This window comes from Lycorma delicatula, chromosome 2 (assembly GCF_047948215.1).
Source record: "Lycorma delicatula isolate Av1 chromosome 2, ASM4794821v1, whole genome shotgun sequence".
Lineage (NCBI taxonomy): Eukaryota > Metazoa > Arthropoda > Insecta > Hemiptera > Fulgoridae > Lycorma > Lycorma delicatula.
The window spans coordinates 108,487,667-108,616,257 of record NC_134456.1 but is presented as its reverse complement, the minus strand read 5'-3'; the positions used below and the strand labels follow the sequence as shown (position 1 = coordinate 108,616,257).

General features: G+C 30.7%; 1 protein-coding gene across 4 annotated transcripts; it reads right to left on the bottom strand.

Moving 5' to 3' along the window:
• Positions 1 to 11,027: 11,027 nt before the first annotated feature.
• LOC142319088 (TATA box-binding protein-like 1) lies at positions 11,028 to 126,623 on the bottom strand. 4 transcript variants are annotated; one of them, XM_075355978.1, is made up of 6 exons: positions 126,371 to 126,623; positions 112,722 to 113,046; positions 91,991 to 92,402; positions 27,546 to 27,796; positions 17,093 to 17,187; positions 11,028 to 14,617 (listed from the first exon to the last, which is right to left on the bottom strand). In XM_075355978.1, the coding sequence occupies exons 3-6, from the start codon at positions 92,381 to 92,383 to the stop codon at positions 14,370 to 14,372; spliced, it is 987 nt and encodes a 328-aa protein (XP_075212093.1). In that variant the 5' UTR covers positions 92,384 to 92,402; positions 112,722 to 113,046; positions 126,371 to 126,623; the 3' UTR covers positions 11,028 to 14,369. The 4 variants fall into 4 exon arrangements, with proteins under 4 accessions (XP_075212093.1, XP_075212090.1, XP_075212094.1 ...); XM_075355975.1 differs by lacking the exon at positions 112,722 to 113,046; XM_075355979.1 differs by lacking the exons at positions 112,722 to 113,046; positions 126,371 to 126,623 and adding an exon at positions 126,021 to 126,081.
• Positions 126,624 to 128,591: the final 1,968 nt, after the last annotated feature.

Here is a 128,591-nt window from a genome sequence, read left to right as displayed (position 1 = left end):
AATAAGGAATACAGATTTATAATTTTTTTAACATTACATGCGAATATAAAACTACTAAAATATTAATTTATTACTTACACAGAGCCATTTAATATACTGCTTAGTATTTTCAATTTTTAGCCATCACCTTTAAAAAAGGTGTTTGAAGTATTCATAAAAAAATTAACAATACAAAATAATAGATTAAAAATTTTGTACATATATTTAAGATAAAAATGTATTAAACTATCCTTAAAAGTCATAAATTATATTTTATTAATTTTTTAAAATTAAATAATGATACATTAACTTTTTAAATGTAGATTTTTCTATACTTCAACAATTTATGAATTATTTAATGTAATAGCTCGCTATCAAAAGTAATTGAATATACTATTTGAACCAGAATAAATAATAAATTACCTTAATATTTTAAGAATTAATAAAAAAAAATAAAAGAAGTATTTTTATGCAATTTAAAGAAAACTTTTCAGATTATGGTAATTTCTCCAAATTTTTATTTTTTTAATTCATTATTTATTTCCATAACTATCAATTATTAAATGAAAAATTGAAATTTAAACGAGTCATACTCTATTATAGATCGAATATGCATATAACTTATATTTCATGGGTTATTAGATTTTCATCACACATATGGGACATACGAATTCTACAGAAATAAATTTAAAAAATTCAAAAATTTTATCAATAAAATTATGATGGATAACCACACTAAGTTATTTATAAAACTAATAATAATAATTTCTAATAAACTAACCTTAAATCCAAACACAATAAACCAGAGTTTTTAAATTAATTGAAAAAAGAAACAATAGAGTCTCTCATATTCATAAAGTTCAGGGACGTAGGAGTGTGAAATGGAGTAAAATGATAAATTACAGAATTTATGAACTGAATTTTTAATTACTTAATTGAAGCTTGTGGGAAGTCAGTTCAGCTCAGCTCATCTGGTTGCACCACATCTTAATCAAAAGGTTACACAGCTAGTATATAGAACATCAAATAGTCATGTTGCTTCAAAATTAATTATAATGTGAATGAGTTAGATTAAATTTGTTTCATGGTTAAATTAACATACAAAGTCTGCAGATATCAGTGTAACTTTCTTCGATTCAGGGCCTGTAGACATTTGCATTCTTTGTTCATAGGGGTATAAAAATCCACAGATCACAAAGCCATTCCCCTAACTTTATTGATAATTAGAACCACCAACAGAGTAGTAGTTGAGATAGTACCAACAGGCAATTAGCCTTATTAAAGTATAACTAGTTCAGAGACAAGCCTAGAACTATTACCTCCTGTAAGTGAAGGCTAACACTAACCAACCTTGCATGCCTTTCCAATAAACATTTTAAAGAAAGAAAAAGACTGGTTTAGTAATTCTGAAAAAAAAAACCCAGTAAATAAAACTAATTTTTTTACGTACATGTACTCTGTTCAATTCAATGAAAGTAAGTGATAAGTATACTCAGTTAAATTACATTGTAAAAAAATGATAGCGGCATAGCCTAATTATAATTCTACAGAATAATATTACTATTTTTATACTAATACAGAAGGAAATCAATAATGTAATTTTTTTTTCAACTGGACCCACAGTATGGACCCATATGTAGCAAATAACAGTAAAAAAATTATTCATGGATTATACGCTCATTAAAAATATGTCTATTTTGAACATAAAAGTAAATCTGTTTTCATTTTCGATGTCAAATTGACATGTACTTTGTGTAATTTGCGTAACCAACTTTTACTCGATTTAATATTTTCATCAACTTTAATTCTAAATGTGAAAGAGCTTTTTGAATCTGTGCAATGAAAAACCTAACTTCATTTTTATGAAAACCAGATGAAAAATCCCTCCTATATTAAGTTCAATGTGAATGGTTATTGATATTTCTTTTTTTGCCACTGATAACACCAACTGACTCTTAATATTATTTGCTGATTGCAAGTCATAAGAAATTACAAAAGTGAAGATCAAATGAAATAAAACTATATTTTCTTTTCATTTTTATGTAAGAATATGTTTAAAAATATATACTAAATAAATGAGTAAGTAAATTATTGAATAAGATATAAATGAGTACGTGATTAATTAATGAGGTGTTTTACTGTAATACAAACACACAGATGTCGGCAAAAAATATGCTTCTTTTTTTTTAAAGATACCATACTAGTTTATTCAATACAGAATGGGGAAAACATAAAAAGATATATATAATTTACAGGTATACATTTTATAAGATAAAACCATAACGTACTTACAAACTGAGGGTAGTACCATTGTATTGAGCTATTTGTATGTTCATTTATACATATAAAAGTTTTTAATCAGTTGTTGAAAAAGTTTATCAGATGTTTAAAAATTGTGGACCCAATGAACTCAAAATTATATATTGCACTTCAGTACATAATATTTACTGGTTTAGAAAAATTTATAAAATTCTAATAGTAATAATAATATTAATATTGCTGTATTTAAATCGACTAATAAAGATAATGGAACAATATAAATACATATTTCCACAGCCTGCATAATTTTTTTAATACTTCACAACAATTATGATTGTTATTCATTTATTAATACATTTTTAATTAATACGCTACTTTTATATTAACAGTGGTTTTTTTTTAATTATTAGATTATTTTGTTCAGAAAAAAATTATTTTTAAATACATACCATACATTTCATTAATAACATAAAGTATATAAAATGTTGTAGCAATATAATAAAAAAAAGATTTTATAAACTATGTCAGTCAGATAATTAAAATTATATATTTATACACAGAATGAACGGTAATAAAAAAGTTGTAACAGTAAACCTAACTACTAAATATATTCGGTGAGACAGTTAGATGGATGACTAAAACTAATCTAAATTAAAAGTATTAAATATTATTTTTACATAAATGCCATTTAAACATAGATAAATCTGAAGCTCTACCAACATATATAATTAGTTATAATAGAAGCAACATATATAATAGAAATGTTATATTTATAATAATTATATTTACCAAATAAATAATGTACTTGTAGATATTTATTTTATTTCTTTATTGAAAAATAAAAATACACATTTACATATAATAAATGTATAAAGTATAGGGGGTTTCCTATTTTGAAAACAATTTACTTGCAGTGGTATATCTAACATTGTTTTTATAGTCAAAAGAAACTCTGAATAGATAAAATACTACAATTTGAAAGCAACGATAATAAATTATGAATTAAAAAAAGTTTTTTTTTTGAACAGGCTTCAAAAAATTCTCCATTTAATATGCATGTAAATTTGTGTATGAATTATAAAAAGAAAATGGTGGCCAACCGAGACAGATATTATAACGAGAATGTTTTTCCACAAACAATTAATTCACCTACAACTTTTCAATACATTGAATTGCAATCTTTATTATCACAATGCCATCCAACCTGTTTAATTAATAAAATAAATTAATAAATCCAGTTAATTATGTTTACATGAATGGATTAATAATGTTCATATGTTCATAATTAATTATGTTTATGTGTTCATAATTATGTTTATGTGATACTAATTTCGTTTTTACTTAAAAATATGTAAAAAAAAGTCACCACCTTTATAATTTTTTTTTTTTACAGTGGTGGAATAATAAGTTTGAAATACATTGTCAATAATAGGTTAGACAGAAAAAGTTTAGAACAGATACATTCTGATATCATACATACCATTATTATTATTTATTAATATTACTAAAACGATTGAAATAATATGATTACAGGTAAATGGATGTAATTAACTTTTGCAATATTACATCTGCATTAATTAACATACCTGTTACTTTTAATGTAATTACATTATGAGAAGATATTTTCATAAATTAGACTTTCAACACTTAGAAAATGGAATGACTTTAAAAAAAGTACAAATCATCTATTTGTTGCAAGTGCCTGGGAATAATGATGCTATTGATTCTTTAATTTCTGATGAAACTATACAGATGGTATTATAAAGTTGATGTCGGCTACATCATAAATTTATCAAAAAAAAAAAAAAAGTAGTAAGTTCATATTAAATAAAAAATTGATTAAAGAAGAAAATAAATTATATGATTAATAATTGCATAACTTTTGGGACAGTAATTGAATAGTTTTAGTAAATTTTAGAAAAATTGAAATTTAACATGACTATTTATTTTATAAATAAGATGCAAAATGATCCAATTATGTATGAATACAAGTATTTAAGATTGATAAGTGACGGTGATAACCAAAGAGTAATAAGGAAAAGGATTGGACAAGGAAGAAAGATTATTTAGATGTTATATTCAGTTTTGTTTTCTAGAGATTCAGACTAAAAGAAGAACTGGAAATTCCATCCAAAAGAGCGAGCTGACATATTGATGCTGGGATAGAAGTAAAACTATCTATCCAGATTGTTGTGTTTCAAGATTAGAATTAGAGCAAGTAAGGAACAAAGAGATTATGAAAAGGAAGAGTGAAAAAGGGAAGATAATGGATGATATTGAAGAAAGAAGGTAAAATGTTATGGTTATTTGTGAACGACTGAAGTAGATATTCCAATAAAGTAATCAATTGGGTTCCACTGGTAGAAAAAGTCAAAGAAGAAGACCTGTTAAGTAGTAGATGGATGATGTGAAGGTAATGGGAAAAAGAGGTTTAGAAGAAAGTTAAAGGGAGATAAACAAAAGTGCTTGAGATGGGAGAAGCAGCACAAATTAAGTTTAAACAGTTTATAAAAAGATATATATATTTTGTAACAGTAAAAATATATCCTGTTTAAATATTTTATTAAAATTATAATTCCATGATACTCTATATATTTATTTTTATCATAATTACTGTTAACAAATAAAGGAATGCTAAAATAATGTATTTGACTACTGAAAAGAAAAGTTAAGCTGTGTGATTACTAAAGTTGAATAAGAAGGAGTTCATATAGCCTGATGGTTTTAAACTGCAATGGTAATCAAATAGAATTCTGGGGATTGAACATTCATTGAAAAATTTTTTAACTGCATAACAAAAATAAAAGCTTTCTTTATTTTCTAAATTTATCCAATCCTTTATCAACTTTTTCATGATGATAAACCTTTATCATTCAATTCATCAACTCTTTTTTATTGCATAACAACAAATTATGCCCAACATTAATCATCAGGGGTTAAAGTTATTTACATTACACATGTTGAGTTTATCATATGTTATAAAGAATCCATTAAAATAAATAAGTATCTAAACTGATATTGCATACATATATCTCGCAATATGCATGCGATATCAGTGTAGTACTATTTATTTTAATGGAATTTTTAATTTCTAACAAATTCATTAAGAATGACTAATTTAAACCTGATGATTATATTATACCCTTGAAATGTGGAGTTATATAATAAAAGTTGTTAACTAATATACAAAAATATGGTTAATTCTACTATTTATTATAGAAATGGTAGCAGCACCTTGGCTGGTTTTCATCAGAGAGTTCCAGTTCAAATTTTATTCATGATAAGCATTTTTCATATACTACATAATTTCCATATTATATTTTCAAGCTTTAAGCTTGTATGGTGAATTAGTGATCACAATGTATGTAGAATCCAAATATAAATCAGGAATTGGTAGGTTTAAAGTCAGGTTAATAAGGAATTATACATATATTTAAGCATATAGCAAAAACCAATCCCTATAAAAATCATCATTAATATGTACATCTATTTTTGTTTCTTAAATGTAAGAACAGGTTTACTGAGTAAAAGATAAAACCTATAAAAAAATGGATACAAGCATAGAAATTCTGTTTTTATTTTGTTGGACATCAGAAAACTCAATAACCACCATTAAGTTTTTGTTAATATGCATACACATTTGAAAGGAAAAATATCATTCAAATCCTTTTTTTAAAAACTGTTTATCATCCATAAACACTGCAAATTACATTTAATCTACAAGAACAGGCAACATTTTCAAATTTATTATTTTCAAGAGTCAAAATAAATTTAACTTGCACTGTATCTAACATAAATTACAATGTGATGATAACCTTTAGTAATTTTAATCGAATGTGCACCTAAATTAACAAATGACAATTATCACATGAATTTATTTATTTTTGCACTTTTTCAGATTATACTACTTTCTGTGATTACTACAGTATGTCTTTACAGACATAAAGTTACTTTAATATTAAAAAACAAAAACTGGCTGATGAATTGCATAACCTACTATGTGCAATATCCAACATTAAAAGAAGTTGAATTGTTATATTTACCAGTGGTTATTAGCATTGTTGATGTCAATATTTTGATAAGCTGAATACATTTCCTACACAATGTCAATCAAAAAAAAAAAATAAATAAAATAACTGTTTTAAATAATCATTAATTAAAAAAAATACACTATTATGATCGCGACAACGTTTTGAAATCTAAAAACAGCAGTAAAATCATGAAAACTGAAATATATAAAACTGTGATGAGATCCATAGTCATACATTGATCAGAAACAAATACAGTTACAGCGACTGATAGCATTACTAGAAAGAGGTGAGAGATTAAACTTTTAATGAAAATATATGACCTACTAAAAAAGAGTATTGAATGGAGGTTTAGAACTAATGTGGAGTTGGAGCAGAGCTGTTTTGAAAACCTGACAATACTAATCGGGTGAGAGAGAATAAGATGGGTTGGACATGTTCTGGCAAAAAATGCCAGAAGCAGTTAGAAAAGTATTTGCTGGAAACAGATGGCGGAAGGAGAAAAAGACAGAGAAAGGGATGCTTGGATGATTTGATAAGGATAGGAGTGAAGAGGTGTAGGTGTTGCTGAAAATCAGGATATTGTACGAGAAGTCCAGGCCTCCATGGACTATAGGGATATTTTTATGTAAAAATTTCTTGTTTATTTTCACTAAAATGCAAGAATAGTAACAGCTTATGATTTAGTAAGAAATAAATGTGGAATATGTATAAACACACACATTATTCTTTTATAAATATATGAAAAAAATCTTATATAAAGGCTTAATATTGTCCTTGAGAAGGTAGATAGGTCCAAATGTGAAATACAAGCCTTACTGTTTGATGTAAACAGAGGTCTGCTTACAAAGGTTTATTTGAACAGGTAGTTTTTCCTACAAGCGGTATTAACACATGTTTATAGTCTGCCTCAAAAAGTACCATGATCACGAACACGATGCATGTTCCACATTCAACAAGTTAATAAAAGGGTCTATCTTTTAACTTCAAGATACTTTACCTTGACCTGGATCATTATACTGTTATAAAACACTTTCTCATAGCGGCACTGTTATTTTTCAATAAATAACAGGTTACTTCATGAAAAGTTAAATTTAATTTTAGCTATTTGCAAGTTTTCACAGTAAATCAATCTTCTAGCTTTGTTAGTTAAAAATCAAATATTATGTTCTTTAGTCAGCAGCAAAATGAGCTCAGCTACCAAGGAGGTTATCATGACATATTGTTAGACAGTAAGTTGCTAATATTTGTGTCATCCCTAAGATTCTTCCTTGGCTTCGAAGTTTTACTGTAAGTAGTAATTTATCATTAAAAAATCTTATTGTTACTATGTTAATAGCATCTTGTTCAGAATAATTAAGCATATTCACAGCATATAATTATTTCATAGCAATGTTACTCTGTGAATATGCATGTAAAACAAACTGAATAAAATATCAACTGAATATCGGTCCATTTATTCAAGCATGCCAGGTTAATATTCATATTTTTAAAATCAGTATTTTTAAAATAGTTAAGATATGTTAAAAGACATTCGAAATAACTTAACCCTTTAATATGGTTTGATGTACACAGTACATAATGGCAGTGACTGTATGTATTATGTTCTTTGTCATCTGTTGAAAGACTTATTCTCTCTGTTTCGAACTGAATAAGAAGTTCTTTGTATATAGCTGATAGAAAATTCTTTAGTTTATCAGAATATTTTAATTCTGATATAAAAATTTAAACATGAGATTGCTATTTACTTTTCAAACTTTATTGTACCTATTTTTTTATTTAGCATTCACTCTGATTGGTTTTTAAGTAATTTAACCATTAGAATTGAGCTTTAGATATTTAACCTCATGAACGTGATGTATATGTTGCATGTACATGCACATGTTATAAAGCACTAGTGTAAGTTTATATTATCTGAGAAGAAAAAATATTCAATTTTTTACATTTAATTTTTTATTTCAAAATTTTTTCCTTGATGAAGAATTTTTACAAAGGGAATGCTGATAAAAACTATATTGACACAACAAAAATAACAGTTAGAGAACAAGTATAGACCTTTAGTTTAATAATGCTGTTTACAAAAAAAAATGATGAATGATGAACAGGTGCAAACAGCTGGAACAAGTAATTTAAATTTAACACACCATGTTAATATTTTTATAACTATACTAGAAAATCACGATAGAAAAGGAATCAAACATTTATTTTCCTTATTAGAAAGTGACTTTTTACATTCATACATCCCAATTATTGATTTTCTGATAGTTCTATTCAGGAAACTTTTTTCTTTTGATGCAATTTTTATTAAAAGTAAATTGTAGGCTAATACTCTAGCTAGCTTATTTTTTTATTCTTGACTTTCTTTCATGTGATATTATAGAGCAGATATAAAAATTATTGTACTTCACAATAATCTATTTTACAATAGATTAAAAAAAGAAAATTAAGGAATTTTCAAAATAATCTGAATATTTTAGATATACTTATTTAAATAAATAAGTAAAGAACAATTTTTACCAAAATATTCTTCAGAGAAGAATAATATTTAGATATACCACTAATAATAATTCTTTCTTGCCCACAAATTATCATACATACATAAATAATACTTAAAATTAATTTTTAAGTTGTTAGAAATTGACACTATAAGTTTAATTACATAAAATAAAACAAATTAAGTAAATAAATTGTAAGAATAATAAAACTCTGTGACCTAATTCAATTAATTACTTTTAAACATTGAAAAATCGATTTTATGAAAAAAAAATTGCTTGTTCAGAAAGCATTAAAAGTAAGATGATTATTTTATCTATGTTTTATGTACAGTATAGATGCAAGAGAGAATCAATCAAAAGAGTTTTCAAATACTATATAGATTTAATAAAATTATTATCTTTGAATGAATACATTCTAAATTAGAGAGAACTTGTCAAAGTTCTCTAGCATGCATTTAAACTTCATTAATGACTTAACATGTTACTAATGTAATGTAGTATAGTATTCCAGTTCTTGAGATATGATTCAAAACATTAGATATGAAAAGATTCCATGTTTTATATGTTGGGGATTCACCATGCATAGTATATACAACAAGTGAAAGTTGAGAGATGTAAGATCTGGAAATTGTGGTATTCTCTGCTTTAAGAAACTTCTTCCGATTCACATTTGTGAAAATTTTTAATTGAAGGAAACAATCAACAATATTTTGTTAAAAAGGTAACATTTTTTCAATTAGTTTGGTACGCTATAACCAGTTCCATTAAGCAAGGAGTAAATAAGATTTCACAAACACTAAAACACAGATTTATCTTAACCATCACTTTAGATCTTCTAGGTCACTTTTGACAAGTTCTGAAAATATTATATCAACAACTAATTGGTGTCCTTCAAGAAATCATTGAACATAATAATGAACTTCTTAAATTCACTAGAAAAAGATTTTTAGATTAACTCTTAAATCTGAGTGAATATGTCATGCTTCACTAAACTTTCATAGGGTTAATGAGGTCAGTTGAAAAATGTACCTTGTCTCTATGAACTTAGTAAACCCACAAAAAAATTATTACAATAAAATACTTAATTCAATCTACCCATTTTTAAGTATTTTCAAAATTTCACACACTAAAGATAATTCAAATGAAAAAAAAAAATAAAATCTTTCCTCCAAAACAAAACTGATGTTCTATTATACCCAGAACATCTCAGGGAGTAGCATCCTGGAAATTGAAGGGTACTAAGTAAGGTAAGTCTCAAGAGCCCAATGTTTTGTTGTAGTACTTTGATTTCCATAGATCATCATATTTAAATAAGATTTATTAATACATTTATTAATTACCACAGTTTATGTATTTTGCTTGCTAGAAGTATTGGTATGCTAGGGAAAAAAGGGAAAACAAAAATGGAATACCAACCTAACAACACATAAGACACACTAATCACACATAAAGCATAAACTGCACATCAGAAATGAGACTGATGGCTTTAATATGAAATAGGAAAATCTAATGCAATGTTAATTTAATATAAGAAAAGGTCCCAAAAAATTTAATCTCAAAATAATAAACTGATACAAATATCAAAAGTAAAATAGTTAGCTTCTGCTGATGATGCTACTGTAACAAATAAATAAACAAAATACTATATAAGATTCTAGGCTTAGCAAAGGAGAATGACGCAACAATAACAATAGAAAACAGAATTTAGTAAACAAGTCATGTACTAGGAAGAGATAATGGGAATGATACAGAAGGTTTATGATGGGAAACTTGCAATGAGTCAAGACGTGAAGACCTCATCCCAACCCCATAGGGGAAGATACCCACCTTGTGATGCTTCTGGTCGCCACGCCACTCCCCCGTTCCAGCTTAAATAGGAATGATTACTGTTCCTGGGTGGAGACGAAGTAATGAGAGATGGCAGAAATGGTGTGAGGCTAGAGAGGCAGTAAGCCAATTAACATTCAACTGACCAGCAAAGTAAATATGTAGTCATAACAGAAATTAGGAAGTAGAAGCTGTAATAATGGATATTAGACACGATACCTTTTTCTAGTATCTATAAATTATCTCCATTACAAGCAAAATACTTTTAACTATAGAAGAGCTTTTAAACTATAAAAGAAAAAGAGCTATTAAAAAAAATTATATATATACATCATTGTAGCTGATAATTAGGCATTAAGATACCTGTATAAAACATAACTTTCAGAATAATTAATAAAACTGAAATAAACATTAAGTAATTACACACCACCACTTAATAATAAATAAATTATATTTATTCAATTAGAGATTTGATACATAAGTTTCTTTCATGTAAGAAAAAAATCACAAATTGAAATTTAACTATAGCATTAAATATTGTTTATCAATACATAAAAAAATACAACAGAGAATTAAATATAATATAAATAACATGACTGTAATCAAAGTATAAATTAACTTACAATTTTAATTATATATAGTATGAATAAAATTTTAATAAAAAATATATGTATTTATAGAAAAAAAAAAAACACAACAATTGGTCAAACACAAATACAATTGAATTAAATCAAATGTTTAAAAAAATATCAAAATTAAAAAAAAAATTTATCATAATAAAATGAAAGTAAAGGAACAAAACTGAAATATACATTTTTATCACAGGAATATAGCTATATCATTCAAGTAGGCCAAGAATATAAATAAAGTAACAAAATAATAAGAAAGAAATATTAATAAAATCTAATTTTAATTACATTTAAACAAATGGTACTCATTTAGAAGACAGTTTTTTCTAATATATTTTAGTGTGAAATATTTATAAATAATTTTTTTTAACTGTATTGTAATACAAAATTATTAATTTTACAAATGACATGTTTTATCCAATATCATTCTACAACATCTAGTGACAGAAAAATTAAACTTCTTCACCATGTAAAACTTATTTCCAGATTAACTATTATACTTTTTGTTTATACGTCTAGTAATTAATGTGAATTTGTTTGTGACTTAATTTAAATTTATTGAAGCAAATTTTTGTAATTTATCAATAACCGTAAGAGAATAGAATTTTATACCAACAAAAGTAAAATAACTACACAAGTAATGAAAAATGAGCAAGACACACTGAATTTTGTAAGTAACTCAATTGGTTATATTAGTGAACTGGTGTATAAAAAGCATTCAAGGCAGTTGATACTTTGCAATTGTTAATACCTTAAATCATAAAATAATTTTATGTAATAATTATAAAAAAAACTCAAATCTAGGTAACTTGATCTAGGTATAAGAGCAATTTTAAGTGAAATTGTTATTAAAAATAAGTTACAAAAAAAAATATCCAGAATAAATAACCATATTAATCTTAAGCCATTATTCTATTACAGTGAAACCCCTCCCTCCCATAAGATTGCCCCTCTTGTTGGCCATTACTATTCAAAATATTATTTAACCAATTTTGCAATAAAAAACAAAATTATGAAAAGTAACATATACATTTACCGAACAGAAAATAATGCTTTTATACTTTCATTGTAAACGAAACGGTCAGGTGTTTTATTCACAATTATTAATTTATTAAAGCCAACAGAATAAATCTTGTTTCTTTAGTTCCCAATCTACTTTTAAAATATATAAAATTTTTTTATTCTTCAACACAGTTCAAAATATTCAAATGGCTCTGAAGACGCAAAAGTATCATCATGTCTAACTGTTGTCTAGCTTTGCAAAATTAATTAAAGCTGATTATATTAAATAAATTTCTTAGACAACTTAAATGAGTAGAGCAATAAAAAATATTTTACATTAGATTTAATTCAAATATACTGGTTACAATAAATACATAATGTAATAAACATTAATAACATATTACATGGTTATATACTAGATAACATGTTATTAAGAGCATGTAATAGTTGCTTCAAAAACCCTATAAATTCAAATTAACCTATTCAGAACAAAACTGGATGATAAAAAAAAGAAATTATAACTAGGGGTAACCATCTGTGTCAAAATTCAAATAATGTTTAAATTTTCTCTGCAAGAGTCTATTCAATTCTTTGATGACATGAAGCGACTACACTTGCATTATAAGATGAAAAAAATTTGTGCATTAACTTTAACACAGAGTATGAATTCTAATGGTAATAGCATGAATACTAAATGTACTTGTTTACAAATTTCATTTTCATTTTATTTTCAATTTTTATCACAAGACCTTAATACAAAATGATCATAAATATAAATTTAGATGTTTAAAATTTATTCTTGTTTTCAAAGACAAATGTTTGAGAGAGATTTTACTATGTTGAATTTTTTCATGAAAAAATTCAAATAATCTCAGGTATTCAATAATTTTTTTTATGAGTAAATTAACAAAAAAATCAACTGATATAATAATAAGCATATAAATAAATAAATATAGTCTTAATAACAGTGGGCTAGAAAGAGTTACAATGGAAACCCTGGCTATAATAATGATTTCCTATTTAAAGAGTAAAAAAAGATACAAAAAAATACACTTAATAAAATAATAAGAATAATTATTATTAGTAATAATACCACACTAAAACAGACAAATTACTGGGTAAAATTACACTATTGCTTATTGTACAGCGTAATAACAGTAATAGTCATAATAATAGTAACATAAATTTCACCACTTAGTCATTTAAAAATAAATAGCACATCACACAGAAATCTGTCATCATCCATAGAAAATAAAAATTATATGTATAAATATATGATACAAAATTTGGGAAGTGGGAGTCATAAAGTTAAGAAATAACTTCCATCAAGAAAAAAATCCAGTCTTTCTTACATCGCAATGTTATTGCTAAATTTTACATATAAAATAAAACGAGTTAATCTAGAACATAATTTTATAAACCATGATGAACATTTCTATATAACATCATTTGTAATCGATATAAAAACTTTAACATAAAAAAAGACAACAGAATCCAAACGTAAAGTATATATAGTACAAAAAAATACTAGAGAAATGCAACATTTTACATAAATTAGTAAAAATCTGAATTGATTATTTAGCTAATTTTTTAATGTATTTCAACTAATCTTATAATAATAGGCTTAGTTATTTTAATTAATTAAATTTTTAATCTTCAGTAATAGAAGTTATTTAATTTGAATTTGTAAGAAGTACAATAATTATAATAATAATAGCAATAATAATAATAATAATTATAATTATCAGAGTCACAAAACTTTGAAACAATCTTTGGTATAGTCAACATTTTCAACTACATTCACCAGTTATAGAAGCAGTGCTGCCACACATGTAATTAAAAATAAATTATTACTCATCCACTTAAAATATTTATTTTATTTTGATAACTATATACAAAAACAATGGACTCAAATAAATAAATAAAAAACAAACAATATTATTACACACTGACTTCTTGTAAAGAATTTGTATTTGATGAAAAATAAAACAAATTTAAAGAATTTATGTTAAATGCATACAAAAGAACAACTTTTTCTACATATATAAAAGAAAAAAAAAAATCAAGTAAAAAATGGTAATAAAGTGGATGAGAAATAATGAGCAAGTAACTCTAATTTTAATAAAAAAAAAAAATACAAAAAATTCTATTTAGACCCAGTCTTCTTCATTAGACTCCTCTCCCTCATCCTCCTCCGGTTCTTCTTCCTCTTCCTCCTCTTCTTCTGTTTCTGTTTCATGCCCATACTGAACAAAAGTGTCAGAATATTTGCGCTTACGACCTTGTGCACGTCGTTTTTCTAAAGTTAATTCATCTTCTTTTGATCGTTCTTTACGGAATTCCAAGACTAGTGGATAGATCTGTTCAATTGCTTGTTGAACATCGGCAACACTAGGTGCTGCAAAAAAGAAAATCAGTTCAGAAATCTTCAGAATAAATTACAATGTTACACAATGAAACCTTTTTATATTTTTAAACAGATCTCAATACTAGAGCCCACCAGGCTGGTCTACTGGTTAACTCATCGCAAATCAACTGATTTCGAGGAGTTCTAAGGTACTTTTATACAGATTGGAATACCAGATCACAGATACTGGTGTTCTTTTGTGGTTAGGTTTCAATTAACCAAACAACTCAGGAATGGTTGACCTGAGACTCTACAATACTACACTTCATTTACATTTCATACATATCATTCTCTGAAGTAATACCTTGTGGTGGTTCTAGAGGTTAAACAGTAAAAGAGAGAGACATCAATATTACATCTATTAAAGCATTTGCCCTTTTTCGTCTTTTGAAGCAGCTGGTATTAAGAGATGTAGTATAGCACAAATCTTTGGTTACATTTGCCATACTTGTGTGATTTTTTTTCTAGTCTTATCACTAAAGTCAGTCACTGCTCAACAGTCTGACATCATTTTCATGATAGGTGACGGAACATGATACTCCCATTGGAGTTTGTGACAACCAAAATGATATTTCAGTTTCAACAAGCATTTGACAGAAATGTTTGGAGTTAATAAAATAAAAGAGTAGTATAAAAATTGACCATTTAAAAAATGGTCGATCTTACTATTTAGTAGTATAAATATTCAGAGTGATCAATCTTGATGTAAAAATTAACAGGCTGAAATGCACTGATATATACATGGAAAATTGATATGACTGACAAAGATCATAGAAAAAAAAAATTATCTACAATACAAATTCTTCTTATAAAATCCTTCTCAGGACAACAGCTCATAACTACGACATTTATAATATCTCATGTTCAACACTGTGATTTTTTCCCAACAGAAATATCTTTCTAGATATAAATGCAATTTGAAAAAAATGATTTAGGCAGTGTAGATGCAAGTTTGTACACAAGCTACTCTCAAATGAACAATTAAGTTTCACATTAACATAACAAGACATGCTGAATTGTGCCAAAGAACATAACAGTAGGGGATGAAAGTTAGGTAAAATGAGTAAGATGGATAAAGTATGTATGGTGGATATGTATGTATGGCTGGTAGTATGATGGATAAAGTTAGGTAAATGATGGATCCAGGCATATCAATGTCTTTTATTTCAATGGTAGAGTTTCAACTCTCTTAGAATGAGAGTTCAACCAATGTGATGCCTATCTTTGACTAATCTGGAGATGTATCAGGATGATTACGTTAATGAAGGTAGAAAAGATAGTAAATATCTCTATAAAGAAGTTATCTGTCATCTTTGAGATGCTGTCTCAAAAAAACAAGTGGGAGAGAAAAACTATTATGATAATGCATGATTTCATTTATTCCTTGCGTAAGGATATGTTCTCTCCAGAATATGTTTATTAAAGCACATTCTATCGAGGATATGTTTTGAACAATAGGAATAGTGCTAGGTTTAACCACAAGATAGTACTTTGTAGGAAGTATGAGCTAGAAGTGATGAATATATGAAATATTTTTAATTTGCTACTGTCAAGACACTTTTTGAATAACCTCATAACAATTAACTTGAAAAACCTTTTAAATCATTAAATTAAAAATGTATGGGCTTATCAATATTAAAAAAAATAATCTGTAATTTTCTTGTTTATTTTGTTATCATTCCTTGTAACATAAATCCAATCTCAATCAATTTTTCTGTCACTTTTTTGCTCTAACTTGGAATAAAAAGGGGCATAACTAATTTTAATTAAAAACTTATAGGATGATTTTATCTCAGATGAGATCAACTAATAATAGGGGGCTATTGTTAAAAGTTATATTATGGTTATTGTAATATAACATTTAACAATAACCCTTTTCTTATGGATATGTGTTTACTTCATGATAATAATTGGTGTCTTAATGATAAATGTTCTAATTTTCTTCAGTAAATATTTAACATTCTCAAGACAAAACTGATAACCGTAACATTTAATGTTATGTCTGTAACTCTATTTTTTTCTAATTCTCTACAAAAACAACTTCCTAGAATAAATTTTTTTAAATGTTTTTTTCTTAGAAAGTTTACATATCTTGATAAGTATTTAAGTTTAACAATTTCCATTAAAAAAAAAAAATCAATTTAAAAAAATTCAGAAATAATGATAGGGACAAATAAAAAAGTGCAACACACTTATCAAATTACATCAATTTCTGATATCATAACACAAATTATTTTATTGCTTGACACTACCCAATAAGAATGGAAAGCAGTAGTACTGCTTTCTATGAATATATAAAAATAATATAATTCAAAGAATAATCAGGTACGTACTATACTATATCATGAAGTGCCGATCTGAAAGAAATAAAATAAAAAAATATTTTATTTTTGATGAACTTCATAATATATGCATGTAAAACTATTGTACTTATATTTAACATTATTTTTATGTAACTATATTTACCTGTAACAGTAATACTTCCAGTAGAAAAGATTTTGAGCGTTGCTTTGGGCTTTTTCAATTTGTAAGTTACACCAGGATGTAATTCTGGTTCATATCTGTAAAAAAAAAAATTATGTGACAGATTGTAGTTTATCCGAATAAAGCTTGCTTCTGTCATTCTGTTTAGAGAATGCTAGAGAGAAATAATGTTATTAAAACACTAACACATTTACTTCATGTATTCGATTTGATTTTGATTTAATGTGATTATACATTGCATGCTACCACAGAAAGTGTAATAAATAAACAATACCATTATTTGTCATAAAAATTTAATAATATTATGCTTCACAATATGAAGCATATTACCAGTATAACTGGTAATTAACTAACATTACTATTTCATAAATGACATGACTTGATTCCTGATATATAATACAACAATTTAAAAATAATATTGTAATGGGTAGAGAAGCTTCCAGAAAGAAGAATCTAGAAGTAATGACACAGGGATTCTTCCTAGAAAAGCACAGAAGGTGCAGATAATGGAAATGTTAAATGTTTAGTCACAGATAGATGACTAGTGTAATGTTTAGTCACAGATAGATGACTAGTGTACCGTTCATGGATCCCTTGCAGTCATGACAGCTATACAGCGTGGGGAAACCTACCGATATCTTGGCTTGGGTATTAGCCACAGCCACACAAAGGAGGCCCTTACATCTGGTCTCAAGGTTCATGTGAGTGCAATCATGAAGTCATAGTTAAGTGGGGGGGCAATAAAGTGAAGGGCATCAACAACTACGCTGTGCTGCTGGTTGCCTACAGTTTCTGTGTTCTAAGATGGACAAGGATGGAGCTTGAGGGGCTTAACCGAATTCTTATGAGTGAATTCACCAGGTACCAAGCACATCACCCACACAGTTCTACAATTTGCTTCCATCTGTCTCGAGGCAAGGAACAGATGGAAATAGGAAGGGATAGTGTATCAGAGGTGTCACGTTTTTCCTTTAGGTTTCTCGACCTCAGGATCTACTTTCAAGAGCTAGGTGAATCCAGCAAGCTTTGTCAAGAGGTGAGGCGATATGTAGGTCTAACCCCACTCCTCCGCCTTAGCAACACTGATTATGCCCCATTGAACAAGGTTTCCAGTGAAAGACAGAAGATGGATGCATGGCGGGCAAGTGAGCTTATAGAGAGGTTTGCCGCCTCCGTACTGGACGATGGGATTGACTACGCTGTCTCCTTTTTGTGGCTGAAGGACGCCAAATTGTTTGCTGAGACTGAGGGATTTGCGTTCAAATTCAGGATTTGGTTATCAGCACACTCAATTACCAAAAGCACATAATCAAGGACCCTACTATGCTCGTGGACAACTGCCAATTGTGTGGAAGTATGAGTGAGTTCAAGGAACATGTAATTAGCAGCTGCCAGATCCTAGATCCTAGCCCCAAAGGGAAATACATCCTGCCACAATAATGTGACTCGCATCCTCCACCAAAGTCTGGCCCTGGACCTGGGACTCAAAAAACAGAAACAAATCACCTGAATCATTGACATGATGATACTACTGGCATCTAATACCCAGCAGAAGCATGCAAAGAAACTTTCAAAGTACAGGGATTCGGCGGGTCAGGTCACAGGATCAAGTTATAATAGTACCCATCGTCATCAGCACCCTGGGAGAGATTCCCCACTTGCTTCACAGGTCGCTCAGGACAATTGACGTTCAACCTTGCCTCTTCCTGCAAAGACAAAAAACTGTGATTTTAGACAATTGCACATTGATGAGGACGTATATAACCTCTGAACTTGATAGATAATGGCCTTGGGGCTCTGATGCGTGTCATGATGCAGTCACATACGTCTTGGAATTATGAACATGGTTATGTAAATTTTCTCACCTACGCAATAGTTTCAACCCGAGTTTGCCTCTTTGAGGCTGGCTGTGAATAAGGGTTTACTACCAGGTATAATAAAGACTGTGATTTAACAGTAATGCCCTGGACAAAATCGAACCCCACATCCGTGCAATAACATCTATGCACATCAACATGGTACTTTGGTACCTTCACTATGTCAGAAAACAATGGTCTTACTCAGGAGTTCCTCCTGGATTATAGAACTGGCAGTTCCCGAGCATGATCTGGTATTGCTGACGCTCATCCCTCTTCCCGTTTGTAAAGCCTTGATTAGGGTGGGCTACTACGAGCAGGAACTGTCACATGGGTAAGGGAATTGAAGCCCTTACTGCTATGTGTGAGCCCTAGGATGTCGGTATCATGGGTCAGGCAGTACCTGACTCCCCCCTGGCTCGGTTAAATCTGTGGGAGGCAGCTTGACTGGGGGAATCCAGGGAGGATCTGGGGCATGCCCAACAGTCTCTCAGCTCGCACCTTGCGACATATTGACTGGCGAAACAATTGTTATGGATACTTCAACTTCCACGGCAGAGGGTCCACGTAAAAACCCTTGTCTTGAAGAGCCTTTGTCTTACAGATAAAAAAGAGTGTGGAGTCCAGGAAAAGAAGGATCAAACTAATTTTCAGCCAAAGAGTATCGAATCGATTTCAAAATATTTAGTCAAGAGGAAGGAAGGTGATTTTGCAAAGATTAGTTTTTTCGTGATCACTCAAGGCATCATGGAAGTTGTAGGAGGATCTGTAAAGGAGACCAGAGAAACAAGCACTGGATTGTTTATAGAAATGGTTAACGACTGACAATCACTATGGCTACAACCTTGGCTCTTCCTAAGCCAGAACGCCAAAGAACATGGGAACTTGGACATTGAGGTTTTGATGCATTGAACACTATACACCTCAAAAGGAGTAGTAATTTGCAGAGACTTACTGAACTGAAGAGAGGAGGAAATCATCTACGAACTGCATAATCAAGGAGTTGTAGCGTGTCGGCGACTGAACACTCAATGCAATGGAGAAGTTATACCTTCAGTGTCATGTATTAACTTTTGACAAACCAAAATATCCAGAGAAAATAAAGGCTGAATTCCATAGAGTAGACATTCATCCATTTATTCCAACTCCACTGCAGTGCTTTGGATGTCAGAGAATCGAACACACTGCAGCACGATGTTCGAAGAAACAGATATGTGTGTGGGGGGAGAACCGTTACACCCCAATGACCTGTGCAGGGATTCACATGTTGTGTTAACCGTCATGAGAATAATTCAACAAGATCTCGTAATTGCCTCTTCTATAAACAAGAAGTAGCTGTTCCAGAGGTTAAAACAATGCAAAAATTCAGCTATTATGAAGCGAGAAAAGTTGTGCTGCTGCATTGGACACAATCGTGTCCAATGCAGCAGCACAACTATATTATTAACTGTATTATTAACTGTATTATTAACTATATATTAACTGTATTATTGGACACGATTGTGTCCAATGCATACATGGAGCTTCTGCAGCTCCATGTAAACTAGAAGATGTTTCTAAACTCAGCTTTGGTTAGTATGGTCAACCATATAATTAACGAAAAATTGAAGAATTGTTTATCACAAGAAAGTAGTCCACAACCACCAAAAAAGAAACCAGATGTTTCTAAATCAAAGATCATTAAAGAACTCAGAAAAGAACTTTCAACCACTCAAAGGGTGAAAGAATGTGAAACCAAACTGCAGAAGAAATCTGAACAGGATATACAGATAGTGAAAGTTGAGATACAGATCCTACTCTCAGGGAACTGTAGAGACGCAAGAGGAAATGGATTTTGAAAGAACAATGAGGCGGAGGCCTTTAAATGAGCAGGCGAGCACTTCAGCTACCCCCTCACACATTAGCAGGGAATGCAACAAGTCTTGACTCAGATGCACTGTTGTCCACACCATCTGAGCCAGTATCAGATACCAGCAACAAGACATCCACTATAGTTTACTGCGAAGGATCAGAAAGTTCCATCTTGGAGGCATCAGATACCTTTAAATTCAACATCAAGGCCTTCAGGAAGAAGGAAAAAGAAGAAAGAAAGGATGACCTAAGGGCAAACCTAGGCGATAAGAAATAAGAATGTTAAGAATTTTACACAATGACAAATTTAATGAAAGGATGAATTTTTAATAGTTATATAACTGTAGTAGTTTTGATAGACTTGACGTTTCAATAGAAATGTTTTATATTTTTAAGTGGCAAGGGACTTTTTCACCCTTGTCATGGGGTTTTTAATAACCTTTTGACAAGTATTAGATGATCTGTTTTTGACAAAACTAGTCTACTGACTATCTTGCTAGCAGTATATCAGGAAAGGGAAAGAAATATTTTCTTTTTTTTACGTGAAAAGGGGTTAATGACCAAAAGAGTATCCCTGAAACCTCAAAAAAAAAAACAAAAAAAGAAACAGAAATTATATAACAATAATGAAAACATTAAACACAAAACATTTTCTAATTGTCTATTTATTATTTTTTTATGACAAGATATAGTACTACATTGTGTATTAGGAATATCACAATTAAACAGCACAGAATTAGTGAAGATAAATCATTTAGTCTTGCATCAATTAACTGATGCTGAGACATCTAAGTACTAACGCCAGAATTAAATTTTGGATTTTTTTTACTACAGATCAGACTGCATTTGAAAGCGTTTCACTGCTGCAAATGAAAAGAAAGCGTGATTGTACTGACACATTGCTGCATAGTGACTCCTATTAGTATCATTAGATTCATACAAACTAATTTAGTTTATCAAACTGTCACTGCTTTTAAAATTTTTAGATTATGTTTGTGGCATACATTATTTTTCTTTTATTTACCCAGATGTCTGAAAAGAGGTACAGGATATAACACAGATATAAACATAACTAATTAATTACACATGTTGAACTTAAGATGATCTTAATTTAATTTTATCTGTACTTGAGATAAATACTTAATTTAATTTGATTTTACATAAAAATCCATTGATATAAATACATAAACAATTAAATTTATAATTTCACAATATGATATAAGGAACATAACAACTTATGTTCTTTACTGAGAATATGTAATAACTCATAGTAATTTGCTTTTATTTCACCGTAGTACTTACAGTTAAGCAAGTGCCGATAAAACAGAACAGTGCTCTGTGCTGATAAAACAGAAGAATCTAATTATGGTGGTGTGGCTGTAGCTCCATCCTGAGAGCTATGCAGCTTAATGAATGATAGGGCCTCCCAAGACAGAAAAGTCAAAGGTTAGGATCCTAACAGAGGTACTTCACAGAAGCATCTGTTTCTCATTTAGGGGAGCTTCAAAGCACAGTCTATTCTCTATGTTAAAAGCGATGGAAAATATTGTCTGTTTTCCATGTTTTAGAAGCAGCCAGTATGTAAGTGGAAAGAACAGTTCTCCAAGTTTTAGAATAGTGATACAATTGTTTTCTTAAATGGCCTTAATCTAAAATCTCCTCATGTTTGGATCTTTGGAGGAAGATAAGATACATGAGAGGTTTTGGCAATCAACTTCTAGAAAGCAGTATACAAGAGATGGAAAGACAACATAAGTGAACATATTGAAATGTAAATAAAAAATAAACAATATTGATAAAAATAAACAAAATGGATGTAATAGGTGTAGGTGAAACAAGATGGGACAGAAAAGGTGAAGTTAACAGGAATATTTTTCAATGTACTATTTAAGAAAAAAAAAGAAGAGATTTGGGTAAAGAATTATTTAAAAATTGCAATATGTACACAAAGTATAATTTTTTCTGCCGATAAGATAGTAAATGACAGGATAGGAATGGATGAAAAGACTTAACTTTTAATACATACAAACTGATCGATATGAAGATGATGCAACTGAAAAAATATATAAATGGGTAGAGAAGTTTATGAAATAAAAATTTAAAGGAAGTAGGATAATAATGGTGAGTTTAAGAGCTGTGTTAGGGGAAGGGCAGGAAAACCAAGTACTGAAAATGTATGAACTAGACAAATGGAGTGAAACGGGAGAAACACTTGTTAAGTTTTTTAAGGAAAATAAAGTATTCATAAAAAATAAGTAGTTTAAAAACAAATGAAGAAGCCTGTAAACATAGAAATCACAATGAGAAAAAATATACATAAGAGTGTTAAAAATTTGTAATGATCATGTAATACTTCTGATAGCAAATAAATATAGTATGGAAGAGTTAAAAGAGTAGAGGAATTAAATAAATGGAATATAGAAAAAATAAAAATTGGCTAAAGAAGTAAGGAAGTAGTTAGTTACTGAAGATAAGAATAGAGAAGGCAACATTGCAAATGAATTGTGGTTAAATATGAAAAATTACATACAACAGTACACACATTTCTTTAGTAGGAGAAGAAGATTAAAGATACATAGGTTTCTAGACAGATTCTAAGATTCTTCTGTGAATTCTGAGCAGGCTGAATAAAAAATTGGAGCAAGTGATCACAGAAGAACAATATTGATTCAGGAAGGGCTAATACGAACTAATGGAAACAGGAGTTAGTTTACTGGATCAATATGAAAAATCACTCAAATATATCAAATGGAATTAACCAATGTAAACATTAAAAAACACAAAGTTATAGATTGGAAAGACAGAAATTTAATTAAGAACTGTAATAGATTAGAAAATTTCTATGAAAGTAAAGGATGTACTGAGGAGTTTGCTGGAAGAAGTAGAATAAGGCCAGGAGTCTTTATTAATATGTTGAAAACAAAAAAAATGTACAGAAAAGAACAAGGGATCAGCAAACATAAACGTAAGGAAAATAATTTATACAAGGTTCACAAAAGACATGGGGTTTTTATGAGATGAAACACAGGCAATTTTGAAATTTGGATACTATGACATGTTATGACCATAAAAATATATCTTATGAAGCAAAAGTAATGAGGACAGGAAACAATAAGACAATGAATATCAACAGAAATGAAAGACAAAGAATAGAAGAAGTAAAACAATGTAGGGTACTTAAACATCATGATACTGGAAGATTGAAATTGTGAAAACAAAATAAAAACATTAGTAATTAATAAGGAAGCATTTAACAGAAAGAGTATTATGAAGAAAAAATATTACAGAAAGATTATTATTTATTATGAAGTATGATGGGAGTTAGATTAAAGGAACTTATGAAGTGTTATGTTCGATGTGAATTTTCTGTTGATGTGAAACGTGGGCATAAAAAAAGGGGGAAGGAAAAACAGCTGAAGGCATATGAAAGTTAAGCATAAGGAAAATTAAAATGGGCAGACTGAAAAGTAATAAGTGTGAACAAGAAAAGAAGCTTTATCAGAAAAACTAAGCTACTAATTCAGTCATTAGAAGGTGCAAAAAACAGGCCAGTAAAGAATAAAAATGTTAAGTAACTTAAAATGAAATAGTGGCTATTAGGTACTAAAATATTTAGATGGAAAATGTGGAGAATAAAGATAGAAATAATTATAAGGTGCAAGGGTGCACCTTATAACATTTAACTATGTGATGAACTATGTGTTGTCCATCATAAATTAAATTATGCCCTAATTTGGGACTGCAAACCCAGTGCTGTATTTTAAAACTAGTTGTTTCTGGTTGCACATCATATTCATCCATATACAGTAATGGCTGTTCAATAACTAAAGCTTATACAATAATTGGACAAAAAAAATTAATTAGTCAAAAAATATTTCTTATAATTGTCTGATGTTAATGACAAATTGTAGGAGTGTCAGTGTGGCTACGAAGGGTAGATTTCTACTTCGCCTGAAGTTGTTTCAGGAAGTGTTCTCTGCACTTGCAGAAGGATTTGAGAACCTTGCTTCCAAGCCCAGAGAGATCACAGTGATCCAAACGTTTTCTGCGACCTCAGTACAACGATATGCTGGAGTAGTTAGGAGGATTATGAAGCCAGTCAAGTTTCTAAAAAGCCTGAGGGTATTTTTGTTAATAAGGCGGAGGGCTCGACTGTACCCAGTAATCAATTGAAAAAGGACCTTCAAGTTACCCATCACGATAGTTGAAAGGGGCTTAAAATTAGAAACATTAGAGAGACCAGCAAACGAGTAGTTATAGTTGCAGACGATAAGTAAACAGTCCGGGTGATCATGGAGTCTTTGGCCATTAAGCAATTGACTGTAAAAGTTGACCCTAAAAAGATGTGTAGATCCCATATATCATCGTTTATGATATTGACCACAGTCTTTCTGATGGGGATGTTCTGTCCTTAATATGGCAACAGAACACAGATTTGGACGGAGCCGCTTTTAGGCAGGAATGTAGTTGTCTTTATAACTGGTAGGCATGATGCCCAAAGATATCTTGGGAGTTTTTGAGGTAAGTGCTGGTCTTTTTCAGAGATTTACATCTGGGGGTAGATTATTTGTTGGCTTTGGATCCTGTCAGGTCAAAGAATACCTTGATATTCAAAAGTGTTTTTAAGTGTTGTAGGTATGGCCACAAACGCAATGATTGTCCACTGAAGTCAGAGGCTCCAACCTGCGTTGATTGCAAAAGGTTGTGCAAGAATCATAAGCATTCAGTTGCTAGTAGAGAATGTGGTTGTTACTTGCGTGCATTTGAGCTATATTTTAAATCTCTTGATCATTAAGTTTGGTCAACTGAATGTCCAGGGTGATTTGAAGTTCATGTTGATTTAAGTGAAATTGTTGAGCAATGAAGCATCGATGTTAATCTCCTGCAGTACCATATGTGATTAAGGGTGATCTGCCAGGTTTTTATGGCTGGAAAAAGTTTTATATAGGACATAATAGCATGTCTGCTATCCTGTGTAGGAGGTTGCTTGATAGTGTCTTTGTGCGACAGGCTTCTGACACACATCATGTAGTGGTCAGGACTTGATTAAGCTGTTGTCAGCTTATACTTTCAGTATAGGGATCCCACTGAGGAACACCTGGCAAGATGGGATAGGATCCTTAGATTTATAGGCAATTGTCCAATCCTTATAGCCGTTAATGTTAATTCCAAGTTGCTTTTTTGACAGAGTGAGATCACTGATTTTAGTGGTGAATTGGTTGAAGGTTTCATCCTGCAGCATTATTTTGAGGTCTTTGAGGTCAACTGGTCTCAACAGACCAGTTGGCCACCTACGTCTGCACGGTTGATAGACAGAGGGCCTTTTGTGGCATTAATATTGATATTACCACTGGTACGAATATCCCTGGTAGGAAGTTCTTTTATCAGCCTTTTCGACTCAGGATGGTGTTGTGATGAACAAAGATTGTGTCACATTTTCACATTTTGTTAAATGATGCATCCTGAGACTTTGTATCACTATCGTGTCCAGCGAGAAATCACATAGTTCCATACTGAGGCACAGTCTCTTGAGATTACAGAGGCAGAGGTTCATCAAGTGGTCTGTAGTACAGCACAACATAAAGCCCCTGGATATGATTGTATTATGATGGAATTCCTTGTTCGCTTGCTGTCTGTGATTCTCGGTCCCCTGACTAGGGTTTTTAATTGGATGCTTTCTGCTAGATATTTCCCAGCATGTTGGAAGTATGAAGAGTTGATATTCCTTTCTAAAGATGGCAACAAGGACTCTAATGTTAGTTCTTCTTATTGGCCTTTGACACTCTTGCCTGTAATTGGAAAGGTTTTTGATAAAGTTTTGTATCTCCGTATAATAATACGGAGATACAAAACTCCGTACAAGTAGTAGTACAACTCTGTATAAGTGCTCAGTAGTTAACTTGCTAATAAGCAAGTTAACTACTGAGCACTTATTGATGAATAGCCAATATGGCTTCCGGCCTGGCAAGAGCATGGAGGACGCCATATTGAAGGTAATGAATATTGCTTCCTCCAGTGTATGTAGGTATGTGTTAGTTGTTTTTCTGGATATATTCGGGGCTTTCAATAACTTATGGTGGCCCTCTGCCTTGTTTCAAATGCAGAAACGTGGTTGTACGTGGAATGAAATAAAGATTCTCTTAAGTTATTTCAGCCGTCGAACCGTCGTCCTGAGGCAGCTTGGAAGTAGGGAAGACCCTATCCAAAGAGTGCCTGCAGGGCAGTGTACTGAGTCCCCTTCTTTGGATAATCGAGTTCGATTCTATGTTAAAGCTGAGGTTCCCTAGTGGTTGCCACATTATTGCTTATGCAGACAATGGGTTATTGCTGGTTGAGGGTGACTTGCGGAATGCGACAGAACTCTGAGCTGCCCGTGCATGTGAGATTCTCAGGTTGTGGAATCTCCAGCATAAGATGATCTTTAGTCAAGAAAATTTAAAAAAACTGGTGGCTGATAAATCAAAAAGGAAACTTCAAATTAATTCATAAATGCTGCCTTATTTTGAGTTGTAAATAATTCAAATTTCAGCTGTATGTAATTACATATTTAAAATTTATTAAAATTGAAGAACCAAAGCAAACCACAAAATTGTGAAAAATGAAAGGGACATGCAAAAATAAAACATTTCTTTTAAATTCACTTTTTAATATATCACTTAAATTATCAAATAATCAATATATATCAAATAAATTAACTGACCCCAATAATAATAAATTAAAATACTTACTCGGCAAATTCTTTATATTTTTCAGAAAATGCAGTTATTCTAATAGCAAAAGGCATTGAACACGTTCCGAGTACGTTAACAACACGGTAATTTGTAAAGCGAGCTTTAAATCCTAATTTTTGAAGACATCTTGCAAAACGACGAGCAGCAACATGTGACTGTTCTTCACTGGTAGCTCCTGTACATGTAATCTTCCCTGATGACCAGATAGATGCGGTGGTATAAGGCTTACGTAGTTTCATTGTTACCATCTAAAAAGAAATAATTACTTAATTTTAATTTCTAGAATCATCAAAAAAATTTCTAAAAAAATTATACAAATCATTCAGAATACAACTTAAATTAAAAAAAAGTAAAAAAAGGTGTTTGAAGTTCTATTAATAAAATATTCAAATGGTGACAATGGTGTGATTATAATTTACCCCTACCAGAGATGGATAGTGATAATTGAAACTTCTCAATCGATCAGTTGAACCATGGCCTTTGTATAATTATTCAAATCTAGTTTTAATGATGATATGACACACTTACTCACACTTACATTATTATTTAGTTGAAATTCTACACCTAAAATAAGTAATTAATGATATTTTGTATGATAATGTTATTTACTGGCACCATTGAACAAATTCATAACCTTTTCTTGTTTAACCAAATCTTATCTGTTTAATTTTTCAGTTCGTTGACAACCAGCATTCTGTTAATTTTATAAAAATAGCTGAATTATTGTCTACAAACAGTAATTTGAACAGTGAACTTTCAGTTACAAGATTTTTGTGTTTAGAATTAATTAAATTAAATGACATTTGTTCAGGTAGTATAGCAACTTCTGCCAAGTTAAAAATAAATTTCAAACTAAACTGTTCAATTATTAAGAGCCATATTTATAGTGTACATTTTTATGTCTTTAAAAAACTGTAAATCAATCTTCTAAAAAGATAAATTCTGAACAAATTAAAAAAAAAAACTTTATACAAAGACAAACCCTTTTTAAACATTTCTTACATTTAACTATAGAGACCTTGATATAGTAACTAACACACACACACACACACACACACACACACACACACACACACACACACATACACACACACACATCTACTAGCCTCAGAGTTTATGTATCTTTTAATTCTAAATTTTAAATTTAGAGTTTACTCATTGTAAATTTTTGTCCTCAACTCACTGGTGATTTTCTTATGAACAGCAATATCAGCTGATGTCATAAAGTATCTATAAAACAGCAGCACCTGCCACCACAAATGGTGGCTGAATAAACAACTTAAATTATCATGATATGAATTTTTAAAACATTATATTAAATAAATATAGTTACATCTGTCATTAAAAAATTAAAAGTTATATATAATTTTCCATAAAAGTATCCAAATACATTCAATATTAATATCACACAATTTTTTTTCTAATATTTATCAACACTATGCTTTATTATAATCCATGATTACATATTGAAATTTTGTTTGTTAAGGTGATTCTATTGTAGTCAGTAATTTTCTAATCAAATAAATCAGGTATTTTCTAAATTTATATCTTTAGAAACATACTGATGAAGTAAGAACACCATTGCTTCTTGCTAATTTCTCAGAAGCTCTTTTTTCTTATTAAACTAGTAATACTATTGAAAAATTTCTGCAATTATTTATCAGGTTTTAAAATTTAACTGATAAGCATATTTTATACACAAAGTACAATTTTTCAGTTTCATTACAACTGTCAGTACTATTCTAATTTTAATAATACTTTATTTGTTTTACTTAGATGTATAAAGAGTAAATTACTAAGTGAAACTTTTACTGATATGTTAATACAATAATAGGCAATTAGTATTTTATGAAATAAATAAAAAATGTCATGTTTAAGAAAAATATATAAAGCAAAAACTTAAAAAATGGACTATTTTTAAACAGAAATCAAATTAAGAGAATATTAAATACAAAAACTTAAATTGATTTATCAACAAGAAATGTTAACAGTGTAAGTAATTAGAATAATTTAAAATTATCATTAAATCAGTCAAAAAGTTCATAAAACCAGTTTAATAATTAAATAAGTGTTCCAATTACTTTCTATTATTATATTACTAAACGAACTGATTCACAGAGTTACTTAGCTTCCTCACCAGTAAACATATTTGAATGATTTTATCACACAAAATTTTAGGCCTATTAAATTTCAATATTACACAAATAAAGAATATCATTGTATTTTAGCTGATACATGAATACACACCATTCACACACAAGATTAAACAAATATACTTTCACTTTTTGCACACCAATAACTGTTAAAATTTCACTTATAATTCTTAAAAATAAAATTAGTTAATTTTGCTAAGATCGGAGGCGCTTTCCTCAACTGACAAAAATATGCATTATTACAGATTAAAAAATATCATAAATCTGGTTTTTTAACATTCTTTTATTGGCTTATTTTATATCTGAATTTATCTTCCCCTTTTAAATTAGTCAACACACTTAAACAGATGCACAATTCAATTATAAAGAGGAAGAAGGTTTTTTTTTTTTGTTCGGGATAAACAAAAAAAACTACTTTATCTTAAATTACAACCAACTTTTAGCCCATGTTTCTTGGTATAACTGAGAAGGTTTTTAGATATATTTCATCTTGAAAAATCTTGAAAAAAAAAATATATGTAGTAGTGGAGATTTGGCGGTTGAAGCACACAAAGTTTAATCAACTGAATTAATGAAAAGTGAACTGTGAGTTTCTATCACTGTTTGAGCTGGGCTTGAACTGAAAGATTGGAATCAATTGAATGAATAATATTATAAACATAATATAATTAAATGTACCTTAAATAAAATAATATTAAATAAATTAAAAAATTTCTGTTTAACAGTTATAGGCTTCCTGTGGGGATTGCCCATTATTGGTGGGAGTAGTGAAATATGTGAGAACCTTGTTAGAGACTAGACCAATCATCACTATCAAATGGTAATAAACGGGGTGCCCCTGGGGCAATGTTTTGGGAGGTGCAATGGGATGCTCTTATAATATTTCTGCAAACAATCATCCAATTTTCAAAACTCAAATGGGGTATTTGTTAGTAGGTTGAAGGTTAACTTTTGCATGCATCAGGTACACTCCTAATATACAAAAATTTATCAGTTTGTTTGCTGTTGCATCACGCAAGAACCAACCAACAGATTACTTTTAAACTTGCAGGATACATTCGTGTTATCCCAGGGAAGGGTTTAAGCCATCAACTGAGGCCCTAGCTCCCTTGAAGGTTAAGATATTAAAAACATTCATTATTTCTTCTCCCCCCCCCCACAAGGAGGTTGAAGTTGTGAATTAAAGATATTCATTGAGGCCCTAGCTCCCTTGAAGGTTAAGATATTAAAAATATTCATTATTTCTTCTCCCCCCAGGAGGTTGAAGTTGTGAATTAAAGATATTCATTAAGGAAAAAATAAATTAATCAATCCTTTTACTTCATTATTTTATTTCTACCACCATGTCAAAGAAATTCTTCAGTTACCATAGTTACTCTTTCATAGTTACTCATAGTTATTCTTTCTTTTGTAATTTAGTTTCCTTTGCAAGATTTTATAAAACTTGAATACTACATTATTTATCAGTAGTACCTATTCTCACAAACATGAAGATAATGTACAGTGCAGTGCAGCCCTCTGGGTAGATGGGATTGGCATGCCAGCCCCCCTGGCTAATTGGCAATGGCAAGCAAAGCGAGCTCTGTGGCCATTGGGTAGGTCCCCTGGCCACGAGGAGCCCCCGAGTTGGCTCAGGGATTAGCTTGGGCTGACCTGAGCCCCGAGGGTCCAGATTCTGGCTAGACACGTCAGCTGGTATATACATATATATATTTTTTTTTAAACTTGGGGTGCGGAACAGTTTTCAATGAAGAGAATATGAGATGGAAGAAATTATATGTGAAAAATTCCAGAATTGAATCCAAGACTGGCTTATCTAAATGCTAGTAATAAACTAGTCAACCAATGACTGAATTTTAGTAATTTTTTTCTAATAATGTGTACAGATCAACAGATCAATGATCATTTTTATTGATTCTCCAGAGAGAGATCATTATATATAAAATGTTCAAAGGAAAATGAAGTATTATAATTCAGTAATCATGCAAATTTACTATACTTTTCCATACTACTATACTTGTTTTCTAAGCACTTATCATATTATGGAGCACTTTTTTATACTTTATCTACCAATAGAAAAAGAAAAAAATCAGAAAAACAGCTGCCTGTATTTCAGTCAATTCAGTTAAGTACTCAATCTCCTTGACAATTTATGGATAAAGTCACTTTTTGTAATGAAATAAGACATCACAGTCAATAGGTGCCAGGTCTGGGCTTTAGAACAATCAAGAAATCCCATCAGAGCTACTGAATGATGCAGACAATAGTGTGTAGGATAATATTGTGAATGATAAAAGTCTAATATTATTTTTTTGATTCTGAATGATTACTTTTGAGTTATTAGAACAAACAGTACATTACTGCTGTGATATAGCTTTTCTTCTTAGTTTTTTTTCTGGAGCCACTAAATCTAATGCGCACTTTTGGTCCCAAAAAATATTACTCAAGGTTGATGTGTTCATAGTTGTCTAGATTTTCTTGAATTATATTGCCTTCAAGAAATTTGAATGATGCCACTGCATGGATTGTTGTTCAGGTATAGTATCACCATCACCCGCCATGATATAGAAAATAAGATTTGTTTCCCCTCCCTACATTCACTCATAGTTGGTCTAAAACAGAACTTACAGATGTTAACATTTGATTTTGCGTTTTTATGATTCATATAAACAGTTTACACAAGCCTATTTTTCAATAAAATTTTTTATCTCTGTACCAGATAAATTATAACTTCACAGCAAGATAATTTTAATAAAAACAAAGTTTTCTTGAATTTCTATATTCACTTGTTCGACGTCATCTGTCTGAATGTTCTTTCATCATGATAAATATTTATATAGCCCTTGTTAAAAAATGATGTTGAAGACTTTCATTTATTTACTATAGCTTTATAAATTTTACGCCATTCACTAAGCATTCACACAGAATAAAAAGCACTTTGTAATGAGGTATCAAATTGCAGACCACAATTTACAGTTGGTAGGTTTGTTTATTACAGCCATTACTACTAACTGTGATGGGAAAATAAGCAATAACAGACTGCTTATGTAATGTCCGATACCAATCTAATGAACACTACTTTACTTACATGATCTGATTCATTGTTGTCTATCACTTTTTATTTGCAACGATTCTTAAAGAAAGACTACGGCTTTATTCTGTTATTGTTAGTAAATAGTACAAATATTTGTAAAGCCATCATGCATATAAAAAATTAATGATACAGACTTCTCCTTAAGATCCTGGTCAAACGTTTTTATTAAGATTTTTAATACCAAAGGGGTCTGAGAGATTTATTAGTGGCTGAAGTTTTTTTGATATCTCTTTGGATCAGAATAACACAGTTTTTAAGTTACAAGTGGGTTTACAGATATAAAAAATTCATAAGCATTATGAAGCAGAAATCTTTAAGTGATTTTACTACAAATGCGTTCAGCATACAAAGCAGTATGCATAATTATTAAAACATTTTATACAGAAAATGCTTTGATGACACTGAACAAGATGGGAAGGAGAAGGTAAAAAGTGAATGATCAAAAGCTATTACCTACTTCAAACATAAAGCAACAACATCTAATAAAATCAACACATAAGCTTCCACAATGATACCAAATTGTTAATTTTAAGTGTACACAAAGTAATTTTGTCAAATGAGTGATTGCAAGAATCTGCTATGCTTCATAGTAATGTAGTTTACACATTTTTCAAGAAGTTCTATAAAATGAGTAGTATTGCTAACATTGGATGATGTATAAAACACTGTAAACTGAAATAAAAAGTTATTTTAATATTGCCGCTGTTATATAACAAAGTCCATAAGAATCAATATACCGCAGCATGTTTCTATAAGATTAAATTTAATTGTCTGGATAATTAATCCCCAAAATACAAAGCTGTTGACATCTCAGAATCCATATGGTTTTTATGAAATATTGTTTACAGAATTAAAAAAGTAAAATACAAATTGAACTTAAATCATTTAAAAACAAATCATTTAAAACCTTATATTCTTTTAAACAACATATAGTAGTGATTTTTACTGTTCTGAAATTATAAACTTCATCAGACAATTCAGACAATGATCACAATGTTTGATTGTCCAATGTACTCGGTTCCAACAAGAAGGAAATATATCCACATAGGTTACTTTAGCTCAATGACACTTTCTATGATGATTGAAGAAAAATAATCTTAAAATACATGTGACCTCTGCAATTACCAGATCTGAATCCGTTGGATTACTTTTTATTAGAAACAACAAAGTAAACTTTATATTACAATGAAACATTACAGTTGAGCATTGAAAACCGAGATATGAGCATAGATATGGGAAATTTCAAAAGGTAACCTTTTAAAATTTTTCAAAATACACAAATAATCATTCACAGCTACTTTTCAATACGTTTTAGCTGATTTATTTTAAAAAAGTACCAAGACTTTCATAATGCAAACTAAAAACATTGTTATAGTGTTTATACTACAAAACTAGAATTACAAATTTTATTAACAGATTTAAACAGTTAAAATTAAGTATAAAATGTAATACCATTAGAACAAATTACTAATAAAAAGTTGTGAATATCTTATTAATTAACTTGCTTGAAAAAGCTCTGCAATTCCCAACAGTTTTATATCTACACAAAACAATAATTTTATGAGTTTATTAGATGAATGAGAAAAAATTATTTCTCAAAGTATGAGAGAATGATAACACAGGAAAAAGTGGATGATACAAATAATAGTAAGTGTATTCACCAGCTACAGTACAGCTAATGCAACATTAAATTTGATTAGTTCAGCAATTGAATTTCTCCTCTAAATCATCAGACCTACAGACAGATAGTGAATAATTAAATTCAATTTCAATACTGAGAACTAAATTTAATACAGATTCCTTCCTATGTAATTCAGCTACAGAGATATTCTGTACAAAATGTCGACCGTTTTTTTAAAACTCTCATTAACATTTCAGAAATATTTTTCTAACAGAATCTCAAAGATTGATCTTTGGATATTCCGAAGAAGAACATGAATAGAATAAAATGATTTTCAAGTTTTTTCACACCAAAATTTGTCAGTGAAACCTTAAAACAGAATATATTGCCATTAAAGCATATCTCACAATTCACAACTGACTGGCTAACAAATGCAAAACCAATTATCATGTTGAATAGTAAACTAATTAAAAATATTCTTTTTAAATATAATAATGCAAGAGATTTCCAGTTTTCTGAAAAAATGGGGGCAGACTGATTTCAGGTAAATGATATTTTGCATAACACAGTATTACTACATTATAGGTGATGATAGAGAAAATAGGTTGTTAATTCATTAAGAAACAAAATTTTTAGTCCAGGAAACAGTTTATTAAACATAAATTTAAAGAGACAACAGTAATCTCTGGTATAAGAATAACCGACACAACCGGTGTCGGTTATGCCTTAGGCGTTTATATTGTACATACCATAATTATTGCTATTTTTTATGCTCAGATATATTTGGTAAATATCACATTTGTTATAATTTCCATCCTCTTTGTTGAATAACATAATTGAAAATAATTTTTTTCAGTGTTAAAATTTTTTTTAAATATTTGTTTGATTGTTTCACATAACCCTGGTTTCAGTTAAGGTTGGTTTGGATAACCAAGAAATTTATTAAGTTCAAAAAAAAAAAAATGAATATGAATTATAAACAAGTACAATAAATTACATGAATAATACAAAGCAACTAATTTAATGGTGTTATAAAAATACTGTACATTAAAAATTGGATTAAGAAAAAACTGTTAAATTAATAAATAAATATGAACAAGCAAGTGAGAATAAACAATATTATTAACGTATAAAATTTATCAGTACACAAACAATTTACAAGGTAATAAGTTTCAGACACTGTAGAATGTAAGAACAGGTAGTTTAAAAATGAAGGTTAGACAGTAGCACTTATAACAGTACCGAACAGTTTTGGCTTTACCCCTTCACTTCATCAATCACCATTTATAATATACTAGACACACGGAATTGTACTATTTAATATGGAAAAGAATTAGATCAAGCAGTTCCATTAAAATGATTAATTTATAATACCAAGCTAATAATACTGATTAATGAGTCAAATATACTGAAAACTGAGGTTGATGACATCACATTATTTGTTGTTTTTTTTTTTGCTTGATGATATTGCCACATAAGCGTGAAGCTTGTGCATGGGATATGGAAATGTAGCATATGAAAAATGCCGGCCTGACTGAGATTCGAACCCAGGACCTCTTGATGAAAGGCTGTGATGCGACTTTGTATTATTATTATTGATATTATAAATAGACCTCTTCCAAAAAATAACATAATGAACATCCAAAAAAATTTTAAATTTATATATACACTTATACAAAATTGTGATTCAAAATTGCATGCTAATACTTAAGGAGCTAATTCAGGACATTTAGCTAAGAAAAAAATTCCCATTAATCATATACACACAAAAGATTTGATTTTAGTCAATTTTTCCAGTCAAAAAACCGTAAAATTTTCCCCTAATTTGGTCACAAAAACTTTAACATGCTTCATTTTACCCTTGAGCAGAAATAAGGCCAATATATTTCGCTAACAATAGTTAAAAAACTTACGCTTTCCTGGACATATATTATTTAAAGGACCAATCTGCTTACATTAACTCCCCAAACCAGTATCTGAAATATTTTTTGTAATTTTGAATCATTCTTATATATAGAATACATGAGTACCTAAATGGCTCCATTGTGTTTACTACAAGACTTTTATTCGGACAATCTTTTAATCAATAAAAATATCTTTTATATTGTTGAATTTTTTTTTTTTTAAACTAATATAATACCACCTATCTTTCAGGTATATGATTCAATCACATCAAATTATTGGGTTATGCTTAAGGGAAAAAGTACAATAAATATTTGAATACCTGGAATCAGAATAATCCACAAACTGATGTATGACAGACAAATTGTTAAAAACAAGAGTACCTATTTAAAAATAAATTGTCAACACAAGCTTTTACAGTGTTTTACTATTTTTAAAACAATGATTGAAGCTTTCAGCAGGCATTAATAAATGCATAAAACTATGTATGTATAATACATTACTGCAAACTGAAAATTTTTCAAAACTGTTCAATAATCTTTTGTTTCAAGGATTATTCAAGGAAAAAATAAGAAATAAAAGAACAGAATAAAAATCATTCATACAATATTGCAGAAGCATTATAAGTGAAAAATGGAAATAATTAAAAAAATAAAATAAAAATTAAATTCTACATCTTGAAAAGTGAGAAAAGTTATGTACAAGAGTATCCAAATATGACCAAATAAGATAAAAACTTCAACTTTAAGTCACTATATATAAACACAAAAAAAATCATGGATTAAGAAAGAACCAGCTAACAGAATTACAAGTATAAGAGATGAACTTCAATTAGATTACAACTATGGACTTCGGTCTGGTCAGACCGCCGACTCCCAATCAGCTTCATCGCAGAGTCCCGCATGACATTTACTTCATCATCCCCTAAAACAACCATCATCGAGATGTTGCTACACCCCACAGCTACATGGATATCCATGCAGTCACCATCCCGCCAACAGTTATATTGTTACTCATTTATTAACTGCTCTCGTCAAGATGGCGCTACACCTCACAGCTGTATGGCTAACCATGCCCTCGGCAGTGCAGTCGCCATCCCGCCTGTGTTGCTCGGCATTCTATCTCATTCCTCGAGTTTCCTTCGACCAACAGCAACCGATCATAGGCATAAGTGATAATGCGGCAGCCACTGGGCAATCTCAAGTGCATCAGAGAGCCGAATTCGGCAATCCAGACAAAGGGACCTAAAACACTTCCCTGTGGACATCCTTTTCACAGGGTCTTTCCTACTTCCGAATCACCATCGCAAAGAATGAGGCTTCGATTGCTGAAATAGCTCAACAGAGTTTCTATCTCATTTTTCATGCAACCACGCTTCTGTAACTGAAACAACACAGAGGGCCACCACAGATTATTGAAGGCGCCAGATATATCCAAGAAGACACCAATAACATATGTGCAAACACTAGACAATGCTATGTCTAATACCTTGAGAATTGTGTCCTCTGTGTCCTTGCCTGGGTGAAAACTGTACTGGTCGTCCATTAACAAATGATCGGAAGTTAACCTACTATTTATTTGGAGGTACAAGACCTTCTCGTAGACCTTACCTATTACAGGCAAGAGTGTCCGAGGCCAGTAAGTTGAGCTTACAGTGGGATCCTTGTCGCCACCTTTGAAAAATAACTTCAATACACCATGTTTCCAACAAACTGGAAAATATCCAGCTAAGAGCATTCTATTGAAAACCCTAGTAAGGGGACCAATTATTATGAGCAATGTGCGAACAAGGAGCTCCACCGTGATACAATCATATCCGAGCTTTATTCCTAGATAGACTGCAGATTACCAGATGGACCTCAGCCTCGGTGATACATGGTTTCACCAACGATGATACATGGTTTACAATGATACATGGTTTCACCAACCTCATTATCATCTGGAAGTAGATCGTTCATCAGAAGACCGAGAACACGATCCTTATCCATTACAACGCCGTCCTGCGTCGATAGAATAGTCTTTTTTCTTCTTATGCCCGAGAACTGCATAAAATACATCCCATGGGTCCTTATTTCCCTGCTCTTTCACAAAAGAGCGTCAGGATTCTCGCTTAGAAGATCTAATCTTATGAAAGTACTCGGTCCTTGTTCGGCGATAGTCAGCAAGCAGAGCTGCACGCCGTTCAGGATCGCTCTCACGTTGTGCGGCTCTCCTGAGCCGGCCCACAGTCTGCTTCATCGCAGGCAAGTCCCGAGTCTACCACCCAAGTACTATCTCTCTCTTAACCTGTACTTCCGGAAATAGATTGATCAGCGGCTTCAATAACTGCCGAAGAAAGACCCTTTTCCAGGTCCTCTAACGGTAGGTCGTCCAAGCTCCGAGCAAACATCTGAAGCTTGATCGCAAAAAGATAGAACATTTAGACCAGTCCGCTTTTCTGTTGAACAGGAAAGTTCTCCTTTTAGACACCACGCAGCCCTCTCAGTAAGTCAAAAACTATTAGCCGATGATCGCTCGCGCAATCATCAAGTGCAGACCAGTTCTGAATACTACCACAAATATCCTTGCCAATGGTAACATCAATGTATGTACCATGGAAGGCCCTCCGTCCCCATTAACCGTGCCGGCGTAAGTAGCCAACTCGCCCGCTATACTGAAAACTTCTAAATTGTGTTGCGCGATTAAATCTTCGACCAATTCACCGCCTTCATCCGTGATCCCACTGTGCCAAAGAGGCGATTTGGCATTCGCGTCAACACCTATTAGAATTGGACAACCTCGTACCAACCTAAGCATTCTATCCCATTTTTCCAAATCCTGTTCAGTGGGATCCCTGTACTGGAAGTACGAACTACTAGGTCCAAACCATTCACTGCAAGTTTGACAACGACATGATGCGTGTCAGAGGCCTGCCGTACGAAAACACTATCTGAAGACTTTCTGCACAGAATTGCGGCTTTACTGTCTTGTCCAACGAAAAACTTTTTCCATCTTTGGAAACCTGGCAGATAACCCTTGACCATGTGTGGGTGCTGTAGAAGTACGATATCGACTCCGCTGTTCGACAACCTCACCTAACTCTACTTGGACAACATAGGCACCCTGGGAGTTTAATTGACCGAATCTAACCATCCACAGAGTTGAAATACATCTCAATTGCTCTTAGATAGCAACCACACAACCTACTATTGACGTAGTGCCTATGATTCTTGCGCAACCTTTTACAGTTGACACAAGACGGGGTCTCTTTCTTCTGCGAACAGTCTTCACACTTGTGGCTTTCCTCACCGCAATGCGTGCATACCAACGCATATTTACAGAATTTGGCCCTATGACCGAACCTGCAGCACTTAATTCACGTCAAGGTATTCCTTGACGCACCAAGATGTGAAATCGACATAAATCCTTCCCTCAGCCAAGAATTTCTGGAAGAGACCATCCCAACCACCGTAGGGGAAGACACCCAATCTTGTGACGATTCCGGTTGTCACTCCCCCCCCCCCCGTTACTAGCCCTGATGGGCTTTAACGGGAGTCGTCTTCAGACCCTCTAACTGATTACACCTCATAGTAATAAGCCAGGCTTCGGTTGGTCAGGAAGAGACCACAGCACCTACTTCAAAAACTCCATGATACCGCTGGGCATCACGTATACCGCTCTTGAAGACCAACCTACATTTCCTTCTCAAAAGCAGCCTTGTTCGGTTGGAGGTTTTATATATTTAAGCTTTTGATCTTTTTTTTTTATTACAAATTAACAATTTGAAGTTAGGGGTTCTGCTCTCGTATGACAGTCAGCACCTTCTCATTGTACAAACTGTGGTCAATGCGGACAATGACCCGGGGCCTACGTTTCCGTTTGGGATCAAGTTTAGCCTCAAGTTTCTTGATGGCCGGAGAGTCCGTGATGACTCACACTGTCTCCTTATTGTCTCCAACTACAACCAGTCCTTTGCTGGTCTCTTTAATGTCTCGAATCTTCAGGCCCTTTCGGCTGTTGCGAAGGGCAGCCTGAAAGTCCTTTTTTAGGTCTTTTCTGGACCCCTCCGCTTTGTTCATGAAAAGTACCTCCGGCTTTTTTGCAGTCTGATTGGCTTCCCGCTTGTTTATGACAACATCAGCAAAGTGCCTAGTCTGTGCTGGGGCCGGGGCCGGTTTTTGAATAACTTTAACCTCCTTGGGCTAGGAGGCCAATTTTTCATAATCTTCCACCAATGCGGACAGAACGTCTTTGAAACGCCGGAACTGCGGAATCAATTTTGCTAGCACCTTTGAGCTGACGCTGCGAGGGATTTCTGCGGAAACCAGAAGATTATCTAGCTTCTCCTGCATTGCCATAACCATTGACAGAACTGCCTGGTCTGCCCTTCTCGCTCTGAAACTTTTCCACTAGTGGATTCGCCTTAACTGCCAGGGTGGACTCTTCTGTGTCCATCGCGGACCCTTCATCTTCCGACGTCAAGAAGGTTGAAGAAAACGGCTCCGGCCTTCTCTTCCGCCTGGACTTTTTCACTTCCAGAAAATCTGCCATGACCGGAGATTCCCTAAAGCTATTCACTAACAATGATCAACTGACACTCGTTGTCTTCCTCCTCCAACTCTGTTGGGGAAGCCCCCAAATACTACTACTTCTAGGTTGGTACCGTAGAATATACTACGAAATTTACCAGACTAATACTAATACTCAACTTCTTTGCTGAGAAGCATCCCGAGAGAAGATTGGCGCACAGCGGAACCTAACCTAAATTGCCGAGCACGTGGCAATTTTTAGCCACATGTTTTTAACGAATCTTATTAGATTCTAACTAAAATATTACTTAATCTATCTGCTTACAATTTACAAAATGTTTTATATTACTTGTATTTGTAATATAATCACTATCACTAATGAAATGTATTTAAATTGCATTTTTATACTCTACCACCCTTCTCGCCACATGGTTGTGGGACTAACTTAGAAAACTCTTAATAACTAAGGAATTGTTTTTTCTATAACTTTACCAACTAGTACATTTGTTTCTACCACACTAATACACCTTTTAAGATATCACTCACTGTATTTAAATACACTTGAAATCTGTATTTTCTATAAGAGATGAACTGCAAACTTTTCACAAAAAAAAGTTGCAGGAAACACTAAAAACTTCAAGTTTTGGACAATTATATCTTTGAAAGGATTTTAGCCAGTAACAATAAAGTAAAGAATTTATACATTTTCAATAGACACTATGGAATTGCAATTAAATAACAATAAAGTTTAAAACTGTTAAACTGAATAATTAAGTTATTTGTCTCTTTAAAGTCATAAAATAAATAATATTTTGTTTATATTAATCAAATTCTAATTTGATCAAAGGTTTGTTTGAGTGATGTTTCATTTCCTTGCACTAAAAATATCTGAATGAAGTGTTAAAATGAAAACTACAAAAGGACATATTTTGTGACCATTCAAAAAATTCATACTGAAAACTAAGTCACTAATTGAACTTTCAGGCTGTACTGGAATAAGAATTAAAAAAATTTGTTTAAAGACTGGAGAAGGTGTTAGATAAAATGTGATTTATCAGATTGGGGAGAACACTGAGGGGGCAAGACAAATTATAAAGGCATACTTAAATGTTATCATCCTTTTTGTTTTTTCTATTTGATTTTCCTTTCACCAACAATATTCATTTGTTTCATTATTCATGATATATAGCTTCTGTAATTAAAAAAGTTCAGTAGCAATTTCATTTCAGTCTTTAGATTCATTTAAATCTGTTATACAGGTGTTTTCTCTGTTTCTGCCATATTATATAGGTGTATTGCTCTCATTAAAATATAGAAAAATGTTCATACAAACACAAGTCTGGAAGTGCTCTGTTTTTGAATTACGAGTAGCAAAATATTTTTCTAGATTTCTGCTCTAAATATCAAATAATCCTTATTGATACAAATTATTCAGCGAAATTAGTGGTTTTATTTGCATTCTTACGGGAAAAATTGAAATGATTGTTCCCAGAACAGTATCTCCAATAGTTTCGGAGAAAACTGTTTTAATACCCTAAAAATTAGAGTTAAGAGAAAATCTGAAGTCTAATTCTGAGAAAATTGATATAATTGGTCAATAAACACTGAATAAATTTTACAAAATTGGTTTTTATTAAAAACTAAATTCAATGAAAAATTCTGGAAATCTTAGACTATAAATGGTAAGGTAAGCCTACTTTCCTCGAAAGAATTCTATAACAAAACCAAATTATTATTTAAATGATTTAATATGCTATTTAATTAACTTTCAGTGATGATGTCACATTTGCTGTTCAAAATGTCCAACTCCAAATCAACGCATAATTGCATGGTAATATACAGATTTCTCCAATTTTCTTGCCTTTTTTTTTGTTTGCTAACATAATTCTCATAAAAGGTAATTTCACTGTCGAATTTTGAACATACACTAATCCTTCATCTGAAGAATTCTAATCAGAGGACTTGGCTGCTACACATGGCTTGCTGTTTGAATAAAGCAATAATCTTCATTTAAATTAATTTGTATGTTAACAAGTACAGAAAACAGTGACAACAAATTATATAAATTTCTCGGCTTCATCCCTAAACATATACAGCACTAATAATTTAGTATTAAATCATGAAATAACTAATGAAAACCAAAATTGGTTGACATTTGTATATTAACTTACGGTAATTTTAAAAAAAATTCTACAATTATTAATTATACTGAAGAGGTGATAGTGTTAAACAATTAAAAAAAAAAAAAAAATTTAATGTTGTCAATGTAAAAATGGAAATGGTGTTCTGAAATAACTGAAATTGGTTACCCCTTTACTAGCAATTTTAAAATATTCATCAAGATAATACTTTAGTATCTTTACATATATTCTAACTAATAATAAATAACTATTACATTAAAACAGAATGAACAGCTTAAAAAAACCAGCTATCTTTTTTATTCTTTTTTGAAGGGGGCTTGATCACATCGCCACAACCTTGATGCTTGTACATGGGATATCAAAATGGCACTTTGTAGAGTATGAAAAATGCCATTTAAATCCGTATGTTTGTTATCACCCCTACTCGAAGACAAAATTATTTCAAAAATTTAATCTGGATTTGCCATTCCATTTAACATTTTTATTTTGGAAATTTTTTTTAATTTTGTTACTCTGAGTTTATTTTTTTTTAAAGAAATATGATTTCATTTATATATAGAAGTCACCCTACAAAAGTCTTTACATCAACTTCTTCTGAGTTAAATTGAAATGCAGTCCAATGCATGTACAGGAACGCACACAAAGAACTTTTTTTTTATTTGGTATATAAAATTTTCAGAATTTTATTATTTGGTTTTCAATAAAATAAATTTTAAAAACTTTTATTAACTTCAATTATATCAATCTTCTAAGAATTAAATTATTTATAAATTTTGTTCAAAAGTTTTTGTTTAAATATATAAAAAAAGTGTGACATTTCTGACTCAAAAGTGTAATTTTCTCATAAATCACTCAGAATAGTCTTGAGACCCATTTTTTCAATAATTTGTGTTCATATACCTGTAGTTTTAGTATATTTACCTTCAGTGCATTTATTTGATCTTCAAGACAGAAACCTGGTGAAAATCTTTGCTAGTGTAATTTGAAAACAAAGTTTTTCTATACTTATATTAAGGCCTGTTTTTGCAAAAAAAGTTAGGTATTATTTAATTTGGCAATACTTCTGCACTCTAAAAAAATGTCATTCTGTAAGCATCTGACAAATAGCACACTGACATCACTTTATCAATTAATTACCCTGCAAGCATACTTACAAATTTGCATTTGAATTGTATAAAAAGCCCTATTTTATATTACACATTTTTAGAATGTGTGAGTATATACATAATTTCATTTCACATTTGGCTGTTAGTTAACAGGTTTAATAAAACTGAAGAACTTGAATTAAATAAGTACATTACTTAAGGTTTGCTTTGATAAATATTAAAAATGACAGATGAGGAAGAAAGAAAGAAATGTAAATTACCAACATTTCATTATTTTTAAACAGAAAGTTATGTAATAATCTCTGTGTAGATCAATGATGTAAGAAAATTTAAACAGCACTCCTAATATAATAAATTAAAATCATTACAGGAAATTCTATTGAACTAAAATTATAAAATTAATAAGTCGAGTAACTGCATCAATATTTAGAAGGAAAAATTTTGACCAGGAGAGATCTAATCAAATAAAAAAAAGGTCTTGAAAAAATCATGATGGAGGCTAAGAAAAAAAAGTAAATAACCTAAAAGATGTAAGCAGTTATAATATTAACAGTAAAAATACAAGGAAATGCAAATAAAAATGAAATGAAATACTTGGACCTACTTAAGGGTTCAACACTTTCACTTGATGATAAAGCATTTTTACTAGTATTTATGTTACTGGATAAAGTAACATAAGTAAGTAATTTACTTTCTCATATATTCTTACCTAACAACCAAGTAGCCTAATTAGTAATGACCTTATTACTTCACTGACCTTCACTAACATCTGATATTTGTTACATGCATCACTAGATATCTATCTCACTTTTCCTCTAATAAGCGACAAATAATAATCTTCAGACACATATTTTTATAGAAAATTTGTACGTCTAAATATATGGCAATAAAAAAATCCAAGGATAATAGTATTTACAATTAATTATAATATTAAATTTATTATCCTCTCATTAGACTACGTAGAAGCAATCAAAACAGGTCCTGAATTAAGATAAAAAATATAATGTCATTAAGTTCGATGTTATTAAATAAATTGATTCAACATGTTAACCAAAAATAAATTATCTGTATACACTGTACTGAATAATGGCCGCAGCTGTTAAATCAATTTAAAAGAGTAAATAATCAATTGCCTCAGAAACATAATATGAAAACAATTTTTACCAAACTGCAGAAATGGAGACTATTTATTTCACCATCTTTTATGTATGTATATATTAGTAGAATTTATATATATTAGTAGTACCCTAACTCCAGAACAGTGGTACAAATACAAAATGGAATATATATATATATATATATATACAAGTAGTCTCAATTAATCATCATGATGATTGAAAAAACTAAATTGACTGGACTGGACTGTACTGGATGGTAAGCAATTAAAAAAAAAGAAAAAAATCATTTGCAGCTCACAAGTATGATTAAAACAAAGCACTGGAAAAGAGTAATTAAAATTATTTTTAAATGAGATTGGGTAACGTTTTGGATTAAGAAAATATATAATTACAACTACACCATTTATGTCCACAGATTTGACTATTTTTTACACACTCCTCCATCTACAATTCTTTAAAAAGTAAGAGTTGCTTTTCTTCAAAGTCTTTTTTACCTTTTGAAATATTACAAATAATAAAATACTGCCAATATTGTATAAAGCAAAACAATAAATAAAATAAATAATCAAAAAACAAGCTACACAAAATTAAAAAATTAACTTCATGGGGATGGAAAGTTCAATTTCAAAACTTTGTACAGTCTTTTTTAATGTCTAGTTGTAATTTCAATTACAAATATTTATAGTATTATTTGATAAAAACACAAATTAAAAGAAATCTGAAAGATGATTTGGTATCTCACTCCTTGCTAGGAAATTTTTTTTTTACATTTGTTGAGATTAAGGATTCCCATTTCACCATTAAGTACTTGGCCTTCTGCCATTAGGCTAACTGTACCATGTAGCACCAACAATTAGTAAATAGAAGTCCCTGAAAAGATTCACAGACACCCTATCCGACTTTTAAACCAAAGATGCATTAGCTACATTTCTCTAGACCTAACTTCAAGGTCTGACTTATACACCTGGAGAAAAAGACATGAGAGAGGAGGAATCAGTGGCAAGAGAAAAAGCAATGAAGAGTAATTTACCTGTGAAGGAAAATACTTAAAAATACCCAAAAATACTTAATTTGGGTAATTCCTCTGATACAGAGGAATTACCCAAATTAAGTATTTTTGAATGAATAATTTTGCTAATCCTGCAAATGCAAATTTCTGCAATCTGTGAGGACCAGATCTTTTGCATTCATAAAAAAAATTATTTCAAGAATTTATAAATATATAACTGAACCACAAAAATTTAACTAAAAAACATTGATCATGAAAAAATTCCCCATTACCTTAAATTTCCTGCTCCTGGGAGAAAACTTTCCTACACAAAACAACTAACAGGATAAAAAATTTCCCAAGAAAATTTGTTCCTCTGAGAGTTTTGGCTAAATCAGGATTTTAAAGTAATTTTATGTGTATATATATTTTTTTTTTTTTTTAAGTAAAAAATAATCAAAAAACATTTACAAAAATTAATTTAAGAAATTTTAAATCATAAATTAGGATTATGAGTGTTACAAATAAATTTTGGATTAAATTTCACTGAAAATTAAAAAAGAAAAAATGTTTCCTAAAATGACTGATTCTGTAAAAAGATAAAGAAAAGGAGCAGTACTAATAAAGCAACATGTTCTGACTGACTAGATTCATAAATGCCCAGCAAAAACTACCGATGATAAACTGATGAAAATTTGATTACATGTTCTTCTCACACTCTAAGTGCATACTAAGAAAGAAGTTTTTAAAATTCTGAGTTTAAATAATTAAAATGGAGTAACAATGAAATTTCACGGTAACAAAGGGCGATATCACGTTGATTTTTGGTCTACAACTAATTTCTAAATTTTTTGAAATTACAAGTTTAAAGGGTTAAAATGGATGTTGAATTTTTTTTTGAAACCCGACTACTTTTTTAATTTCTCAGTATCAAATGAAGAATTAACTTGATTTTTGGTGGTGTAATTTACATGTAAATATCTCAAAAACAAATTTATAGATTTTTCGAAATTGTATGTGCGTCGCACTGTATGTGCGACGCGACTGGTTGGACCTGCCTCCGGTGATTTAACTAAAAAAACATGAAAAAATTAGAAGAAAAAAATAAAAATGAAGTATGTTTATTTCTTAGCAGTGTTTGTCAGGTAACTAGTTAAACTGTTGCTTTAAATAAATAAAAACTAAAGCATGTTCAATTTATTAAAAAAAAAATCAGTGTTTTGAAATTTCTTCATCATTATTATTCCCACAAGCATGAGTTTAAGCGGGGTGTAGGGGCATACCCTCTGGCTAGACGGGATGGTGAGCGAAGCGAGTTATGACTGACTAAATATCCACTGACCGCTATACGGGAAACCTAAGGAACCATACAGCGCGGACAAATCCGCGACGGGTATGTTAAAAACGACGATTAATGAGTTAAGGACAATAAGTGAACTTGGCAAGGATTGGGTTAAGAAAGGACCTGTTCCTTTCACGAACAATTTTGTGTGTTTTTTCTTTTTTTTTAACCTCCGGAACTACCGTTCCGTATTGCTTCAGAGAATAAGAGGAATGACATTTTTGTAGCATGTGAAAATGTCATGCCTGACCGGGATTCGAACCCGAGACCTCTGGCTGAAAGGCCGAGACGCTACCACTAGCGCCACGGAGGCCGGCTTTGTGTTTCTTTTTTCTGTTTAGTCTCCGGGAATCACTGTCAGATACTACTTCAGAGGATGATATGTATGAGTAAGTGAAGTGTAGTCTTGTACAGTCTCAGTCGACCATTCCTGATATGTGATTAATTGAAACCCAACCACCAAAGAACATCAGTATCCACGCACGATGTGGGGTATTCAAATCCGTATAAAAGTAACTCTGCCTTTACTAGGATTTGTAGGTTGGAACTCTCGACTTCTAAATCAGCTGATTTGCGAAGACGCGTTCACCACTAGACCAACCGGTGATTGGGGTTCGTCTTTGTGTGGCTTTTTTTCCACCCCCTACATCCCCGAGCCGGACATCCAATTAAGTATACTAGACTCGGGGACGTGTCCTTTCCGGATCTTTTAATTGCCTGCCTCCAATCTCCAACGGAAGAAACCAGGCCCGGCTATGCCGTTCCCAGCCCCCCGCCGGAGACCTGGTCTCGGTCTTTCCTTTTGCCAGCCTCAAACCGACGGCGCAGGAGCCGAAGCCGCCAAAGCGTATCCGAGAACCCACACCGCCGGCCGGGTCTCGATTTTTTCATTCATTCACACCTAACGAACCCAGGAGTCCCCGCTCTTATCACAGGAACACACACACACCAGGGCATGTGAGCCCTCAGGATCGGGGCTGTCCGCCCAGCCCTGCTATAAACTACAACCCTCAGTATCCCAGTCGTCTTGCATCATCTTCTTTTATTCTGAGGACTGCTCTTGCAAATATTGCAAAATTATGCCAGTTTGCGGACATAGCCAAGAGCCACTCCGAGAGCTGCTCCCGTCGGTTATGCATCAGTCCTGCATTTATACAATGTTCCCCCCATCGTCTGCACACAAAAATAGTGTGTTCGGCATCGTCAACCGCATGGCAGTAACAGCAGATGGGCGACTCTCTCCTGCCAAACCTATGCAGGTATTATTCAAACGCACCATGTCCCGACATGAGTCGCGTTGTGTGGTAATCTAATTCGCCATGAGAGCGATCTAGCCAAGCATTCAGGTCCGGGATAATTCTTCTGATCCATGCGGCCACTGCTGAACCCGCCGTCTTTGTGTGGCTTGCTCTGGAGTAAGTTCACGTAGCAGCTTATTAATTCTAGCACCATAAAAAAGATATCATTAAATGCCGCGACGGAGATTTAATGAAAATTTACAAAACAATATTCTTGATTAAATAATTTTTATTTATTTATACTGTTGGTGAAGCCGCATTGATATCGCGTGCAAAGCCGCGACGCGGGAACGCTAATATTTTATTTATTTATATATATATATATATATATATATATATATATATATACCCTCACATACCCCACAGGTGTATCACGAAGTTCTCCCGGAACTTTCAAAACCTAATCTACTCAAAAAAATAATGGAAAGTTCATATAAACATACGTCCTAAAATGCATAGTTTGCGAGTTACGGCAAGTGAAAGATTTCAGCTACACCAATGAAATGAGATCGTACTGAAATTTTTAGGAGGTTAATTAAGGAGCAGAATTAACGATTTTCATGGTTTTTGACCAGAAAAATTGAATAAATAGATCCAAGAACTCAACTTAAGAAAGTTGAGTCACGAATTCAACTTATCTTACAACAACTTTTGTTCAGAAATTCTCTACAAGTTTTGTTGTAAAACTTGTACAAAGTTACTGTACGTCAAACAAAAAAACGGGGTTTTTACCCCAATTTATTAGTTTACACCCCAGATTTTTCAAAAACTACTGCAGATACGGTTCTGGGACCTATTTTATTAGATTTTTCAAGTGAAAGTTACGAGAAATCATTAATTTTGTCCCTTAATTAATGTCCTAAAAAAATTTAATATGACCTCATTTCACGGTGGTAGCGAAATCTTTCACTGTCCGTAACTCGCAAACGAAGCATTTTAAGACGTAGTTTATATTGAACTTTTTTTCCATTGTAATTAAATATTCTTGTTTATTAAGGAATTTAATTTCAGAAAATGATTTGAAATAAAATAATTTTCATCACAAAGACTTAAAACTGTACAAGTTGTTCTGAAAAAAAAATGGGGATTTGATAATTTCAAATCGCCATTTTTAATAGCGAATTTTAATGTTAATAGAATTATTTAGTTGCATGAATCCAACATATCCATTACGGATCATCAGGAATCATACGATTTTCTTTGGATGTGGAATTTATCTGCTGTAGTCGGGTTTTTAACATCCTCATTTTTAATAAAAAAGGGATTTTTACACGAGAAAATTTATTCTACGTAAAAAAAAACCAAGATTTTTAATTGTTCTACAACTGCGATTCAAAATAGGTAACGAGATATTCAAGTATGCAGACATTATCATAAAATAAGAAACCACAAATATTTCCTTGATTTTTAATTTATACATAAACTTTCTCTCTCCTCTCTCCCCTTTCAATCTCTATGTGAGTGCGTACAACATGCACGCAAGTATACAAAGACACATAACTCTGCTCATATCAAGGGTTTATGCAATGTCAATCACGTAAGCTAAATGAGGTTACTGGAACATAACAGCAGAAATCAATAAAATACTGTTTTGCCATTGTTAATGGAAATTTCTCATATACGAAACTTCAATTTTATTCTTCAGTTAGCATAAGAAGAAATTTACAGCTATGTATAAAACTAATATGAAATATTTACATACATAAAAAAAATAATTTAAATTATTTTGATTTAAAAAAAATGAAAGTAATCTTCTGAATGAGTAAAGATCAAAGATGTTTTGTTACCTAATCTAACCGAATAAAAAAAATACTATTACTTTTGCATGACTATTTAGGGAAATTTCATAGCTGAATTTCTAAAGTGGTTATACGATTTTAATAATGTTTTATTTTGGGCATAATTTTAGTATCTAAAGACAATTTTGAAAGAAGAAAAAAAATTAATGTAATAATAAAAATTTCTGAATGTTAACAAAAATGCTACGTTTTCAAAAAGCGGTAAATAATATACTGATGAAAAGTATGTTTTTTATGTCCCTGACATATTGATCAATTTAATCATTGAAATCCATAGATTTAATCCTCAAGTAAACAAAATTTACAAGTATACCATTATATTATACATGAGAGATTTGATAATATTTAACGAAATATGAATATAGGACTTTAACGTGATCATGCTACTTCTGTATGAGAATTAGTATAATTGGCTCTATCTCATTTGACTCTGTAACTAAACACAATTCTTCGTACATACTGATGTATTTATTACGTGTTATGGTTAAAGGTATATAAAATTTTATACCAATTTTGTGCATATCTTCACTGCACGAATGAATTTTACCAAAATGTTTGCAAGTACAGCACCGACAGAAAAGCTACAGCTGTATTAGGTCAACATGTTTTGCAATATGGGTTTTTTTTGTGACCAAAATAAAAAAACTAAGAATAGTTTTAGCACGTGAAATGAAAACAAAAAATTCAGGAGAAAATAAATTTTTACACGTTTTACATATTCCACAACAGAAATAAGAAAATAATTTGTTTTACGTTATCTGAACCGGTTTATCTTATGACTGTGATGCATGTGAAGGACGTGCAATACAAGAGTACAGTCAGAGTTACTTTCTTTGAGAGTAATGTTGTTCACAACACAGCCAGTTCCTGTGACCAACCAACCCACCGGGTCGCTCTAGTGGTGAACTCGTCATCGCAAATCAGATGATTTTGAAGTCGAGAGCTCAAGGGTTTGGGTTGAAGTCCTAGAAAAGGTAGTTACTTTTAAACGGATTTGAATACTAGATCGTGGATACCTATGTTCTTTGGTGGTTCGGTTTCAATTAACCATACATCTCAGGAACGGTCGACCTGAGAGTGTACAAGACAGTCATTTCATTTACATTCACGCATAACATCCTCATTCATCCTCTGAAGTAATACCTTGACTAAACAGAAAATGAGAGAGAACCGATCAGTTCCAGCATGACAACAGAGATGTCATTTATAGCAATGAATATAAATTCCTTTTCGGTGGATCTTATGGTGATATGAAAACAGCCTTTGTCGCTCGAAAGAGACTTGAGAAACCACCTCACTCGCTCACTTTTCCCAGTGAATCTAGGTAGGGATGCTTGCTTGCTATTCCCGAAGATGGCAATTTCAATTTTTGAGGATGAATACGCCATGGGATTTAACATAAATACTTAACAAATATCTCTCAGAGAGTTAAGATGAAAGTGAATATTGCACGTGGTTCTGCTCAAACAGTTGTTAAAATGTAAAATACATTTGAAACCTTATTGCATTCAAGTTTACTATAAAGCGAATGGTCTTTCAAAAGTTTAACAAGGATGAGAAAAATATATGTAAATATACTTAGGCAAATACACAAAATTTTTAGAAAATTTACAAATAACTCGAATCCTTTGATAAATGCAGTAGCTGCATCACTAAGTAAATGCACTCATGCCCTTAATGCATTTACACAATTAAACTGATATATTTATAAATATAAATAAAAAGATAAAATTAATTCTCTTACTTCTAAAAATATTACCACGTTACAATATTATTTTATCGAAAAAGTAATTTTTTGAAACGCTTATATTATTTGCACAATACCTTTGGCGATGGTTTTATATTATTAATATTATTGGTTTTTAGTTTTATCTAGTGCAGATTTCTTGATGCAAGGCGCTTCAGATGCGTTCTTTGTTCGTGAAAAGAATATATATTCGTATATGCTAATATAAGAGTGGTTTCTTAGGTCTATTGCCAGGCAAAGAATTGTTAACAATAACCTGCTTGTATATGGAAGAAATATTAGTTGCTAAATAATTAATAGGACAAAAATTTTTAAATTATTTTTATGGGTTTCACAATGGGGAGGGGTAAAATCGAATTATTTTGTCAAGAAAGGGTTCTTTTCTTTGTTTTCCCCTCAGTTTCTTTGAAACCGTATTTTGTACCGAAATGAAATTTGCATTCTAACAAAAACGTGAGTGGGTAATAAATAAAATAATACGTATGAATTCTCATCTAAATTATGAAGCGACTTACTGAGCTTCAAACTCGGTAAACTACAGGTAGGATGTTACAATACAAAAATACGTCAAGCGTACTGTATAAATAAACCAAATTCCTTTGAAATGTTAAGAATACATTTCAAAGCGATTCTCCGGCAACACATTATAAAACAGTATTCAAAACGCAAAATACTTTAACATACTTTGTACGTAAATAAGTAGAAATGCCGCTAGGTTGTAGAGGTACACAACAAAAAATACATTTCAGTGCAGGTACGTTTGCAGGCATATCACACCATCCGATTTAATCCTCACTTCAGGTAGCGAGCTCAGTCGAACGTACAACCATGCAATTAAATTTAACAGCTTGGTGCGCTATCTACAGTTAAAAAACAGAAAGCGAGCAAAAACTTCAGGAGCAATGTTCGAAAAGAGAGAAGACTTTATTTTTTATTTAAATATCTGCTAAATTCGTCCTTATTCTGATCTTAAATGAATTACGTCTTCTTATCTTCATCTAACCCCACATCCAACCTTATCTCAGTTTTCATCTCCTCCGATGTTCAGATACGTTAACGTTTTAGGTCTTCTCTTTTTATAATTCTCCCATCATCCAACTTACGAATCTTGCATCCAAAGTACTGTTCTAATAGTATGCATCTAAAATAGTATTACCAAATATGAATTATAAAACCTGAATTTTTTTCTGTACACCTCAAAAGTTTCTTAAGATTCTTTAAAAGATTCTGGTGATTTCCTTATTTTTATATTTTCAAGTATTTATGCATTATAAAGTGATGAATGAAGGGCTGTTGCGGCAAATTGATGAAGAAAGAAGCACTTGGAAAAATATAGTTAAAAGAAGAGACTTATAGGCCACAAATCAAGGCACCCTGAGATAATCGCTTTAATATTGGAGGAACATATAGATGGGAAAAATTGTAACGGCAGGTAATGTTTGGAAAATGTAAAACAAATTGTTAGGGATGTAGGATGTATATCGAAATGAAACGACTGGTACTAGATAAGGAATCTTTGAGAACTGCATCAAACCATTCAAATGACTGAAGACAAAAATAAATGTATTATTATTATTTTAACATAAACTATTGCAGAATTTCTAATCGACTGAAATGATGTAAAATAATCAAGATTACGGTGAGAAATACATACAATACAAAAAATATTTTTCTATATGAATGAAAAATTAAAATAGATTTGAATCAATTTAATATGCAACTTAAGTTTTCAATTTGTTAATAACAAATACTTGAATAATTTAAAAAAATAAAATTCACCGATAAAATGGAATTAATGTTGTTAAAAATTAGTCATCCATTTTCAAAGCGTAGTCCCAGAGCTTTAGTTTCTTTTACCTGACCGCACCGATTTGAAAACGTCTGGTATTATGGGTCGAACACAGTTTACGATTTTAAATCGAAGATCATTAGTTTCATTCGGATGACCGATGTTTTTATGTAAATTCAAAAGAATAAGTTAAGTCTGCAGAGCTTGTGATCAGCAATTTTTAATTCAAACATTCCTTTACACGGTGGGCAGTATTAGCAAGCGTCCTCATGCAAAATGAAAATTGGATTGAACATGTTGAAGACAATTTTAAGATTATTATCACTTAAATAGAATATAAAATTTAGACACTCTTATTTTTAGTTTAGTTTGATAAAAATGTATCTATCAGATAATATTAATAGTTTCCAAAGTTCATGGTCTACCAGAAACTTTTAAATTTACTTTTTAATTTAATTTTTCTTTTAAATAAAAAAATTATTTTTTTCATTACTAATATGAAAAAAAGAAAGATCATGACTTGTGTGTCAAATAAAATTATAAATTGAAGGAAAGAAATCAGGTCGTAAAATTTAAATTGACCGGAAAACAAACGTTATTGAAAATTTAAAACAGCTAACTTAATTTTCCACTGTCTATGTAATATATAAATTTATTAACAATTTAGAACTTTTTTAAAAAGTTTTAATAATCCTTCATCAACAAATTTAAGTTCTCCAATTCACATTTGCCTAATTTACATGTAGTACACAATTTTTCTTTCTTAATTTAATACGGAGGCAAATGTTGTAAATTATATGACATTTCATTAAACAAATGGACCTGAAAATCTTTTCTGTGAATCAGATTTTAGTTATTTTGAGAATTTTCTACGGGAAATTAAGTGAAAATATGCTACGTAGTACATAAAGAGAATAAGGCTATTTTTTTAAAAGAAATATAGTCTACTCCATGGTATGTTAAGCACCGCATCTACGGAGAAAACACAATATTTTAAAGCTATTTCCAAGTGCTTCGGCACAATCAGCTGCTTTTAAAAATAACTGTTGCAGGTTATTCATATTTTAAGAAATAGCGAATTGTCACTGGCCTGAAACAAAAATTGCATGGGCACAACATGCGTACACACTTGGCATGGAATTTCAAGATCATTGGGGGCTTTAAACATTTTCAGTAGTTTTATTTTTCATAATCCCCAAGATTATACGGCACTTACTGATAGTTATCGCGTCAGAAAACACTCAAACATAATTAAAAAATAAATAGAACTATTTAACTACATTCCACCAATCTCCGTGGTATTTTTCATACAAAATTTCCATTTCGTATTCCCGGGTACAAACTTCAAGCTTATGGGGGTGAAAATTTTAAGAGATTTTGGAATGTATCAGAGGACATCGCTGACAGCCACATGGAGTTTAATAATCTAACCCGATGGATTGGATTAATTTCAGTTAACTTTTTTTAACCTACTACATTTATAACCTATTACAAAAAATTTAATATACGAGGGCTGTCCAGAAAGTAACTTACGTTTTGAAATAAAAAATCAACCAAATAAAAAAAAGAAATTTTATTATATACGTACATTTGAAAGGGACAATCTTAAAATATTTGTCTACATAGTTGCCATTTAAATTGAGGCACTTATCAAAACGATGCACAAGCTTTACAATTCCTTCTTTGTACAAATCTGCTACCTTTTTTTTGCACCCATCTTGCACTTTGCACAAAACTTGTAATAACCAAGCTTCCCCTATAAAATTTCATGCAGTAAACTTCGTGAAATGAAGCGAGACTCCCGTAATCGTAATACGGCGATTTTCACGAATTTTATAGTTGATTTTCATCGTCAGTACATCAGTCACAAGGCTAGGCCGACCATTGCGGTCCTCATCATGAACATTGGTGCGGCCATTTTTTAAGTGAATGCATCACTGCCTCTCTCCACCTTCACTCATTATTCCATCTCCACACACGTCACAAAGTTACCGATGAATTTCAATTGATTTGAGGTTTTTTATCAGTAAAAACCTAATCGCTGAATGCACCTCAAAACTCGCGGGATTTTCTATTGAAGCGCACATTTCAATAATTCACAACGAACAAAGTAGAAAAATCACAGTCCACAGTCTACGACAGCTTGATGCGTACTGAGTGTAGAAACGTTTTGACGCCAATATGGCGGCTATATCCCCAACCATCTCCACGCTACGGCCAAACGTAAGTTACTTTCTAGACCGCCCTCGTATTTAAATAGTAATGTATTTTATCATATATTAAACATAAATTATATTAAACATTTATTTAATATTAATATATTTTTATACGTATTTTTTAACCTAATATTTTTTAAACGGAACCATCAGTCCGCGTTCATCAGAATTACAGCCCAAATATTAAGTAAAAGAGCAGGGAAAATTTGCGGGGCTGAGCCAAAAATAATAATTTAACTTAATGGGAAAAAATAGAACTTGATTTTAAGTACCCGATTAAACTATCGCATACATGAATACAAGGAAAGAGCGAAACGACTAAGACGGAATAAGTATGCATTTGGCTTTGTATATATACAGACGCAATGCCGTAACGTAGTACAGATACAAATAGCACACTTAATAGACAGGATGCAGTTCAATGATGCAGTTTCTGTCGTAGGCATACCACGACTTCAATTTATACAATTTTTATTACGAAAAAAGTTAATGATTTACTTCCGATGGTTTTTAAATTAGAAATATAAAATGGTTTTTAAATACAAAAATCGTTGGCACAAGGTACAATTAGCAGGTAAAACTAACACAGTAAATTTATTTTCAAAATAAAATGATAAATGGATTAAAAGATGAGTTCTATTTTTGATTTCACAGCATAATATAATCGCATAAACAAATTAAGCGAAATGCAAAATGCATTCCGATACGGACATTACTGCTACCTACCCGACGGAATGATAATCATATTCTACCTTGTTAAAACATCATTGCGCATGCATGCGTAAGCTAGCTTACATTTATATATATACACACACGCCAACTACATATTTGAACATAGATGTGGAAACACAAGAAATAAATAATAATAACACGTGGATTACTACTGAACATACATACATACATATATAAACATATTTATTTATTACGTGCTCACTTGTTCAGAAAACGAAAAAATTGATTCGGGTACTAAATGAATTTTCGGCTTCAAATAACCAATAAAATTATAAAGAAAAAAAAGTGTATTCTTTCTCTATAAGTTCTCTTTCTTTAACCTTACAAATCGGGTTACTCGTTCCAAGGAAATGTAACTGTCTCCGAGCACGATAGACAAATTTTCCTAACAATATATTTAATAAAAAGTGTTAATCTGAAAACATCTCATTTTTTCCTTTAAGACAACATTCGGGAAATAAAAAAATGTAGAAGATTCTAGAAGAAAATTTGTAAGTGTGTACCCCAGAATATGTAGACCAATGGCAACGATATAAATAAAAATAAAATTGTGATAGAAAGGAGGATAATTATAAATTAAATATTAAGTAAAGTGAACACAGCAGCCTAACAGAAAGGTAAAATTTTATTATGTAGGTAGTAAAAATACGAATAATGAACGAACTAATACAGATTTAAAAAGCAGATGACACAAAAAAAGAAGGGTTTCATATTAAAAAAAAACCACAAGTATAAAATATAAAGAATTAGAATTAAATTATTATATTATTAATTAAAGTAGCATTAAGTTAAGACGTAGTTGCTATAAATAAGACGAATGTGAAAGTTCCTGAAGATGGAATTTAATTCGAAAGCGCTTGAACGCATCGAATTAAATGTTGGTACGCGGGTCTTTTTTTGTATATTAATTATAATTCTTATATTATTTATGTAGAGCTTCAGCTATTTATTCATTACAGCGAAACATGAACAACAAGAAAACAGAAAGAAAAAGAATTTTTTTTGCTTGATGATTTCGCCACATAAGCTTGATATGAAAATGGAATTTCGTAGCGTACGAAAAATGGCATGCCTGACCGGAATTCGAACCCGGAACCTACGGATGAAAGGTAAAGACGCTACCATCCGCCACGGAGATCGGCGGAGAATTGTAGCAGAATCCTGTGAAGAGGTGAGCTAGATTGCTAGGCTGTGTATTAAGACATGTAGGTTGAATTAATTTGATAACAGAGGTATGTGAAGAGGCTAAAAACTATAAAGGAAGATAAAAATTGCAAAATCAAACACAAAAATGACACTGTAGGATGTAGTAAAAATGTCAACGTAAAAGGTTATCACAGAACAGAAATGAATGAAAAATAGCATCAAACCAACAGACTGATTAATTAAAAAAAACAAATATAATTTATCAACCGAAATGGAACCCAACTAATAAAGCGAATGTCGCCACATTCAACGTTGCGGATCAACAGATCAGACCCCCCCCCCCCCCACAACGGGACAACTCCATCTTGAAGAAACTACATCGCTTAAACCTAACTAAAATACTCGTACTTTAATCAAAAAACGTTTATTTTTCCTACAAGCTGAAGCGTAGTATCCGACGTACTGTTTCCAAGCAGAAAAAAGTACGTTAATTTGTTTCTTCATATTAGCTGTCCTCGTCTTTATTTGACTTGTTGGTACTAACAAACTACCAATTAAGAGCAAGTCATTTTCTATAAAAACAGTAAGTAATGTATATTATACAACGTGATGAACAGGAAATGAAGGTGACACTTATAGCGCCGAATATCACCTGCGCTCGAAGGCTCGACATTTTAATGTGAAACTGTTTATTAAGCTCAGTAAAGAAGGCGGTGGAAAATCATCTCTTATGTTTAATACTGGTCATCAACAACCCTTACCGTCAGAACTTACAAACACTTCTGTCAAAATTTTATATTAGTTTACACTCCCTGTTAACATAATATTCGGAAAACAATTATAAGTCAAACGGCCGTTCTTGTCCTATGCTGGCTTATTCATTAGTGCCGTAAATTAAATTGATGTAATAATCAATTTTACTAATATTTGAGAATTACGTAAAAAAATATTCTGTATGTAATATTTGTCTCCCGATACGACAATCCGCTAGCAACAGAAATAAAAAAGGACCTGTAAAATGACTAAAATAATAAGAGTAAAGAAATAAAAGTAAAGAAGCATAAACAAAGAAGCTATATATAGCCGATTTAGCGAAACATAATCGAAAATTAGCTAAAGTTGGTTCAAAATCTAAACCGTTGAAACCACCATTCCAACTCTGATTCCTAACACAAATTACTAACACACGGCGGTTTTAGAGACTGAATCAGTTTAAAGAAAAAAATTATTCCAAGAAAGACAGAGGTAGTACGAACCAATCAAAAGATATTCCGTTTAATAAGGGTTCTCTATTTAAAGGTACGTGCAGAACGGTAAAAACTAGTGTATTTCTGTCTTGTTTGATAAAATGAATAAACAATTAATTTTATTTTTTTCAGCAACTACTGATGATTGTTTAACAATGAAATGGCCATCTAGTTCACATGGATTTTAGGTTCACGTTTAAGCATTTTTATACTTCCAATTTTTTTAAATAACCGTTAAAGCAGAATTGCGCTTATAACGTTTAATAAATAACAAATTTAACATTAAATTTTAGCTCGAAGATAATTCATTCTAAACTAATAACTTATCTATAATTTTATTTATAGCAGATGCATGGGGATCGGATTACTTATTTGCAGGCGAACAAGCTATTCGTTTTTGTTTTATTCAGCTCGCGTGAGTAGTAACGTTATTTTTTATTCGGCGTGACGTCCTATTTTCTTGTTACACTCTCGAATAAAAATTTTGTGAAGGAGTAAGCTACAACTTTTTATGTTATAAGTTCGTTAATGGTTATTATATATAGCGGTATATTCTTAATATTGGTTTAGTACGCAACAACAGTTTACAACAGGTGTTCAAAAGTTACGAGGTGTAACATGTGAAACGATTTAAATCTAAAAAAAAAAAGTTTTATACACGGAAGAAAACCGGAAAAACTGGTGGATAAAATTAGAGATTTTGATGAAACTGCCATTCATAGAAAGATTTATCCTTTTAATTTTTTAAATGAATTTCCTTCGCTCGATAAAGTTTTAAAAATTGTAAACGACAGAAACCTATCGAGTAGGCAACTGTGTGATTTAGAACGACTAAATTTTCGTTATATTTCTGGAAATATAGATTCAATTTAATTACAATGCACGGGCATAACTTTGTGGCGGCGTAATTATTTAAGACGAACGAATAAGACCATAACAATACAATAGTGAGAAAATATAAACTATTAAAATGAAACTCTGATATACTAAAGGAAAATATAGTTACCGTGAGCAAAAGGTGTTAAGATGGTTTCTACTGGTGGCTATGAATAAGGGTAAATAATTAAACTGCTAAAAAGAAGAAAGTCTCATCAGTGACTCGTGGAGAAAGATTTTGTTTTTTTAAGGTTTATGGTTATTCCAGGCTAAATTGAGAGCGAGTATCAGGAAAAGTGAAGTGAAATTGGGATAGGGAAGATTCTGGTCTTGAGAGGTGCAATGGAGCTCATTAAGTGCGGAAGTCTATTGCTACATTTGCTTATCTTACACATTTTTAATGAGTGCTGAAAATAACATAAAATTCCATATCCTGGTGCGTTTCTAACGTTACCTTTATAATTAAGAAAGGTAAGTTGACGAATCTTAGCGATTATGAGTAAGTTTCTTGAACACAACCTACAGACATTACGTTTTTTTAAATCTACCTTTATTAAGCATTGTAGAAATACTAACTCATCAGTTAGTGATCTGGCTCTGATCAGGCCAGATCGGTTTTAAGGAAGGAAAATTTAGCATCGACACATAAACGGAAAAATGCCGAGAATTAAATTCTGAGACACAATTGACCTTTACAGACCGGGAGAAAACTTTGACAATGTCTCGAGATCTTCATTATGAATATTTCTGGTGAAAAAATGGCTATCCAAGACACGATAAAAACAGAATCAATGTTTAGATATAATTTGATAAAACGAACAATGGACTGAACATCTTTATCGAATCTCTTCGAATCGTCTGGTACTATAGGGACTTTGCATTTTCAAGAAGAGGAGACAGACATAGGATGTCCACTTTTTCGTAAGAGTTGATGAAAAAACTAACAAAATGTTTAAAAAGGATGAAAGTAATCTTATTACAGGAAATGCTTCATATCAAAAGAAAGAAACTGAAAAAAAATCGAACTAATAAATCATGAAAATCAAAAATATTCGCAACACATATGAAATCGATGAGTTAGAGAAATCAAACATCCTATCATTGGAATATATCAACCATTTAACGATTTGGTCTAACTTAAAATGGGGTCGCTGCGGCTCAAAACAATTGTTTTCAGTTGAAACATCGATGAAATACTTTTATAACAAGAAATTTCCCTAAAGTAACCTCACATCAATTGAATGAAGTGTATACAATCGTTAAATGAAAAAGAAAGGACTTTGCGTGGGATGCCGATAACAATGATTTTAACTGTAATCTCAGTGTCGAAGAAACCAATAAGAATCAAGTGAGCCGATTAAATAAACTATCCAATTTACAAAACGTAGAAATTTAGTTAACATCAAATTAGTTTAATATAACAAATAAAAAAATCTGATGGGCACCATATGACCTCCTTGTACGCTTATTAAATTACATACACATTTTTTTTTTAAATGAAAATGTACATAAAATTTTATTTCATTGACTTCTGATATTTTTTCATTTTTTTTTATTGTTATTAAATTACTTTATTGTAAAAACGTTTTTACAGTCAGAGATTAATAATTATTAATAAATCAACATATTTAAAATAAAAAAAGTAAAAAAAAAAAGGAGATGAAGTCTGATTCGAACCGCCGTGCCTTCCCTTTCTAAGATCCAGATATTTAAGTACCACTTACGACATATCGTTGAAAAGCTCTCAATGAGGGCTTACTACTGCAGTTAGAAAAAGTTCAAAATCCAATTTTTTTTATTTTGGGCTATTATGGCCATGTCGATTGCAATCAAAAGAGAACAAGGTGCACAACTGTATATTCTAACAGTCCTAAATCAAAAATCTCAACATTCTACGGCTAATAGTTTTTGAGTTATACGAGATAGATAGGTAATACAGACGTCACGCTGAAACTACTCAAAATGGATTCAGGATGGTTAAAATGGATATTTCCGTTGAAATCTGAAAACCGACATTTTTCGCGATCACAATACTTCCTATTTACTTCGTACAAGTAAAAGTAAAGGGAAATGTATTATTTTTTTTTATATTAAAATATAAATCTAATATTAAATAAATACAAATCTATGAAAACGTAGACCTCATAGTTAATTTAATTCTAATTACTTTCTACATCACAAAAAAATTAGTCGAATATATACTTTACGGCCGAGTAGAAAGCCGATTTCGGAATACAAAGCTTAACAAAGTTTAACAGATTACAAACACATGAGGTATTGATTTTTCATCCTGCAGCATCCCAGACTATGTAACATCCGATCGGCGGTGATGCAGAACATTAACCCACAAATTGATTTCAGTAATTATGGATAATGTATATTGCGAATAAGTTTTCACGTGTAAAATATAAGTCATTGAGTTATTGTTAAATAATAGCGTCATGGAACGTGGAACATAGTAATTTTTAACATAAAAAATGTTACTGAAAATGGTGTCATGATGTTTAATTATTAATCTTTCCATAAAAATTTCAAATTCTTATCTTGTTAAAAATAAGTAGTTTCTGGAATGTAGTATTCTCTATTATATGATGAGCAACGAATATTAACCGACAACATTGACTAAGCCTTTTCAATTCCTATTTAAATTTCAACGTCGGCGCTAAATTAAAAATAACTATCGACAAGTAATCAATCTATCGATCTTAATTTGGCACAATTTCAATAAATCAAAATTTTAAAACATTTTTATTTTTAATATACTTTTTAAAGCGTTCTGTCAATTTTAAAAAGTTTGCTTTACATACTAATCTTATTTAAATTATTAAAAACGCACAAAAGACTCCGCCTGTAGCACAAATAAGCAGTTTACAAAAATACCAAGGCTGTTAACACTGGTGCCTTAATGAAAATAACAAAAGGAATGCGGAGAAATATGTACAGAGAATGCTACCTAGCGTAAGTTAAGGCCTCCCTGGAACGCGGAAGAGTACGTTATTTTTTATCCTAAATTTCGAAACTAATTTTCTTAAATTTTCGCACTAAAATATTTTAATTATCAAAAGGACATTACGATATATGATTGACAACGGCAGCCCGTTAAGAAATTTAAGTAGCTTAAGATTTCTACATTTATTTACATGGTAAAGAAAATCGATTTGAACGTATGAACCTAATTTCACTAAAATACTGCGAAAAACGGAAAATATTAACCAGAAAAATGACTTTGGTACAGACTGACGCTGTTGCTCCTTTATACTTATAATTTTCAAGGAAATCGTGAAAGTTTACGTAAAGAATATTGATTTTCACGAAAGAAATTAATGTTAAAATTATTTTTCCTGGGTTTTACGTACTGCGTGAATTAAGTCCGTACACACAGGCGACCGGCTCCTTCTTCTTTCAAAAGTTTAAGAAAGTAAAATGTATACGGTACCTGCTGCTGCATCTAGACACCCTTTCTACCAGGCTGTTTATAAAACTATCCTGTTCTCTCATCGTATTGTTCGTTCACCCCCAGGTCAAAAAATACTCAATAAAGCGGCATTCGTTTAGGCCTTACACAAAGTCACTGCAAGGCAATAAGATAGCTAGGTTACATTTTCTGAATGTTTATATAACTGATCTAAGTTTAGAAAGCGTAAACACATATAGTAGATGCATAACAATGTAGTTTTATATTTATTTTAACTTAAATTTACAGTATAGCTTAATTTTGTTAAATTCAGTACAAAAGAAAACTACCCTAAAGTTCAAATAGAAACGGTACAAGTTAATAACGGACAGAGTTGACGATGACGAAGAACTTAATACTGAATAATAATAATAATAATAATGTAAAAAATTTGCCTGCTTCTACTTCTGTTGATATGGTTTATCACCAGTCATAAATGAGAGAGAAAAAATTTTGAAAATAAAGTAGTTCCTATTTAACAACAGAAATATAAAACAATATTTTCAGCTCTATCGTAGACAAAAAACAGTTCTGCAGCCTGGCAGAGAGAAAGAATACTTACCCCGTCTTGTTTTATTCACGAAACCGTCAAGGTTTCTTGACATTATTGCTAGGTGGGCTCACCATCTTCTAGCAACACAAATTCATTTAAGAACTGATGTTCGCTTTTAGAGACGATATTAGTTTTTGCTAAAACTAAAGTCTTTTACAGCAATTAAATTTCCACTTACTTCGATTCTTTTCTTTCTTTCTTTTTCCTGTTTAGCCTCCAGGAATTACCGTTCATGTATTACTTCAGAGGATGAAATGTATAAGTGTAAATGAAGTGGTCTTGTACAGTCTCAGTTTGACCATTCCTGAGATGTGTGGTTATTAATTGAAACCCAACCAAAAGAACACCGGTATCCACGAAGATCTAGTATTCAAATCCGTATAAAAGTAACTGCCTTTGCTAGGACTTGAACTCTGGAACTCTCGACTTCCAAATCAGCTGATTTCGGATGACGCGTTCACCACTAGACCAACCCGGTGGGTACTTACTTCTATTCTAAATGATCTTTACGGACTACTGCATTTTTGTCAAGTGTTACTAGAGTGTGATTAAAAAAAGATGTGATTAAGAAAAGTGTGATTAAAATTCTATTATTTCTTTTATGTAACTTAGAATCATTTAAATAAAAATTCCAGTTAAGAAATTACACATTTTAAGGAAATTATGTTGTTTTTGATCTAGTTAATTTTTTTATTTATTTCATCAATCGTTTACTTTTCTACTTGTAAAATAAAATAGTATTTTGTTTTATAAAACCGTAGAACAAGGATATGATTTATTATTTCTACAAATCACTTTTATAATTATTAATTCTTTTATAAATACATCTACACCTTCAAAGTATTAACTGTAATAAAAATAAAACTACGGCAGTACGAAGCGTAATCAAGTCATAAAAACCAACTTTCGTCGTTACAAAATTAAAATGTATTAGTGATTCTAAACTCTTTCTTTCAGCACCGGTTAATTATACAGAGTGGATTTATATGTATACTTACATTTTCGTGGTATTCAACAAAATCCAAACAAAACAAACGTTGAATGTATACATACATAGCATTTATTGACGTAATGTTCTTGTCTTAGAAACAGTAAAATTATCCCTAGGCAGTTTATATGTAAACTTTTAAAAAACGTTTCATAAAACAAAATAGTATTAAGATACCACGAATAATGCGACTGTAGCGTAAATTTTGTGAACCGAACAGTAAAGTGATCCTTTAATGTAGCTTATACAAATAGATTTCACTTAAATTATTTTTAACAGGGTTTGTCATCCGCGTAAATTATTTTGTTCCGCGCTTTATTTAATCATGATACCGCTATATTATGCTATAGATAGTTGGGATTATATATTGAAACTGTAAATATTCTTGACTATTTGACGAAGTACTCAACTATATTTTACTTTCTAATGTTCTGCATTTATTTCTACGTTCGATATACGTCAGATTTAACAGTTGGTTTTGGTTTTCTGGAGTAGGTGCACCGCAATATTGCGGCCGCATGTGACAGTAGATCCCGTCACAAAGTGTTCACTTATATTTAAATGGTAGTGATACCCCAGGAACCGCTTTGTTAATATCGTCACGTAAAAAAGCGGTATCGCTATACTGTTGACGGTGAATATAACAGCGAGGAAAAACTGAATCGATGTTTCCTTAAGAAGTCTAAATTTAAAAGCTATTGAGTACTTGGGAGTATGGTTTATATTTAAACATTAGATAGTACAGGATGATCATAAATTATTCAGCTCATTTTAGGTGTCGATAAAAAAAATAACAATAACAAAGCACAATTCACGTTTTATTGATGAAATTTTTATTTTAGACACTGTCACAGAAACCGTTAAAGCGACTAGTCTTCTTCCGAGTTTTTTCAAATAATTTTATTTATAACACTTATCAATTTCAAACAAGTTCCACATAAGCACCTTTTGTGCCCCGTAAAATGTTTAGACGATATTTAATTTCACGCTATAAATTACGAAGAATATCTGAAGTAATCCCATTAATTATCCTCGGATTCTTATTTTTAGTTCATTGATATTGATAACTTTCGTTGCGTACACAGTCTTTGACAACCCTCCAAAAAAGAAATCGATTGGTGTAACGTCAGGAAATCAAGGTGGCCAGAGAATTGGTCCTTCACGATCATTCCAAGGTTGAGGAAATTGTTCATGTAGGTAGTCCGTAACAAATAAACTTCAGTGTGGTGGTTCGCAATCTTGTTGGAAGTAAAGGCTGGGTTGCCGATGTCCAATTTGTGATACTGTATATTACTGTGATATGTTTAGATAACTAGCGTTAAGAAGAAGAATTCTCGGCGAAGAAGGATGTTTCGATCACTTCATAAGCAGTCAACGCACACCACGTTAATATTCGGGCTATCACGTAGTATTTTTCGAACGGCATGAAGGTTCTCGCTACCCCAAATCCCGACTGTTATCACGACTAACGTCACCAGAAACACGGACGGTAGCTTCGCTTCGCCCTCGGAGACGAGAGGTTTGCCAGCACCCTTTTTGTGTACTACACTTCCTGTATCCTTCAACTGCTGGTACTAACGTTAAATAGCTTTTATTCGAAAGATCACTGCCCTACTTTAAACGATTTTGGCAAAATACAGCGATCCCCGTCGTTATATCGCGCCGAGTGTTTGTTCAAGGTCATCAGTAACCCTAGTACCTACACTAACGTTTGAAAAACGTCTAAGCGCATTACAGTGCTTTGTTCATTATTTTACACTCCTAAAATATGCTGTTAATTCATTTTCATTATTATCATTTACATTCTAAACTTCAATATGCCGTAGAATAGCCAACAGGACGAACTGCTAATAGATCTTGTGGGAAATTCATGGCGTAAAATCGGAAGCATACTAAATAAAACAGGAAAAATATTTTTTTTATTTTTTTTTTCATAAAATTTATTTTTATTTCAACAAAGGTTTTTGCAATGTATTTATGTTTATTTTTATCTATAAGAAAAGAGATTAAAATTGTGTTCACTGGTGTCTGTAAAAATAATTATGTTTCTATTCGTCGGCGTTGGTCAATTGAACTAATTTTTTAAATCTCTCGTATTTGTATCTGTGAATTTGGTGCAAGGAAGTTATTTTTTAAGCGAGTATATCAATTTTCCTTTAACAGTTAACTTTTTCGATAACCGAAAATAATCCCTGAATTTAATTTCAATAAAGTTCAAAGACATACTAAAATTTCATATGCACCTTTTCGATCTACGTTTTTTGAAAATGTCAAATCTTTCTGAACCCTGATTCCTCTTCCAGAAATATAATTAATGCTAAATCAAGATCATCCGTTTTGAATATAATAAACACTTCGAAATAAATACGTTCTACAATAAAAGTAACAAATTCGCAAAAAATGGCGCAACCTTTTTTTTAACCATTACAATGGCCATCTTGTTTTTTTGGGCACTACACGACTATCATATTAAGACCGCCAGATTGAGAGGTTACTATTCTAGGGGAAAACTAGTGTACCCTATTCTAGGGTACACTTTGGTACTAACAATAATATTTATACGATACTAAACTTTTCTTATTAAGGATGCTTTGAGCGCGTGAAAGAGGCACGGCTAACAGGGAACAGAGCTGAGAGTAAAGTTTCTCCTATTTTTTGGCGATGCTTGCAACCCCCTCCGAAATCAGATCTTTAAAACGAATACTGATACCCAGTTACCCATATCTAAAAATAGGAAATGCAATATAATAAATAGGCATGAGTAAGAAATAGTTATTTTATATAAAATTCACATCCTAGTGTATACAAATAAAGTGTATACAAATGTATACAAGTGTATACAAATAAACAAGTGTTTAAACTCAATTACTAATTTATTCTTAAGTTTTTTTTTTTTAATGTAAATACTAAATAACGTAACTTATGTAAGCTAACAGAAATTTGTTTTATTAATTCGCGTTTAATACCTGAAATTTAATAATCATAAAATTTGGTAGTTTAGAATCCAAAATAAATTGACAAATAAAAGTTATAACTAGGCCTGTAATTAAAACATAATAACAAGGGGATCTGAAAAACATTAAAAAACAAAAAAAATCTTGAATTCATAAAAAATTCGATACTGATAATTGTTGGTATTTATTTTTTAATTTGACACCGTTTTTTTCCTAAGTTAAATCTAAGAAGAAATGAACAATTTTTAACTTTTAATAGTTTTTCAGTGGCCCATAAAACTGCTACCCGTACGAAAAAAATGTTCCGAATAATCCAACTGGTAAAAAATGTGAAAAGTAATTCGGAGAACCGACTGTTATCTAGAGGTCTGTATTATGTTTACCATTCCAACTAATTTTCCTGAACTTTAGCGCGAAAATAGTTTGAATATCAAAATGTGACCAGACAATCAAGTTTGTTTCCTCATTGCGATATAACTAAGAAGACATTGAAATCACCTAGTCAAACGATGGAATTTTTTATTTAAAGATCCTCTCCACTTTCTACTTACCTGGAATAAAAACTTGCAATGGAACCACCATATGAATTTCCTAAATAAATAAGCCGTCGAAACTGATAGGTGGGATGACGCACAAATCTTTTAAACGGCAAACTTTATTGTTTTTAAACATCCAGATAGAAATTTAGCTCAACCAACTAAACATTTAATTTGAATCTTTACTCAAAATTCCACCTTCATAAACATAAAAACATACTGGAACCTCATCAGCACACATACCGCAGAAGGGATCTGGATTGAACTATTTACAGTTAATATAACGTACTATTCCGCAAACCGCGTAATTCTTGAGATGGATGAGTTTTTTCCAAAAAAGCTTGAGAGGAGGCTGCTGTCTGTAACTGAAGGTTTATTAAAGTTTTTTTTTTTTAGATGAATGCCCGATGAATCCGGGTTTCGATGATCTGGGTAAATGCTACCGCTGGATCCGAGTTAAGGATGTAGGAACCAAAAATGTAGGCAGCAAGATCTGGTGAAGAGAAAGCGGCTAGGATTGCCTGCGGATTTATCTAAGGACTTTTTCTCCTACTATTGGCTGTAAAAAACTCTGATACTTTTTTTTATATAATAAAACATAACTTACAGGTATTAATAATCTACAAACATTCGTTATACGTTTAAATAATATTTTAACTTTGAAGTAGGCGACTACTTTTTGCAAGTTGTTGGATAAAACAGGGCGTTGTCCATTACTCATGTAACAGTTGCGTTTAATGTACTATTCTTTTTTTTTTAAATAATGAACAATAAAAGTAACAAAATACAAAACGCTTCATAACAATTGCACCAATTATTTTCCAGTCAGAACGAGTATAATAGTAGGCGTTTAAGGGTACACAGGCCAACAGTTTTTAAGCATTTAAGCAGTAATGCATGCATGCAAGATCATATAAGTGCAATAATAAACGCGACACTTAGGTACACCAGTAATGTCACGAAACTTACAAGAAATTAAAATCAATATTTTTATTATATCTACGACGTAACAAAGAGTACCGTTGCACAGTTAAAACGTTTATTTCAATCTGAACCTATTATTTGGATAGGGACTTTGAAATATATTTGATCTGTTGAATATTAGTTATACCCGAATTATTTTTGTTTGATGTAATTTATCGATTTGAAAAACCCTGTTTTTCGTCACTAATGGAAAAATTGTGAAAAGGAATATCAGTTTTGTATTAGAACTGCTTCACCCGAAAAGCATTTCAGCTCTAGGCCGGCTTTTTATAAAAAAATGCTTTCAGGGCAGAAACAAGAGCCTCGGCCGGGTCTATAGGCAAGAGCTTCCTTCAGCGACCAAAAAAATACAGAGTTGATTCAAAGATTCCACCAAATCCTTAAAATGGATTCCACGGGTGTCTAACAAAACCCCATAATAAAGGAAGAGGAAAGGATAAATGATAAAGAATGAAGGACGGAGGAAAGTCGGTAATAAAGAATGATCTACCCGCAAAGGCGAAGCGAGTCAGCAACCCGCTGAAAGGAGTATCTCAAGCTCCCACCAGGCAGTGCATACCCATTCCGTCTTTAATTTTTCGGAAAATCAGGGTTATCTTTATCAAACATGAGAACACCATAATACTGATGAAAGATTTTTCTGCTTAAATATATCCCGCAGTAAATTGATTTTTTTTAACAGCCGTAAAATATGTCGCACAAAAAATTGTTTCACTTTAAAAGTAAACGTTCGAAAATTCCTCTGTTGAAATCAGTGCATACAACTGTTAGTCAAAGATCTTCAACGTTATTAGAAATAAGATTACTCAATTATACTCGTGCATCCACTTTCTTTTTGTAAACAAACAACAAATTTATTATAAATATATATTCAGTTCGATTTATGTTAAAATCAGCTTAACGGTTAAGTTATACATAAATTTGCACGCTTAGAAGAAAAAGAAAAAAATAGAACGGCATGAATTGAACGGCGGAAAGTTGTTAAAACTGCGGAAATAATATCGGTGCGAAAGCTTTTCAATAAACTAATTATGTTTCCCCGCACCGCATCAACGCGCTACCACCCACATCAATAATCCAAAATCGCTCATCCAAAATAACGCTTAAGAAAAGAAACGGAAAATAAATAAACATTCAAAATAAAATACGATGAACCTGGCAACCGCTATTTTACGTGATTATTATTACTGTATATCCAAATATTCAAGTAACTCTGGTTTTCACCCGAGCGCTAAAAGAAAGATTATAATAGTTTGGTCTTTAACGCTAAACAAAAAAGGTGATAAGATAAAACGAATTACTGGTTCAAAAATAGTTTACTGATTTTTAAAAAATGTACATCAGTATCCCTTTTTTAAAAATAACAGAAACCTTTTTACAAAAGGGGAATATAATGTAAAGGTTAAAAGAATACACAAGAAAAAATGAATAACATTAATTAACTACATATATTGGATTTGTTAACCAGAAATAGCATAAATTAATAAAAATGTTATTCATAATGTTCTTATTTATAATGCATGCAAACGATGCAGTTTTTTAATAAGATATAATTTATGAAACGACCTACTTTTAAGTCATTTGCACTCATGTTTTAATAATTAATTATCAACCTGAATTTCTAAAAAACAACAGCTTACTTATTTTTAAAATAACTGATGGACGAGTGATATTTTTTAAACAATGAATTTTTATTTTGAAGATTTCAATACGGATTATTTATTTATACATAATAGAATCCATAAAATTAATAATTCAAAGAAGAATCCAAAAACTCGCTGCCGTAAAATGCCGTTTCTGATTATTATTTGATATAATTAAATACAACCATTATAAACACGAAGAAAAAAATAAAATATAAAAAAAGACCTATATACCTTATTAATAAACATGCATTTTAAGTCTTTTAAAAACTTAACTCGATGTGCATGATTTATCTTAACTCGATGTGCATGATTTATCAAGTTAAAACAAAACTCATCGCAAAATATTGTTTTTAACTCGATGTTCATAATTATCTAAGTTCAAACAAAACTTATTACCAAATGCACATCATTTCTCACCGATTAAAAAATAAATAATTTTGCAGAAATTTCGCTGTGATCTTAATTAAGTTTGATAGATAATTAATACTTGAGAAACATTACAATAGTGTAGTACAATTTGCCTTTATTAAAAATAATCGATGACCAAAAACTAGGCAAAACGTTTCAGACAAACCCAGCCATATAACAGGAAAGCGGAAATACAATTTTTATCTATTTCCCCAAGTAGTCTTCATTTAGTTAAAATTATTTATCACTTTTTTTTATTTATAGTCTGTTTTAGACAGACTATAAACACATACTAGCTTCACAATAACTACCGATGAAAATTGTTTAACGATCGACTAGTCTAGATTTTCACAAAAAACTTTAAAAAGAAATTTTTTTCGGAAACTTGAGGTAAGAAAGAAAATCCTACATTCCAGAGAGCTTAGTTCACGCTCATTAGAAACGTTTTAACATTTGAATTGTTCTTTAAAAAAAATCACAAGTTTCTCGTCTCTTACATGTCTTATGAACAACTTTTTTTAAAAGGTCTACCATACTCAAAATAAAACAGGCTTCAAAATAAGCATAGAAATCTAAAAAAACAATACTTTTATTAATCTTCTTTAAAATGTTGTTTTTTGAAATATGCGCAATAACAGGAATGGTATTTATTCGTAGTTGTCTGTGTATAATTAGTAAACGCGCGCGTGCGCACACACGTGCGTTTACATATAATTTCGTACATACATTTTTGTCAGTATTTAAAATCGGCCTTATTGATGCTTTCAAGGTTTATTTTACAGAAACATAGACCTTTTTTTTGATCTGACAAATTTAAAATAATATTAAAATATTAATATTTTTCAACAGTTTTACATATAACGTACTCATGCAAACAATAAAAATCCTCTTAATCCTTTCTGAATGATTATAATAAACAACACTGATAGAAAAAAAAATTGTTTTTTTAATGTTTCTCTAAGTGTGATACTACCATTTCTTGGATTGCTTTGTTGCGTACATTAAAGATCTGTTAATACAATTTTTCTATCACTCTTACTTTTAAATAAATTACACTTAAAAAAATAAATACGGGAAAATATAGTTAAAATCTGTAAAATTTATAATTTTGCATGGCCATACGTGTGTTAGAATGATTTCGCTGATGCTTTTCTCTTATAAATAGCCTCAGGCACATCCCGAATTAACGTCCAACAGTAATCGGCTAACATTTTAGTATTCCATTTCCCTTTATAGTAGCTTTCCATCACCGAAATGTCTTGGTGGACACGTTCAACGTGTTCGCAACTTTCGTCTCCGAGGTTGTCCGGGAAAAAATCCAGGTGTGAGTGGAGGAAATGTATTTTCAAAGACATATTACATCCCATAGCTCTGTATGAAATTATTAGTTGATTAACAATATCGTGGTAATTGTCGGATTTTTGTTTGCCGAGAAAACTTTTGCAAACGTCTTTCAATGAAGTCCAAGTTGCACTTTCTACATTATTTAACATTGAGTTAAATACATTTTGACCAACTCTCTTAAACTGAGGACCAACGAATATTCCTTCTTTAATTTTTCCTTCACTTACATTCGGAAATTTCTGCCTGACGTACAAAAAACCGGGACTTTCCTTCTTAATTGCTTTTACAAATGTTTTCATTAGTCCTAGCTTGATATGGAGAGGGGATAAAAATATTTTTTGGGTTCAACTAAGGGCTCATGAATAATATTTTTCCCATTTGGGATTAAGTTGTCTAGTTTCTTCCACTCTTTGGTAACATAATGTTTATCCCTAGCTCGGCTGTCCCATTCGAAAAGAAAACACGCGTACTTAGTAAAGCCTAACTGCGTGCCTAACAAAATAGCTATAACTTTTAAATCACCACATATGTTCTAGCTATGTTTTTATAACGTATTTTTTCAAGAACGTCTTTCATCACATCGTATGTCTCTTTCAAATTAGTACCGTAAGCGATTGGTATCGAAGGATATTTGTTACCGTTAATGTAGTAGAACCACTGTTAAACTATACTTGGATGAATCTACGAAAAGGCGCCAGTCCTCCGGTTTATGAACTTGTCCTAAGTACAACATAAGCTCATCAATATTTGTGCAATAAACCAAATTATTTTCATCAATAAGTACTGAGAAAGTTCTCTTTGTAGGCTGCGAAAACCCGAAATTGTTGTATTTTTTTGAAGTAAATTCCAACGTTGCAGTCTTGATCCTAACAGTTCAACTTGATTTTTGGATAAATTTAAATCCCTAACAAAGTCATTTAATTCACCTTGTGATATAATATGTGGCTTATTGGAAGATAATTCAAAATCAAAATAATTTCTTGTCTTCTTCAGTACTGCCTGATTCTTCATCGCTGCTTTTGAAACATACATTCATAGGTGGCTCAGGAACTGTAATAATTTCACTGTGAGGTACAACAGGCCTGATTGCAAATTGCAATGAAGGATATTTTACAGTACTTTTACAATTTTTTAGAAATTCCAGACACTTGTTAAACAAAAGTAACAATAGGGGGCTACATGATCCATTGGTTCACGTCAAACCATAGGTACACCAAATACCAAAGCCTTCAATGTACCTTTTAGCCATCTTCTTAAATATACAGAACAATTAGTGCATACTATATGAAGAGCCCACGTCTTATCCTGATCACCAATTTTACACTGAAAGTACAAATGATATGCTTTTTTAATTAATGGTGTATGTTCTTTCTATTTGATTTTAGGGTAAACTCACCACATACATAACAAAAGGTATCTATGTCATTTACACAAGTTCGAGACATTATGACTCTGCATTGTTAACAAACTTAAGACAGTAATAAGACTGAACAAAATTAATTCGTTCCTAAATCCAGCGCTTAATACAAACAGAGCTGAGTTTTCAGCTACATGTTTTGACCTGCACAGACATGATTAATCTTGTCCATGAAGGCTCACTCTTCAGTATTAGATACGATGTCAAAATATGTGACTATGATATGACTGAATTCTTTGTTTATTTATAGCTTACAAATTATATTAACAAACAATAAAGAACGAGCTTACAAAATACAACATAGGAGCTACAAATGCTAACTATACGTCGAAAAATGAAAAAATCCTTTAATTAAAATTAAAAAAATTTTAAAAATGGTGGGTGATAGAAAGATTCCGAGTTTATATTCGTTTCCAGCATCAAAAAACAGATTAAAATCATTGATCGCAAAGAGACAAAAATGATGTTTACCAGTGTAATAGGAATAAAAAATTCGTGATTACTAAGAAAATAAGAGAAAAAAAGTTGGAGTTAACTTAAATATACTCTTCTGAATCTATCTTTATCAACGTCATTTAAGTTATCAGAAACTTGTCTGTTGTTCGGTAATGTTTTATTTCTCGTGATAGCTATAGGGAACAATACTTCATGAACAGATTTGGCCGTCTGTACGTCTGCATCGATGTAGGCCACAGCTGCTATATACTCGATCAAGGATTTTTTAAATTCACCTTATAAGTTAACTTGGACGTCATCAATCCCTAAAAAATTGATTTTTTGTTATCTCTCTTAGTTAACTATACGACTATTGTCACAAAATTGTAATACTTTTAAATCAGTTCGATGTCTAAATATCTAAATTACAGATAGAGTCCAATCGATCAGAACCTTTAAATTTGAAGGCATTTAATTTAAGGCGATAGATCGCGTCAGATAATTATCATTAGCGACTCTGTCGGCGCCCATATTATTTTCTTAAATTCGCGTACTATATATGCGTGTCCAGAAGGTAAACGATACAACAAAGTTCGATATTTAAAAAAAAATGTTAACGATTCACTAATGCCGGCAAATCAATAGTCGGGTAAAACTGTGTTCACTTTATAAAATTATTTCACCATCAATATGGAAAAAAGAACAATAATTTCCACATTATTTGAACGAATAGCGTTATTTTTTTTTTTTAAAAGGAGGTTAAGCTGTTCACGTAACCTTAGTTTATCATATTAACCCTTAGCTGCCACGGTGGGGTCTTTTTTGACCCAGAAAACGTTTTCCATAATTTTTTACCAAACTAAGAGAACACCTGGAGAGTCAGCTTCCTAGCTTGCAAACCTAAAAAGAAAATACCCCGCCATGCTCGTTACAATACCTTTTTGCTGAAGTTACTATTATTTTTTAAGTGATATTTCTTTGCTGATTTACAAATTGATTGTCAAGTGAAGATGGATACAGACAATTTAAAAAATGAATGAAGTGAAATTGAAATTATGAGAATTTCGTTGAACCTCAAAAAGATGTTTCATTAACTCCTGAATCTCGTTTTCTCCTGAAAACGTTTTTCAGGAGTTGAAAAAAATTATCAAAAATAAAGTTCTACCATTCAAGTGGTCTACGATTGCTCTACCATCTGATCTTGTGCATGCCCATAATTTGATCAGCAAGCTGCCAGATTTGTAGGGCAAGCAAGAGTTTACAAGCCACAAACCACTACTGAAGCATGGCATATTTTTATAAATGAAGAAATCATCCAGATAATTCTAGAATACACAAAGTAACAGAAATGGCAACAAAATATGTTGCCAATGAGAAACGAATTTAGATTTTCAATATACCGAACTCGCTAATAAAGTCGAAGTAGAGGCATTTTTTGGTTTATTTATACTTAGCTGGTGTATTTAAATCAAATCATGAAGATCTGACAGGTTTATTTGCTTGTGATGGAACCGGAAGAGACATTTTTCGATCAGTTATGACAAAAAAATATTTCTGTTTTTACTAGATGCTTTACGTTTTGATAATTCTTCCACAAGAAATCAACCCAAAGTAACAGACGCGGCTGCTGCAATATCAAATATTTTTAACATATTTGGTATGAATTCCCCAAAAAAACTACTCATGTGGATATTACACAACAACAGATGAGTGGTTTCCATTTCGCGGCAATTATCGATTCCGTGTATACATACAAGACAAACCAGCAAAATATGGTTTGAAAATTTATATTTTGGCTGATGCACGGAGCAGTTATTTTGAAAATGGTATTATCTACTGTGGAAAAAGTACTAAAAATCAAAAAAAAAACCTGTTACTCCCAACCCAAATGGTACTGCTGTCTTTGGTTGATCCATTTGCCCAGTCTAATCGTAATGTTACAGCTGATAATTACTTCAGTTCTGTAGAACTGGTAGACGAACTGAAAAATAGGGATTTGACCTGATCTACGTTGACATCACGAAAAAACAAACTAAAAATTCCTTGTAATTTTTTGCCTAATTAAAAAAAGAAAACTATACACCAATGAGTTTGCTTTCATAGCGAATAAAACACTTGCATCCTACGTGCCAAAAAAATTGCGCTGTAATAGTGATTTCTTCAATGCACCACGATAAATCCATTCTCCAGAATCGAGAAGATAAAAACCAGAAATAATAGATTTTTACAATATGAACAAAGTTGGAGTAGATAGTCTAGATCAAAAATGTGCCGTGTATTCGGTAGGTCGTCGCACTAGATGGTGGTCCATTGTTATTTGACATGCAATAATGAATATTATGGGAGTGAATTCCAGGATTGTATTCAACGCTGCCAATCCAACTGGTTGTATGAAAATGCGTGAACTTCTAATCACTTGGAAAACAACTCATAAACAGCCATTTGATTCTGCGATCTTAAAAATAGACCCTACACCGACAACTTCAATCTCATCAAAAAGTCTGGAAAGAGATGAAGCGGTCACAGAGATTGGCGAACCTGAGAAGGATCAGGCCCTTCAAAAAGGCAAACGTGGTATCTATGTCCAAGAAATACACGGCAAGATGTTCTAAATGTTCAGGAGGTGTTTGCAAGGAGAACAGCACTGACGGAATAGTCTATATCAGGGCTTCTTAAACTTTTTTATATAGCGACCCCCTTCAAGCTTAGGAAATTTTAAACGACCCCCTCCTCCATATAATGAAATATATATTAACCGTAGATGTAGATGTAATATCGCACTATTTTACAATGTAAATAAAATAAGGATTAAAGAATACCTACCCATTCATTTCACATATATATAATTGGAAACGTTGACGGGATATCGGTCGTAATAAAACACAATAAATAGAATGACATAAAACTATATATATATTTATTCAATAGAAAAAATAAACTTTTGTAACAATTTTTTTATAAGAAAACATAAAGCTATATCTATATATTCAATAGAAAAAATAAACTTTTGTAACAATTTTTTTAATAAAAACATATTATTAACATCAAACAATATTAATGTGACGGATGTGATTGTTTATTTTTACACAAATAATTAAATCTAGGCTCAATTTGAGTTAGTGCAGATCGTAATAAATTTTCAACGTTTATTAAAGTTGAACGGTATTTTGATTTTATGTAAGTTAATGTGGAAAAGGCTGATTCACATAAATATGTTGTACAAAATGGCAGTAATTTGTTCATTGCCATTTCCGATAGTAGGGGATATTCTGATTTGATTTCTATCCAAAATTCATGCACAGGCACTTGAGAAAATCTAAGTCGCAAGGTAGTATCACTTGTTAATTCGGCAAATTCTTCTTGTGCTTTTAAGTTTAAAAAATTAATTTCTTCCATTTCAATTGAAAATGGATTGCAAATCCATTGTTGTGTATCGATATCATTGGGAAAATACCTATGCATGTAAACTTCCATATCCTTCAAATGATTAACTATAATTTTTGTTATAGGAGTACCTTTTTTTGAAATATTGTTACTAATTATATACTCGTCAGTAAATGGAAACAGTTCGAGCGATCCACTTTCCACTCTGTTCTTCCATATAAGAATTTTTTTAACAAAGGCCTCAAGTTTATTTTTTAACATAAACATATTAACGCAGACTCCCTGCATTGATAAATTCATATCATTGATTTTATCAAAAATATCTGCCAAATAGCATAGCTTGAGAAGCCATAAATTATCTTGAAAATAATCGGCCAAATTATAATTTTGCTCTGTTAGAAATATAAGAACTTTAAAGTTAATAATCGTTTCAAACTTCGACCTTTTGATAGCCACCTAACTTCAGCATGTAACAATAAACTTGTATAATCCGAATCCATATCAATGCACAAATTTTTAAACAATCGACTATTAAGTGCTCGACTTTTAATAAAGTTAATGATTTTGACTGCATCAAAAAACACAGTGTTTAATTCTGGTGCAATTTTTTTAACAAGTGCCTCTCGGTGAATCATACAATGTGTAAATGTAATATGATCATTTCCAGCTTTAACAAATGCTGTAAAACCAAGATCTTGTCCGGTCATTGCTGCAGCACCGTCCGTGCACACACCAACACAATTTTTCCAATTTAATCCTTCTTTTTCAAAAAAACTCATTTACTTTTTTATATATATCTTTTCCACGAGTATGACCTTCCAGAGGACGACAAAACAGTATATCTTCGTGAATGCTTCCCTCATAAATATATCTTACAAAAAGTAACAACTGTGCCATTTTTGAAATGTCTGTCGACTCGTCCAGTTGTATTGCAAACTTTGAGCTGTCTTTAACCCTCATAAGAAGCTGTTGAAATTGATCATTGCTAATGTCTGAAATTCTTTTGGACACAGTGTCATTTGATAATGGAATTTTACTAATTTCAGCAGCATACTGTTTTCCATGAACAATTTCAGACATTCTTATAGCTGCAGGTAGTAAAAATTGCTCTCCAATAGTAAAAGGCTTTTTCGTTTTTGCTATCAAATACGAAACTTCATACGATGCCAATAGATATTTATCATTCAAAGTAACATACTTCTCCAAAGTGTTCTTTTCTTTATTTGATGTTTGCAAAAGACGCGCAAAATATTCTATTGGCTTTTTTGATAACGTTGCATGTTTAGTATTCAAATGTCGTTGCAGTTTTGACGGTTTCATGCTTTCTGCAGCCAAAACTTCTTTGCAAATTAAGCACACTGGTTGTTCTTCATTGTTGTGAGAAGAGCATGTGAAGCCATACTGCAAATATGATTCGTCATATTTTCTTTTTTTTTGTTTTGCTAGAAGTCGGATTTGAAGCACTGCAACTTGGTTGTGACGGCGTGGCAGACTTATTAGTTGGAATTTTAATTAGCCATTTATCCATGATGGTTAAATAATAATAAATAATTAAACAAAATGTAGTAGAACTGTAACGTAATAATTAAAAACACCAACTGAAAATTACACAGTAAATACACACATGTCACTACGAAGACAAAGCTGAGTCCAAACAGAAAAATAACTACACTCGAATCTTTACCAGTGTAATGACAACAAATTACGATCAGATCAACGCCGACGCATGGCGTGTTCAAAGTGTGCAGCGCACAAAGGCACCGTATCACAAAGACGCCGAAAAAGAAGCTTTCATTTAATTTTTTTTATTATTCTTTTATAAAAATAATATGCCGATTCGCCTAGCCTAGCTTGATTATGCTTCCGTATTGTATGTGTAAGCTGTAAGGCGACGCGGCGTCTGGGTACTTATAATCACTAAGTTATCTTGCAAACACTGACGCCGGCGGCCAAACATCAATGTCGAACGTTCAGTTGAAAATCGAGGAGCGCGTTGTATTTATTATTTTAAATGCTACTTCCATATTTTCATTTATAGGCCCTACATAACAGTTTTGCATTACCACTTTTTTCAAAAAATAGTTATAATAAAACTACAATAGTATTTTGTATGATTTTTATTTGTACGTAGTGTGTATACTAATTTTAAAATTTTATTTATAATGACTGAAAAGTATCAGATCTTTGCGACCCCATTTCAGTAGTCTCGCGACCCCCCTGGGGGTCGCGACCCACAGTTTAAGAAGCCCTGGTCTATATAACTGTAAAACCTGATGAGCAAAGATAAAGAAAAAAAGGTTGCTGCTTTCTACCTAAGTTGTCATGTCAGATTTCAGCCTATCGATTTTTATTTTGTTTTTTTTTTTTTTATTTAACAGCAGTCAAAGAATATGTTAAATATTGCAAAAATACAGAACTTAACACAGGGATAGATTTAGTTTTTTAAGAAAAGTATTTTACTCAGTTCTACAACAAAATTTTAGTTTTAATTTTTTCTAAAAAATGTTAATTGAAATAAGTCAAAAATATTCTGATTTGTAAGATTTTAAAATAACATATTGTAAATAATGTACAAACAAATCGTGTAAATTTGCCAGTTTGGAATTTTTTTTTGTCTTCAGTCATTTGACTAGTTTGATGCAGCTTTCCTAGATTCCCTATCTAGTGCTAGTCGTTTCATTTCAGTATACCCCCTACATCCTACATCCTTAACAATTTGTTTTGCATATACCGAACGTTGCCTGCCTGAACAATTTTTTCCTTCTACCTGTCCCTCCCAACATTAAAGTGACTACTCCAGGATGCCTTAATATGTGGCCTATAAGTCTGTCTCTTCTTTTAACTATATTTTTGCTTCTTTGTTCATCAATTTGCCGCAACACCTCTTCATTTGTCACTTTATCCACCCATCTGATTTTAATATTCCCCTGTAGCACCGCATTTCAAAAGCTTCTAATCCTTTTTTCCCCAGGTACTCCGATCGTCCAAGTTTCACTTCCATATAAAGCTACGCTCCAAACAAACACTTTCAAAAATCTTTTCCTGACGTTTAAATTAATTTTTAATGTAAACAAATTATATTTCTGACTGAAGGCTTGTTGTATTTCTGAAGGCTTGTTTCGCCTGTGCTATTCGGCATTTTATATCGTTACTTGCTTCGTCCATCTTTAGTAATTCTACTTCCCAAATAACAAAATTCTTCTACCTCCATAATCTTTTCTCTTCCTATTTTTACAATCAGTGGTCATATTCATTATTTCTACTACAATTCATTACTTTCGTTTTGTTCTTGTTTATTTTCATGCGGTAGTTCTTGCGTAGGATTTCATCCTTGCCGTTCATAGTTTCTTCTAAATCTTTTTTACTCTCAGCTAAAATCACTACATCATCAGCAAATCGTAGCATCTTTATCTTTTCTGATTTAAGAATTTCCTTTTTAACATTCTGCCATTCTTCTTCTACATTTTCTACCTAATCGATTTTACTCAGACCTCTTGCGATGTCGTCCTCAAAAATCTTCTTTACCTCTTCTTCCTTAAGCTTCACTAAATTTCACTGATTTATCTGACACCTTTTCTTCAGGATTTTAAACCCCAATCTACATTTTGGCTTTTTCCATGTGTATATTCTTCTATTATGATTTTTAAACTGGGTGTTGGCAGTTACTAAATTATACTTCGTGCAAAACTCTGTAAGTTGGTCCCCTTCTTTCATTCCTTTTGCCCAGCCCGTATTCACCCACTATATTTCCTTCCTTGCCTTTTCCAATGATTGAATTCCAATTTCCAACTATTATTAAATTTTCATCCCCTTTTATGTGTTTAATTGCTTCGTCAATTTCTTCGTATACACACTCTACCTCATCATCATGGGCGCTTGTAGGCATACAGACGTTAACAATCGTTGGCAGTTTAGGTTTTGATTTTATCCTTGTTACAATGATTCTGTCGCTATGCATTTTGAAATTCTCTACTGTCTGTCCTATCTTCTTGTTCATAAATTTTATAAGGCTTGAATATTTGCTGTGGAATTTTACAAAAATTTATTTCAAACTATAACTAAGAATATACCGTCAACTCGTTATCACGTTTGTTTTCAATTTACCATAAAAATTGCAATATAATTTGTAATAAAATCTATGAGTTAGTGTTTTTTTTATAAAGATGTATATGTGTAATAAATATAAAGTAAAAACATTATTCTGCATTATTATATAATAAAAAAAATCATTTATATCTCTTTAAATGAATACAGAGGTGGTGGCTTAAATATTGTGCGATTGACGAATTCTTGAAAGAAATTCAACACGATATGATTTGTGATGCCTTTCGTGATTAATTTATTAAAATTTTTAGCCTGGAAAGCATACAGTACACGTCAACTGAAAATGAATGTAATATTTCATCAACATTCTCTTATTACAGAAAAGACAAATTCCAAATGCATAAATGCGAATATGGAGAATATTAAATGCAATAATCATAGAAATAGAGGTATTTGACAAATATTTACGTATGAAAAATTATAAACAATAAACAGTTGTTATACTGAAATTGTCACAATTTAAAAACCCAAGTTACTCTTTAAATTCCAATAAGTCACAACAAAAATTAAAACTGATATTTCATAGCTGTTGAAGTACACACATATCTACACTAATTCATGTATTAAAATTTCATATATTGAAAAAACGGAAGTTCTAATTATCAACACGATAATTAGTTTGGTTCATAATATAGTTATTACCGAACGACTTGCTATTAATAATATGTAACTCAACCCTTTGGGAACCGCGTAACAAACGTACTGAGACTAGCGATCACTCAGTCAAAATGTATGTACGCCTGATTGCAAAATTTGTACGGTCTATTTCGTAACTTTTGCGATTCTGTATTAAAAACTATATACTCCGTAGTATAGTTTGTAACATTTGCCACATTTACTATTTTGGGTCATGGTCTCGTGTAGCGACAAACTTCAACTTCCAGGAAAAGATCTAAATTAAATACACCTTTACGGTTTTTCACCTCTTAAATAAAATATATGAATCGATATATTAATTTACAAATTTAATTCACAATTCTAGGAAAATCATTTCCTATTCTTCGAGTGCCAAATATATTGTTGCTTATAAAAATATTGCTGTTGCTTATAAAAATAGAATAAATTTAAACCAGTAATACGTTAATATTTTGCCTTAAAACAGTCCACTGTTTGCATGTGAAAAAGAATTAGAGCTATATGTCAATTTACATATTAAAATGAAAGCTAACAGTATATGAATAAACTGGGTTGTATATACTTATACAAATACTGAATCATTAATGGATATAGATTAGTTAACAAATAGTTTTGTTATGCTTATCGGATAAAATAACTGTGATGATAATTGTCTCGTATTTCGTCAAAATAATTGTTGTTTGGATGTTTCTCAGATTTGTTTCTGTTGGGATTGTATATGAGTGTTGAAAATATTAAGGGACAGTACTGATTTTGTAAGTAAAAATTTGTTTTATTCCAATTGTTAAGTATTACTCTCACCTTATGATTGGTTTAAAAACAAGAAATATGATTGGTTGGAATTTACGGCCTGATAACAGTACCTTTTACAAATGTGATTGGTGGAATGTAGTGCCTTTTTAGTATTCGTACGCGTGATTTGGTTAAAAAAATGCGATATTTTGATTGGTTACTGAATTAATTTCTAGGGGCCGATAATGTTAAGTGTAATTTACGATATGCTTGGATGAATGTGAAGTGAATTGCGATTGGTTTATTTTTATCGGCTTGTCTTTGGGAAGATTAAAAACGTACTTTGGTCTTTTTTCATATTTTTTTTACGCACGTTAGACGACTGTTATGAAGGGCCACATGTTAACATTTTCATCAAATTGCACCATTATTAAAACCTAATGAATGATCGTATCTTAATCTTTTACATATTCTTACGTTAGTCTCCACCACTGCAAAATTTAATACAAAACTTATTTACTATATACGCATTTTTTTAACGATTGCCCTTAATATATAATTGCATTTGAATGAAAAATGATAAAATATTTATTAGTATACTACTTTTTCGGGGGAGGGAAAGCTTGGAGTCAAAAAAAGATCCCACCATGCCAGCTGTGAGATGTTTTTTTCCCCATGCCAATTAAGGTTTATATAAATTAAATATATCTCATTAATGGTTGATATGGTACTCCCGAGTTTCTCTCAAGTTATCACATTTTAAACGATGTTCAGAAAATGACACAGGTAATTTAAAAAAAAAATATCACATGAATATAATATAATACCTTCTAGTAATAATAAAAAAATAAAAAAGTATATTTTCCAGAGCAGGTTACACCACTCTAAAACGGATGAGTTGTCAATCAGAATACCCTTTTATCGCACCAGAGAGAGATAGAGCCTGCTATTACTTTTACAAAGCGGTACGACATAAAAGCTTTTTCAAATTCATACGTGGCCAGTTGCCATAAAGCTTTTTGTTGAAATTTTATGAAACGAAAAAAGAATTCAAAAATAAAATGTAATTTAATTTTTTGTCACAAGAGAGAAGAAATATTATTGATATTTGATATTTAAAGATGAAACGATCTAAAACATGTCACTGTAAAATTTTATTTAATTGATATTTTTTCTTTAAGCGGATAAAAAAATAAATTATACAACAGCATCACTCCCCATACGTATTAATCATCATAAAGAATCTCATGGTCTCACACGCGTACGCTTTGAACAAGCTTTACTCGCTGAGATCTCTAAACTTAAAGAATTTTGAAAAACCGAACCCAAATTTTGATTTAATTACATATTTCTTTTCCTGTCATAATATCAGTTACTGTTTCCTTCATATCTTTCTATTCTGTGCTAACTTTTTAACGGTAACGTATTTACCCTCTAGTTATCCTGTTTTTTTTTTTGCATTTCAACCTTTTTCTTGTTCCGTTATTATATTTCTATCCTTTCTCTATCACAACATTAATTAAACCTGGATGTGCTAATACGTGGCTTACGAATCTAGTTGTTTGTTAGAAGATTCTGCCACAAATTTCTCCCCACTCTCCTGTTCATTTAAGATTCCTTCTTTTTGAATTTTATCGATGCACCTAATTTACATGTTTCATCCACAATGTACAAAGCTCTAATATTATCTATTCTATTTTCTCCAATATGTCCATGTTTCACTAACTCACTAACATAAAGCGCTAAACTCTACAAAAAAGTATTACAAAACGTTTCTAATTCTTAGATCTCTCTTTGATAATAGCAAACTTTTTTTTGGATTAAAGCTCTCCTTAACTACACCAGTGTACTTTTATTACTACCTTACCTCGTTCATTTTTGGTTTCTACCACAAGAAGAATGCCATCAGCTAATCTTGCCATTTGTTTTTCTCTCTGGCGATTTCACTGTCATATTTGTCTTTCAACCTTTCAACTGCTTCTTCTGTAAATAAGTTAAAAAGAAACGGAAACGGAGACCATCCTTCTCTAACGTCTGTCTGAGATCAAAATCTGCTTTTCTATTTTATTCTTTTCCCTACCTGATTCTTGTAGTTTATATGTAAGACTTTTATACCTCATTTCTATCAATTTTCTTTTCTCATAATAAAACTTGGCGTAATAACAGTTACAACAGCCGGTACATGGAACGTCTTTATTCAAAAAAAAGGAGAGGAACTCGAATGAAAGTTTTAAAACTCTTTTGAACTTTCAGCCCGTCACCTGAATCACTACACCACGATTTATTTATAGTGTGAGAAAATAGTATTATACGATTCGTCGAGGTTCACTATCGGCTTATTTTCCGTTCTAAATTTTTTTTAAGGCAGAATACGCTTAAACCTTATGTTATGTCGCTCAGTGAGAACCTTCTTGTTACTTTCGATTTTTCTCCACCTAAAGCCCATTTCTTTTACTATTTTTCTCAAACTAGTCTCTTTAAATGAATAAGCAATGGCATTTCTAAGCGCTAACATTACATTTTTCACCGTCGGCAGCGAAATTTTACATAATATTGTAAGACCCAAACTTCGTTTTTCTCCTCATGACGACGGAGAACGAAGAACGAGGGAGATGAGTCCAGTAGTCACCAGCTGATAGAGAGAAGAGGCCTACGCTTTCCCCGTGATGCCTTTTTCAGGGCCACAGGACAATATAAAGTTTACGGTCTGTAATTTATTTACAGCCGGTTCATGGAAAGGCAGGCCAAAGAAGAAGAAGGTTGACTGGAGTCCAGCCAACCAAGCCCAGCTGAGACGCAGCAGTAATGACAGCCAGAGTGAAGAAAGTCCCCTAACTTCACCTCCTCACCAAATACCTATCATCCTTTCCAAAAGTGACAATTTTTACATGTGACTTCCTCCGGAGAGGAAATCGAGCGTATTGCTTTCTCTAAACAATAGGGCCCCAAAAGGGGTATTCCTGTTAGGCTAAAAGGCGCTAGCACCGAAAGGACTTCATGGGACGGACTGAAGTGAAATCAAGCCGGGAGAACGAAGCTCATAAGACTAGTCTCCTACGATTGATTACCCCCGGTCAAATATTCACACTGGTCTAAAGGACAGGGACGCAAATACAATTTCCGTCCATAAATAAAATAAAACAATATAAATAAAACCGCCACTAAATAAATAATGACCCGCTCGATAAACGAAAGACACAGCAGCAAACGACATTCGCCCAGGCTCTGCGACTAGTATAGAGATAATAAACCTCCGCTATCCTTGCGTTCCGTTCCGTTGCAATAGTAGCGCGTGCGCATTTCATTCCGCAACTGGGTTCGTGCTGTTAACGTCAGTGCTTGTACAGTCAGCACAAGAAGTGAGACGCGAATTACAGTGTAATTGTGCTTATATTGTGTTATTATCGTGTATTTTATAACATAAATGTATTCTATTTATATCAGATTGTATATATGCCTCTTAAAAAAAACATTCAACTGGAGAAGCTCTTAATAATTGGTAAGTATGACTATACTGCCTCTGCAGCTGACTGAGTTTTTGTCCTTGGTGAAAACGCATGCGTACTTCTCGTTTTGGAGGGGGTAATTTTATGATTTACATAGATATCTTCAGTTGCCAATAATAAACGGCCAAACTCTACAAACACTATCCTTTTTTTTTTTTTTTTTTTTTTTTTTTTATATTTATTTTTAGGGTTCCTGGGTCATGAAACAACGAGAAATACATTATTTCCCAAGCCATTTAAAATACTCATACCCCCTTTTTTACTGATTACCATACTTTCCTTCTTGCCCCATAACCCCGAGCTATGATACCAGGAAAAGTAAAGAATAAATTAATAAGAACTGGTTAAAGGGCTTTTTTGAAATATTTTGTCATTACTTGAAGATTTGCGTTCCTTTTTTGCTATTCGTAAGTCTTTTAATACGAAAAAATAGATCCTTATGCTCAAAGATCGGCAAGGAGAATCCACAAGATTAGTTTTGTGCTTTTAACACGATAACTGTATGGCCAGTGACCTTCATTCTAATTTACCGGATGAAATAGTTTTATTTACGTTGAGTAAAAGATCAACTAAAAGCCTTACAGCAATATGAACTTTAAAAATTAGAAATAAGGATCTTGTCATAATATTTCCATTTATTTTGTATTAGTAAGCTGAAGTAATAAGAAAAAAAATTTTAATATGACATACTCCAGTTTTTAAAAAACATAACGTGAAAAGATAATGCACACTATTCGGAGAGGTGGAAAAAACAGTGCAATGCACAGTATTAAAAAACCTTTATTCTACACAACTGAAAAATCGGGGCAGTTTCAAAATAATTTAATATTAGCTAGTTATCAGATATTTAACAATATTTGAAAAAAATCGGCAGTTGGACAGGTAAAATACGTAAGATTGAGAAAAAGGACAAGGCGAGAGTGTATACGAGCAGACGCGAATGTGTTCATACGTTTATGAAAAAAACAATAAATACTGTAAGTCAGGGTTTCCACAAGTATACACAATTTCTCATTCCCACACATAATAATTAAATAAAGAATTTGTATAAAAAAAATAAACGAATATTTCCCATTAATAAACATCACACATAAATAAACAAGTAAATTAAATATAAGGAAAAAAGTTTTAAAAACGAGATAATATTTATTTTTGTTTCATTTAAAGTAGCCTTATACTAGACAGTAAATTACACAACGAATAAGCTTTTGCTAATACTCGTATAATGGATACCGGATGATTCTGACACAATTAATTTAAAGCAATTATACTCGGCGTGTTATATCTTTGTCAATGAGCTTGAAAATAACTCGCTTCTCAATAATTTATTGCTCGTAATAAACCGTAAAAAATACCAGAAATATACTGCTGCAAACAATTACTCGTATGTAGTAAACAAAGAAATTATTATTTTCAAATTATTCTATTTTAAAAACAATTAAGTTTTTCCACTAAAAGACAAAAAAATTCTACAAACTTATTGTATATAAATATGAATTATAAGAATTCCTTATTGACTGAAATTTCGGTAACCGTCAACTAAAAAAATTAAAATGTTTTGTTATTACAGGTTCACTTGCGTCATCATCCGTTTAAGAATACAAGGTTAAACGGTGAAATTTTATGTTAAACGTCAATCTCAAACGGTTTATTTCTCTTTTTTATCGTTAAGTTTTTCATATAGATAAATACAGCAGAAATGTATCTCAGTTACTCGCTCAAAGGCTAGGGGCACTTCTAGAATCGGCTAATATAGTCTGTGTAATTTCCTACTTTAAATGAAATGTAATTTCATCCCATCCAATGACGCATGACAAAGGAGGACGGATTCTATGTGACCGACCATTTATATACACAGCACGTATTTATATATTTTAAATACACGTTATTTTTGTATAAAAAAAGCTACTTCCGGGTTTTTTATGGGTATCAAAGGTTCAATCATCCACTTCTAGGGTTGTTCTTAGGTCAGAAGTGCATCCATCAAAGAATGCTGCAGATGCCCCTTTTCCCAAGGAAAGCTATTACACCATAAGTTGGAAAATTTACAAAATGTAGTTTCAGATCCTGGATGTTAGGAGTACAAATTTAGCGCATGCGCACCAACACACACCAAAGTTGAGAAAAAGTATTAAGAGACAGGAATAGTGCCCGAGCACTCATTTTAGTCTTATTTTAGGGTTTTTTCTGACTGGCGATTTCTTCCTGATAAGTTCAGATCTTAAAAGTGGGAATATCTTTCTTGAAACATTAAAAAAGGGGGAAAAAAATATATATATATACATATATATATATATGTGTGTGCGCGCGCGCGCACTGTTATTGATAATACCAAACCTATAGCTGTAATAATTTTTGAATACTAGTAAATATGGTAAAATACCTTGATCTTCTGAATCAATTGTTTTCTGGGTCAATTATTTCCTGCCTTAAACGTACAGTACTTCCTTTTTCTTTATCATTAATAGCTTTTTTCTTGATAAGCACTATAGGGAACCGCACCTGCCACTACAATGATGGCTACTTTTTTATGGCAACACTTATTGTCAGCTTTTTGGGCCACTACCTTTTTACTCGGATGACACTCCCATTTGTGGAAGACTATTCTGATGGGGCCTCTCCCCATCAGTTAGGAAAAAAAAAAAAAAATTTTTTGATTAATATTCCTGTCAAGTAACAAGAAAACTTTTTTGAGCAAACAATTGGAGAAGTTATTATTATATGAATTATCATACTAATCCTACAATATAATTTAATGATAACAATAGTATTTCTTAATATCTAACAGAAAATTTTAAGTCATATACTTTTATATCGACCTAATAACAATTTTAAAGAAACATTAATGGTACAGAATTAAAGCCGTTAAACAACCATAATTTAGAAACAAAATGTGTGAAAAAAACTATAAATGATTTAATCTTCATTATTCATCAGTGATGGTTCAGCAAATAACAGATAATGATTTGTCCACCTAATTTCTGCTTTCGTTCTAAGTTTATTTGCTCTAACCTGGTAAGAAGGCTAGCAATAAGGGAAAAGAAATTCTAGTAAATTCATTACCCAAATTTAACACAACAAATAAATTTATTTCATATGAATCACATAGTTACTAATAATAAAAATCTATTGATAAATTTTCTGTATACTAGGGGACCCTAATTTTCTGTCCAGTGGTTGTACAATTAAGCGCTTATCAAGTAAAGTGTATAAAGGCAACTTTTACCACCAAAATTCTGTTTGACAGAAGTAACCGTAACAATATGGTAAATTTTAATTTTAACTGAATTGAATCTTTGTTATATATTTAAATTCTACAGCGATTCAAAATTTCTGAAAATACAACTAGCATCTAATAATTATAAATTCCAAGGAAATAAAATTTATAACAAGACTACAACAAAGTTCATTAATATGTTTAATAACGACAAATTCTTGTCATACCAATAAGCCAATTGAATACTTAAACAAAATACTAATTTTACTATACTTTAAGTTAGATCATAATTAAATTTAAGATCATAATTATAAACAGCATTACCTTAATCCGTGCATGCTAGTTTCTTAATAATTCATGACAATATACGTAAAGTGTACAAATATCCTAATAAAACATAATGATAAATAAATACTAAAAGCAAACTTATCATCAGTCAAAGAAAAAGAATTGTAAAAGTTTAAAACTAGGTGTTCTTATTGAAACTCATTTCTAACTGAAAAAACAGATTCACTTAAAAAAAATAATAAATATATTAAGAATTACAAGAAAATAACTGAATATAACCAATTTTTCACAAATACTATGTTTACTTGAAAGGAATGTTCTTGAGAGAAATTTATTTTTATTTATTTTATTTTGTTTTGGAAATCAATTGATCATAAATAAATAAATAAAACAAGGAAAATTTGATTGGAATGTTATGAATTATTCACAATTTGTACAAGAATCATACTTGTAATAAAGAATAGAAGAAAAAAACAAAGTTCATCATATTAGGCCTAATTTTGCAGGAAATGGAACTCGTTTTTTTACGCAGGATAACTTCGAACTGATTTCCTCCAAATTATCCCATCAACCCTACTCAACTTCCTGAAATAAAAATGGTGATAAAAAAGTCATGATTTAAAAATATCTTGCCAACTCATTGATCAAGAAGACTACAATGAACAAACTGAAAGTAATTCCGAGTTAACATTTTCTCTTAAGACAAAAAACAGAATCAGACAGGAATTAGATTAAATGAATGATAGTAATAGTAAATACTTTTTTATTTATTGTCTTTTTTAGTGTGACTCAGGCTATGAACTTCATCAGAGTACATTTAAAAGATAAAGGTGTACAATGTAGTAAACAAGTTAAAATTACAATAAAATTAGAACTGATTAAAAAGGAATAGAGGATAACATCAAAATGTTATTCTTTATTTGCGCTTTTGTGGAAAATGACTTGACCACAAAAAAGTTTTAATTTAAAATAAAAATCTATATAGAATTAAATAGTTAAATAGCAATAGTTAATAGCAAGTTTGGTAACTTACCCCATTCTCCCTGCGGTATTCAACATTGACGCCTTTTAATGCTATCTGTCGAAGGTTAAGGTGACAACGTACACTAAAACTGCAAACGACATTATTAATAACTATATCGATTTCGGGTTCATCACCACCACTATTCGCTTCACTAACCGTACTGTTCAAAGGTAATAACTGGCTATTGTCACCGTATTCATGTTTAACAATATAGCTGTTATCATTAGTAACGTAACAACCGGTCATAGCAGTATTTGTATCGACACATTCTGTTTTCACAACACACTGTCCATCTTCGAGTTTCACCACGTTCAATGCTCCATCATTGACATCAAGGTGCGACAAATTACCATTCACCATTTGCAGAGGCTTCATTCCATTCTTCTGCACAACAGCTGCCATACCTTAATTTCATCTACCCCTAAAACAATAAAACAAAAAAATACACTTTAATACATATTTGACATCAAAGCTAACTAAATAATAACAAACACATGAATAAGAATAATGAACAATCTTCTATGATATTAATGCCGCAATATTACTATACAGAAAATATTTATTAGTATTTTTATACTCTTTATATCATAGTATACGTAAAATATCATTTATATAGTAGTAAAAAAAATTTACCTAACTTATCAGTAACTGGAGTAAATATGACATAGGAGCAGTATAACATACAAAAATAAATATACTTAAAAAAATAATCCGTAATTTTTTTTTTAGTTTTGTATTATTGTGCCAAAAATGTTTAGCAACTCCCATTACTAATTGAAATGTACAATTGGCATATCACATTCAAACTGTGTGTTCTAAGGATCGGTCTAATGAAACTTTTTTCATCATCTTCTCTATACTGAACTTCTCTCTTTGTAATTCCCTTCTTTTTTTTATTATTTACCGTTACACAACTTTCACTGCTTATTTTTCAGCGATCTTTCCTTCTACTGGTTTTTTTATAAGCGGTTCCTAGTATGTATCCTCCATGTTTCATTTCCTTATTGTATATTTTTTCCTTTACTTATTTTATTAAACACATTTATACAACTTATTTTGTCAGCTATTCTTTCCCTTTTCCTCAGACAACAATTGAAAATTTTTTTTAACTATTTAATTTATTTCTTTTTCATTTTTTATTTCAAAACTACATAACGCTATACTCCACTCAAAACAAATCATTTTCTTGATTCCATACTGATATTTTTATTTTTAACTGGATTCCTTACTTCTCAGAATACCAATTTTCCTTCTAATATCCCTATTTTTTCCAGCGTTTTATGTGGTAATATCACATATTAGTTAATATTAAAAATGATTAATAAAATAAAATTAAATTAAAATCAAAGTGAAAATGTTTAGTAATCCAAACATTTGAAATATTTCATAACTAAAAATCATTTCTTTACAGTTATCTTTACAATTTTATCTGTAACAAACAATATTTACTTAATGTTCAAATAAACACAGGATGTAGTTTCAAACCTGACAGAATCTTTTAGGTGTTAATCAAAAACAATGCTACTGTTCACATGGGCAACATCATAACCATACTCATAATACAAATGTAAAATACAATTTATTTCATTAAATAAAAAACTACAACAATTTAATATTTGTAACTGATAAGACTAATTGCATAACTAATTGTATAATATATATTGTTGCATTTAACAAGGATATTAAGAGGCAAACAAACAGAAGTTTTTTTATACTTTTATTTCTCTAAAAATATATAAAATAGAATAAATAATAACAAGAATAGTATTAATAATAATAATAAATATGTATAACATAGCAATTTAAAAAAAACACATTATTGATTTAATAATAATTAAATTATAATACCAAAATGCAATCCTATTTAGTAAAAACTTTACAATTATTAATAGAAACTAATACCGTATTAACAATAAGATGATACAATTCATATAAAAACAATTCATAAATTCATACAATTCACTTTCTATATTGTTACTATTTACAAAAGAACTATTCTACACTTTATGAATGAATAGAATACTGTCACTTTCATTACATTTAAAATAACCCACAAAACAATTTATTGTTTTCAACCACTGTCCAAAGTGGAATAATCATGACTCAATCTTCATTGCACGCTGCACCGAACTTGTACTTGCAAAACTACTAACCCTGTTCGCTGGTCCCCAGCAGTATTTATACCCATTGGCAGAACTAGTACTCAACTATACTAGTACAATATTTAAATACTAGCATATTTAGTAATATATATTTACATCAAGTAATACATGTACATACAAGTAATAATATTTATTTAAATACTAGTACAGTATTTTTTGCAGAACCAGTACCCAACTATCCCTGTGATTGTTCAAGCACATAAACTTAACTGTCCATGTCATCTACGCTTTTCTATAAAAAAAATCCCTCTTTGTTCCTTCTAGATTCTTCTTTCATTATTTTCTCTCTTTCTTCTTCCTGGAAGAAACCAGTTACACTGGCCCCGTTACAATATATATTTCTCCAACCAGTTTTCCAACTACTGCTGAGTTTAGCTGTATGTGTGGAGGCAAATGCAATTACTTCTACTGGCTTGCAAGACCTGACATAGCTGTAATGCAAATATAAATGTACCAGTAAACATGTAATATGCAACAGACTCAGGTCGACCACTCATGAAATGTGTGGTCAATTGAAACCCAATCACCAAAGAACACCAGTATACAAAGTCTAGCATTCAAATCCCATTAAAGCAACTGCCTTTATGAGACTCGAATCTTAGAATTTTGAACTGATTTTGTGATAAGTTTCACCACTACACTAACCCAGCAAGTTTAATAGCATAATACAACCTGAATTATCCTGTGTACATCTAGATACCATACTTATGTACTATATTGGAAACAATAAGGTTAGAAGAAATCCTAGCCAAAATTTAAAAGAAATAACACATTTTGTATAATTGTTTTATATTTTATTTGCTTTAACTGTTATAACTTAATTTTTTTTAATTTATCTACAATAGTACAGAAAAAAAATTGTTTCTGCAAGATGACAAGATGGGGGAGGAATCCCCAGTGCCCAGTTGACAATTCAACAAAACATTCAGTGAAAGCCATAATAAATTAGATTTTCCATAATTTTTATCACTCGCAGGATATTTCATAACTGCAGAATATTTCATTTAAGTGAGTGTGTAAATTAAAAACCACATGGAGAATAGGTTTAAGTTTCAACGTTTTCCTTTTTTGATTTTTTTTTTGACAAAATTAATCTTGGGCAAGTAAATGCCAAAAACTTATTTTCTATCAAAAGGGGCGACCAGCTGGTAAATATTTCAAGAAAAGAAGTAGCACACATTTGTATGATTTTAATCATTTAAATTTTTATGTAGTTAAAAATGAGTTTCTTGTTTGAAGTTTCATTACGATGGATTTTGTTATTGATATATACTCCCATAAAAGTTATACAATTGTCACAAATTTTCATAAACTGAAATAAACAAAGCCATTGAAACTAAAGCCCTTATCACTTTAATTCTCTTATGAACACAAAAATAACTTGCACCTCAGCAAATCTTTGGATATAACTTTAATAATATTTACATAATAACAATACATATACATAGCTAAACAAAACTACATCAACTGCCTTTCTAAGAATGGTTATTTATCTAATTATTATTTGACAAAACAGTTTATTCAATAGTAATTAATCAAATACCAAAATAAAATAAAATGTAAAATATGGCATATGTTCTGTTAAAGCTTAAATGCTCGCACAGTAATAGTGTTATTTGGCTAAATTTATTCCTTAAACTAACCTTAAATAACAAAAAAATAAAAGAATTATCTAGATTCATTCAGTTCTTTAGTTTTAAGCAAATATCAGTACATACATATGTAATTCTATTTATATATTTAACAACTGAGCAAAGTTAGTCAGCAACATGAATAGAACATCACAATGTAGTACACAATTTTTTACAGTCAATGAATTGAAAAAGACAACATGAGTTGTATGTAAATACCGAGAACAAACACCTAAGAATTTATTTACATAAAATGTTTCATAATACTAAACAGATACCACCTATACTAGGGTACCTTTTATGTAAAAATGTATACATCCAGCTGTGATGGCAATAATGACCACCACACCAGTTATGTATTATCGCTTTTGTAAATAACCACTATCACTGTGCCACTGTGTGTAGATTGATTGGAACTAGTACAAGGTGTCATTTCATATAGATTTAAATAACAGAAACTGTAATCAATCAGTTTCAATAGATTATTCCCTACCAACTAATATTTACTCAAAAGTCTATCAAATTACTTCTTCAAATTGCTGTTAGGAAAATGAGTGAACAACTTCAACAGTTTTCTGCAAGGTGGCAGTATCAGCAAAAGTGGGCTGTTAATATGAGAAAGGGTTCTGTGGAACAAGAAAAATTTCAAGTAAAATTTGAAGATTATACTTGTGTACAGTAATATATAAGTATGAATAATTTCAGAATGAAATCTAAAATCAGAATGAATGAACTACACTTGGTTAGAGCATACATAGCCAAATAAAGAGAATGTTTACAGTCTTGGTCAAGCCCATAGACACAATCCCTGAAAATTCACACTACAGCATGTCGGAACCAAATGTTTGGCAAATTCTTCATAAGAGACTAAAAGGTAAACTGTGAAAGATTCTGCAGGTATTCAGAACTTTCAGTATTCCAAAATAAACAAGTGCATCTTGACTTCTACATCAAAAAATTAGAAAAATAAATGGTTTCTAAGAACTACTCATCTTCAGTGATAAAGCACTTTTCATGTAGTGAGACTGTGATCACCACAATGTATGAATACTAAAAGCCTCTGGTCACATGTGTGGAAAGTGTATAAGACTCAGCACCGGTGAACTATTTTATTGTTGTTTTAAAAACTTAAGTACATAGGCCATTATACCTTGCACATGGCGAAACATAAATCCAACTGTAATATTTAGTGCTGACAAAGAAAACCAAACACTGAAGCTTAAACTTTTTAAATAACAAAATATATTAAAATGACAATAGTTAATGTATTCTAACAGCCAATAATTAAAGTATTTAAGTTAATTATGCTTAATGCTTACAATTATCAGTATACTTCCTCATATATTTAAATAATCTTTAAAAAAACAATGACGATAAGGTAATACCATAATCACTATAAGCGGGAGCGCGTGCGCACACACACACACACACCTAAAGTTTTAATGAAATGTCATCATTTTTCCTGAAATCTATTCAAAACATTTATAACTTTAATAACCACATTTTAAATAATTCATATCTATATACAAAGCATCATCTACAACCATTCATGTCAAAACATAAAATTTTTGTTATTGTAAAACATGAAACTGATGTATGTTTACATTAAATGAACTAAGAAGAAATATGTATTTTAACAATAATCAGCTTCAATATTATCTAAAAATTCTACTCTCAAACAGCATTAAAAAAAATGCATTTAAGATGATCAGTATCACTGATTGACAAACACCTCACACAATGAAAAAGAAAAGAATACTATATATCAGTCATAAAAGTTAAAATCTCTATTCTACTTTGTCTATATTTGACAGTATTTCACATAAATTAATCTTTTTCTGTTTGCTGTAACAGGGTATGATGACATTTTAAAGACATACATTACTATCATTTGCATAATATCATGCAAATATGAATTATTAAGAAATGAAAGAAAAATATTAAGAATACAATAAAACAGATAAGAAACCTGTCAACACGTATTTAATTGGTCTTAATGGAAATTAACAAACTCAAAATTATTTTTCAAAGTTTACAATCTTTTGAGGAATACAGAGATCATGCAACTACACTGTTAAGAAAGGGGTTTTAATACTTATCAAACACTGTAATCACTCAATAATTTTATTTTTATAAGTTTTTTTCTATTAATACAGAGAACTCATACATTTTTAGAAGAAATAGCAAGGACACTTAATTGAAAAAGAATGGTGATGGAGTAGGGGGACATACACAAAATTTAACATTACTACTCAGAATTCTGTATGAGGACATATTTTTAAGGCACGAAGTACTAGGTCTGTATGACTGATACAGCTGGTGTAACAGTGAATTTAAAATGAATTGTTAATTTACCCAATAAAAGAAAAGAACATCACTTCATTGACATGACTGGTCATCTATCATATACACATTATATATCTATCTATCTACATTACCATTTACCTTCAAAACACAATTTTTTTTTTAATAAAAATTCCATATTACAGTAACTAGAAGTCTCATAGTATAATTATAAGAACATGTTATTCATTGAAAAGGTGCATCCACCACAGGACCCAGAAAAAATTACTATGAAATATAGAAAAGTTTATAAAGTGTAAGTGAAGAGTGATTTCCTGCTGCCTTCACCAACTGCTGCATAGCATGCTAAGTTCACAAAAATGTAGGTGATATTTAGCTATACAATTATACCTCCACCAGTTCACAACCGGGTCCGACTGTAAATGAGCATCATTAGCTTCAAAGAAAGCAACTCTGAATAGCACCACTTGTAAATCAGACAAACGACATAATGGGAAAACAATATACAGCAAAAAATTCATCGATTTTTTTCCTAGATCTTTTACTTGCATGATCAGCAACACATAATGAAAACCTAAGTAATAGTTAGAAATGTCCTGACATTTGTGAGGACATTGTTAAAAGTAAAACCCTTTTAACAAATCTGTATTAAATTGATATTATATTAAAAATGGTACAAAGGAAAAGCTGAAAATCAGTAATGTACGGGAATGAATATTATACATCTATTCTCATGTTCTTTTATTTATGAAAATACACAGAAAGTTATTGAGCTGTTTATGAATGCTATTTAGTAGCTTATTTAACTTTTTAGTTATTTTTCCAGAGTTTAAAAATGTTAATTCAAATAAGGATACTAAATTTTTTTCAGACTGGTCTATGTTACATTTATTATTGCTTTACATCTATTACACTTACATAAGATAACCCATGTTTAAATATATTTATCTAAGCAATTCACACTGCTCTAATTCCACCATTAGTTTATACACAAACTTTCACGTGTCACTGAATGAATAATCTTTCAATAAAATTCAGACTTAGTTAATATGTATGCTTTTACTATCTCATATAAAATAATTCAAGTACTTTCTCATAATTGAAAATTGCTTAAAAATGCGTAATTAATAAATTTTTTTTTTTTTGTTAAATGTAATAAGATCTATAGCAGTATTATAAGAATTCAAAAACACATGTCCACACTAGTTTTAAAATATCCATAATCTAAAATAAGAAGTTACACTACTTCAAGGAGTGCCCACATTCTTCACTATAAGGAATGACACTGGATCCTCAAACTGTCATAAAAGTTTTGGAATTAATGATAGTTAAAATCAAAGTGTTGTTAATGAGTTTTATCTATTATATCATCTACAGGAAGTGCTAATTAGTATGTTAATTAATGTGTACTTATGAACTTTAACTATAAATCAGTAAAATCGATCTCAATATGTTTATGGCGTAAACCAATATATACAGTTTATAAGTACAGTATAGTATTGTAATCATTAGACAAAAATCCTGCATAATTAATTTTATTGGTCACGCAATTTGGTATAATGATAAAGTTGAATTACAAAAAAAAAAACTGATTAATTTGGATATGTATATCACCCACAACTTATCATTCATGCAGATTATGAGTTACATATCAACATATTGGTGGGAAGCATGAAAATGAAAATATAATGAAATTGAAAATTAAATTATTGATATAAATCAGAGCAGTTAGTCTAGTCTCATTGACATCAATATGTAAAATATTTAATAAAAAATAGGAAGGCACTGATAAATGAAGGTTGTCTAAGATATTCCTGCTGTTCCCTTAAATGAAGGTTTGGAGTCTGTTAAAAATTTAAATCAATTGGCTCATAGGTTATGAAATGGTTGATTTATTTTACAGACTTTGAGAGATTCTGAGAAAAGTGACTGACCAGAAGGTGAAGTAAGATATGCGAAGTTATTTGTACAAATTTTATTTACATTTTTAACAAGCTGTGGGTATTTAAAAAGGTAATGAACAATAGTAATAATGTTTTGTTACTTTTTATTTATGATGTTTATTCTGTTAATCAGTTTACATTTAATGAACCAAAACAATATTAGTTCTAAACTTTCCTACACCCATATTAAATGTCTTTTTATAAGAGAGATTTTATTAGATGAAGCAAAATTGACTGTCACGGTACCAAACAGTTCTCTTGCAATAGACTACCTCTACAAAAGACCAAAATTGTCTAGATTAATAGTTTATCTTAAGGAAAGAAGCTCTACTGTTATCTTTAATTCACTGTAATTAAGTTAATTTGAAAATGTAAACTTACTGTTGATAATTCTAGAGTATAATGGTTTAAATTAAGTTAAAAAAAAAATCTGATGTGGACAATAAATGACTTTCTTGCATACCTACTAAATTACATATACACATTTTTTTTTTAAATGAGAAGTACATAAAATTTTATTTCATTAATAAATTCTAATATTTTTTTATGCATTTTTTTATTGTTATTGAATTATTATTTATCATAAGAGTTTTTTTTGCTACCTGGGGTTAATAATTATAAATAAATGAATATATTTAAATTAAAAAAAAAAAAGTAAAAAAAAGGAATGAGGTCTGATTCAAACCGATGTGCTTTCCCCTAAGAACCAAATATTTCATTGGGCTGTAACTCTGGAACCAATAAAAATAAGTACCACTTATGAAATATCGTTGAAAAGTTCTCAATGAGAATTTATTATTACAGTTAAGAAAAAGTCCAAAATCACAATTTTTTGGATTTTGGGCTTTTTTGGACCCTTTTTGTGTAGTCAATTTCAATCAAAAAGGGCGGTGCACACAACTAGATGTTACAACAGTCCTAAATCCAAACTTTCAACATCCTGCACCTAATTGTTTCTGAGTTATGCAAGATATATACATACATATGTATGAACGTACATACATACATATAAACTTATGTACAGACATCAAGCCAAAAATAAAATGCTCAAAATGGATTCAGGGATAGTCAAAATGGGCATTTCCGTTGAAATCTGACATTTTTCGCGATCACAATACTTCCTTTACTTTGTACAAGGAAGTAAAAAGGAAGTTTCTCAATTTGATCTGAACTTTTTTTTGTAGTTTCCTATACACCAACTGACTTTTATCACCAGTTTCGATGATCTTTTGTTGTAAAGAAAAACATACACGATTTACATTCAGTTGAAATATTCTTGTCATTGTCGGTGTTTATTCCTGAATTTTTATAACATAATACACAGCCTAATGTCATTCTGATTTTCGCTGTATTTAAAAATTTGCTAGAAAAAAGGGCTTGTTTGGTTGTGTGTATAATACATATTAAACTCTACACACACACACACTTTTGTGTATATACACCAGGGTTGTTCAGAAAATTCTCGGACTGACAGAGAGATGATGCAAGTATGACCAAAAAACTAAATTTATGAAATACGATCCTTTACATGTCATGCTACAAGTATCACGTAGGTATGTTTATTTACTATTTTGTAGCGATAGAGTAAAGTAAACAAGTTTTAACATTTTCTGAGAAATGGATAAACTAACATTTGAACTGTTATAAAGTACTTTATTTTAAAAGGCCCTGAAGAACATACAAAAATGGTTGACTCCATTTAAAATGTTTCTCCCCTTCGTTTACAACGGTAAAAAAGGTTTGCTGAATTTAAATCTGGTCGTACATCATATAAAATGAACCGTCCGAACGCCCAAAAACTGCTACGACCAACAAATCATCATATAAAATCCACTGTGCCGCATTAAATAATCGCCGACTGCAAGTATACGAGCTTGCTTACATAACAAACATCTCGATAAATCGTGTAAACAAAATAATTCTATATTCTAGGTAGTCTTAGATCATGTTCAGTAACAGTTCCTTACATAATTTCTCTACCATTCAATTTATATACTTTTTAACAAGACGCAAGTTTTTCACCTTTACATTTCTTGCCAACAGCTTTTTTTCATAAGGTTTGTATTTTTTTTTTGAAGGGCAAGTCACACTTTAAAACAAAACAACTTTTAAAAAAGTGAAACCCACTTTATAAAACTGAATTAAAAACTACAAAAAAAATTACTTATTTTTATTTTTAAATGAAGTGGTAGATGTTAGCAGTTTTTTTTTTAATTTGGTGCTGACTTCAAAAAAAAATTAAAGAATAATTTAAAACGATTATTTTTAGTCCAGTTTATTATTTTTATCATTGTTATAATTTCTATAAAATGGCTCTGTATAGTTTCACTTCTACTTTGATACCTTAAATGCTTCACAAATATTAGAAATACTGAAACAGAAGTGAAAAGCACCAAAATGCTTACACCATTCTGTAGGAAGAAATTAATTATTGTACTGTGTCCACATTCTTACGTGTATTTTAAAATAAAATAAATAATTACATAAAAAACCACAGCTTATCTGCACGAAAAGCTAGTTTGATTGCATACATGTCACATTTACTAAAACCTTCTAATACCAAACTAAATTTAAATTTGTCCAATCCCCAATGGGTATAGAAATAAAAACTGGATGAAATACTTTCATTTGATTTGCCTAACATAAAATTTACAACGTAGGTACAGTCGCTGCCAATTAACGGCAAGCTTGGAGTGGCGACATTATTACTCAAAGTAAAAACATGTTTCTCGCTCTTGGTAATCCCCCTTACCAAATAAGTGTTTTATTCTTAACAAATGAATGCAACATTTTTTCATTTTGAAATGAAATACAGTCGGATAATTCTGTACTGTACACATTGTAAAACGTAATAACGGATGACAAAATATTATCTATTACTAATTTCACAGCAAATATTGGAATAGATGATTATTCTTGTAACTTTAATTACTTACTGGAGAATAAATTATCCGTTTAATTCCTCAGCTTAGAACACTCTCTTTGCTGTCATCACCAACTTCAGTGTAGTCTCACTATTACCACTATAAAAAGACACAATGACTATCACTACATAAAGAGAGAATGAAAGATTCTGTCAGAGAATATTAACGATTCTTGGCTCCAATTCACCTTCAATTTTTTTTAATATTTTCACAGTTCTTGCATGCTTGATGGCACTGGAAGTTTTTCGAAAAGGGTATTATGATTCGGAGCATTTTCAATAACTATTACAGACTCAAACGGAAGGTTAGGAATGAATTTTTTTCAGCCCGTTCCAAATAATTTTTAGTATTCATGCTATTATGGAAATCGCCACACTTTTTGATTTGGCTGTTCAAATTAACACTGCGTTTGGAATAAAGACCATTTCACCTCCGGCGTGAATTATAATTAAGCGTTCATCTTTATTTACTGGTGAATGAAGTCCAGCACTGCTGTTGTCAGCTTATGATTTTGCCATCGAATGAGATTATAAAATATAGAATTCAATTCAAGTATACGATTCCCCGGTTACATTTTCTAAAATCACCGATTACTTGCAAATATGAAATTCTTTTCTGTCTAATATCATGTTTTTCAACTAAAATTTTCCTTTCGTTTTCTGTTTTAAGCTACTTAAAACCTAATTCTTTCAAAATTCTTCTTAACTAGTTTCACTAGCGTTAAAATTAAACTTAATTTTAAATAATACTTCACAGAATTTGTTGACTGTTGGCAGCTTCTCTATCTTTGAGTGAAATTTATTCACAGTTCACCTAACCACATATTTATCAAAAATCAATTAATCCAGTAACTGGTTTAGAATGTTTCTTTTTCTATTTCGGGATGATAAACGAACATTCTGGCCCTTCCGACCGAAGAAGTTCTATTTTTAAAAGCTTTCATTTAACTCGCTTTAGGAATAATCAAATCTTGCAACTGCTATATCTTTTGATCTATTGTATGAAAATCAATGAAATTTGGTAGACGTATGTAACTTCGATGACAATACAGCACACGGTGTCTGAATTTGATATGACCCACCTCCACGCCCTCACGCGCTACTCCTATGCTAAATTCATGCATTTAGTTGAAAATTTTCATTTCTCATGAACAATCCTATGAAAATGATTGAAATTTGGTACACGTATGTAACTTTGATGTGTAATAAATATTTTTACTTTTTTTTAGTCTTAAAAAAAAATACAGAAAAATTACAAAAATATATTTGATTACATATAAAAAATTATTTCTTAAAAAAGCTTTTATTTAACTAATATTAATATTAACATTAATAAAAAAAGGAAAACAAGTTTTAAAAACCCTCTAAAAAGTAAAAAAATAAAAATTAAATCAAATTGAGAATTTTAAACAAAAAAATATATCTTAACAAATATAAAAATCACTGAAAAGTAAAAAATAAATTATGTAAATATCTAATAAATAACCAATAAATAAATGTAATAATTATTAAATTTTAAAATTAAAAGTAATGAAAATATTTAGTTAAATAAAAGCGTGGCGCAGTTTTTAAAACAATGTTTTCGAATATGTATTTATAGACATTTGCTGTATTTTAAAATATATATTTTTTTTTAATGAGGTTGTTTAGTATATGTATATATACTTTATTTATCTGTAATAAATAACTCAAGTTTTAATTCTTTGATGGTTCAAATTTGCACTGAGATGACCTTTAAGGTTTAATAACATTAAAAATAAAAATTAAATTTAGAGATCTTGCACAAAGTTATTACATTTTGACGGTAATCTGAAAAATTATTGATTATTATCATTATTATAATTGTAATCGTAATTATGAATTCATTAAATAAAAATTCACAATTAATTAAAATGAAACTTTTAGCGGAAAGAGTGCGTTCAATTTGGCTTAGATTACAAGCAGAATTCGAAAATGAACTTCAACTATGTTTTAATTTTCCTACAACTAAAATCATAAATGAATCACGTTTTTTTACAATTTCGCGCGCCTGTCTTCGAAGTTTTTTCTTTTCACATTTTGTACACTAAAGTACCAATTAAAAACTTATGTACTAACATACTATATGCTTACGAATGAGTGTAGTCACAGTAAATAAGTTTACTTATGTACAGTACAGCATTGTATTTTTATTCATGACTTTTTTTTATTTTAATTATGAACAATGAAAGACTTGTGTACAGTATGTATGGAATCGAATGGAATGCAAAAGTGGCGGGAGTTTCACAAATTCTCCCTTCGAATCGCAGAGCCTGGACAGTGTCCCTTGCTGCTGTATGATTCTGTAATCGGCCGCATTTAACGGGTTTATTTTAATGACGGGTCTAAGTTTTAAGTTTTATTATATTTTATGGACGGGTTTATGATTAGCATTCCATATTCGTTTGGACCAGCGTTCTCAAACCCATTTCTGGGTCCGACTGCGGGAGGCTAGGCTTTTAAAACCTGTGCCCCCGACGTAATTCCCCTTCAGACCGTCCGCTTCGGTGCTTTCGAAGTCCTTTCGGTGCTAGCGCTTCATAGGCTAACAGGAATACGCCACAAAGGGGCCCTAGTTTTGGAAGGAGCAATGCGCCCCCTTTTCCGGAGGGAGTCGGAATTACTGGTTTAAATTAATTGTATTAAGTATTAAAATATTTTATGGTATGGATAAGCAGAAGTTCTTTATCTACTTCTTCAATGGCAGTCCTTCACGGTGCTTCTCTGCTGGGCTCTTTTTCCCGAATCCTGTCCGTGACGTCACGTCGCGTAGTGGGTCTTCTTTCTTCTTTTTCTTCATATGACCTCTTCGTTCTTCTTTGACCTGCACTTTCCGAGACTCGGCAGTAATCGAAATTACATACCAGTAACCTTGATCTTCCTGTGGCCCTGAAGGGCTGAACGGGGAAAGTGCAGGTTTATTCTTTCTTCGTTCTTCTATGCTGTCGGTGGCTGCTATGCTGGTGACTGCTGCGTTCCCTCTTCTTCGTTCTTGAAAGGAAACAGGGAAACTTACAATTGGGGTAACAGTATGTATAAAACCGTAAACACTGAACACTAAGAACAGAGAATGTTTTAACAACATAATGTAAGCCTATGTTAACTTACTTGATTCTTTAAAAAAAAAACTCGTAATTTTTATTTTTAATTTTTTACATAATTCATTGTATGGCGCTAATGCTGTTTCATGCTGTCGTTTAAAATTTATTGACCGCTCTAGAAAACTGTCAGTATCAAAAATCTTCATTATAACTGCCTAGCTGGACAAAATATCTCGTTTACAGATTTTAAGTTTAGTAATTCACTCGTAACTTCTTCTTTTGCCTTCATCTTCCGGAATAGGTAAAGGCTGTGTTCTTGAAGTTCTTCTTCCGCGAGCTCTTCCTTGTCACAGTGCATCAGCTCCTGAACATCTGAAGCGTCGATTTCATTGAAACCTTCACCTTGAATCGTTCACAATTTTATCAGCAGTTTTATTTTCTTAGTTTTTTTTTGGCGGACTTTGGGGGATTGATATACGAAACAGCATAATTTTGCGGTACTAAACTGGTTTCTTCTGTAGAAATATTTTAATCAAAGGAATTGTTTAATTTATTGATAACTGACTCGGCTATTTTTGTAACTTTATTTTTTTAATGAAAACAGAAAAAACTAAGAAAATAAAACTGCTGAAAAAATTGTGAACGATATTGTGCAAAAAATTCAAGGCAGAAATAGCACATAAAATTCAAGGTGAAGGTTTCAATGAAATCGACACTTAAGATGTTCAGGAGCTGAGGCACTGTGACAAGGAAGAGCTCACGGAAGAAGAACTTAAAGAAATGATAACACAGCCTTTACCTACTCCGGAAGATGAAGGGAAAAGGAAGAAGTTACGAGTGAATTGCTAAACTTATAATCTGTAAACGAGATATTTTGTTTTCATTTTTTCTCGACAACGTCGGACCACAAATTCCGCCACCACGCATTGATCGCTGATGATTTAATTTCATCAACTGACTCCTTAATGTTTGCAATGAAATCTGTAACGGTGCAATTTTTCCACCACTGACTCACAATCCATCTCTGTTTTATTTATCAATCCCCCAAAGTCCGCCGCAGAAAGCAGCGATGTCCCTTGATTCAAAGGTTGAATTAGCGCCGACATATTTGGTGACAGAAATAACACTTCTACATTAGGAAACAAAAATTTTACTTCTTCTGGATGTCCTGGAGCATTAACAAATAAACGAAGTACTTTACATGGCCAAAGACTTTGTTTTCAGATAAAGTTCACAATGTTTCGCAAAAAAATGAAACCACTCGATAAAAAGAAATTCTATTATCCACGCTTTTTGTTTTTATTTCCATAAATATGATAAATTTATTTGTATAAATTTTTAATTTATTAATTTGTTTGCAGTTCTATAATAAGTAAAACTGCGAATGCCAAACTTGCCAGTACGGGGGATTACTGTACTGTAAACACAAAAAAAAGCATACTTAGTAAACAACAGTTGCATCATGTTTATGCTACTAAGAGATGAATAATCATCTCTTTGTATTGACGGGCAAAATACTGACTACTAACACTAAACTCATTTTGAATTTTTTTAATGCTCCAGCTGCTTGATAATAAACTTCAAATATTAATTGTTTCCTGGGTTGATGTAACTGTTTTAATTTTATCCTTTATTTTAATTCTTCACACTCCCTACCTAATCAGCATAATTTTGCGGTACTAAACTGGTTTCTTCTGTAGAAATATTTAAATCAAAGGAATTGTTTAATTTATTGATAACTGACTCGGCTATTTTTGTAACTTTATTTTTTTAACTCGGTTTCTTTGCGCTGCTCGATAATTTTTGAACCTTAACGGGGAAATGCCAAGTGCTGAACAAGCTATTCACCTACTCGACTATAACACATTGAGGGTCAAATATATCTTGTCATTCCAGTTCCCTTGCTGTATCATCTTGTGGTTTTGAATTTTGTTTAAGCATTTTTTACACTGTGCTCTGCCTGGAATTAATTTTAAATTTGGACTGCTTGTTAAAAGTGTCAAAGATATTTCTGGAAGAGATTTCTTAACCGGTTTAGTGTGACAGCTAGTTTAGCGGTTTAGTGGGTCAGAGCAACTATTCCCATTAATATGAAAATATTTATCTAAATATTCGGTTTTATTTAAGTACAGATACTTTTTGTTTCAGTTCATCCACTTCTTAAAGATATCAATGTTATTCAGTAACTGTAAAATATCGTGCAATACTGAAGATCTATTCTGAGCTTAACTGTTTATATTCAAAATTGTAGTACATCTAATTGAAAAATTTATGTAATTAAGCCAAAAGTAAAGCAAAACAAATACTATATTTCAATAGGTAATAAACTAAACCTAAACTATACTAATAGGTAACTAATAAACCTGAGAAAAATACATACATGCTACAGTACATATAAAGATTAATTTAATTTTTTTTCACTACCATTGATTTCTAGGGTATTCTTTGGGTAATCTTTGCACCACCAATCTACAAAAAAAACTTGCTAAAAGCACTTTGCAAATCAATTTCATTTAATTAAATTCAAATAACTGGAAAAAAGAGTAATAGAATTAAAAATGAAAATTCACTATCTGCTATCAAAGAATATATTGCAACAGTCTTGAATTTGTCAGCAATACACAAACAACATGTGGATTTTAAAGAAAAACAACAGACAGTATAATAAAAATTTATTTCGTTTATTTACAAGAAGTAAAAGATTACTGTTCTTTTTACAGCAGAATATTTTCAGAAGACGCCACTTTCGTACACTGAATGTTATTCAGTTACTATAACACTACCAAAACAAACTTTTCTCTTTAATAAAAAAAAAGTTGTCTGAAATATATTCAATATAAATAAAATAGACCAGAAGAAACAAACACATATATAAATAACAATAATTTAAAAAATCTTCAAAGCAAAAAATATAATTCGCAAACAAATTTCATAATTCTTACGTAGAGCTTGTTTATTTAGATGGTTAAGAAAAGATCATCAATGTTTTAAATTGCAAAAAATTTTGTCAAGTAAGGTCAAAAGTAAAAATATTTCACAAGCAAATAAATAATATAAAAATATGTTTTACTGAAATTCATTTTACGACAAAAACCATAAAAATTCCTTTATTCCAACTTACCAGAAGGAGGTTTATGTTTATGCCTATGTAGAATTATATGAAAAAATAAATGATTCCTCTCAACTGAGAAATGATGCAGAGTACGATTACAATAAAAAAAAAACATTCTCCCAAAAAATTGTTCACACCATTCTTTTAAAAAAATTATCAAACATTTTTTTAGATAGTAGCTTTCAAACAAAAACATTTTAAAAACATATAATTTGGTTCTTTAACAGTATTATATAATTTAGTTATATTTCATTAACTCCATTGGGAGTGAAAGCATTTTTGTCTTTCATCCAGAAGGTTCTAGATTCAAATTCAGGTAAGGATTGGCATTTTTTACGCACTAGAAAATTCATTTTGCATCAGTCAGAGAGAAAAAAAAAATGTACTAGGCAACAGCCTACTGATACAACACAAATAAATAAGATCGAAATATCACAAAAAATTGTTTTTTTCATCAGTTATTCAGATACTTATTTAACAGTAACTAATAGGTAATGAGGTTTATAGAAAGCTGGGTATTTCTTTAACTTTAAAATCATAAAAGACTAACATAAATAAATTACAGAATTTTTATTTAAAAAAAAAAAAAATAGCATTAAGAACAACATGAAAAGGTTTTGGGCAAGTCAATAACTGGAATCCAGTTTATATCATAACTGTTTTCAGGAAGATGTATCCTATAAACTGAAGGACATTATATTAAGATAAAATTCCAACGGTACGACCACATTACATTAATGTTTTCCTGAAGATAACTTAGTTAAACAATGTTGTTTGCAGTTTCCTTGTATGCTGTTGGCATCTATTAATGGGTCACAACAATGGCATTTAATGCTTCATAAAAAGAAACATGATTGAAATAAGTTAACAAAAGTAAAAAAAAAAATCTTAAGATAGTAGTAAACAGTAAAACATTCATAACCGATAAAATACTTCAAATGTTGATTCAACACTATATAATAATATAAAACTGAACACTGGGATAAAAAGATATACTTAAAAGTATTAAATCCATGTTGTATATTTTATTTGTTACACCCTCAGACATGCATTTATATATACTTTAGAATTATTAAAAAGAAAGTAAATATAAAACAAAATAAAAAAATTATAAAAACAATTGGTTATAAGGAAGGATAAAAATCGTTAAATAAATAAAACATCCTAAACAGAGAATTGCTAATTGAATAGGTCATGTTTGCTATTAATAAGGAAGAGTATAGATATACTCTATAAAAAAAAAACTACATCAATGAGGGAGTTGAAGGACAGATGTGTTAAAGAAGGAAATAAATATTACAAGCCTAGAAGATATACAGAGGAAAAAACTACAGTGCAAATCATCTGACAAAAAATTTATTCAAAGGTAAACATTAATTCAAAATACAGGACCAAAAAGCATGGTAACACCTGTTCTGTTACTGCTACTTAAAAACTGTTAACGTTACAATATTAAAAAAAAAAAAATTAGTATTAAATTTCATGTACATAATGTTAAGAAAACAATGCCCAAACACAAAACAGATAACAAATGCTTTCATATTCTATACAAGTGTGAATGTTATTCATAAATAAATATATAAACATGTATATGATTTTATTATAAATGTTTGTACAATTACACAAATCTGAAGCATCTAACTATTTTATGCACCAATTTTTGGCTTTACCATTCATTATTTCAAGAATTATGGAGACCTTTAACAATATAATTTTTAAAATTCAGTTTTATTTAACAATATATACTGAAGGTACTTTGTATACAACTATCAGCACAATTCATATACAATTATAAAATGCTTTATTCATTCAGAAAATCACAGAGAAGTTTTTAAAATCGATGAGTAATTCATTCTTTATTGAATGCTTACACCTGTCTAAATATTATAAATAAATAAAAAAATTAATTAATTAAAAAACCCTTATAAAAATCAATAGCTACTTAACACCAGAACTCTCCCAAATTATTTCATAATTTTTCTTTTAAAATGATTCTGATATACGTAATAACTAAATCCACATCTACTTAAAAACTAGCGATCACAAAATGTTGTTTTTAAAAAATTTTCCAGGGTTTCTTAACTATTCAAAAAAATAAAATAAATGATCTTAAAAAATTTGGATTTTTGAAATGTCCATTTTTATTTTCAATGGAGATAATAGATTTTTAAGGATCTGTAGACAACAACGTCAACTCTTACACTTTTCTCATTATGCTGTCCATCAAAATTAGAACATTACCAATATTAATGCATAAAACAAACATCTTTGATAAGTAGATGGTGGCAATCGGTCAGGGAAATTATAAGATTATGGATAAATAAAATTATTAACAACGCTGACAAAATAACATTAAAAATTACTACCCACAAAACACACACACATACGAGGTCCGTAAATAAAGTAATGAGACTAGTTTATTTTTGGCAGCCAAAGTGGCAACAATGTAAAGTTACTAGTAAACATATGGTTATAGGAACAGCTGATTTATATTGGCTATTAATATTTTTAGTCTATTGTTGCCACATGAGACGTAACAAACTTTTCGTGAAACTAATTTTTGTTGTGCATTACAAAAATGAGTGATACTAATTATGAGCAACGTTGTGCAATCAAGTTTTGAGTTAAACTCTGTGAGAATGCTACAAGAATTTTTTCAAAATTGAAAAGGGCATATGGAGATGACTTTGTCACGAGCCCAAGTTTTTAGGTAAAGCATTTTCAGATGGCCGAGAATCAGTTGCGGTCGTCCACACTTTGGATGACCATTAATGTCAAAAAGCGACGACAAGTTGAGCGAATGAGACTTGATATGGTATGATCGGCGATTAACTGTCAGAATGATTGCAGAAGAACTGAATTTGAACCGTACCACTGTCCATCAAATTTAGACAAAGTGGACATGAAAAAAGTTTGTGCAAAATTGGTCACAAAAAATCTCACTGTTGAACAGCAAACAAGGTGGAAGTGTGCCGTGCGATCTTCTAGGGCTAATTGAGACTGAAAATTGAGATTTTCTAAAAAAATGTTATTACTGGTGATGAATCATGGATATTTGAGTACGATTCAGAAACAAAATGCCACAGCAAGGAGTGGCACACTTCAAACTCACCACGTTCCAAAAAAGTAAAAATAAGCAAATCAAAACCATGCAAATCTATTTCTTCAATAGTAATGGCATTGTCCATAAGGGTTCTTGTCTACAGTACTGACTGTAAATCAATATGTTTACCGAGAAATTCTTGAAAGACTGCGAAAAGAGTTGTTCCCGTGAGACCAGCCATCAAAGACAACTGGATGCTGCATCTTGATAATGCACCTTGTCACAATGCACTCTCAATTAATGGGTTTTTGGCAAAGAAATATTTTCCTGTAGTTCTTCAACCACCTTATTCACCTGACTTGAATCCCTGCCACTTTTTCCTGTTCCCAACATTAAGAAAACATCTCAAAAGACATCCATTTTGTAACTGCAGAAAATAAAAAATGTAACTGACCATCTGAAGGATATTTTGGTTTCTGAGTTCCAACACTGCTATGAAGAGTGGGCAAACAGAAAGTAAAGTTTTTTTATATTTTTGTAATTGATAAATAGATAACACAAACCTGTCCTTGATAAACAAGCATAACATAAGGAATTGGCATGCCTCTGAGTGTGGTTATCAATCATGTGTCACTGTCCTGCAAATATATCATTTCTCTCTTACTATCCACCATCCCTTCCTTACCCTTGACCCCTTCCTCCTAAGCGGTATTCTGTGGAATTTTGTTAGATGCACCGCTGGGCATATTGAAGAAACTCATTTGAGTTACTGTTCCCTTTGGTAGTTGTGATTTGTTGGAGGCAGTTGACAATGGACATGTGCAGGAACTTAACTTTTTATATACACAACTAGACCTTTCACAACACCAGACCAAAGAAGGTAGAATCCTGAAAATTAAACATATGAAGAACTAAAGTTTCAACAGCTGAAGCTACATTCAATAAATTAGTTTCCTTAGGTTGACAAAATTAAGCAGTATATTATAGTTACCCACATAACTTACATAATTAAAATTTACGACTTCCTACTATGCACAACTGATCAATGTTTATAAACATTGATAAAAATACTACTCTCTAAAAATACTAGACTCTAATAAAAGCTTTTTAAGATTAAGACTTGGTGAAGGGAAAATCCTGATATTCACCTCCCCATTCTTACAGAAGTGAGCCACAATTGTATATAACAACTAGTATATACAAGCACCTAAAAACTGAACGGACCAAGTTAATCCTGGTATAAGGAGTTTCCCCCATTAAAAGAAGGGAAGGTCTGCCTACCCCCAGGGTATTAGCAGACTGCCCTGCAAAGCTAAGAAACTTCTTCTTTTTCTTAAAGAAGTCAGTGGAATTAGAATACCAAGGCGATGTAAAACCACTACTTTAAGATCCTAGTGATATTTCCTTGCATGACATAATGATGGTGGTTTCTGTTAAATGTTCCATAGATAAAATAGATCCTCATTCGGATGTCCAGGAGAGGTAACAAAACAAGATAAAAGACTAATTGCGTACAGAATGGGAAGTCTCCAGGACCACCATTGGGTATTGCTTCAGAGGATATGATGAAATGGCAATTTTGTAGCATGAAAAAAGCCATGCCTGACCAGGATCTGAACCCAAGGCCAAGATGCTACCACTTGCACCATGGAGGCCGGCTACAGAATGGAAAGTTAGAAAATCATAAGAGGGAAATGAAGATAAATAAAAGGGATATATTAGGACTGAGAGAAGTAAGGTGGGAAAAAAAAAGACTGAAATTATGAAGAGTGAAGATTTTTTTTAGTTACCATATTCTATTCTGGAAGAAAGAAAATACAAAATGGAGTGGAAATAATTATGAGAAATGAAGTTGCAAAACAGGTGCAGATAGTACGTTATATAAATGACAGATTAATATTGTTAAGTATTGGGATGTTCCCAAAAAAATTTAGTTATAGTACAAATATACAAGTATATATGCCAACATTGAATAATGAAGAAGATATGGAATAAGATGTACAAGAGTATTGAAGATGTAATAAAAGTCAAAAAAGGGTTGTTCCAAGATACTGATGGGAGACTGGAATACTGTGGTCAGAGAAGGTAAAGAAGGATGTGGTAGGAAAATTTGGATAAGAAACAGATTAATAGAATTATTCCAAGATAAAAAATAATTTATAATCAACACCCTGTTCAAATGCACGTCAATATCCCCTGGGGATAGAGCATGCTAACAGTTAGACCAACAATACCTTAGTAGATGAAAGGTATAGAAATGCTGCTAAGTAAGACAATGAATTACTAAGTGTAGATATCAATAGTGATCAAGTGCTGCTTATGAGCTTATGATAAATTGAGAACAACTTTAAAGAAAGGAGAGAAAGCAGAGATAGTTAAGAAATGGAACTTAGAAAAGCTAAATAAATTGAAAAGTAAACAATGAGAGAAAAACTAGCTAAGGCAATTAAAGAAAAAAAAGGGAAATAAGAACAGTGTGGAGACCTGGATGAGAATAAAAAATGCCATAGTGATAACAGCAAAGGAAGAAGTAGGCTATTATAAGGGAAATAAAGCCAAGAAATCATGGCTAACAGAAATGCTAAAGAAAATGGAAGAAGGCAGTATATGAGTAAGATAGAAGAAAATGAAGAGCATTATATTGAAAATTAAACAAGGAGGGAAATACAAAACGCTAGGAAAAGGTGGTTGAAGGAACAATGCAATAATATTGAGAATCTATAAAAGAAAGAGCAGTGCTATATGATGTTCAAGAAGGTGAACAGGCTTTACAGAAGGGGAATGGTAAAATACGAGAAATTGTGGATAAGGTATCTATGACAGAATGCTACATGAAGAGAAAGAAGAGAGAGATGGAAGGAATTCATGGAAGACCTGTAAACCTGAAAAAACTAAAAAACAGAAAAGGAATGGGAGGTAGCTGAAGAGGATAGTCGATATTAAAATATGAAGTATAGAAAGCAATTAAGAAAATAAACATCGACTGGAGTAGATGAACTTCTCACAGAATTTCATTAATGTTTAAAGAAGAAAGGAGTGAAAGAAATAGATGAACTAGGTAGAATATTCAGCACAGAAGAATGGCTTTAAGAATTTTTAAAAAAACATTAATCACACCTATTCCAAAAAAAAACTGCTCCAGAAAGTGTAAAATATACAGAATAATAAGTTTTATAGCCCATGCTGCTAAAATATTGTTAAGAATTCTGAAACCGAGGTTGGTAAGAATAATGGAAGAGAACACAGGAGTGGAATAATTTGGCTTCAGTTAAAAGAAAGGAACCAGAGATGACAACACTAAAGATGGCTGGAGAGATATTTAGATGGAGAAGGAGTAATGAGCCAGTGTTTCATAGATTTAGAGAAGGCTTTTGATAGTGTAAAAATGGGAGAAAATGATTCTTAAAGAGAAAAAACAGAATAGAAAGGCAGAAGGTTAATTAAAAATGTATAAATGAGACATACAGCAGCAATAAAAGTAAAAATAACCGACTTGATGGGTCTAGGTTGAGGTGTTAGGCAAGGATGCTGCCTCTCACAAACACGTTCAACATTTACAATGAATATATGATAAAGAAGAATTAGATGAAAGATAAGAAGGAATAAGTATAGAAGGACAAAAATAAGATGCTTCCTTCCTTCCTCTATGGAATGAAAATAAATATTGGAAAAACTAATGTAAGTAAACAAAAAAGTGGATTTAGTGGTAAGGGCAAGTGAAGAAAAAATAACAAATTACAGATAATTGAGTACCATGGTGTGTCAGAGGACTGGAAGATGTTAATAAAAAAAAGAGAAATGGAAAACTAGAAAGAAGCAGCAATGGCAAAGCAATCAGCAGAAGAGGGAATTACTATATAGTAAGAGTCTGAACTTAAAGAGTTAAGAGGGAATGGATGGAGAAAATAGAATGAATGGGTAAAGTGAGGAATGAGGCAGTAATTAACAAGATTAATGAAAAAAGAACATTTATGCGGAAAGTAATCAAAAGGAAAGGAAAGGAAACTGGTAAGTACATATGGTTAGAGAAGGTGGAATTTTGGCAACTACATTGGAAGAGTGAATGGAAGGAGAAAGAAAGCAAAGAAGAAGAAGGATAAAGTTAATCGATGAGATGAAGTTTGGAAACTACAAGGAGACAAAGCATAAATGTTGAGACATAAATGGATAGTTACAGAGGTAACATAAAGGACTTGCTGCCAGGCAGAACACCAGATGATGATGAGATGATGTTTATAAGAGTTACTAAATATGTAATACTGAAAGTTTTTTGAAATGCTAAGTAACTGAATATGTTAAATTATTTTCAAGTTATGGTGCTATGGAATATTACTGAAAAAAGCTAATTTCAAGAATGAATATGTTGTGCAGATACTATCCATCAATGTATTATAGAGTAGTTCCATATAAAACTCTATTAATCTATACTTATTACAATACCTACTACATACTTATTATATACTCATTACTTAGCGATTCATAAAGAGCACAATAAGTTACTGTTTTCAGTTCTGATGTACAGAAAAATAGTCATTCTAATGTTGTGTTAGAACGAAAGAAGTGGTATTATTATTATTTAACTGCATAATTAAAATAAATTTACCTTATATTGAATTAATTCAATAAGTCATTATTAAAACTAAAAAAAAACCTGGATTATTTATTCATAAAAATTTTGATAATAAATATCCTAATATACTTAATGTGAATGAAAGAAAGAAAAAGCCACCACACAAACTGCAATGACAATTTAATCCATTCATCATCATTTAGCCTAAAAAGGATTCAATGTTCATGTACTGAATTAATATGTATTATGCAATTCATAAGGCACTTTTTGTAACTACCAAAACTACTATCTATCATTTTTATCAATAAACATATTTTTGTTTCCTTAAAACCTAAAAATGAAAATTATCTATTAGTCATACATGATTTAATATCAATATTTAATAACTGATCAATCAAAAACATTAAGCATTGATTAACTGGTTAAAAAAGTTTAAAAAAATAATTATTCTGCCTCATCAGGGTAACTAAAGGATTATTAAATAATAATATATATCAAATAATATTATTATTAAAATAAAATTAACTTCTTTTATTTGTCTTCAGTAATCTGACTGGTTTGATGCAGCTCTTCCAGATTTCTTATCTAGTACCAGCTATCACATTTTGGTATATCCTCTACATCCTACATCCCTAACAATTTGTTTTTCATAATCCAAACATTGCCTGCCTGCACAATTTTTCCCATCTACCTGTCCCTCATCAAAGTGACTATTCCAGGATGTCTTAAGATGTGACTATTAAAAGTCTCTCTTCTTTTAGTTGTATTTTTCCAAATACTTCCTTCTTCATCAATTTGCCACAACACCTCTTCATTTGTCACTTTATCCACCCATCTAATTTTTAAAATTCTCCTGTAGCACTACATTTCAAAAGCTTCTAATCTTTTCTTCTCAGGTACTCCAATCATCTGAAGTTTCACTTCCATATAAAGCTACGCTCCAAACATACTTTCAACAAAGTTTTTCATGAGGTTAATTAACTTTAAAAAATATAATAAAACTGACTTCAAAAAATAATACTTTAATAATTGTATTAAAAAATAATACTTTATTATAAACGCTTAATTTGATTCACTTCAAAAATAACAATTTTTTAAAAGTTGAAAAAATATACTTTTATTTTTTCAAGCTGTTTTACCTATCTTGAGATATAGACAAAAATACGGATAAGTTTGAAAAAATTCTGTAGAAAAAATAAAGCAGCGTGCAAGAAAGACAAAGTTAAGAAACTTGCATCTTGATAGATAAAGAAATAACAAGAATGTGGAGAAATTAAGTAGAACAATGAGCATGAGCTTAAGAAATATATTAACACAAATATAGAAACATAACTGTTTTTCAGCTAAAAATATCTTCAAATCATCTATGTACACAATACAATTTTTTCTTTAGAATATCAACTACTACCAAGAAACAATTTTAAATGGGAAACCAATTTAAAAGGTAAAAAAGAAACACAAAAAAATTATTTATTCATAAAGAATAAAATTTAAAAAAACCGTGTACATGTTGAATTGGGAACTTCTTTTTGAAGTTGTTAAAAAAATAAGATTAGGGTTTTGTTTTCATTCAGATTTATATTTAAAACTTTACATCTTTGCAAGAAATGGTGTGAAAAATAAATCCAGCAAAAAAAAATGTTTTTCTTGGGTAATTATTATTAGCTGATGATTTGGAAATGTCTATGAAAGCAGTCCTATTTTGAATCTATCAAAGGAAAGAAATAATTGTAATTAATTTTATGAGCAATTATCTTGGAAATCGGCGATAAAGATTTTTATAATAGATGTTTATAAATTTATTGTTATTTTGAATATTTTATTAATTTTTTTTTCATTAAAAAATTACAATTTCATTCAAGAGATTTTTTGAGAAAATCTTTAAAAACGTTTTTAGATCACTGATTAAAAGCTCTTAGTTAGGCTGGTTAACTGTGAAATGTATAAGGAGATTATTAAAAAGTTTAAAGAATTATTCACCATACCATTTTTAATGGATCTACCAAATCTCAAACCACCTACATTTATTCCTTTTTTATGCTTTTCATAAAGACATGACATCACTGAAACTCATAAGAATGAGCTGCAGTCAAACCAAATTGCCTTACAATTCAGTATTAAAAATTAAAATAAAGCAAAGTTTTTGCTTACATTTGCAAAATAAAGCTTTATATAAGTTTTATTTATGGAAAATTACTTTATTTTCTTTCTACTATAAAAAAAGGAAGATTCTTTATGGATATAATAGTTGGCTACTCAAAACAAGTCTGGCAATATTGGGCTCCTTACCCACAGTCAACCAAGCAATAATAAATTTTAAAAACTGTAATCAAAAACCTCCTAAAAATGTTAAACTTAAATTTATTATTTAATAACATTCAATTGAAATGAATCCAATACAGCATGTCCTATATATCTACAAACAGTAGTTATAGAGCTATTAATCTTTATAAAAAAATTAAGTTTAATTTTGAAAAATTTGTCACTCAATTTGTATGTTTAATAAAAAAATAAAGATTCAAATAAAAAAATGGAATATTTTTTAAAAACCATCAGCTAATATGTAAAACTCAATAAGCTAAATTTTTATCTCTACATTATAAAAATCTGATCATCCATTTGCAATATATTTATCCAGAAACATGACTGCTCAATTTATTTATTTTATATAATATGATTTGCATAAACACCAAACATTTTATTAATGAAACATTAAAATAACAGTAATAACTCAAGTGGTTATAGTTGTAAGAAATGGTTAACAATAACACAGAGGATTTAGTTAATACAAACAAGCATATTTTTCATTGGTTTCAATTTTTTAATGAAACTTACAGCCTAACAATTATAATAACAAGAACAATACAAAAATACTCAACCAAAAGGTAGACCACAAAAGTAATTGAGGTTAGATTCTGCTGCTGACTCATTCTACAGTTTTGCTGCTGACTAATTATTTAATCACATATGAACAACATATTAATACAATAATCATCAATTTATTTCATGTATATTAATTACTCTAAATACCATTTTCAATGTAATGGCGAAAAAATTATTTAACTGTAACTCGCTGTATAAATTTTTACACTACACTAAAATCATCATTTTAATCTTTCATTTTAATCATCACATTAATTCTACACATATTATAATACGTTAGGAAAATAATAATTTAAATACTGTACTTTATTTTTATAAAGCAATTTATTTAAAAGATATGGTAGATTAGAGGAGGGAATCTATATGAAATTTTAATCACAGTTAATTTAATCTATTTCATAACTCAAGCTCTTTCAGAACCTTTTTACTATTTTTAATTACAAATTAAATAATTATAGTTTACTTCACATGGAGGAGCCTTTCCATCCATGAGTACAACTGATACCAGCTTATCTAACCCACCGGGTTGGTCTAGTGGTTAACGCGTCTTCCCAAATCAGCTGATTTGGAAGTCGAAAGTTACAGCGTTCAAGTCCTAGTAAAGCCAGATATTTTTACATGGATTTGAATACTAGATCGTGGATACCGGTGTTCTTTGGTGGTTGGGTTTCAATTAATCACACATCTCAGGAATGGTCGAACTGAGAATGTACAAGACTAACACTTCATTTACACTCATACATATCATCCTCATTCATCCTCTGAAGAATTATCTAAACGGTAGTTACCGGAGGCTAAACAGGAAAAAGAAGAAGATACCAGCTTATCTGAACTGTAATTACATACATACCTGAAGAGAAATTTTCTTCCACTAACTCCACAAAGTACTACATAATGAATTTAAAAGAATAACAGTTATGAGTTTACTAAATACAAGTGTGCTTTACATCTAACGCTGAGCAAAGCAAATTTAATTCCAACAAAAACTGATGTAAACCTTAAATCCTGAAGTTAATTACAGTAATCCACACTAAAAATGCTGAAACATAGAAAACAGTGTTTCTTGCACCTCTAGTGAAGAAAAGGTTACGTCAGAAATTTAATAACAGTTCATTAAAAAATAATTAAAGATAAAATCTTGTTAATTTTACCTGAGCATTTAGAAACTGTTCAGTTATCCTATTGAAAGTGATGTTATTCAGGATAATCCATTTTTATATTAAAGAGTAAATAAGTTAGGGTGATAATCCTGAGAAGTAAAAAAATAGACCAGTCTTGTAAGTCCAAAAATAAGGATTAAAACTAAATTTTGATAATACACATTAATGTCAAAAAAGCCAATCTTCAGGATCTATCCAGAGAGTCAGAGATTTAAGCTGTGAAATTTCCAACACAAAAAATTTATGGGACAAATATAAAGATGATCAATCTGACTACTATCAAACAAAATTAATATAAAACTCTCCTGAATGCTCAACTATTTTCTTTGATAAAGTTATAACAAAGCACGACACAAATTTAAAGGGAAGTTAAAATAAAAGGGGTCATCATAAATTATCCTGCACATTTTAGGTGTTAATAAAAAACAAAGCAGGATACTTACACGTATGTTTTATTGTTAAACAGGGCATTTCAAACACAAATTTTAACACTTAACTTAAAATGTCTTAATGATATTAAATTTCACACCACACATTACAAAGAATATCTGAAGATATTCCATAAATTACACCTTCGATTCTTCTTTTTGGTTTACTGATGTTACAACTTTCATTGCATACACCCTGTCTTTGACAAACCCCCAAATAAATTAACAAAGTGACATAATGTCAGGGGATTGAGGTGGTGGCTGATTTCCAGTTGAGGAAATTGTTCATGTAGGTAGTACCCAGCATGTAAACCCCAGTGTGATGATGCACCATCTTGTTGGGAAGTAAACAATGGGTTGCGCTGATATTCTAACTAGCCTACAAAAAGTCTAGATAACTAGCACTAGTAACTACTGACCTCGATGAAAAACAGTTCAATCACTTCATAAGCAGTCAACACACACCATATTAATTTTCAGGTTTGTGACAATCACTTTGTGTTTGTCGAATGGCATGAGGGTTCTTGCTTCCCCAAATTTGACAACTGTGACAGTTAACATGACCAAAAACATGGAAGGTACCTCAGAGAAGGTAATTTTTTCTAAAAACATATCTGTTTAATTTATCAATAATATCTACAGCAAAACTGTAATAACATAGTTAACTGTCACCTTGAATTCCTGTCACCAAGTTAATTTTGTATGCATGTAGTTTTAGGCGTTTGTGTAGAACCTTCACAATTTTCAATTGCGGTATTCCCAGTTCTAAATTTGCAAGACAAGTGTATTTACCAGGACTTCGATTAAAAGTTTTTCTTACTCAATCGACAACTTCCTCAGAGATGGGAGGTCTGCCAGCACCTATTTTGTGTATTATACTTCCTGTATCATTACTGATACAAAGGTTTAATAGGGCCCTTATTAAGAGGAACATGGCCTTACTCTAAACAAAAATGTCTACTAACAGTAATAACAGATCTGTTTTCATGAAATCATAGTACGCACAATACTTTCTCTTGCACAGTAGCCATTGCTCAACTGATGATCCCCCTGTCGATACATTGCACCACTGTGTTCATTCAAGGTAATCAGTCACTCTAGCAACTACACTAATATTTAAAATAAATCAATGCACTACATTGCTTTGTTCAATTTTATTAACCTCTAAAATGAGCTGAATAATTTATGTTCACCCAGTATTATCAAATAAATTATTGCCCAATTTTGCCATGATTAATGATTTCATTAAAACTCATTAGCCACTTTTAACCAGGGACCAACATTTAATGTAAGATTCTACAGTTCCAACTGTTAACTAAAATCATTATTTTTTCTTTTTAAATGTGAAAGGAGGCGCTGATAAAATATTTTTAGTTAATCTATTCCTCTCAAAAATTTGATCTGAAAAAACTGACATTAGCAACCGCATCATATGGGGTGGCAACTACTTTATTGCAAGCAGCAAGGACGGGCCACTCAATGTTACATTGCCATTAAAATACTTCAGATCTACAGACACATTGTTTAATATAACAAAAATTGCATGATTAAAGATATCTTTCCAAATTTTCAATCATCATGTGGTATGAATGTAAAATGGCCCAAAAAAAATCACTGGAAGCTCTTGACCATACTTTAAGGGATATGTGTGCAACTAGGATCAGATAATGGGAGCAATAACCACAATATTATATGTAGAATTTTATTATAGAGTCTGCCTATCATTACAAGATGCACAAGAACCGATAAGATTGAAGCTTGACTAAATTCTTCCTACATCTGGCCTCATGCTAAAAGTATTTCTCATTAACACAAATATGACAGAAATAAAATTAATTTGCGGACAAAATACAGTTTTTCTGAATTTCTGAGTAGGACGACTGCATATGTGAGAATTTAAATTTATTACTTTACATGAAAGGAATATCATTAAAACTTTAAATTCACTTACTTGAATATTTATGAAAATATTAGAGTAATAACTAATCTAAACCAGCTATTAGTTTAAGAAAAGGTGCAATACTGACAACAGAGGTGCTAGAGTATTATTAATTACTAGTTTTGAAACAAATTAATTGCTAGGATTTATACATCCAGATACAAATTTAAATGACAATGATTCTGATGATTTTCCTACTGAATTTTTAAATTCTCAGAAACCAGTACAGTCACTTCCACACATATTAGAAGAACATTATTTAATTGGCTCAAGTTGTTAAAATTAATAAAATGAAAAATTATTCTAGAAATATGAATATTGGACTGCCTCAAGGTTCAATATTTAGGCCACTGTATTTTCAATATTTATTAACAATCTATTGGATTTACCTTGTGAAGGTGCTGTCATTTCTTATGCAAATGATACTGTTGCTTTATATTCTAAAAATAATTGGAAAGATACAGATTTTTCTGTTAACGAGTATTATCTAATATGTCTGTGTGGTTAACTAATAATCAATTACCACTTTACATTGACAAAAAGATACATGCCCAATTATTAATGACATAAGAATTTATAATAAACCTATAAAAATGGTTACTTGCACCAAATATTTGGGGTTAACTATAGATATGTCCTTAAAATGGGCAGAACATAAGCAATACAGCAAAAAAATTAGGTATGTTTTATTTGGTTAGGTATCTTTGCAAAACTTTATAGACTGTTAAATACTAAAGATTTATTAGCTATATGTTGTGGACTTTTTAATGTATTGCCAGTTATGGCCTTCTAGCATGTGGACCTACTTACAATAATGCATTAGCACCTATATTAAATTTGCACAAAATGATTTTAATAATAATATTTAAGGAAAACTATAATAATGACATCAAAATAGAACTAAATAATGATCAAACTGATTGAAACAAATGCATAATTTGTATAGTAGCAAAACAAGAAACAAATCTATTTCTTTACCATTGGGTACACTTGGAAGTGGATAAAAAAGGGCACTTTTAAAATGCTACAAAAATAGTTAATACCTTGCCAAACAACTTGAAATTATTAAATATAAATAAAAATATACTTAAATCTAACTGAAAAGGTGGTTATTAATAAGTAAATAGAATAATACAGAAAAAGAATATAAGCACTTTTATTAGATTAATTTTAGATTAGGTCAGAGTTACACAGACTTCTGATATGAACAATAACAAATACAATATTTCAGGGTAAGATCTTTATGTTTCTATTTTATTTCTAGTTCTAAATCCAGGCTCAAGCACAGGTTTTATAAACCTCCTATGAATTCCTATGCGACTTTTAGTTAGTGTGTACTGGAATATTGTCATAAATCAATAATGTGAATTTAACCATTAACAGTTCATAATTTTATTTTACAAGATGTTACTAAGGAAGCAGCATCTTGGAGAATAATGTTGTGAAACTGTCAGGTAACCCTCTTGCTCAAGACCTAAAAACCTAAGAAAGATCCCAAGAAGGTTATGATTTTTTTAAACTAGATATAAATACAACTAATAAAACATTTTGAATACACATAAAAATGAGATATAATCTAAATCAGACAAGCAAGATTTGTTTTGCATAACATGTATTAAAGTTAAATAATTCTTATGAAGAAAACTGTACTCAATACTTTATATAAATATTAGTCCTAAAAGTTTATGATATCAGCTCTCCTCAGAGTTCAAATAAATTGCTAAAAATAAAGCCTATTTTACTATAATCAATGCTTGTTATTGAAATCTTTTCTTGACATATTCAAATACCTCAAAATAACCCATCAAAATTAAAAACTTCAATAAAATCAGTTAAAACTTGCACAGAATATCTAAGTAAAACAATCTCCTTCAAAGCTCAGAAAAGCAATGGCATAAGCATTAAACATGAGGTAATCAAATAAGGCAACAATCCAATGAATCATAATTTTCAAAATTACATCAACAATGCAAACAAAACTAACATATATAAAGTATATATTAAAGAAAAATTAAAAAAGTGTACAAGCAATCTAGCCAATGTAATAATGAAGTTAATTACACAAAAAGCACACAATAAGTGGATCTAGACAATGTAAAGGCACAATGAAGTAACCTAAAATAAATTACTTTACTATTATTAAAAACAAAGAACACTGAAAAAATTTACACTGGAATTAATTAACTGGAATTAAATCAATAATTTTACAACCTAAAATCTTAATATTGTGGAAGAAATGTAATAAAGTAAATTTAGGAAATAATAACTGAAAGTATTGTTTTTAAAGATAAAACCAATATATCAAGACAGAAAATATTAAATATTCTTTTGAATAAAGAAAAAAATCCATGACAAGGAAATAAAAAAATTTAAAAACTATGTTATAGTAGTGCAAACCTATTTCTAGAAATTTGTAATAAGACAATCCTCATCACAGAATACTAAAATGATACCAAAACACTTTTTTACTAGTTTAAGGAAAATAGAATATTTAGGTATAATACTCTTTAGTTTTATTAATCAGAACTATAAAATTTTGAAAATAGAAATTCATTTTCAAAGAACAAAAAGAAATCTCATATCAATCTAAATCTAGGCTAAGCTTTAGCATTAATAAAAGCAATTAATACTCTATCATGAAAGAAATGAATAGATCAGAATTAATTTTTTTTTTAAATAAGATCAAAAATATTAGTAATGGATATATCTGAACTACTATTAAAACTATTTCATCTCAACTGAACACATTACATGCCCATGGCACGTTCGTAATTTGAACATAATAGATTAGAAAATAATAAAAAGGGCATAATAAAAGAGAAACTAATTTAAAAATAATAAATAAAGGCAAATAATACACTACAGGATAATTATTACTGTACCGAAATACCGAAGTAATAAATGTCATTTAAAAATCGTCCATTACGATTAGCTAGTTCATTCATTTAGCTCAGCAGTTTAATGCATCTGACTGAATTCACACCAAGGTCTACCTGACCTTAACCTCAAAACATTTCATAAAAAAAAATTACTTTTATTCTGAATTTAAAAAAAGTTATAAAATAAGAAAACTTAAAATATAATAAATTAAATATTTAGTAGCAAATTTCAAAAACTGTATGAAAAAGGAATTCAACATAACTCAAAATCATACATCTATCAAAAATTTCGTCCTAACAAAAGTATAAGTCTTAAGCTCCGTAAAAAATGGAATAAGTAGTCAGAAAATTACCTTGCAGCTGATGATAGTTTATTAATCCTACACACCTCAAAATGTAATGGTTAAACCAGGACACAAAGTTAGGAATTAACAATTAATGAGTCTTCTCATTTAAAATCTTTGGACAAATCTGATCAGAAGAAAACATAATTTATATTATTTATCACCACTTCACAAATTTCAAAAAATTGTAACACAACACAACGACTTTAGCCGCAATCAGCAACATTAATAGCGAAGATCCAGCCCAATTCTATGTGACGAAATCGCCATTGTATTGACAGAACAAACATCAGAGCGCTCTAGTATTTTTTGTTGGACTTAATTGAATCACACCCGGGGCTATTTAAATTACAAATGTTCAAAAATTTTAAGGTGGCTTTGATTATTGTTATACGAGTAACTTCCTCAAATGTTTCGAAAACATAGATTTGATTATATGGTTAATAAAAAAATCTATGAATTTTAATATTAATTGGACATCTTATCTGAATTCAACTACATAGGAGGTTAATTATTTAAATAATTATTAATTTCAATGAATATTTATCAATTATAACTACTAATGACCTATCTCTACTATTGTACAAATATCTCCTCAAGTATTCAAACTGTATAATGTACTTATATTAATGGCTAGATAAACAGCAAATAAAATTTAGTTATTAAATTAAATAAAATTTAAAGTTAATAAATTCTTTATTACTCATTTTCATATCAATGTAATTATAAAACTCTTTGAAGTAATTACAAGAATTCTTCAGTGGAGTTTCTGGTATCCATCAATTTATTAACAGTGCCTCTCTTAAAAATGGTTTGGAAGTCTGTTAATTATTGAAAAGATAAAATTTTAAGCCAGATTCTCATATTAGATTAAGATGAAATTCAAAATTACACTTAACTGGTAAAAACATATTATTAAAGAAATATAAAACAGATTGAATTTTTACTCTTGTAAGATGGGCACCAATAACAACTGTGCAACTAGAAATTACACAGAAGAAACTGATAACCCTAAATCCAGTTTGTAAAAATGAATTCCATCAAATTAAAACTATGTTTAATAATTTTAGTATCATCTTGCTGTTCAATGAATGTAATAAAACATTAGAAAACTACCTGCTATCCTGCTCAAAAATTACCAGATGGCTCTGAGTAGTAACAGATTGCACCACCCACAATGGACATCTCCCTTCACATATAAAGAGCAAGCAGTCATTGATAACCTTCCACTGCAAGTAATGTTTTTAATGTAAACAACAATCAGACAGATCAAATTAAAAAAAAATCTGCTGTAGAGAACCAAGAAATAAATTGTAAAAATTTAATAAAATTAAAAAAAAATTGTAAATATCTTCACAAAGGTAGCAGAAAGAAGTTCTCTTAATTTATCTTGCAGTAACACATCTGTACTTTCCATACCTTTATAGTTTACAGAAATTTTTGTTTATTAAAACTTTTACTATAACCTAACTTATATCACCTATTCCTTCATCATATTATGAACCGATGTGCCAGATATTTGGTTACTAAAATAATTTTATTATTTTGTATAATTTATTTTGTCAAGAGACCTTTTGTGTAACTTTATAGAATTTTGGAAAAGTACACTATTTTTAATAAATTCCTTTACCTGTAATATTTTGTTTCATAACAGTTTTGTATATTCATTCTACACTGTCTAAATGTTTCTGTATTTATAATGTACTCTTATATTAATAAATTTCATAATAGTTAATTTTATTACAATACTCAAGAGTACTTCATGATTGATATGAATAGAGTAAGACTAACATATTTTTCATAAGAATATTCTTACTTTCACCATATGCCTAAAAAAATATTACAAATGTCATTACATATGAGAGTACCATGCCATCAAAATGCTGCATACATTACATCAGCAGCACTAAATATATTAAAAAGCTTAACTTAAAATTTTGAAAAGGACTTTCTTAAATATTCAATGAATAGAATTTACAGAAGTGAATAACTGGTAAGTTTACTTCTTAACTATGATTATATTTTATTATAAGTACTTGAAAATAAAATTTATTACAAAATTAGAAAAATGTAGTTTATCTTGCATGAGTGAATGATGGGTGTTATCCATTATTGTCTGTCTTTTATAGATGAAATTCCATTATGTTTTACAAGCTCCCTCTGAGAGCTTGTAAAATATATAGCTTTTTACATAATATTTAGTTCAAAAATAAAATTAAAATATAGAGCA

Excerpts from the sequence above, each read along its gene's own strand:
- LOC142319088 (XM_075355978.1), bottom strand. The coding sequence starts at position 92,383 with ATGGCAGCTGTTGTGCAGAAGAATGGAATGAAGCCTCTGCAAATGGTG. Across the intron at positions 27,797-91,990 it reads AATACCGCAGGGAGAATGGG|ATGGTAACAATGAAACTACG; the intron begins GTAAGTTACCAA and ends ATTTCTTTTTAG. Across the intron at positions 14,618-17,092 it reads TGGAAGTATTACTGTTACAG|CACCTAGTGTTGCCGATGTT; the intron begins GTAAATATAGTT and ends TCTTTTTTGCAG.